General features: G+C 39.3%; 1 protein-coding gene across 1 annotated transcript; it reads left to right on the forward strand.

The window, feature by feature from the left end:
• The first annotated feature begins 31,581 nt into the window (after positions 1-31,581).
• Positions 31,582-95,138, forward strand: POU5F1 (POU class 5 homeobox 1). Its single transcript, XM_044082444.1, has 5 exons — positions 31,582-32,602; positions 39,225-39,336; positions 77,291-77,421; positions 87,467-87,628; positions 93,481-95,138. The coding sequence occupies exons 1-5, from the start codon at positions 31,958-31,960 to the stop codon at positions 93,751-93,753; spliced, it is 1,323 nt and encodes a 440-aa protein (XP_043938379.1). The 5' UTR covers positions 31,582-31,957; the 3' UTR covers positions 93,754-95,138.
• The last annotated feature ends 49,041 nt before the right edge of the window (positions 95,139-144,179 follow it).

The following is a 144,179-nucleotide window of genomic DNA, read 5'->3' on the forward strand; positions in this document are numbered from 1 at the left end:
TGAGAGTTTACTTAAGAAATGGGTGGTCTTGGGCATGGTGTTCTCCAACAGAAGAGAATGTCAAATTAGTAAACGAAAACTAGTAAACTAGCTAGTAAAAGAAAATAAATGAGGAGCTTTTCTCCCAGGGCCTCCAGTGAAAAAGGACCTGTGTCCAGTTGGACTTTCCTGGTTAACAAATGTAAAATAAATAAATAAATAAAATTCTGGAAGTGGGCAGTTACATGAGAATATGAGGATCATAAAAGAATGTAATTCGTCATCTAGATAAAATACAGCTTTTATTTTTCTTTTGTTAACTGGGCAAATAGACTGGTCCAAAGTTTATTTTTCAGCCATGACTCAAATAGTCAAAACCAACGATTCTGCAAATTAGAAGGGCAGAATTGTTAAAAATAAGACAGCGCTTCAGAAAAACTTTAAGTAAAAGGCATGGTTGGGATAAAAGAAAGTGATTTTGTATATCAAAACTGCCATTACTGAAGTAATAATCTTATGTGTGAGATCATTAAACAACTCTAAATGAAAGAAAAACATGGTGGTTATTAAACCATGTAGCTTCAAAGGAGGAGTGGGAGGGCATATACCATTCAGGAAAACAAGGAATTTCAGAAAGAGGAAGACAGGGAAATATGGCAATTAAAATAACAGGAAAGAGAGTCAAAAGATGAAAGGACCAAAGAAAATGGATTGCCAGTTCCTTCAAAAAAGGATATACAACTTATGTTTTCCATTTTTATAAATAAAAGACAAAGGCGGTATACAGTGAAACAAAATTTGGATAGGATTAGGCAAAAAAGTTGTCAAAAACATGGAGCTGGGGAGTGGATACTCTACTTAAAGTTCAAAAACAATACAAGAAATATTTATCCTCAGGCTGCAATCCCCTACTAAAGAAGGGCTTTGCCAGGGTACAGTCCTGGCGTAAATTTTAGGTTTCCTTCCAGTCATCCAAGTTCTGTTTGAAGGTTTATGATGTATTACATTGTTTAACCACAGTACTCAGAGAAAACCCACATAACACAGAAAGGCAATGCAGGCTCCACACAGGAGGCACCTCTGCCAAGCACGAGACTGAAGAACCCCTCGTTATGAGATAACAGTGCTACTCAGGATGTCACTGAGCTGCCCATGGGTATGCATACTTAGTTTTAATGTGGACCTTCCATGAATGAAGAGTGTGAAGCTGCAGTCCTCCCTTTGTTAAAGGATTAGAAATTTGGCCTTTTAATTCATTTAGGACCTATATTTTCAATAATGGAAGTTTTTCTGGCCTATAGGAATTTACACTGGGGTTAGGGGTATATTTTGTTTACCTCAGAGGTAATTATGGGTGGTATTTGTAGTGTATGATTATCATCATATTTATTTAGAACATTCTTGTTTAGCACTCATGGTTATTGTCATTAGTGGGGGTGCATCTGGGCGGCACAGTGGTGCAGAGGTTAGTGCTATCGCCTCACAACAAGAAGTTGTCTGGTTCGATTCTCACCTGGGGTGCCTTCTGTGTGAGGTCTGCATGTCCTCCCTAAATTCCTGCAGGTTTCCTCCAGGTACTTCAGTTTCCTCCCACATTCCAAAGCCATGAATCTGAAGCATTTATCCCTGGGCCTCTGCTGAAGATGGGCTCTGTCCCAGCTGTTAAACAAATGTTAAATAAATAAATTTAAAACATAAATGATTTTATTTCCGAAGCAGTCATTTGTGGTAAAGGCAGCATGACAGGGTACAGGTTTGCTTTTCCATCCTGATAATGTTTGTGATGCTCTACTAGAAAATGGAAATAGAAGTTAAAGTCTAAACCAAGTATATGTGAAGCGCTGAATATTGTAACAGAAATAAAAGAACTGGAAGACACATCTTTCAAAAAAGGAAAGGAACAAATTACGTAGAAATAAATGGAAATTGTGAGAATAACACATGCAGAATAATGTTCAGCAGTAAGAGTGAAGTTTTAGGGAAGTCAGAAATTGAGCAAATTAGGTAATGTTACACTGATGATAATTATAAGGAAAGAAAACATAGGTGAGATGTAATGTCTGTAAATGAAAAAGAATGTTAATATGGTTTGTTTTCTTTTCTATGAAAGTATATTTGTCTGCATCTTAAGTGATAATTTAATTGTTTGTCTTTCGGCTATTCCCGTTTAGGGGTCGCCACAGCGGAACTCTGGTCCACTAATGATTGGCAGTAGATTTTCACGAACGCCGAGGTGCCAGCTCGACGTCCAACCTTCAACGAAGGCACGCCCATTTTGCACATGTCTTTCGAACGCCCACCCAACCGTGGGGTGGGCATGCAGACTCCACACAGAAGGCACTCCCTGCACTGCAGCCAAGAATGAAATGGGAGAACCTCTTGCTGTGAGGCAACAATGCTACTGCTGCATCACCGTGGATGATTAAATGATAATTTAATAAAGATGTTTAAAAATGTTTGCAATGGCCCAAAAAAAAAATTGCTACAAGGGTACCAGCTAGTATATGATGATGCTTTAGTGCTAAAATGGTATTTGGGGTTTCCCTAATGCTGTCAATAGATATGAGAGTTCCTTGGCTATCTAAGCTTTAAGACATGTTCCATGAATAGGCCTCCAGGACATATAGCACCCTTCACATAGCTTCTAGGTGCATTGGTCTTAGCTTACACAGTCCTATTCCCACAGGTTACCTTTGCTTCAACAAATGACTCCTAGTGGCTATCTCCTGATTGTCTGCCATTTCTTCCTGGCTTGGCTGTGATTAGCCAGCTTCTTCTCAGCATCATTAGTCCAACTCTGGTTACCTCAGCCTCGTGATTGGTCCTTTTGCTGGATTCTGTCAGTCTTGTATGTAAATCAGCTTGCCTGCCATCATACCTCTCAACTTCTTAGTGCAAAAAATCAAAGCTTAAAATAATGGAGGAAAGGCCCAAAAATAGGGACAGACTTTAAATACTGCTCTTATAAACTTTGAAAGTTGCTAGAATAACAAGATGTGTGTTATCATGCATTTTCTGATGGATATGAAGTTGAGAATTCAAATCAGAGCTGGATCATGGTCAAATGGGCCCCTAGACAGGGTAATGGATTGCCCCCCTCCCCAGTTATCACAAACACTGTTCAGACCTGTCGGTGTGCATACTATTTTCTTCTTTACAATGATTATAGATATTTAGATTTAATTTGAAACTCTTATTTCAAATTTTATAGCACAAAAACATAGCCATTTGCTAAACAAAGCAATACTGTCTCAGAATGAAAACAAATTTAGCATGAACAGTAAACTTCTCTGCCCTTGAAATTGCATTGAAACCTACATTCAAAGAAAATGCATATGGCCAGTGGTGGATTAAGTTTACATGTGGAAAGCTTTCAAACAATAGACCCCTTGCATGCATTTTTAGGACCATCCATACATGCATGTGTTCTCTGAGTCACCTTCCTGATTGTATTAAATTACATTCCTTCTATAATACAGGACCACTTGTTAGAGTGTGCTTTAAATTTGTAGATGTGAACATTTTTTCCAGTAAGCAAAGAAACAAAACGTATAAACCAATAGTGAAAAACTAACCATTTCAGAACATTTTAACCATAAAAGCCACTCAGACTTCATTACAATCCACCAATATGTCAGTATGAACAATTTCTGCAGAAGTAAAAGTCATCTGACAGAACCCACACTATGAAAGTAGCAGACTCCAAATCCAACTTCAGACCAGTGACAAGTGGAGTACCACAGGGTTCAGTCCTGGGTCCTCTCCTGTTTGATATCTACTTCTCTGAAGTACAGGCTAACACAGAAGGTCTTTGGCTAACGAAGTTCTCAGATGACTGCAAACTAGGAGCCATAATCAAAACTCCAGAAAATGTGGACATCCTACAAAAGGGCCTCACTGAGAAAGATGCCTGGTGTCAAAGCCAAGGCCTCAAGCTCAATGCCAAAAAGTGCATTGTCATCCCTTTTGGTAAAAACTCTGTACCCATGAACTACCACATAGGCGGTAGTCTACTTAACACTGAAAGTGTGATAAGATACCTTGGGACACAAGTGGACAGTAGTCTCTCCTTTGATAATCACATCACCAAAGTAGTCAGGAAATCCTTCTATGTGGCACACCCCATCACAAAAGGTTTCTCATCCAGGAAAAAAGAGGTCATTGTTCCCCTCTAATCGTCACTCATTAGACCCATTATAGAGTACAACGCCCCTTTTGGTATGTACCTCACAAGACATCTGCAACAACTGGAAAGGCCACAGAAATACCTCACAAAGAGGATTACTGGCCTCAAACAGATGCCCTACACAGACCGTCTCAAATAACTGCAGCTTTACTCCGTTGCATATCGCCTACTCAGAGGCGATCTCTGCCTAACACACAAAGCTATGTCAAACCCAGAGCTTTTGGACATGCTCCATTTAAAGAAATCCCAATCCCTCCGAGCTAAATGCTCTAGGGACCTAAACCTTGTCACCACAATAAACAGAACATGCTGAAGGGATAGATTCCTGTCCCAGAGACTTCCCATACTCTGGAACAAACTACCTATCTATATCAAACAAAGCTCCTCATTAGCACTCTTCAAGAAAAATCTTGATGATTGGATGGGAGATAGGAAATTCACCTCAGGGATCACTTCTGTGGTTCTGCTCGACAGTGGCACAGGAAAATAATTTTCTTGGGTGGCGAAAGCCAGGGTACCTTTTGGCTAGGCTTATATAGGCCCTAGGGCCAATAGCCTAGTACCTACCTATGAACCTGTGAATAATTCATCATAAACTAATGAAGAGATTGGTGCTGGCAAACAACCTTACATTTCAGTGTTTCATCTACAAATTTAGTATCTGCTGCCTTTGAAGAATAAATTACCTATGTTACATTAAAAAAATGGTAATCTGGTAATATTGCTATAAGGAATGGCTGGCAAACTGACAATAGGTTCATAGTTATTAGGCATCTCATTCAAAGGAAGCCATACTCAAGAGTGCAGCATTGAAGGCTCTGAAACAGATGATGCCACATCTAATTGGGGTTTCCATTTTACATGGCCTTCAAGTTCCCTCTCAGCCATCTTACACATGTAGGTATTCCTCTTCTGGTTGAGAACCCTGGCCGATTTGTTCTCCATTCAGATGGGGTTGCTCCACTTCAGAGTGAGAACTCTTTGATCTATTCATTCTCTGTCAGGGCAGGGACTGTACCCAATCAAGGTGAAAGTCCACTAGCCTATTGCTTCCCTTAAAAGCAAAAGTCAGACATACCAGGAGTGATGCCATCATATGATGCAGAACGGGGCTTTTTTATGCATCAAACGCCTTCCTCCTGACAGCTGTGACTTCTGTAACATATGTCTGACAGGATGCATAATGCTTTCACACATGCTGAGCACCCTGCTGCATGTTGGACTCTGCCATATGGCAAGGCTCTTACCTTGGCACATACCGCTGCATGCCAGACACCTCATTCTCCTCTAATTATCAGCATTGCATTTCTCCTAAAATTACAAATTTTGCATCCAGTATTAGAAATAAGAATATTCTGATTTGCCTTACAAGTACTGATACTGACCATTGTCATTTAAATTTGTGCACACTATTAGCAGTAAATGAAACTGTGACATCCCCACTCTAGGCCAGTAATCAATGAGGCTGAATCCATACCGCTGACACTGGAGAGAGACCTTTACTGGGAAAACAAATGGATACACTCAGTATTTCCAGATGCAGAACTCTCTATATTAAGCAAAATTTCCAAGAGCACACTCAGCCCAGGGTCTGGGTTTCTCTCTCTGTCTCTCCCCAGGTCCCCAGTAAGGCTCCCCACTGGCACAGTTGCAGAGTTAAGCTCTCAGCTGAGGTCCAAGCTAAGTTCTCCATCACTCTCACTGTGAACACAGTGTTTTTTGTCCCTGCTCCAAGTAGCTAACACACTTTGAGATTTGATTTTCACACACACACACACACACACACACACACACACACACACACACACACACACACACACACACACACACACACACACACACACACACACACTCACACCTGGGAAAGGCTGGCACAGGTTTACTAACTATGCCCCTTCTGCCCAGACTATAAGGTAGTTACACCACCACCAGATATTCCAAAGCCAGCTCCTCTAATGCTCTTGCAAGGGTACCCATTATACTGAGTAAAATTAATATTAATACAAATGGTAGTGTTTTGACCAATGCAGTAAGGCTGTCAGAAGCGGCCAAAGCTGTCACCAAATAGATATAAGTACTTTTATAGATTAAAATATTCTCTAAAAGGACCAGCCACAATGAAAAGTTGAAATATATTTAATAATAAATAGGAAATATTTATTTACAGTAAACACCAGAGTTTCAATCACAGGAAATATTACAAATAACACAGCTGGAAAGATTCACACACTTACAGGAAAACAATACTTAACTATTCTCACTATATTTTCCTGACTAATCTAAACAGTTATTATTCCCTAATTACTTACTAGAGCAAGGCAATATGAAGTAGATGACAGATCGTTCTATGTCAGGTTCCAAGAAACAGACTGCTGCTGAGACTTCAGTCTCCTCTAATATTAAAATATTATTTCTTTACAGAATGACATCACATACATCTGGTCATCTGACTTCTGGTTCCCATGCAACCCCCCATTGCTAGAACCTGACAGGATTTAGCAACTATGTGTCAATAATACATAAACACAGAGCCTTGCTAAGATCTGCTGCAGCTTCTGGAAGTCATAAAACCATAAAACACCTCCACTCTTCCTACAGGAGCTAATAAACCATACTTCCTACAGACACTGCATCTCTAGCTTCATTCAGAACTGTGAGATAGCATCTTTATGCCCTAGGCCTAGTAACTTAATTGTCCTACTATTTCTCAAAGTTGGAGTTACAATAATCCATGTACATGTCTTTTCTGCCCATCAAGGCACACTGTGGATTTTAACATTTACAAACATTTCCAACACAAGCATCTGTACAAATCAGATTGATATACAAATGACATATAATTCTTTACAAAATTCTAGCTAGCTGTGTTGGCATATGTTACACATCTGCTGCCCTACTTCTGCTGGCATAGCTGGCAGTACCTCCAATCATCACAACAATGATCACTGTTTTTTTATTGTCCTGCAAAGCTTTTTTCTGTTTCCATGTCCTCCTTTCACTTTTCACCATCCCCTTTTCCCGATTTTCCTGTATTTTTCTTCATTACAACTATTGATGATATTTTTACTTTCAGATTGTGAAGCCACAGATATGTTCCTTATTTCATGTGCTTTTTCTCTAGCTGTAATATTTCTACTCACATTTCAGTTATTTGCTTTTACAGCTGGAAACACATCCTCTCCTTCTGCCTCTTCTAAATTCACATTTTTCTTCAGATAAAGTTCTGGACATTTCTCCTTCTTTTCCTTTTCTACAACCAACCTAGAACTGCCCCTTCTCACTACACCTTGCATGTTTTATACAGTTATCTTCTGTATAATATGTAAAACCAATCAAACTGCAATCATTACACATTTCTAACACAGCACTTTCTAATATACTGTGTTTTACTGCAGACAAAGTACTTCTGCTGATTTCTGATTGCTCCAGTAATGCTGATTACTCCAGGCGTGAGAATTACAGACTAATCAGCATGCTTAGCATTGTATGGAAAATTCTGGAATATATTGTCTATTCACCAGAAGACTCACTATCTAACAGACCACAACTTACTTTCTCCAGCACAGAATGTTATTAAAAGGTCAATTGCACGAGGCAGTCATTACAAGCATCACTGATGACATCAGCACTAATCTACACCTGGGCTATTCCTCATCACCAGTATTCTTTAACTAATCTAAGACTTTTGGCCTAGCTGTATACTCATTTCTACTACAATGTCTAAAGTCAGCAGGTGTTGATTACAATTTCCTTGCATGGTTTCAGAGCTATTCAGCAAACTTATCATTATTAGTCAAGTTGCAGGACAATTAATAATACCATAACTCTCATAATGCAGATATTGAAAATAGGAACAAAGGCCCTTGAAAATGGAAACATCCAGCTAAAACTTCTGGCCATCTAATTAGCATAAAATGTGAATACCAAATAGCACATAAAGCCTCCCACTTCCAGTAGAAATGTGGGATACTACTCAGAAACACGTGTTTAAAAACAGAGGGTGACAAAATAAGCAAATTACCTAGTGGTGTGAACATTGGCTCTAAATGGCTATGACTGTCACTATTGATGTGAAACCCTAACCCCATGGATAAAAACTGGATAAAGGGAGGCATGGATGAATGGATAGATAGAGCAAAAGATGGATCAAAGAAACAATATAAAATCTGTAGACTTTAATGAACTGTATCACAAAATTCTAGCACACAAGGTCAGTTATTTTTACTTTAGAAAAAGGGACTTCTAAGATGTATATCCTCTTTTGTTAAATTGTTGTTGCAGCAAGTTTTTTATGTGTATTAGACAGCTTCAAAAATCATATGTGATGAGAGGGATTAGAAAATTGTGTGAAGAGGTAAATCAAGCCTGAATAGGGGCATATCTCCTAAATCAGGCCTGAAACCAGGAATGTTGCTCCATAATAGGGACAGTTGAAAGGTCTGGATCACACACCTATAGAACCAAGTACAATACCTGGAACATTGACAGTTTCCATATTTACAGCTGAAATTACTCTCATTATCACCAGCATCACTGTCCTTTATACAGAATGTAGGTGCCTCAGCCATCCTATGTAACTCCTCCCACAGTCCGTATGACCCGATAACATTCACTACACTCTAGCTTTAGTGCATTATTACTGTGGCTAAGGATGAGCAAGATGCTTGTAAAAGACAGCATGACATCATACTGAGGGTGAAGTAGTACTTGCTATGCCAACACTATAACTATTAGGATATATGCCACACCAACACCAAGGTAATGAGCTTCAAAAACATTCAGTGTAAATGAATCACATTACCTATTTCTGGACTAATTCAATGACCCACTAACCTACCTCATAGCTGCAGAACTTCTGTGAAACTGGTCACCCCCACAGCAACACCTGTAGGTCAGACATAAAAATGTATGCATAACAGGTAAAAGTCTGTCAAGCATGCATTATTATTTCTGCAAATACAGGCTGGAGAAATAAACTGTGGAGCTGCACTATGGAAGTGCAGTTAAGCACTGATAAAAAAATAATGTTTTAACTCATCCAGTTTGTACAAATGGGGTGACTTGTGCACTTGGCAACCTGAAAACAGTTCCTCAGATCTTTACCTTACAAACATAAGATACAGGGTTTGATTCTCACCTTTGAAAGGGAAATTGGCTAGACTTGACATGGCCCACAAAGGCAGTTAGCCTACTACTTACCTATAAACAGAGGGCATGCCACAAGCAATGCACAAAAATTCTTGTAGGAAGATAAATTGACAACATAATTTTTCCAAACTAACATGCACCCCACATAACCTCTAGAAACTTCTTAACTAACATACCACTTCCTAATAAATGCCTATGATCACGATACATAGAGACACACTTAGTTTCAGCTGCACAGCTAGGCATACTAATTTAAGGTAGTAAGCATAGCCGGCTTTAGTCATCAGCGAACCCTGCAGTTGCTGGGGGCCCTCAATCATAGCACATAATCTTATTTTGGTATATTATAACATATCTGTCAGATCAACAAAAGCTAGTACAAGCAATCTTATGTTAATAAACCAGGTGGGTGATAATAACTCTTATTTATATCTCTTTTAATGTTAAAAGAAATCCCTGGTTATAGTAACAGTGTCTTGTCAACTAATAGGCTTGACAATTCCATTAAATATTTTACCACTAACATATCGCCCCGGCTTAGTTAAATCCTGCTGGTGGACATTGTCTCCCTTAGATTAACAAAATAGCCAGTTTTAGTTACCTACAACACCCATGGCTGCAGCAGGAGGGGCCCTTAATCATTCCCACCTTTTTTAGGGACCAACAAAAGCTGCTGCTAGTTGGAGAAAAATTAAGATAAAAAAAGTATTAATTTTCTGATTACACTCTTTAACCTAAACAGGGCTGTGATATAACCCTGTTAGTATAAAGATGATCATTTACATGAGCATGGTAAGGTTAGAATAAAGATGATCGTTTACATGAACATGGTAAGCATTAGACAGATCACCACCTCAGAGTGACTGATTTCAGTACATACCTTGAATTATAAGAACTGATGCTTTTGATCTTCAAGAATGTTTTTATTTTTAAATGCTGGCAGAACACAATATTCTACTCTAATTCTCTTTACTTCTTTGCTCAAGAATTCCAGGCAAAGCTATAAGTAATAGCAAAATGTTGTTTATCTTTCGGCTTTTCCCGGTAAGGGGTCACCACAGCGGAACTCTGGTCCGCTAATGATTGGCAGTAGATTTTTACAAAACGCTGAGGTGCCAGCTCGACGCTCAACCTTCAACGAAGGCATGCCCATTTATGCAAGCATGTCTTTCAAATGCTATCCAACTGTGGGGAGGACATGCAGACTCCACAGAGAAGGCACTCCCAAGCCCAACCGAGAATCAAACGGGAGAACCTCTTGCAGTGAGGTAACAGTTCTACTGCCGTACCACCGTGGCATCTATAAGTAATAGCAGAATAAAAGCTCAAAATCAGGAATATGTTTTAAATATTAATCTAATTCACTTAAAAAGTTAATGGAATAACACATTTTGCATCAGCATGGATTTATTTGACAATAAGATGTATGAAACTCTGATATCTGGACGTATTGGCTGTATGTAATGCTGAATGATTATGAGAAACCAAGCAAAATTATGAGGCAAAATCCAGGGCAGTCTGTGAAATCAGGAACAGTGAGAGGAATGCGTTATTTCTTAATGAGGTAAATAAAAGTGACTTACTCCTGCTGCTGATTGGTGACTGCTAAACAGCAGTCACTGGTCTAGTGTTGCAGTACCACTGCTGCACATTGTATTGCTATTTGCAGAAATAAATGCAAAACAAATATTGCTATGACTTATGATTGTGTATGTGTGTGTGTGTGTGTGTGTGTGTGTGTGTGTGTGTGTGTGTGTGTGTGTGTGTGTGTGTGTGTATTTGAAGGCTCTATTTCACTTTATCAGAGAACCAGACTGTTGAAAGCCATATGGTCAATAAACTACATAAAGCCAAAAAGCACCCACAAATAAAATTAACAATGTTTTTGTAGGGGGGCAAGCCCCCATACACCTCCCAAATGTGGGGGGGACTGTGTCCCTAGAATCACTGCTAATTATTTCTACCAATCCTAAGATTGCACTACAGTGGGGGAAAAGGGCAAATTCCCTAACTGTCATCACCCCCCCCCCATGATTGCAGTCAGAACAGTTCAAGAAACTAAATTGTCAACCATTTGGTCTCAACCAAATGGTTATAGATAATCTGCTTCTTCAATGAAATGCAATAGACCCCGTGAGTGAGTTTGTGTGTGTGTGTGTGTGTGTGTGTGTGTGTGTGTGTGTGTGTGTGTGTGTGTGTGAAGTACCACTGATTTTTATCTATAAACATACCGAATAATGGGAGTACATACATTATTTTTCAGTATAACAGTAAAAACTGCAGTTAACAAGTAATTATATTTCAAACGTAAGGCATAAAATACATCACAGAACACTTAGATCTTCTAGGGTTTGGTGGATCCCCTCTCCCCAGTCTGTATAAATGGATTTTAATGTGGACTTAGCAGTGGCCACTTATCTCAGCTACACTCATTCTAAAACTGACCCTGCCCAGATGTGTGTACGGAAAGTTGCAGTAGGTTATTTGGAGGGTTGGGGATTGTGTGATCATTATTTTAATTTTCAGCATCTTAAGAGGTGTGCACAAGAGATCATTATAGCTTGTGTTTGGGCTGCGCTTGGGACAGTGTGGTCATTGTTTCTTATAATTTTCTAACAGAACTCAGAGGTGTACAAAGACGATTATAACATCTTGTGTAGGGGCAGTGTACTGGCTAGGAGCAATAAAGTGGAATATATTATTGTAATCATTATTTTTTTTTTTCAGTTTCATTACAATCACACATGAGGCACATATACATGAGGCTACCTTTGTTTTTTCGTTTATTTTTACTTTTACATATTTTCCTGTGGATCTTATGTTGCTTAGGTAATTTTCATTTCAGCTATACCTTTATATATATATATATATATATATATATATATATATATATATATATATATATATATATATATATATATATATATATATATATATATATATATATATATATATATATATGTATATATATATATATATATATATATATATATGGATCTACTTCATATGGTCGACATTTCAGAATATCAACATTCATATGGCCGAGACCATATGATTGACATTCAAAATGTCGACCATAGAATAAAAAATAAAAAACACAAAAAAACTTACCTACATGCTGCTAGCAGGGGAGCTATGCCCCCTGCACCATCACACCCTCTGGAACTTAAATATATCAACTTTGAGATCGCACTTTGGTGTGGAAGATGGAAATATTTCCATTCCGCACTGTACAAAGATGCCGGTTCTGCATGGTCGACATTTCTAATGTCGATCATATGGTCTCGCACATATGAATGCCGACATTCTGAAATGTCGAACATGTGAAGGGAACCCATATATATATGTGTGTGTGTATATATATATATATATATATATATATATATATATATATATATATAGATATATATATATATATATATATATATATATATATATATATATATATATATATATATATATAGATATATGTGTGTGTGTGTGTGAGTGTGTGTGTATATATACACACACACACACACACACTGCACTGTTGTATACAATCTTCTACTATTGCCAATCAGCTGAAATGTCCAGTGACAAATATTGCCATTTGCTGTCATGTACAGCAAGTGCCATTGCCATGTAGCACAAGTTCGTCCACTCATACTAGAAGCATTATGACTGAAACAGTCCTTGGGCAGGTCTTCCTGCCTGGTTAACAAATATAAAACAAATAAAGTGGATCCATTCCAACCAAAGTGTTTAAAAAACTAAATATTTTGAGAAATTATACTCAGAAAAGTCACATGCACATCTAGTTTTAAAATTCTCTGCTATCTACTTAAAATATCATTTATATGATTCAAAAGCATCAAAAACGCTGCTAAGGTAAGGCTCCAGAACTCACAAACGTCAGTGCATCAAAAGAAACTTTTTGGCAGTACTGTCTTTATTGCAACACAAGCGCTTTCATATTCAGCTTCATCAGGTGTATAAGCATACCACAAAAACACACCTTTTATATCATACCTCTAAATCACATGATCTTCATCAATCAACATTTAAAAACATATTATTTGCTACTAATCATTAAAAGAATATATAAGAATTTCTAATAAACTTATTTCTAAACAAAGTATTAGAAAATGGCACAGAAATATATTACTTTCAAAGTACATTGAAACAGATAATAATAACCAAATGATGAAAAACAAAGAAACTACCTCCGTAAAGCTCTTTTTCCAAGCACAGGTTTCATGGGCACACAATCATTAAGCTCATGTCCATAATTTGCTCTGAGCATTACGATCCATTTTGCTTCCATCTCTTCTGTCCTAGCCTTAACATCCCCTCTCCTCATACTCACATATGTTCTACAAACAACCATAAAGTGAAAGCTGTGCTGATCACCCATACTTAAAACATGTTTCGCTAAAGGATTAACACTAGAACCTTTTCTTATATGATAAACATGCTCCCTAATTCTTTCCTTCAATGTCCGATCTGTTTTACCTATATCAAATTTATTACAGACCAAGCAACTAGCCAGATAAACTACATGTGTGGTCTCACAAGTAGCACTGACCCTAACATTAAAAATGTGTCCTGTATCTGGATGTTTAAAAAATGTTTCTTTATTAATATATTTACATTGTGCACATTTACCGCACGGTTTAGTTCCATGATCTAAAGTACTATGAACCTTATCTTCTGGCATACATAGCCTTCTCTTCAGATTCTTCTTATTTTTAAACGTAAACTGAGGTATCTGTCCTACTATTTCACTAATCTGAGTATCTGTTACTAATATTTTCCAATGCTCATTAATAATATCTGTATATTTCCTAACATCCCTTGAATAAGGTATACAGACTTTAAGTTTATTATCTTTCTTATATTCTTTCTTAGGGGGTCTCATTTCAGGGAGACCCCCTAAGAAAGAATATAAGAAAGATAATAAACTTAAAGTCTGTATACCTTATTCAAGGGATGTTAGGAAATATACAGATATTATTAATGAGCATTAGAAAATATTAGTAACAGATACGCAGATTAGTGAAATAGTAGGACAGATACCTCAGTTTACGTTTAAAAATAACAAGAATCTGAAGAGAAGGCTATGTATGCCAAAATGTGCACAATGTAAATATATTAATAAAGAAACATTTTTTAAACATCCAGATACAGGACAATTTTTTGATGTTAGGGTCAGTGATACTTGTGAGACCACACATGTAGTTTATCTGGCTAGTTGCTTGGTCTGTAATAAATTTTATATAGGTAAAACAGATCGGACATTGAAGGAAAGAATTAGGGAGCATGTTTATCATATAAGAAAAGGTTCTAGTGTTAATGCTTTAGCGAAACATGTTTTAAGTATGGGTGATCAGCATAGCTTTCACTTTATGGTTGTTTGTAGAACATATATGAGTATGAGGAGAGGGGATGTTAAGGCTAGGACAGAAGAGATGGAAGCAAAATGGATCGTAATGCTCAGAGCAAATTATGGACATAGGCTTAATGATTGTGTCCCCATGAAACCTGTGCTTGGAAAAAGAGCTTTACGTAGGTAGTTTCTTTGTTTTTCATAATTTGGTTATTATTATCTGTTTCAATGCACTTTGAAGGTAATATATTTCTGTGCCATTTTCTAATACTTTGTTTAGAAATAGGTTTATTAGAAATTCTTATATATTGTTTTAATGATTAGTAACAAATAATATGTTTTTAAATGTTGATTCATGAAGGTCATGTGATTTAGAGGTATGATATAAAAGGTATGTTTTTGTGGTATGCTTATACACCCGATGAAGCTGAATGTGAAAGCGCTTGTGTTGCAATAAAGACAGTACTGCCAAAAAGTTTATTTTGATGCTCTGACGTTTGTGAGTTCTGGAGCCTTACCATAGCAGTGTTTTTGATGCTTTTGGACTTGTATTTTCTATGTGTGAAGGTACCTGGTGTTTGTTGGGCGTTTTTATTTTCATCATTTATATGATGTCCACCTTGCACAATGTCATGTGATGTCAAATGTTTTAAAAGTAAAGGGTTGTGCATGCATCCATAGCTCACTATCCCTCATAACGTGGAACAAATGTGTAAAATGAGGAACACTTACTAACAGCTTACTGACAATGTTAGCTAGAAAGCTCACACAATGGTTAAAATGTGTTAATTTATGCTTGTATAAAATCTTTTTGATGAATTAATATGAATCAGTATCATTTGTCATCATTTGCCTGTATTTACCAGGCTGTGGATGTTGATTCATTACTGGGACTAAGCAGAAATCCCTTAAGATTCCAAGAGCAGAATAAATATTTCTTACACTTATTTCATTGAATTGCACTTCTGTAATGCTTATAATTGTGCTATACAGTTAATATACTACATTTTGCACTGTTATAAAGCTTTTTTACTGTTTCACTGCATTTATGTACTGTTTTATACTGCTTTAATTGTATTTTTCATTGCTTGATACTGTTTCATTATTCTATTTGCATGTTTACTGAATTACTTAACTGTAAACTGCTTTTTCATACTGAGACTTGTATTTTCTCTTTGTGAGCGCTCTTTCTATGCATTTATCATGAGGTTTCTGTGTTCTACTCAGGTAGCATAATCTTGACTGAGGCCTGCTGTTGTCCAGGCCTGGTAGTTTTGTTTGTTGAGTTTTCTGTGTCTCTGGCAGCCATTTTCTGATGATAGTATGTTGTCTTCATTATTATTGAGAGTAACATGGTTTCCTGACCTTCTCTAGCACGACTGATTGGGTAACAGCAGGGGCTAATAGGACTGAGTAGTAATTCGAGCTTACTGATTCTTCCATCCTTTCTGGTATATAAACCCTTTGTCTGCAAAGGGCTGTGCTTGTATTTACCAGGCTGTGGATGTTGATCCATTACTGGGACTAAGCAGAAATTTCTTAAGATTCCAAGAGCAGAATAAGTATTTCTTACACTTATTTCATTGAATTTCACTTCTGTAACACTTATAATTGTGCTATACAGTTAATCTACTACATTTTGCACTGTTATAAAGCTTTTTTTACTGTTTCACTGCATTTATGTACTGTTTTATACTGTTTTAACTGTATTTTCATTACTAGATACTGTTTCATTACTCTAATTGCATGTTTACTGAATTACTTAACTGTAAACTGCTTTTTCATACTGAGAGTTGTATTTTCTGTTTGTGAGTCCTCTATTTGTGCTTTTCTGTGCATTATTTTTTTAGGTTTCTGTGTTCTAGTCAGGTATCATAAAAACTGATTTGTTTGCAGTTAAAAGCATTCTCTAGAGTCTCAGTGCTCCTTTATCTGTTTAAAACTTTAATTTAGTGGCTACAGCTAGTAGCTGTAATAGTTTCCCACACCCCTCCTTATAGTTGTCTTGTTCTTATACTTGGTGGCTTTGCAGTTGCCCACCTATACTGTATATTTGATCTGGGACACTCCTCCCTGTCTAGTGTCATCAGTTCATTCTACCTAATAGTGAGAGAACATTTGAGAAGGCCAACTCACTTAGATTCTTAACCATGAATTATCTTCTGTTCCAGCTTTCTCCTTTTCCAATTTACAAAAAAAAATTTCTAAGTGTGTTCCTCCCCCTTTCCTGTAACTAGTCTAGTCCAGATACAGATTTGCTGTATCCTGGACTGTTTGCAAGCTCCTGAGCCCCTCAGCCCTGTCTGTGTTGGAGGAAAGCCTGCTAGCTTATCCGTGGGAGTGGTAAGCACTCGGTAACCTATCTACCACATAAGGAGTGGCCCAGAAATTGTAGTTATTGGCCATTTGGGCAGTTTTTCCATCTCTCAACTTTCTGATTTAAAAGCCCACATTTGCACTTGCCCCCCCCCCCTTTCCTGTAATTAGTCTAGTCCAGATATAGATTTTGCTGTATCCAGGACTGTTTGTAAGCTCCTGAGCCTCCCAAGCCTTTCTGTGTTGGAGGGAAGCCTTCTAGCTTATCAGTGGGAGTGGTAAGCACTAGGTTGCCTATCTACCACAAAAGGAGTGGTTCCTGGCCCAGAAATTGTAGTTTATTGGCCATTTGGACAGTTTTTCCATCTCTCTTAACTTTCCGGTTTAAAAGTCCATGTTTGCGCTTGTTTCCCACCTTTCCTGTAACTAGTCTAGTCTAGATACAGACTTGCGAAATCCAGGACTGTTTGTAAGCTTCTGAGCGGTGCCAGAGTCTGCTCTTCAATTTTTCTCTTAGATCTACTACTTCTCTCCTCTCCTGCACTTATACTAGCTTATTAGTTTAGCACTTTACCAGACTTCTTGTAGCAATTATTGTAGCACACAAAAGTGCTACCAGCACTAAGCGTTCTACAAGGAAACAGATCCAGTACTTATCAATGCCCACCCCTCCAGGCATGTCTAAATGTCAGTTCCCTGTGCTTTCTCCTATTAACCTGGTGAACTTGGGCTTCCTGAGGCAATGTAGCAACTGCCTCATGTACACCGACAACCCTCTCCTCTTACCTCCCAGCACTCAGACTTGCAAGAGATGCACTTATATATCCAAATTGGAAGCCACGCACTCTCCAGCCATGACCGGAATAGCTGGTCAAGAGGAGAAGGTCAACACTTGCGCCACACCACATGGAACACATAGCCCTCCAGAACATACATGAGCACTGCCTTCACATAAAAACACAAACCACATACCCACTGTCGTGGAGGCTCTCAATAAAAATCTATCCAAGCAGCAGAGACCTCCAAGGCAGAGACGCACTCGACCACCACAACACAACACTAATCGTGAGACACATAACTCTCCTAAACAGTGTGCCACTCAACCAAAGCCCCTAAGGCAAAACAGCATGCCCAACACACTAGTCATAGGTGACTCGATAGCGAGCCATACTGATGTCCCACTCACTAGGTTGAATAAGGAGAAAGTAACAGCCAGCTGCCTGTCAGGTGCCAGGATCCACCACATAACGCACGCACTCAGGTCCCTCAACAACAGGCACAAATATGGCTCTGTCATTGTTCATGTGGGTGTGAATGACCTGAGATGTACCTCCCTGGACAACATGAAAAGAGACATGGAGGAGCTCTCAGATTATGTAGCCCAGGCGGGTATGATCCTAGCCATGAGCAGCATCCTACCATCACCCAGAATTATACCACAGTACAAGCAGAAAATGATTGATTTCAACTATTGGCTAAGTTTCTGGTGTCACTCTAAGAGGATCCAGTATCTGTCTGCCTGAAATGACATGATTGACGGACCTTGATGCTTTGCCAAAGATGGCCTGCATCTGTCACCCCTGGGCTTCCGGATACTGGCCAAGGCTCTTGCAACCTCTATAGTGGCTTTTTTATGTGGTGTTCAAAGATCAAATTACCACTGTAAAACTACAAACAAATGCAATGGGAGGGTCATGCTGCTCAATGCTAGAAGTCTAAAATCTCAAAATGCACTCACTCAAAGCACTCCTTAAAATGGAGAACACTGGCATTTGTGCTGTAACAGAGACCTGGTTCAAGGCAGCAGAAATCACCCATGCACTACCAGGCTATAACTCATTCCACAGCTTTTGGCTCCAAAACTTGGACCAAAACTCCAAAGGCGGTGGTGTTTCCATATTCATAAAGGATGCGCACACCTCCAGACAGGTAGCCCAACATAACACATCAGAGATACTTCAGGTGCAGCTAACATTGGGTAAGACAGCGATTCAGGTTGTAGCCTGCTATAGGTCCCAAACCATGTCCCAAGACTCGCACTCCACGTTCCTAAGCACCCTGGAGAATATTAGGGTCCAACCTAACACACTCTTACTAGGTGACTTCAACTACCCCTCCATTAACTGGGTAAACTACTCATGTACTAATACACTTGCCCAATGTTTCCTGGAGTTCATTAATTCCAATGTCCTGGACCAGCTCGTTCTGACCCCCACTACAGGTAGCAACATCCTTGACCTGGTTATTACTAACATGGGCGACCATTGCTCTACACCAATAGCCGGGTCCTCCCTGGTTAGGTGTGACCGCAAACTAATCACCTTGGAAATCCACATCCCTCCTACCCCCACCCCCACAAAGGTAACCACCATGAAAAACTTCTCCAATGCTAACTTTGGGCTCCTAAAAACAGAGGTGGCTAACTTCATGGCACCCATGCAAATGGAGAATAGCTGTGTGACTGCAGAATCATACACCAATGCACTGTACGAATACGTACACAAATGCATGGATCTCGCCATACCCAATAGAACTAAGACATTCTCCCCCAAAAAAGGAAGCCAATCTGGTGGTCCCCTGCCATAAACAAACTCTACAACAGAAGGAGGAAACTGATGCGGAATAAGGTGAAGTCCCAAGACTGGAAAAACTCCCTTATCAGTCTCAACAAAAAGTTGAGATCACTCATCAAATCCTCTAAAGCTAGCTATGAAAACAGAATTGCAGCAGATAGTAAAGACAACCACAAGGCCTTCTATAGTTACGTATAGAATCTCCATGGCAATACCCAGATTTGCTCAGCGCCACTGCACAGTGGTACCTCCTATACCAAGCCAACAGATATTGCCAGTATACTGGCCAACAGATTCAGTGCCAACTTTACCCTTCTCTCCCCCCAAAGGACCAATCACAATACCAGTAAATTGCCAGGCACCCAGTATTACTGCTGCATAGGTTAAAACAGCACTGTCCAAGGCCAAGAATACAGCTTCTATGGGACCTGACAATATCCCTGGTTGTGTTCTACATGAACTACAGAGTGAACTGGCACCTCACCTCTGTGCTCTGTTAAATCACAGCCTCACCTCAAGTTTTGTCCCTACCGAATGGCGCACTGCTACAGTCATCCCTCTCCACAAAGAAGGACTGACTACAGACCCTGGGAACTATCGCCCCAGTAGCCTGATGAGTCTGATATGCAAAGCTATGGAATGCATCATCATGAACCTAATAAACAAGGATATAGGGAATCTCCAAACTCTGGATGCCACACAGTTTGGTTTTGTGAAGGGTAGATCATGCCTGCTCAACTTGGTCGACTTCTATGAGTCAGTCACCAGAGCTGTGGACGAAGGCAAGGTGGTTCATACAGCCTACCTTGATCTGGCCAAGGCTTTTGATACCATTCCCCACTCAGGAATCATAGAAAAACTCACTAAGCTTGGCATCAACCCTTATATCACTAGGTGGGATACAAACTGGCTCACAGATAGAACCCACAGTGTGAAAGTAGCTGACTCCAAGTCAGACTGCTGACTAGTCACGAGAAGAGTCCCACAGGGTTCGGTCCTGGGTCCTCTCCTGTTTGGTATCTACGTCTCTGAAGTCCAGGCCAACATGAAGGGACTCTGGCTGACAAAGTTCACAGATGATTGCAAGTTGGTAGCTATCATTAACTCCCCAAGTGATGTTGACATCCTACAGAATGGCCTCACTGAGACCGACTGGTGTCAGAACCATGGCCTTAAGCTCAATGCCAAAAAATGTGCAGTCATCCCCTTTGTGAAAAACCCTGTTCCCATGAATTACCACATTGACAGAAGTCCACTGAACACAGAAGGTGTTATAAGAGATCTAGGAACACAGGTTGACAGCAACCTCTCTTTTGATCACCACATTGCCACTGTGGTCAGAAAGTCCTTCTATGTGGCACATCTCATTACTAAGGGTTTTGCATACAGGAAGAAAGAGGTCATTGTCTCCCTTTACTTTTCCCTCATTAGGCCTGTCATCGAGTACAATGCCCCATTTGGCATTACCTCACTAGACACCTGCAACAACTGGAAAGGCTGCAAATGTACCTCACAAAGAGGATCCTAGGACTTAAAAACTTTTCCTATATGGACAGACTCAAAAAACTCCAACTATTCTCTGTATTGTATCGCCTACTAAGAGGCGATCTCTGCTTGACTTACAAAGCCATGTCTGACCCAGCTCTGTTAGAAATGCTACATCTAAAGAAATCCCAATCCCTCTGCACCACACGCTCCAGAGACCTCAACCTCAATACCACAATTAACAGAACATGCTGGAGGGACAGGTTCATAACCCAGAGATTGCCCATGCTATGGAACAGACTTCCCATACATGTCAAACAGAGCAACTCGCTGACCCTCTTCAAGAGAAATCTTGTTGAGTGAATGGGAAACAGAAAATTCACCCCAAGGATAACTCCAGTGGCTCTACTTGACAGAGCCACTGAGAACTAAGGTCGGGTGGCACTATGCCAGGGTAATCCTATGGCTAGGCTTGTAAAGGCCCCAGGGCCATTAGCCTAGTACACACTTATGAACCTATAATTGAATGTATGACAGACCATTTCATTTTGGAACTGAGGAGCATCGACTTTTTCAGATTCAGCATGAGGAACCTTCCTCCTAACCTGATGAGGTACACTTGAAAGGTATGCATGCTTCTTTGATTAGGATTACTATCCTATAGCTATCATTAATTTTGCATGTTGCTTGACCTTACATGATATTAGAGCCTAGGAAAAAAATAATTCTAAAAATCCTGCCAGGATATATTGACTTCCAGATTCTGCCTATCGTTTAAGTTATGACCTACAATATAGTCTTTATGAAGCACAACAGCAGTCTTTTTCCCGTTAGTGTGATTGATGTTCCACTGACTTCACCAAAATCAGTGCTGACTGTAATTCTAATAATCTATCATAAGATCATAGGAAGTTACTAGGCTATTGGCCCTGAGACCCTTATAAGCCTAGCTAAGAGTTTAGCCCACGTATAGACAAATCAGCACCCTATGCCTATGTCCAGCAGAGACACGGGTGGAATCCCAGGGATGTATTTTCTATTTACCATCCAATTATCCAGGTTGCACTTAAAAAGGGGTAAAGAGGTACTCTGCTTGACGTGGAGAGGGAGTCTATTCCACAGATGGGGGAACTTCTGGGACACAAATCTGTCCTGCCAACAAGTCCTATTGATGTCACAGACCATGTTGAGGCCGCGTGTGTGGGTTACTCGAGTGGAGCTTGACTTACAGATATGCAGCAGTCCCATCAAGGAGGGGTTCAAGATCACCTTGTATGCCAGACAGAGGTCACCTCTGAGGAGTTGTATGAAACTGAGTAAAGGGATAGGGCTTTTAGCCTGTGTATGGAAGATGTTTGAGGCCCTGGATACTCCTGGTGAGGAACCTCTGTGGTCACTCCTGGTGAGGAACCTCTGTGGTCTCTCCAGCTGCTGCATGTGCTTTGTGAGGTATATGCCAAATGGTGCATTGTACTCAATAATGGGCCTTCTAAGGGAAGAATACAAGAATGTTATGACCTCCTTGTCCCTGGATGAGATACACTTATTTATGAGGTGGACCATGTAGAAAGCTTTCCTTACAATGGAAGCAACATGGTGGTCAAAAGTCAGGTTGCTATCAATCTGGGTGCCCAAATCTCTTGGAGACCCTCTTGGAGGATGTCCACGTTACTAGGGGAATTGATGACAGCACCCAGCTTGCAGTCATCTGCAAACTTGGTCAGCCATAGCCCACTGATTTTGGCATGCACCTCAGCAAAGTATATCTCAAATAACAGAGGCCCCAAGACTGAATCCTGGGGTATGCCACTCGATACGGGTCTACTGCTTGAGGTAGTTTCCCCTATTTTGACCAGGTGGGTTCTATCAGTGAGCCAGTTAGCTACCCATCTGGTCACATACAGATTGATGCCTAGTTGAGAGAGTCTATCTTTTATGCCTGAGTGGAGAACAGTGTCAAAGGCTTTGACCAGGTCAAGGTAGGCAATGTGCACTGTCTTCCCCTCATCCATGCCTTTGGTGACTGCCTCAAAAAAGTTTACCAAATTTAGCAGACATGACCTCCCCTTGATGAAGTCAAACTGTGTGGCATCGAGTGTTTGGAGGTTGCCAATGTCCTTGTTAATGAGGTCCATGATAATCTGTTCCATGTCCTTGCAGATCAGGCTAGTTAGACTGATGGGTTTATAATTTCCCGGATAGGTGGATGATCCACCTTTGTGTAAAGGGATGACAGTGGCTGTCCTCCACTCAGCTAGGACAAAGCCAGTACTCAGGCTTTGGTTGAATAGGGCGCCTAAAGGTGCTGCAAGTTCCTGCCTGAGTTCATGTAGGATGCAGCCTGGGATGTTATCAGGTCCCATGGAGGCTGTAATTTTTGCCTTTGAGACAGCAGTGATGACCTGATCCCTAGATATAAGGCGAAGTAGAATTAAAACTGCTTATTGTTGTTATTTTGGCAGCTAGGACATTGTTAGTTTTTACATGTACTCTGGCAGAGTTTATATTTCTAAAAAGATCTTTTGGTGAATTAATATGATTTACTATTATTTACCATGGCTGTCTTTACACAAGTTCTTAACACTGAATTTATGACAGACCCTGTCAACGTAGACCTGTGAGGGAGGTTGACTCACAATTAGTTTGTATTTCCAAGCTAGAGGTCTTGTTGCAGTCACCGCTCATTTCTACTTGACTACATTTATTACAATGCCATTTAAAAGACTTCTACATTTAAAACTGTATCATTTAGGTGTCTGCTTTTCTGAGTGATAGCTATTTGGAAGCAGAACATGGCACAAATTCTTGTTCACAGCTTTCAACTGTCCCCGATTTTGCCTCGTATCATATTTTGCCATATCCCTAGTCAAATGTTTGATCTTGTTCTGCTAACTTTCTAAATGAATTACATCAATATTTAAAATTGTTTATTATTTTATTCACCCCACCCCATTATTTTGAACAATGTTGCGAGCTGTTCCATTCTCAATGGGCAAGTGTAAGACATGCTGGTGTTGTGTATTTAGAAAGAAAAGATATCACACACCCAAATATGCCTGGGTAGAAACTTAAATATAGGTGGGTGAACACCTGTCCTTATTAATGCAAAACAATCTTGAGTGCATGGGGGTGGAAATGTCAGAAGCGTGAGATATTTTATGTGCAAAGTTAATAGCAAATTTTATATATATAGTAGTTTCTGTGTTGCCCAGACCTTACTACTGAAGCTCTGTTCATCAGTAAGACTGGTTAGCTTTGAGCAGACTATCTGTGGTTTCAGCTCAGAATCTGTAGTTTTATTGGCCATTTTGGGCTATTTCTATCCCTTTTATCTTTCTGTTTAAAAACCCGTGTTTGTGCAGTTTTGTGCATCGCGCAGCACCGTTTAACTAGGGTTAAATTATTCCCGGTGCCAGTAAGTCTGCTCTCCAAATTTTCCCTTCGAACTAGCCAGTCTTTGGGTTTTAGCACTCTAAACTGTCTTCTTTGTGCTCAGCAGTTGTTCAAAACTTGCTGCAAGCACTAAATAATCTACATAATACTGCAGCACTCAACTTTCCTCACTTGTCAAGAGGAAAACAGATTTTAGTACTTAAAATATAAGCACATTTCCAGGCATGTCTAAGGGTCAGCTCCCGGTGTTTTCCCCTGTCCACCTGTATCTTGGGGCAATGTAGCAATTGCCTCGTACATTGACAACCCTCTCCTCCTACCACCCAACATCACAACCTGTGAGAGATGCACTTATATAGCCAAACTGGATGCCAAGCTCTCTCCAGCCAAGACTGGACTAGTCAGTCAAGAGGAGAATGTAAACACCTGCACCACACCTCACTCAACACATAGCTCATCAAAACCTACACCACCTAAACCAACACATAGTAACACAAAACATACACCTACATTCACAGAGGCTCTCAATAAAAATCTGCCCAAAAACCAGAGACCGCCAAAAGTGAAACGCAAGCAAACACCACCCCCCAACACCACCCAAATGACACCTAGCCCACAAAATTAGTGTGCCACTCAACCTTTGCCCATAAGGCAAAACAATGTACCCAACACACTAGTCATAGATGACTCTATAGTCAGGCACACTGATGCCTCACCCACCAGTCTAAACAAGAAAAAATTACTGTCAGCTGCCTATCGGGTGCCAGGATCTGTCACATAACATGCACTCGGGTCACTCCACAACAAGTACAAATATGACTCTGTCATTATCCATGTTGGTGTGAATGACCTGAGATGTACCTCCCTGGACTACATGAAAAGAGACATGGAGGAGCTGTCCGATCTTGTAGCCCAGGCAGGTATGACCCTAGCCCTGAGTAGTATCCTGCCATCGCCCAAAATGATACCACAGTACAAGGACAAAATGATTGACTTCAACAACTGGCTAAGCTTCTGGTGTCATTCTAAGGGCATCCAGTATCTGTCTACCTGGGATGACATGCACGATAGACCATGATGCTTTGCCAGAGATGGCCTGCACCTGTCACCCCCTGGGATTCTAGATACTGGCTAAGGCTCTTGCCACCCCTATAGTGTCTTTTTCAGGCAAGGTTCAAATGACAAACTCACCACCATAGCAAGTACAAGCAAGCAAAATCTGAGAGTAATGCTACTCAATGCTAGAAGTCTAAACCTCAAAATGCACTCACTTGAGGCACTCCTTAAGATAGAGAACATCAACATCAGTGCAATGACAGAGACCTGGTTCAAGGCTCCAGAGAGCACCCCTGCATTACCAAGCTATAATTCATACCACACCTTTCAGCCACCTAACCTGGACCAAAACACTAAAGGAGGAGGCGTGTCCATATTCGTTAAGGATATCCACACCTCCAGGCTAATTGCTCAACATAATGCATCCAAAATTATTCAAGTGTAACTAACACTGGGCAAGACTGCAATCCATGTTGTAGCTTGTTACAGATCCCGCACCATGCTCCAGGATGTCCACTTCACATTTCTTGATATATTGGACACAATTAAGGTACATCCCAATACCCTAATAATGGGAGATTTCAACTTCCCCACCATCAAATGGGAAAACTTCTTATCCACTAACTCATTTGCTCAATGTTTTTTGGCATTCATAAATTCCAATGCCCTGGATCAGCTTGTCCATAACCCCACCAGGAGCAGCAATATCCTGGACTTGGTCATTACCAATGTGGGTAACCAATGCTCCATGCCAGTGGTCAACTCCTCGCTGGTCAGATCCGACCACAAGCTAATCACCCTAGACATCCATATCCTGCCCCCACCCCCCATTAAGTAAACCACAGTAAAAAACTTCTCCAAAGCCAACTTCATGTTTAAAACAGAAGTGGCAAACTTCACAACACCCATTCAGACAGGAAGCAGCGGTACGACTGCTGAATCCTATACAAATGCACTGTATAAGCACATACACGAGTGCATGGATCGTGCCATCCCCAACAGAGCCAAGATGCTATCCTCCAAAAAAAGGAAGCCAATTTAGTGTTCCCCTGCCATAAACAATCTCTACAACAGAAGGAAGAAACTGTTGCAAAAAAGAGTAAAATCCCATGATTGCAGGAACTCCATGGTCATCCTCAGCAAGAAGCTGAGTTCCCTCATAAAATCCTCCACAATGGTACTAGATATACAGATTCAATTAATATCGCCAACATCCTGGCTGATAGATTCATTGCAAACTTTACCCCCCTTCACCCCCCCAAAGGGACCATCTCTATACCAGAAGAATGCAAAGCCTCTGTAATCATGGACGTACAAGTAAAGACTGCACTTTCCAAACCCAAGAACACAGCATCCATGTTACCAGACAACATCCCAGGCTGCATCCTGCATGAACTACAGAACGAACTGGCACCCCACCTAAGTACCATCAATCATACCCTCAATTTAGGCTTTGTGCCTACTGAATGGTGCACAGTGATGGTTATCCCACTCTATAAAGGGGGTGCCACAACGGACCCCGGGAACTACCGCCCCGTTAGCCTGATGAGCCTGGTCTGCAAAGCCATGGAATGTATCATCATGGAGCTTATAAACAAAGACATAGGTAATCTCCAAACTCTAGACCCCACTCAGTTTGGGTTTATAAAAAGTAGATCATGTCTCCTAAACCTGATTGACATATTTGAAGCAGTCACCAGAGCCATGGATGAAGGTAAGGTGGTGCATACAGCCTATCCTGACCTCGCCAATGCTTTTGACATCATCCCCTACTCTGGAATTATAGATAAACTCACTAGACTGGCCATAAATTCCTATGTCACAAGATGGGTGGCCAACTCGCTCACTGACAGAACCCACACAGTGAAAGTAGCAGACTCCAAATCCGACTTCAGAAGAGTGACAAGTGGAGTACCACAGGGTTCAGTCCTGGGTCCTCTCCTGTTTGGTATTTACTTCTCAGAAGTCCAGGCTAATATAGCAGGTCTTTGGCTAACAAAGTTCAAAGATAACTGCAAATTAGGAGCCATAATAGAATCGCCTAAAGATGTGGACATTCTACAAAGGGGCCTCACTGAGACTGATGCTTGGTGTCAAAGTCATGGCCTCAAGCTCAATGCCAAGAAGTGCATTGTTACCCCCTTTGAGAAAAACACTGTACCCATGAACTACCACATAGCCAGTAGCCTACTAACACTGAAACTGTGATAAGAGACCTTGGGACACAGGTGGACAGTAGCCTCTCCTTTGATAATCACATTGCCACAGTAGTGAGGAAATCCTTCTACATGGTACACCTCATCACAAAGGGGTTCTCCTCCAGAAAAAAGAGGTCATTATTCCTCTCTACTAATCCCCCATCAGACCCATTATAGAGTACAACACCCCATTTGGCATGTACCTCGCAAGACACCTACAACAGCTAGAAAGGCCACAGAAATACCTCACTAAGAGGATTACTGGCCTCAAACATACACTATATGCAGACCATCTCAAAACAAATCCAGCTCTACTCCGTCGCATATCACCTACTCAGAGGCGACCTCTGCCTAACATACAAAGCTATGTCAAACCAGATCTGTTGGACATGCTACACTTAACAGAATGAAACGGCTCCCCACTTAAGCACCATGTTCAATAATAGCCTCGCATCAGGCTTTGTGCCCACTGAATGGCGCACAGCAACAATTATCCCACTCCACAAAGGGGCAGCCACCACTGATCCCAGGAACTATCGAACTATTAGCCTGATGAGCCTGGTCTGCAAGGCCATGGAATGTATCATCATGGAACTCATAAACAAAGACATTGGTAACCTCCAAACTCTGGATCCCACCCAGTTCGGGTTTGTGAAAGGCAGATCATGCCTCCTGAACCTGATTGACTTCTTTGAGGCAGTCACCAAAGCCGTAGATGAGGGTAAGGTGGGTCACACAGCCTATCTTGACCACGCCAAGGCTTTCGACACCATCCCCTATCCTGGAATTATAGCTAAACTCACTAAACTAGGTATAAATCTCTACGTCACAAGATGGGTTGCCAACTGGCTCACTAACAGAACCCACACTGTAAAAGTTGCAGACTCCAAATCTGACCTCAAAGCAGTGACAAGTGGAGTACCACAGGGTTCTGTCCTGGGACCTCTCCTGTTTGGTATCTGCTTCTCTGAAGTACAGGCTAACACAGAAGGCCTCTGTCTAACGAAGTTTGCAGATGACTGCAAACTAGGTGCCATAGTCAAGTCCCCACATGATGTGGACATCCTACAGAAGGGCCTCGCTGAGACAGATGCATGATGTCAGAGCCATGGCCTCAAGCTTAATGCCAAAAAGTGCAGTGTCATCCCCTTTGGTAAACACTCTGTACCCATGAACTACCACATAGTCAGCAATCTACTTAACACTGAATGTGTGGTAAGAGACCTTGGAACCCAGGTGGACAGTAGTCTCTCCTTTGATAGTAACATTGCCACAGTAGTCAGGAAGTCCTTCTACGTGACACACTTCATCATAAAAGGGTTCTCATCCAGGAAAGAACAGGTCATTGCTCCCCTCTACTCGACACTCATTAGATCCATTATAGAGTACAACGTCCTTTTGGAATGTACCTCACAAGACATCTGCAGCAGCTGGAAAGGCCACAGTAGTACCTCACAAAGAGGATTACTGGCCTCAAACAAATGCCCTACACTGACCACCTCAAAAAACTCCAGCTTTACGCTGTAGCATATCGCCTACTCCGAGGTGATCTCTGCCTAACATATAAAGCTATGTCAAACCCAGAGCTGTTGGACATGCTACAACTAAAGAAATCCCAATCCCTCAAAGCTACACGCTCTAAGGACCTAAACCTTGTCACCACAATAAATAGGACATTCTGGAGGGATAGATTACTGTCCCAGAGACTTCCCATACTCTAGAAAAGGCTACCCATCTATGTCAAGCAAAGTTCTTCATTAGCACTCTTCAAGAAAAATCTTGATGAGTGGATGGGAAATAGGAAATACACCCCAGGGATCACTTCTGTGTCTCTGCTCGACAGTGGCACAGGAAAATAACTTTCTTGGGTGGCGTAAGCCAGGGAACCTTGTTGGCTAGGCTTACATAGGCCCTTGGTCTGATAGCCTAGTACCTACCTAAGAACCTATAAAGAAATCCCAGTCTCTCCGAGCCACACGCTTCAGGGACCTAAACCTTGTCACCATAATAAACAGAACATGCTGGAGGGATAGATTCCTGTCCCAAAGACTTCCCATGCTCTGGAACAAACTACCCATTCGTGTCAAACAAAGCTCCTCATTGGCCCTCTTTAAGAAAAATCTTGACAACTGGATGGGAAATACAAAGTTCACACCGGGGGGCCACTTCTGTGGCTCTGTTCGACAGGGGCACAGGAAAATAAATTCTTGGCTGGCGAAAGCCAGGGAACATTTTTGGCTAGGCTTACATAGGCCCTAGGGCCAATAGCTTAGTACCTACCTATGAACCTATAAATATATATATATATATATATATATATATATATATATATATATATATATATATATTTTTTTTTTAAATTTTATTTTACATTTGTTTACTGGAATGGTCCGACTAGGACAGTGCCCATTTTCAGCGGAAGCCCGGGATGAAAAGCTCCACTCTAAGCTTAAATACAAATTATCACAACAAGTAATAGAAATTATAAACAAAACTAACAAAAAAATGAGTGTTAACACATTTGCAGAATAAAAATGTAAAAACAAAAATATATACATAGTATCAAATAGAATAAGACTTTAGACATTTGAATACAGACAAATACATTTGTACTGCGGTGGTGGTGCTGCGGTAGCATCGTCGCCTCACAGTAAGACGCTGTCCGGTTCGATTCTCAGCTAGAGCATCTTCTGCGTGGAGACATGCGTGAATGGGCATACCTTCGTTGAAGGTTGTGTGTCAGGGCTGGTAACTCGGCACGTAAAATTCAATTACCAATCATTAGCGGACTGGAGTTCCGCTGTGGCGACCCCTAACCGGGAAAAAGCCGAAAGACTTACTACATGGGTGAATTTATATGTTTGGAGGAACATAACATTAGTTAGGAAATTAAGCAGGGAGAATCACTTAGGCAAAGTAGTGCATAGTTAGTAATACTTCTGTGGTGAGAGTTGCAACTAGGAATGTAACTACTTATAGAGAAGTAGTGCTCTTAGAAGGGATATATATATATATAATGCAAATAAGTATGTACTGGTCATGCAAAACCTTACATTCAGGCTAAGATTCATTCTCTTTGGATATCTGAACAAATAGCAAGTTAGCAATCCTAACTCAGAAGCCTGCCATTAAAAGAGAAATATCAGGAAACAACAGAATACAGTGTAACCAAATGCGTTTCTTAACACTAAAAATAAAAAATATATATCTGGAAATAGAATGCTAAAATTCCACAGTAACTAATTTGGAAACCACCAGACTTCGCTAAAAATTGAAATGTTTCCATCTGATCTCCCATTCGTTATAAACATTCATTTTTATTTCAAGTCCTCTGAGAAATATTTGGGGGCAAGGATAGCTCAACCGAATGCTTCTTTATACGGTGTAAGAATTGTTTGCAACCAAACGTTTTTCTGCTTTGAATGAACATCCAAAATGAAAAACTGGATTGGTGTTTTCTCCACCTTCTCGGCCACTATGTATGTAAGGTGTTAATTTAATCTTTTGTGTTGAGACACAAGCTGCAAATGGGCTCTCAGGAAACTGCCCCGCAGGAGAGCTAGTCCAATGTTTTCCCCCCAAGAGTGAGCAAGCTGGTAAGGAACATTTAGCACCTTTTTATCAAGGATGTGATGCTATTTAGAGAGTGTCCCAAAATAGGTTACAATTCTTTAACTCTGCTCAAGGGGTGGGGGTGGGGAGGCCAGGGATAAAAAATCCTGAAAAACGTTATTTTGTCAGCGACACTTTATCAATATAGCTTTCAAACTCCTTTCGTTGGGAACAGATCTTTTTGCCACTATGTAATGGAGACCATCAAGAAGACCCCTCAGGGCTTAAGAGAACTGCTATTGTCCCCAGGTAAATGACAACACTGGTTGGAAGCGGTTAGTATGGAAGCAATTAACATTCTTAAAGATGAGCTATAGGTTTGAAGGGGAGGGGGCAAAGAAGTTCCCTGGTACGGAACCCCGCCTCCCACTAGTTGTGCATGCTCCACAATTCTGATTGATCTTGGCTTTGAAGTGAGATAAAGTATGGCAGCACTGTGATGAGATCAAGATCTATGACCTGGAGAGAAAGGGGGATCTTGCATTAGCCTATGGGGTGTATGAAATCTACATAGGAATGTTGAATTAATCAGAAGAATTACTGCCTCACACAAACCAGATTAATTAGTAAGACTTAGTAGGGTAGGAGGGGGGAGAATCACACTTGGCTGCGAAGTGTGTTGTGCTTGTAAAGCTATCAAACCGTCATGGCAAGTCGCTTGGGACAAGAAGTTGGGAGGTCCTACAATTTATCAGCACAAGGTATGCACCTGAATAATGGGGTGGCTCAGGAAGCGGGCTACAGTGTATCGCCCGATGGATTCAGCAGCATTTCGACACAAGGTTTCGTCTTTAAGGGAGACTATGGACACCCACCAGCAGCGGATCAAAATTATGTGGACCCAACAGGCAGGTTTGGTGGTGCCCACGGGTTCTCCAGGGCTTGGTACCCATTCCCAGCCACGGAAGCTTGGCCCCATGGTGGGATGGTAGTAGGACACCACCCGTACCCAAATGGAGCTTACGAGTCCCCAAGGGTGGACATCAAACTAGAGAAGGAGGAGAATAACTTTGATTCAAAAGCTTCCACTACCATTACCCAGCCAGGGACAATTTACCCTCACCATCCTTGGAATCCCTGCTTCTTCTCCCCAATCTCTTCAGGTGGGTTTGTGTCCAGCATTTCTATACCCTCCAAAAATCTAGAGACAATACCAATTCCTCATGTGGAGCCACCAGTAAGTCCACGGTCCAGCAGCGAAGACAGCCCTAGGAGTAAAAGCAGTAGCCCCTGCCCTGGGGTTGAGCAGGTGAACGGCAGCAAGGAAACCGCATACGACAGTGGAGATGAGGTAAAGGAGTATTTTGGTCATTTTTATATTTTTGGAAGCGGCTGTGAAATTGTTGCTTAGCGTAAATGTTAGCTATTCCCACATGCTATGTACTACCAGGTTTTATCCATATTTATTTATTTAAAATAAATAAACAAATAGCGTGAAGGTTAGGTCTCCACATTCTACGTACTACCAAATTTTTATCCATATTTATGTATTTAAAATAAATAATAAATGGCGTAAAGGTTGGCTATTACCACATTCTATGTACTACCACGTTTTATCTATATTATCATGCGGCTTACTAAAATCAAGCGCAGAAAAGTCAGATGTGTTGCTTTTTCAAGCTAAGTCCATTTACTGACTTTGGATGAACAGTCTAGATAAATATTTAGTTATTATGTGTTCTCGACCTGAATGCCAAGATTCACCTGCCGAGCTTCGCCAATGTGAATTTTTTGGCACCTATTTCTCAAACATAATATCAGGGCTGCGATCCGTGACCTGATCATAACTCTTTGTAGGAAGTTACTTACAACATACCTTTCAATTGCCCCTGTTTTATCTCAAATTGCTCAGTCCCTCTTTATTCCTCATAAAACTGGTGACGTTTGGAAAAATGGTGGTGAAATGCACGTAATAAATAATGAAAATAATTAGATTTATTGGGGGAGATGAAAATAATTAGATTTATTGGGGAAGATGGACATGAAAGGAACTTTCGTGAGACCCGACCATAACAGCGCTTAGTGAGTGTGTAACAATTGTTGCAAACCTCTGAAAGTACTGTTACGGTCGGGTCTAGCGCCACAGAAGCGCTTTACCAGTTGGTGTTACTCCCGTTTGGGGGGGGGTAATCACGGCGCTCCACGCATTAAAAGTATGTTACAAAACATTTTGCACACACATTTTAACTTTTTTTTCCAGAAGGGCTGATTTCTTCATGTTCACATGATGGCGGAGACAAGTGGAAGTGTTTTTTTTTTTTTTTGGGGGGGGGGGGGGTCCAGGCAGCCTGGGAAAGTTTTACCTGCCAAGCAGTCCGCAAGTTTACCGAAGATGGACTTTTTATCAGATTACTAGTTCTGAAGTATATTATGGTAAGCCTGCCTCCAGCTACAGAAAAGATCTTATAGATGCCAAAAAAATGAATAACTAAAATACCAGTCCTTCTGTAAATTTATTGTACCACACATTCATACCTTTCAATCTCTTAAGTGCAAGAAATCTGGAGAAAGCCAAATATAATAGGGGGGCAAAGGTCCAGAAATAGGGACAAATTTTAAATATTGCTTTTATAGTCTTAAAAAAGTTGAAAAGATGATGGCTTTTGCATTAGTGTGCATTTTCTAAAGGGTTTGAAAGTCAGAAACTCAAACCTCTGTCATTACTTAATGACTTCAATCCTCAGTGATTATCTGGAAAACCTGAAATATTTTGTGGAACGGACCAAAAATATGAGGGAAAAATCTGGACAGTTGAGAGGTGTGTAAAATTGCATACTAGTAGCTAGGTACTGTCCCTCTGAGTAGTCGCCAGACTAGTATTTTTTATTAGTCTATATAAACGTGTTATATTTGTTTTATTTATTTGTTTTACATTTGTTGACCGGGCTAGTCCAACTGGATACATGTCCATTTTCAGTGGAGGCCCGGGGAGAAAAGCTCCAGTTACACAGCATAATAGAAATTTACAAAAACATTCTATAACATTTAGATTTTACATTTGTAGCAATGGACATTTTAAGAACACCATTGAGATATGCAGTAGATCTTCTTCTTTTGGCTTTTTCCCAGTTAGGGGTCGCCACAGTGGATCACCCGTCCGCTTATGATTGGCAGTGGAGTTTTACGGTGCCAAGGTGCCAGCCCGGCACCCAACCTTCCACAAAAGGCACACACACACTCACACCTAGGGCCAATTTAGAGTGTTCAATCCACCTACTACATGTCTTTGGGATGTGGGAGAAGACTGGAGCACCCAGAGGAAACCCACACAACCACAGGGAGGACATGCAGACTCCGCACAGAAGGCACCCCAGCCGAAAATCAAACCGGAGAACCTTTTGCTGTGAGGTGACAACGATAACCGCTGCACTACTGTGACCACCCATGCTATATGCAGTAGATAAAGGATGGAATATAGAAACCACCTGAGTAGTACAAAAGACCTATGCAAGCTGCTTGCAAACAAACTTGCACCACATTAGCAATTCGTAGGCAAGACATGTGTAACTTGCATATGTAAGGATTGCATAATGAGAACAGTATATGCCAGAAGGATGCTAACATATGCAAACAGTGATTCAGGAACACAGATACTCAATGTTCAGATGAAATGCCCAAGTATAAGTCTGGAAAGCATATGGAAAAATAGTTTGCATAGCAGAAACAATTAGAGGTTCAAGATGACCTGTTGACAAGACATTTTGGACCTCAATCAAAATTTATAACAGACAGAATTTTTTCTTCTTTAATTGCAAATTTGGACTACATCAAATAGTTTCTTCCATTTACTACTGACACCTCATGGAAAACTGAGTGGTACTCCTCTTTTGTACAAGTTGCATTTTAGTCTCAATGATTCTCAGCTTGGAAACAACTTAAATCAGAACATTCAAAAAAAATATTCATCAGAAGTAAGTTCATACCTCTTGAAGCAGGAAATCTGGACAAAGACACAAATAATGGGGCTAAGAAGCACTTTTTAAATATTGCTCTTACAAATTTAAAGTCGCTAGAATAACAGGTTTTGCGTTAGAATTATTTTTTTTCTGAAGGATATAAAGTCTGAAACTTAAATGTCTGCCATTATTTTTTGACTTAAGTCCTCAATGATTTGCCACAATTTTCTAGATAAAAATATGAGGCTAAAATCTGGACATTCTGTAAAAATGTAGACAGTTGAAAGGTATGAGTAGGTTTACATATGCTAATACCAAGCCCCCTGAGAAGTTTATGCTTGAAAGAGACCCTTTCATTACTGGATAGCATTTGCTTACTAACCATCGCCTTCAGCTTATCATTTTTACTAAATGTGCTGCATCCTTTTTGATGTTGTAACAAGCACCTTGATGCAATGAAGACAATTCATAAGTAATAATAAACTTGACTTTTCATATTTTCATACACTTCCAAAACAAGTTATGGGATTCTTGATGTACAGAAACACAGCATACATTTTTATTTTATTTATTTATTTGGCATTTGTTAACCGGGTTAGTCCGACAGAGCTGCAGACCCCTTTTTCAGCAGAGACCTGAGGAGAAAAGCTCCACTGATAAACAAAAACAAAATGTTATACAATATTAACATACAAGTGTATATACACAGGAGAAACAGAATACAACCTATAAATGAACATGTTAGAATACAATAGTAATATTGAGGGTTTAAACAGCATCTAACAATTCCCATCAGAGATAAATTCAAGGTTGGTAGACTACCATAAAGGCCTTAAATGAGTAATTGTGGTAAAGTGTGAGAGCTGGGAGGGGGAGGGGAAAAGGAGAGCGAGTAGTTGAGGTGGGAGTGGGATGGGGTACGGGTCCAGAAATTAGTAAATTAAGTCCTTTACAAGTTTTTTGAAGTTATGGGAGTTGTCATTTATTCTTGGAGAAAGGGGGGAGTTTGTTCCAGGCACTGGCGATGGAGTGGCTTTATAAAAGTTTGCCACTTTTTTTATTGGATTTGTATCTTAATTGCAGATTACTACCAATGTGCCATTTAAAAGATAATGAAAAGTCTATTATCATTCCAATATCCTCGAAGAGAGCAAGTGTTTCAAATTCTCTTCCTTGAACTTGATAACTAGGATCAAGTGAATTTTTTTTTTTTTTTTTTTTTAATGAAATGTCATAGATTTGCATTTGTTACCGTTGAAGTTAAGGTTGCTGGCTGTGACCCATGCTTGTAAGTGGAGTGTTGCTGGAGATCGGTATTGTTACACTGCTTCACTTGATGCCATCAGCATAGAAAACAGCGTCTTAGTATTGATCCCTAACAGACTCCAGTTGAAGTTTTGACAACCTGATTATTATTGTTTATAATTCCACATACCACCGTCTATTTTTTTCATGAAGCAATCTAAGCAACAATGTGTTCTGACAACCATAGATTTTAATAATGTATCAACCAGGATGCTATGGTTAACGGAATTAAATATATTTCAAAAAACTGTTTTATTAATTGACTTTGAACTTCTGATGCCCAATTGACTATACTGTCCTGCAAAGCGGTTTGATAATACAAATTAATGAAAGATATTAACATGTGTTTGCAGGGAGGGCTGTACTCCCTCACCCTGATTACTAAATAATTACCTTCAAGACTATACAAACTCAGGAGAAAGGGAAATGCATTTATTCACTTTCCTCTGCATCACATAGACCTCAGAAAAGTGTCTAGTTAAAGATCAAAGATCGGTTTGGGGATTCACATCTGTGGTACAAGGGTACACAGTCCCTATCAATGTTTAATTTTTCTTTAGTATGTCACACTGGTTTATCAGGTGGTGGTAAGATCATCCTGAGGTATATCTTCCACTTATGGTTGAACCACAGTAAATCCTGCATTACCCACACCCGAATCTTTATCTATTGCATTTACAATAGGCCCTGTTCACTTTGGACTTGTCCATCAGTATTACTTGAGATCACTTTTTGTTTGCAAGTTGTAATGTTGTCATGGCCCACCTTGGCTGCATTCTCCTCTTCCCAACCACTTCTTACCTTCTCTTTAACATTTTTTATTTTAAGGGTCCTTTTTATTTTTTGACTTCAGAGATATATGATAGGTCTTCCTTTATTATTGTAAACTGGGCTGCATACCTCTCAACTGTACAGATTTTCGCAGAATGTGCAGATTTTTAACTTATTTTTGGTCCATTTTTCATAAAGTTGTGGTTTCCTGGCAAATCGGTAAAGATTCAACTTAGAAAATAATGACAGACATTTGAGTTTCAGACTTCATACTCTTCAGAAAATTCATGCTAATGCAAAACCCTTTATACCCTTCAGAAAATTCATGCTAATGCAAAACCTGTTATTCTATCAACTTTCTAAGTTTGTAAGAGCAATATTTAAAAAGTGTCCCTATTTTTGGGGTCTTTGTCCCGCTTTTATTTATGGCTTTGTCCAGATTTCTCACATTGAAGTTGAGGGATATGCTGGGCTGTAACAACTGTGCCAGTCTAGCTGTTTAGGGAATGCATAATGAATGGAGTGTCCATATTGTGCAAAACTAACTGCTGTCATTGTGATTATATTACCTTGCTTATGTCTCTGGACAAATTGGAACCGTTTCACCTATGTAGCAAGATAGCATTATTCTATGGTGTGATGGGGGGTACTTGTTGGATGCTACATGTTGTCTTGGATCTAAAATGTAAATAGTTCTACATTTCATTAGATATGCAGAGTGTAGAACTGTTTTCTAGAACAGATATGGAATTACTTGTGGTTGTTACGCTCAAGGTTTCTTCCACAAAGATAAATTTATGTCATCATGAGACAATATTGTCTGATTATTCTGCATGTTGTCTAAAAAGGAGAGACTTTATGCTTGAAAGAATATCTCTAGAAAGAGATTTGATGATGGAAAACATTTCTATAACGTATTTGTACTGCATCAGAACCACTGCTGTCCTTTTTTTTTTCTTCTTTCTTGTTGTCTGGGGCTATTAGGTGGAGTTTTGGAATCCTACTTGGTTAAGTGTCCGCTATTGTTGGTAATTTTGGTACTGGTGCTGGACTCAGAATGAGGTAGGTGAAATCCTAGACATCAGTGATTTATAGCCACATTCTGGAGTTAGCAGTGAAAAATATAATGTGACAGGCGTTGGTCATAACCCATGGCAGTAGGGCACATTTGGCATAAGCTCTTAAGGCCACTCTCCCACCTTGTTTATAGAAGTGCAGTTCGGTGTGGGGCAGTCACATGATGGCTGCACAAAAAATAGACTGGATACATTGTTTTCCTTTGATCTGTGTGCTCTAACAATAATTATCCTTAGATCTGTGCGATATTAAAGTAAACCCTCATCTGACTGGCAATAACTTGGAGGCTTAGCTGAATGGCTAACGGGCATAACTCACATTATCCCTTATGTTATATCAGTATTCTGTTGCATAGTGTAGTTGAGCTTGACTTTTTTTTTTTTCATTATTTGTTGTTTGTATCATGTTCTGAAGTAAATTTGAAGTATTTTCCCTATATCTGCTGTTGCAGTTTTAAATGTTTAATGAAGCTATTTTCCATACTGTATTATTCATTTCTTCACTCAGCTAAGTGCAAGTACACACACACGCACTTGTTTTTCAGCTAAGTAGCCCTCTGGAAGCCTCTGTAAATGAACTACAAATCAAAAGACACCTGACAATGTTCTTCTTCACTGTAATTGTTACTTTTTTAAGGTTTGTAACACATCGCTTTCTGATATATGATGCTGTTAAGTGTCTCCACTTTCAATTACTGTCGTGTACACAGATTAAAAGAAATATGCTTGGACATCATTATCTGCCTCAAAAAAACAATGGTTAGTCTCATTTGAAGGGTATGTGGTGTAACAAGGTTTGCATTAATCAGTTTCGAGATTAGTATCTCTTGCAGGGCTGAAGTTGACTGATTGTCTGTTTTGACAGGACACTCCCACAACAGAAGAGCTTGAACAGTTTGCCCGAGAACTGAAACACAAGCGGATCACCCTGGGCTTTACACAAGCAGATGTTGGGCTGGCTCTTGGTGCTTTATATGGTGAGTAGAACTGGAACTTAATACTGCCACCACAGAAGTTTTTCTACTTAAATCAATCAAACCGAAAATGTTTGAGGTGCAATTATTAATTCAGGTGGTGTACTGAGATATTTGCTAAACAATGTGAAGTCGGCCTGAATGCACAAACTGAAGTCTATCCTCGTCCTCGCCAACAGGGGGCTACTTGCTTTGGTATCACTGACCTTTTACCTTCCCCTTTGAAGACACTAATAACACTGTCATTAGAATCCTACAAGCATACATTCTGTAGCCCTGACAGTTTGGTCTACCTTGTGTTCTTTGTCCAAATTGCTTTCTCTTGCAAGTGTAAAAGCTTATGAAGACTTGGCTATTGCTAGTGTCTGTCTACGGTATCTCATAGTTGTATTTGCTAAAGTAATATCACATTTGCCTCTAACCTAGATGCATATTGCTGTTATTACAGCTAGTAATCAAATAGGTTCATAGGTAAATGCTTTACTTTTACTTGCCCAGAGAAGTTAATATATTATTATTATTATATTATTTTGACTGCAGCAGCATTTGTTGCCATGTCTGTTCATGTAACAATAATATTAATTTGTTAACCAGGTAGGCCTACTGAACAGTCTTTTCTCTGGGTGACCTAGAATCAGTGTCTGGTTAAGTAACTTGCTCAAGCAAGGTTACACAATAGGCAAATGATGGTTATTTTGACCAAGGACAATGAGGGTGCTAAGCTGGGAGGGATATATTCTGGATTGGAGGCTGGTGTTGTATTTTGATGGAAATTCCAAAATCCCCAGCAATACCCCTAAACTTCATATGTAGTTTTTTTCAACACTATGTTCTAATCTGTCTTCTGCTTATTTGTCGCTCTCTGATTTTTCTGTACTTCACCCTAGAAAATTGTTTTGCCTATTGGTTATGCTTTGCCAATGCACCTGTGCTGATGCTCTCTTATGGCTTAAAAAAGATTTAATAGCCACTCTGGACATACTGTTGAATGTCAGCTTGTCTGGCTGTCCCTGTTTAAAATCCCAACAATGTTGGTATGTCTTTCCAACTCCCCAGATAAAATGCACATTGTGGCCTGTGTTTTCTGAACTGTCATATGCACAAAGGAATAATTAGCACTGCTGTCTCTGTTTTCAGTGGTCGTGGCTGACATGAACTGCTAATCCTTCTGCCTTGGGCCTAGTGTAGGCATGCTGTTAAATACTTGTTTTTCATTAAAAGAAGCTATTTTTATTACACTCCTCCTCACTTCAAAGGATCTGCCACCAAAGACTGTTTGCAGTTTAATTCAATTATTCAGGTGTTTTCTTTACTGAGGCACCAGTATGCTAGTTGTTACTCCAGATATACTTGTGAAAAAGAGATGTAAAGCAAATGTAAAACTGCTGGATCTTCTGAAACTGGAAAACTGAGCTAATGTTGGCCTCTTTTCTTTTGGAGATTTGCAGATGATGATTTCCTTTGCATAAGCTGGAAGCCGCTGTGGCCAGGATCAATAGTAAATAACAGTGCAGCATAAACTGCAGTGTTAAATACTAGTTCAGAGTCCTCTAAGTTCCCTCAAGGGTAACATTTCATTACCTGGGACTTTGCCTCATTATAGAGAGCTTCACTGTGCAGTTGGAAAAACGCACATGAGCAATAAACCCCCAGTCCAAAACACACACACACTCACACTCTCAATAGTCAATTTCACAGAATAACATATACAGTTGCACACAACAGTACCTGCCCCCACCATAAAGGCATACGTGTGTGCCTCAGGAATATGGCACACTTTACACCTCTGGTTCCCTGCACTGTAATTTGGGTATCTGAATATTGAAATATACAAGCAGTGTAACTGGACAGTGTGCCATGAATGCCTTTTACAGAGATGCCTGCCACAGTATTAAATTTGCAACTGGCACTCCAAACATTTACAGCCTAATACACACATTGGCAGTGAGGGGGTATGATTCAGAATGGTCCTGTAAAGTATGCAAGACAGCTTACTCTAATATTGTAATCTGTCATACCTCACAAATGGCCATAAGTACCCTCACATCTACCTTGCAGTGTGGTGTTGCTTTGCATACCTCACAAATGGCCATAAGTACCCTCCCATCTACCTTGCAGTGTGGTGTTACTTCGCATACCTCACAAATGGCCGTTGCTTTGCATACCTCACAAATGGCCATACATACCCTCCCATCTACCTTTCAATGTGGTGTTACTTCGCATACCTCACAAATGGCCACAAGTACCCTCCCATCTGCCTTGCAGTGCGGTGTTGCTTTGCATACCTCACAAATGGCCATAAGTACCCTCCCATCTACCTTGCAGTGTGGTGTTACTTTGCATACCTCAAAAACAGCCATAAGTACCCTCCTATCTACCTTGCAGTGTGGTGTTGCTTTGCATACCTCACAAATGGCCATAAGTGTGTTACTTTGCATACCTCACAAATGGCCATAAGTACCCTCCCATCTGCCTTGCAGTCGGTATTGCTTTGCATACCTCACAAATGGCCATAAGTGCCCTCCCATCTACCTTGCAGTGTGGTGTTACTTTGCATACCTCACAAATGGCCATAAGTGCCCTCCCATCTACCTTGCAGTGTGGTGTTACTTTGCATACCTCACAAATGGCCATAAGTGCCCTCCCATCTACCTTGCAGTGCAGTGTTACTTCTTGCTCTCCTCCTTTTTATCAATTACACTTAATGCCCGATAAGAGTATCCACTTTTCCCCTCCTAGCAGATTTTCCATGATGTCTGGAAACTGTCTGCTTTCTAGTTTTGTTCTGACCTATGGATGTATTAGATTGCCAGGCTCGCCATGTCTTACTTATTCATATTCTTTGGCATCTTCTTCCAGTGGTGGCATATCCTGTAGCAGTCTGTTCCACTTAGCCTTTGCAAACCTCTAGGATGATTTTCTGTTCAACTATGACTTCAATTATTTTAACGTATTTCTAATTTCACATAGTTCTAGGCTCCGATGAATATTCATCAGTTTACATTGTTTTTATGTTTATGTTTTTCATTTGTGCTTTGCTTAATCTTTTAACCCTGCTAATAAAGACTTTGGCTTCTTGATGAGCCTAAATAATTTCTGCTACCATATTTGGTGCCTGTTTCCTCTCTCCCATTATTTGCTTGGCTTTAAGACAAGTTGCCTAATACTTCTGAATCCTAATCCTTGCACTGTTTTAGATACCTGCTTCCTGCTACCTTGATGACTGTTTGGCCGGTTCTTGTATAAACGGTGTTACTGTAGGATCACGTACTTCACTTGGTTAAAAGCGGTGCCATTCAAATATTGCTGTAGGTACTGCATCCTCAGGTAAGGCATTAGGCTCTGTACTCATTATCCTCACTTTCAAAATACTAATAAAAGCAGCTGGCCTGTCTTCAAATTTCTCAGTCTTTCTAGAAAAATCAGATTGGCCAAGCATATACCATATCAGGTGATCTGTAAAGACCATATGCAGTGCTGTGATTTACTTCTGATAACTCCAGCTCAGCACACGTTTGAAATCTTTTCATGTCTCACACTTGGACACACCGTCTCCTTCCAATGCACATCATATGATATCACATATCAGATTGTTCTATTTATTTATTTGAAGTATTTAAACACTTAGAATTCCAATTGTGACAATCCACATTTTAAATATAAATCTGGCTGCAATCAGCAGCCTGTGCAGATCCCACATGGCTTGAGTGACTAGTTTTGGAAGCGATCGGTCCATAATCATCCAGTGGAATTCTGCAGCCAGTGGAAGTTGAGCCAGCATCCATTAGCCAAAAGAAAAACCCATTACAGTAGTCCATTTGAGGTGCTACCAGGCATGAATTTCTTTTGGTCAGTCCAAAGATGGTGTTAAGTGCTTGATCTAGGATACTGCCCTAAGATGGAAGCATGATGCCTCAACAATGCCACCAGAAACCTGGCCTTTGAATATTAGCCCGTTGTCAAGAACCATGTGTGGTTCATGAAAGCGAGATAAAAATTACGCCTTATTTCCCACATGTATGATCAAGTGGGAGAATAGAGGAAGATGTGATGGATGGTAGCACGTATCAACATGCTGTCAGTTTTTACTAGTTTGAGTTGGTCAGAGCCAATTCAGAATATTATCCAAGCAGTCTTCAAGAGTAGTACATTTAGATATATTACTGTGTGAAAAGAGAAAGAAAGGGCTGGATATCACGTTGAGCACAAATTCTTTTCCCAGTAATTCTGCTCTTCACCGATAGCAAATGCACTTTTAACAGTAATGGAACTAGAAAGCAGCCCTGCAGCATTCCAGGGGGTGAGCCAGAAGAGCTAACTCCTGACACCACGCTCTGGGAGTGACTTGTAGAACACACAATCGCAGTGCCAAGAAAGTCAAAATAAAACTATAGGTGCTCCAGAAGGATCTTGCGGTCAAAAGTAGCCAAAAGATCAGGGATGACCAAGGTGAAATACATCTTTAATCCCTCACTACGTTATATCCAAGTTTGATGGCACATACTGAGTGAACACAAACAGAAATATACACAAAAAGATATACTTACTCAACCCATTTGCAAGTTCACACAAACAGCAGTCCCAATGTGCTTTGCTAACAAGTAATATTGACCAGTTGCATACAGACAATTAGAATATTGTTATCTGGTCCTTAATCGCATTTAGGAGAATCGTGTGTTGTGGGTTTTTGATGTTTTATTTATTTCATCCACCTATAATGTCTCTATGCCCACGCCCTCAAAATAATATATCTCATGAGATACTTGGCAGAATTTTCTTTCTCATGGTAGAACATTCCAAGTAAATGAGTGTCTTCACATATGAATTTTTATATATATATATATATATATATATATATATATATATATATATATATATATATATATATATATATAATATAAATATATATATATATATATATTTGTTACAGTTCTAATACTACAACATCTTGTAACAATTAATATAAAAATTAAGGACTTCCACCTGTTACTACGTTTCCTTTTTATTAAACATTACTAAATTCTTTAATAATAATCATATATACACTTGTGCTGTACCTCAAACCTTTTATAAGAAAAAAATAACTTATCCTTTATTATATTTTCTAACACTAATGATGGTTTTAGCAAAATATTTCAGTCCATTTAGATCTCATTACACTAGTATATATTTTATTAACAATGGTGGTTATATGCAGGCATTCAGAATGTGGGATATAACTGACTTTTCAGTTTTAGTTGTTTCTCAGGCAGCAGCTAAGAAACATGAAAAGTGTCAGCTGATCTTTACTAATACATGTAGGAGTTAGCCAAGAATTTATTCTGTTTAATGTCTAATTGAAAATGATTGGACTATAGACTTAAATAAGTGTAAATATCACCAAAATGGTGATATCAGCTCTTGCCTCTAAGAAGCATCTCAAACAATACTCACCATCTTTGCTGTATGTTTCCCTATTCTATGGTAAGATGCATGTAAGTACTAAAAAATGATGACTCGTCTTGCTGAACCTAGTCTGGAATAATCTAGTTTGATTTAGATGATTCTAGTAAGAATTTGGTGTAATACGTAAAACACACACACATATACATATATACACACACACACGTGTGTGTGTTAATACAGTTGGGATAAGACTAATTTTATTTGCTGTTTCAGGCAGTAATATAGGTTTATAAATTTGAGAATGTTGGATAAGTCTTTAAAAGTGCCCAATGATTTGAACTACTAATCAGGTTTAGAATATAATCCATATTTATGACAATATTATCTAGTGATAAAATTGTTCATTTAAGACCGTTAAACATGATAACTCATTTAACCGCTGATCTGGTGTTTACTGTGTTAGTGCATAATTAATTGATCTGTTGTTTGTAATCTCTTATTACATAACATTTTATGCATTTCTTAACATTTTGCAGAATAAGTTATATTTAACCAGTGAATTATCATACTGAATTCAGAAGCAATAGCAATGCTCTAATATGGTGTCTGAAAACAAATATAGGTTCATTTAGCAAATGACAATTATATACTGTACATCTTTCAAATTTTTGATATAGGTCTAATTTGGTATTAAGGCTTTCATTTTTAAATTTTACATACTTTCATTTGATCAGACGTGACCATCTTTAAATGTAAAAATATATCTTATTCCAATTTAAGATGACTCTTTCAAAACATTTTCCTAATTAACTTGAGCAATGTCTCCTAAATGTTTGCATAAATCCTACCTAAAGTATTTTATTGTTGTATAAACTCAGCTATATTTATTTACTTATTTGCCTTTTGATTTATCAATGTTGCATTTTTTATTATCATTTAAATTTAACTTGTATAAATTGAATAGATTGTGTTACTGTTAACAGTAAGTCATCTACAAAAATTAAACATTTAGTATAACAATCACTGTCCACTTTGAAACCCTTCAATATTTTTATTTCATCAAATACAATTCAATAGTTCTATTGCTAAGGCAAGTAAAAATGCAGATGTACAGTGAAATGGCCATAGCTGCAAATGTTGCTGGCACAATGACTGTACCCAGCAGGATGTATGTGCTGATGGTAGATAAAGCCACATTAAGGTAACAGAAATGCAACAAAGTGGAGTCTAGCAACTGCAGAGAGTTACCCACACAAAGGAAAAGTGTATGTCTGCTGACAATCTCAAAACTACTTTATTATAGTTTGTGAACTGTTGATGTATACATTCAGATACACATTATCTAAGCTAACAGACAGAGCACTTAACATCAACTTCATGTGCAGAAGTACTAGGTTCATACTAGGCTATCTGCCCTAGGGCATTTATAAGCCTAGCCCAAAGTTTTGTGGCTTTCACCACCCCTTAAGTTTGAAGGATACTATGCCCATTATTTTGCCGTGCCTCTGTCCAGCAGTGACACTGAGGTGATCCCCGGGGTAAACCTGCGATCTCCCATCCATTGGTCAAGATTTCTCTTGAACAAAGCCAGCGAGGTGCTCTGCCTCACATGTACCGGGATTTTGTTCCACAGCATAGGGAGTCTCTGGGTGATGAATCTGTCCCTCCAGCATGTCCTATTTATAACAGTGTCAAGGTTTAAGTCTCTTGCTCTTGTAGTTCTGATGGATTTAGATTTTTTGAGGTGGAGCATGTTCATTAATTCCGGGTTGGACATGGCCTTGTATGTCAGGCACAGGTCACCTCTGAGCAGACGGTATGCGACTGAATAGAGCTGAAGTTCCTTCAGTCGGGCAGCATAAGACATATTTTTGAGACCCTTTATCCTTTTGGTGAGGAACTTTTGGGGCCTTTCCAATTGCTGCAGGTTTCGGGTAAGATACATTCCGAATGGGGCATTGTACTCAATCATTGGTTTGATGAGTGATGAGTATAGGGGAACAATGACCTCCCTTGATCTAGATGTGAATCCTTTCATGATCAGGTGGGCAATGTAGAAGGTCTTCCTAACTACTTTGGCAACGTGAGTGTCAAACGAAAGGTTACTGTCAACCTGGGTCCCCAGATCCCTGATAACCTCTTCTGTGCTTAGTGGATTGCCACCTATATGGTAGCTAGGGGTAACCTTGTTTTTCGCGAAGGGTATGACTGTGCATTTTTTGGTGTTTAACTTTAGGCCATGGCTCTGGCACCAGTTATCCGTTTCTATGAGACCCTTCTGAAGGATATCTGTGTCTGATGTGTTTTCAACTATGGCACCCAGTTTGCAGTCATCTGCAAACTTTGTCAGCCATAATCCTCCTGTGTTTGCCTGTACTTCTGAAAAGTAGATGCTGAACAAGAGGGGGCCCAGGACTGAGCCCTGTGGGACACCACTTGTGACCGGCTTGGAGTCTGACATGGCACCAGCAACTTTGACCCTGTGGGTTCTGTCACTTAGCCAGTTTGCAACCCATCTTGTGACGTGTGGGTTTACATTTAAGCTGGTGAGTTTTTCAATGATACCTGAGTGGGGTATTGTGTCGAAAGCTTTTGCAAGGTCAAGGTAGGCTGTGTGGACTGCCTTGCCCTCATCAATGGCCTTGGTGACTGTTTCGAAAAAGTCAACCAAGTTTAAAAGGCATGATCTGCCCTTGACAACGCCAAACTGGGTTGGATCCAATGTCTGTAAGTCCCCTATGTCTTTATGAGTTCCATTATGATCCTTTCCATAGCTTTGCAGACCAGGCTTGTTAAGCTGATGGGGCGGTACTTTCCAGGGTCAGTGGAGGCACCGCCTTTGTGAAGTGGGACCACAGTTGCCGTACGCCACTCCTTGGGTACGTATCCTGGGGTGAGGCTAAGATTAAACGGCTGCCCTAACTGCGGGTTTAATTCCTCATTGAGTTTGTGGAGCACACAACCGGTGACACCATCTGGTCCCATAGATGCTGTGTTTTTCGCCTTGGAGAGAGCAGTTTTCACCTGAGCATTTGAGATGTTTGGGCGGCTACAATCCGCTGGTATAGATATCTCTCCTTTTGGGGGGGAGGGGGGGATTTGCACTGAACCTGTCAGCCAGTATGTTGGCAATGTCTGTTGGTTCAGTGATTTTTACATCATTTTGAACTAATTCTGAGCATATCTGGGAGTTTCCTCCCAGGTTTCTAACATAGCTAAAAAAGGCCTTGTGATTATCTTTTGAGTCCTTAGCGACTTTTCTCTCAAAATTTGCCTTGGATGATTTTATGAGTGATCGTAGTTTTTTACTTTTAATGATCAAGGGTGTCTTCCCTTTTAAGGATTTTGCTCTATCTTGTAGTAGCTTTCTCCTTTTTATTGTAGAGCTTGTTTATGGCTGGGGTCCACCAGACTGGGCGCTTGCCTTTGGTGCAAAGAGTCTTTGTTTTGTTTGGGATTGCCTGATCCATGCAGTCCTGGAGGTGCTGGTAGAAGGCATTTGTAAGTGATTCAGCGGCTTTGGTAATGGTTTCCGCTGGCTCGGGGGCCTTGAAGGAAACCACACCAGTCTTAAGAAGTGTGAAGTCTGCTTTTGAGAAGTTCTTCACTGTGGTCTTTTTTATCTGGGGTGGGGGCGGGATGTGGACTTCCAGTGAGATTAGTTTATGATCTGATCTCACCAATGAGGGGTATACTTTCGGTGTTGAACATTGTGTCCCCATGTTCGTGGTGATAAGATCTAGTAGGTTTTCTCCTCTTGTGGGGATGGTGACTAGTTGTTCCATGGCATTAGAGTTTATGAACTCTAGGAACCTTTGGGCCAGAGTGTTGGGGCTTGAGTAATGATCCCAGTCTATATTCGGATAGTTGAAATCCCCTAATATGATGGTGTTTGGAGATGCATTTATCCCCTCCAGTGTTTTCAGGAAAGCTGTGTGAGGTTCCTGAGTTTGAGAGGGTGGCCTGTAACATGCTACAAATTGCAGAGCAGTCTTGCCTACAGTTAATTGCACCTGGATGGTCTCCGATGCCTCCTCCTCCTGTATTCTTGATGAATATGGATACCCCCCCTCCTTTATTGGTGTGGGCCGGATTTTGGGGCCGGAACGCTTGAGGTAAAACCTGATAGTGCCGGGGTGCTCTCAGGAGCCTTGAACCAGGTTTCAGTCACAGCACAGACATTGACGTTCTCCATACTGAGAAGGGCTTTGAGTGCGTGCATCTTGAGGTTGAGACTTCTGGCATTGAGCAGTATTACCCTTAGTTTTTTTTCTTTTTTGTGTTCTAGGGTGGTAGGTTTAGAATTTGAGCCTTGCCTAAAAAAGGCACTATGGGGGTGGCAAGAGCCTTTGCCAATATCTGGAAGCCTAGGGGTGACAGGTGCAAGCCGTCCCTTGTGAAGCAGCGTGGCTTGTCCAGCATGTCATCCCAGGCAGACAGACATTGGATCCCCTTTGAATGACACCAGAGATTAAGCCAATTATTAAAGCTGATCATCTTGTCTCTGTATTGTGGCATCATTCTTGGTGAAGGTAGGATACTGCTCAAGGTCAGGGTCATACCTGCCTGGGCTACATAATCAGAGAGCTCCTCTATGTCTCTCTTCATGTAGTCCAGGGAGGTACGTCTCAGGTCATTCACACCAGCATGGACAATGACTGAGTCATACTTGTACTTGCTGTTAAGTGACCTGAGTGCTTGCGTTATGTGGTGGATTCTAGCGCCCGACAGGCAGCTTACTGTGACCTTCTCCTTACTCAATCTGGTGAGTGGGATGTCAGTGTGTCTGACTATGGAGTCACCTATGACGAGTGTGTCTGGCATTGTGTTTGGCCTTAAGGGCTGTGACTGTTTGGCACACTGACTTTGTGGTCTATGTGTTGCATGTGTTGTGTCCTGAGGTGGCAGTTGTTTGGGTGTCTGCTTTGGTGGCCTCTGCTGTTTTGGTAGATTTTTGATCAGAGCCTCCGAGTATGTCTTTGTGTGTTTGTATATGATTTGAAGTTGTGATAGTACTATGTGAGACTGGGTTTGTGGTGTGTGTGGTTACCTTCTCCTCCTGTCTGGTCTTGCCAGTCCTATGTTGAGAGAGCTCAGCCTCCAGTTTGGCTATATAGTTGCATCTCTCGCATGTATTTGTGTTTTATGGGAGAAGGAGAGGGTTGAATTACAATAAGACTATTCGTGTTCTTCAAAGTCAGTCCTTTCACCATAAGGAAGTAATATTTTAACTGTTATGGACACTGTTTTTACTCCAGTAGTATGAAAGATGTACTCTTGACTGAAGTTCTAGGAGGTAAGGGTCTTTACAGTGGTCTTTACAGTGTTCTTTGGTCTGGTCTTAAAAGCTGTACGACTCGGAACTGTCAAATGTTCGCATGGAAGTGCCAGTTAACACACAATCAGATGAACTGAAGCCATCTTATAAGATTAGGCTTGCTGTTGTCTATACAGCCCCATGGATCATCCGCATGATGGTCTGTGGATTCTGTCATATTTTGTCCTGTGTAGTCTTGTATATGGTGTTAAATATGAGTATAGTTTCACCTTTTGTACAACTACTGTTATTTTATGATTAAAATATTAATTGACATTTTCTTTAAGATCTGACCATTTAACAGACACATTTAAAACTTATTGTACTTTGACCAGAACTTTATCCCATTCCTTTATTTTATTATGGTACTAACTAGTAATCTTGCACTATAAACAGGTTTTAAGGGAATCCTAAAATATAGTATATAATCATTTACTCCTACATCATTATTGATTAAAAGATAGTTCTCTATTTTTTACCTAACCAGTCCTTGTATTCCTGAATTTTGTCATGTCTGAAGGAATTCTATTAATTATTGTTAACTTATTAAATCTGTTAATCTGAATGTGAGAGCATTATGATCAGATGATTAGCTAGAGATCACCCTGATGTATTTTGAGTTATGAGAAATGATTAATAAATGCCTAGTTCTGCAAAGTTCGGTAGATCTTTTAAGATTTGACAGGTTTGTTCAATTCTTCAGTGCTTTAGCGAAGTCTGATAATCTTATGTCTGTTCACGCTAGTAAAGTATCTTTGGTGCAATTAATTAGTCTCTCCCAAAAACTCAGAATACCATTGAAATTATTAGATAATGTCCGTAAACTAAATGCACATGTGCATATGTGTGAAAATTTAGCTCTAAATGCTTGTATCCAACACACATTAGCAAACAATAAATCTGTTCTGTTATTCAGTAGTATTGCAAATATTTACTTGGTGCCATCATATAAGCATTTAACTTTCTGGAAAATTTTAAATGTGTGAAGAGTGGTGGAAACATTGATGGAGTCTAATTTTATATGCGACCTGGGATTTGTATACTTGAAAGCAGGAAAGTTAACACGGTTTGTGTATTTTACGGTATTTGAAAGGTAGCTTATTGTGCAGTGGGTATTGTTGTTGGCTTTTTGTCCTGGTTTGTCCCCAGCTTTTGGAGAGGCTTGAGGCAGTATTCATACTGCCTAGGGGAAATCTATCCAGGGCAAAGCAGAATTTCCCCAACTCTTTTTTAATAAATGCCATGGGATCAGTTAGACCCACCTAAGCTTCCAGTGAGTCAAGCAGATGGGACCACTGTTTAGCATCATAGCCAAAGGATGGCACACTCGAGTGAAGCATTAGTATTGGAAAAAAAATAGTCAAAGTACCTGGTATGGGAATAGAACCCACAGCTTTCTGGTATACCAGCAGCAGAGGTGTGTGTTACCTGTTGAGTCAATGACAACTACATTTGTCACGTTTTGAATGCTGGTATAGCCCCTATCCCCCCCCCCCCCCCCCGTGTCTGAAAGTAGGTATCCAGAAAATAAATGAATGTTGTTAAAAAGAGAGATTATGGAAAAAGTTTGGCTCTTGTCAGAGTGGTAGATATTATGAATAAAGTCTCCACGAGTGTGATTTCATTGTATCACTACACAAAAAGAGGTTGAATAACAAAAATTAAATGTTATGTATATGGTAATTTTATAAGCTTTGCATGTAGAAAATGTTCTTTGGAGATGTACAAGTTTTTTTAATTTGATATTCTTTATTGAATTTTTCTTAAAACTAACATCAATTTGCCTCGAGAAATTGACAAAGGGTGTTGAAATATGAGTTGTCCCATAGTTTGATTAATATTGATTTTAAGTTCTACAGTTGGTGTGGTACTAATAACATTAACCACTTAATATGCGGCCACTCACAGGTACACAACTCCCAGTGTCTGCTGCGTATTCCTTTTAGGAGGTTAGAATGTGACCGCATGCTACACAACTTATCCTGTTGATAGCTAGGACCCATCTCATTGAGACAGATTTGCAGCTGCTTTAACAATTTGTTTGACCAAAGGGATGTGTCTTTGCTGTTGATTAGAGGTGGAAGTACGTTGTATGAAATGTTTAGACTTTGATTTGTTTTGTGATGCAAGAACATTTAATTTGCTTTGATCCCATATGTATGTGATTGTCAGAACCTTCAAGTAAGGGAAAGTGAACAGAAGTGAATGTTTTAAGAAATGTATTGAATTAGTATATGAGCTTTGGTAAAAGAATAGGTGTGCATACAGATCAGTTTTAACAAATGCAATGCCAATTTTTCTTACGATTGTTTGAATTATTGGATCTGCCCTTTAGTTTCTGGCTGTAGGAAAGTTATCGGTTATATTAGAAACTAAAGAAGCTGAAAAGCACATCACTAGTGCCTGCTGATATGCCACCTGACTACCTGCACACTGCTGCAACATACAGTTAAGTAGCCAGTATCCTTTCTTGTAATTGAGTCCATCAAAGAGCACTTTAGGATATGTAAACATTTGTGTGCAATATATCTTCCAAAAGTTGGCACAGCAATGGAGATAACGAACTTCAGACTTGAAGCTGTTCTCTTGCCACTCAGAAAAATATTAGGAAAATGCATTCACAAGCAACTAGTTTACAAACCCATACCTGTTAGGGTTTTAGACCCAGTCACAGCAGTAGCAGTGAATCTACCTTAATTGATATTCTAAACCGTATAGAAAATGAATTGATCACTACATTGCTACAGTATTCCTGCTGCTAAGGCCTTTGACATTGTCTCATAAGTCTCTCACTGTACTTAACACGTCCAGGTTAAACAAAATGATTATATTCTGTTATTCACATTGCCATCTGATTCTGTTCTCTAGTTGAAACAAAGTGCATCTTCAAGCCATGCTGTTGAGCATGTATTAACAATATGCATAAAGTGGCAAGTATGCTGCATCACTGCAATATGCATATGAAGCAAACGCAATCTGTAGTTGCACTTTGTTAGATGAGCGACTTGGTAATAAAGTAGGCATTCATTTTACTTGAATAGTGTCTGGTAAGCTAACAGGTTCTCTTGAATGCCGAAAAAAGCTGTTATGTTTTAAAGGTAGTACTGCTTAACATGCTTCGACTGTCTCACACACAGTAGTACTTTTAATGGCCAACAGGGTGTAATTATAGACAACACTTAAGTCTGATAAACATATAGACTTGTGTCTTTCGGCTTTTCCCGGTTAGGGGTCACCACAGCGGACCTCCGGTCCGCTAATGATTGGCAGAAGATTTTTACGTGCCGAGTTGCCGGCCCCAACGCACAACCTTCAATGAAGGTACGCCCATTCACGCATGTCTCCACACAGAAGACGCTGTAGATGAGAATCGAACAGGACAACATCTTACTGTGAGGTGACAACACTACCACAGCACCACCACCGCAGTATCCCCTGATAAACATAGACTAAGTTGTTAAAATCAGTCAGAAAATGGGCGTGCTTTAGTAATCCAAATGCTGCAGTCCCACAACATGTCCTGCCAGCCATTGCACAAACATAGCAAACTATTTGTCTTATGCTAAAAATTCCTTACCAGCCAAACAAAAACCCAAGTAAACTCTCACTACTGCACTAAAGCAAGAAGTTTATACAGACCAAACATCACTGGAAAGCTAAAGATTAACCTGAAACTTTTTCTACAGTCCTTCTCTTAACACATTTTTTACATTTCCTTCCCTTTCTTTTTGTCCTATCAAACACACACTTTGTTTTTACATACTGTACATCAATTTGTGCTCCATGCTTTACTATTTGTTCTGAACCTTGTGTATTTAGTTTGTGCAACTGCATTGTATTTGTTTTGTATTGTATTACTGTCCTGCTGTTACTGTTGTGTTTGTGTTTGTGTTTGTATTCACTTGTTTGTACTCTGTATTTGTGTTTTGTAATGTTGCTTTTACTCTTTATGTTGCACCTGTATGTATTGTTTTGCTGTATGTGTTGCACATATGTGTCCCCTGGAATGACTCTGAGGGATTGTCTGCTGGTGCTGGAATCACTCTAGATGCCTTTCACTGGATGATTCTTTCACTGTTTTTGTGTTTGATTTGCCCTAACTAAACTTGTTTTGTTGTCTGGACTTTTGTTTTTTTTTTTTTTGACTTTTTGCTTAAATATTGATTTAATAAAATTTTGGAGAAATAAATTGTTTTTTAGCAGCTTTTGAATACTTTTCCTGTTTGGTAGTGTACTTTCTATGTTTAATTTCTTTACTTTGCCCGGGGATCACATCAATTAAGCCCTCAGTAGACAGGGTCGCCCTAAATATCACAGGAAGAAATAGAAGGGGAATTGTTTAGAAGAAATTGTATAGACTAGGGCCATATAGGCTAGACCAGGCCCCAAGACCACTAGCCCCAAATATATGAATTATAAGTAATAATCATTTTATTAAATTCTATTATTTTATAATATTTTATTATTATTACTTTTTCTCTGAATGTGACATTATACTCTCTACACATACATTAGTTTGTTCTTGTTAGATGCAAGATGCATCAATAGAATCATCAAAATTGTCATAAAAATCCAAGCAGTTATAACATGCCAACTGGAAAAAATAAGTAGTAAGATTTATTAGTAAAACATCTTAAATTAAAACAAATTAACTACTACTATTTGACAAAGTAAAAAGTGACTACTAGGTAGACTACTAACCCCTGTAAGCTATCCTTAATACCCCCTTACCTGAATAAAGTCAACTTAAAAAAAACAAGTATTCGAATTATGTATATACTATACTGGAGTAAGTCTGTTACAGAGAGAGCAAGTCTTTTGGAATCTGGCCCCATGTTTTAATTACCAGTCTGTCTACTTTGCAGATCAATGGGGGGAAAAGTTGTATCATATTAAATAGAAAATGGTTATTCAACATTTTCTAATCATGTGAACTGAAGTGTTGTATATGAACACCAAGATAGGATTCTCAATGAAGAGTGACGAAGAAATATGGAGGAGTTGTATGATATATTTCTAGTACAGAAGTGACGTTTTTTTAAAATACATGCTACAGAAAAGGATATTGGCATAACCGTCAGCATTTAGGCAAATACTATGTACTAGTCAGTTTAACATTAAAATAATTGCCATTTATGCTGATTGTAAAAGGAAATATCCTAAAGCTAAAATCAGGAAGAAGATGTTCAAAAAGATGAGCAGGCCTTGCCTGGATGCATTGAGTGTGATTGTCATGGATAACTCACCGGCTTGTACTTAAAGAAAGCTCTAGAGTTTAGTACAGCAGTTGGGGTATAGTCAAATCTATAGAGTGAAACTTTTAGATCGCCTGTACCTGAAAAGGCTGCAAGATGCTATAATTCTGTTTGATGGAAAAAGTCAAAGGTACTGTTTTTTGCTTTTGTTTCAGGTCAAGTGGACTAATAGTCCTTTTTTCTTTTCCCTTGACTTAAAAATAAATGTTTCTTTGGAGTCCTGCCTCCAGTGTCTCCTAAGATCTTGCTATAAAATGATTCCATTTTTAGTTGTTCATTCTTACGTTATTCATTAAAACTTATAATCTAGAAACATCTTGACCTTCCTTCATGCTAACTACAATTAGATATTATAATACATGGTATGAATGACCCCTTGGGTCTCCCCTGAAAAAGGACCATTGGCCTAATATGCTTAATCCAGTCAATTAAATAAAAAAATTAGCCATGATACAAGGACAAATATGTTTTATTCTTACTCCAAATGACTCTACTTTAAAACTATCCACAAAGCATCTAATGCCAATAAGGGCTGCATAATAAACATCAGGAGATGAGCCATTAGGATAATGGTGATTAATAGATAAATGTGTCTGTATTATCTCAATACCATAACTATTGACTATTAAAAATGCCAAGTAAATGCACTAAAAATTTGTATCGGTATATAATGATCTTCTTCATTTTAAGACTAAATCTACAAGAAGTATGGGAGTCTTTTTTTTTAAAACTTTTTTAACATTTGGCAACATATTTCAAGCCCTGGGTATCGAGCATAAAATATTTAAAATAATAATCTGTGGTTGGAACAATAAAGAGAGAGAAGAGAAAGACAGATTCACCACAAAGACTGCTGATAAGAATGCTAGCACTCTTTTTATATGAAAACATGGAGCTGAAGTTTGCTTATGTGAAATATATTTGTACAGCATTTAAAATTATGTCAATAAGTTCAAAACAATTTCCTTGCTAACTGAACTTAATTAGCACTAATTATCTGTAATCATTAACTTTGTCAATAAGATAAGCCTGCCTTGTATATCTAAGCATACTAATATGGCATTAAATAGTCATACAGAAAATTAACACAAGTCGGCATCTACAAAAAGCCTAAAATCAAATTATATAAAAATACATGTGGCTATGTACCGGCAAGTTACATAATCAATTAAGACTTAAGTATGGACTTTAAGTTTTATTAAGCACTAAGATTTGATAAATCAACCAGTAATATAAACATCTTCTTTTGGCTGTTCCCATTAGGGGTCGCCACAGCAGATCATCTGTTTCCATTTCTTCCTGTCCTCTGAATCTTGCTCTGTCACACCAACCACCTGCATGTCCTCTCTCACCACATCCATAAACCTTATCTTAGGCCTTCCTCTCTTCCTGTTACCTGGTAGCTTCATCCTTAGCATCTTTTTCCCAATCTACTCGGCATCCCTCCTCAGCACATGTCCAAGCCAACATAATCTTGCCTCTCTGGCTTTGTCTCCGAACTTCCAACCTGGGATGACCCTCTAATATACGTATTCCTAATCCTGTCCACCCTCGTCACACCCAGTGCAAATCTTAACATCTTTAACTTTGCGACATCCAGCTCTAACTCCTGCCTTTTTGTCAATGCCACTGTCTCCAACCCATATAACATAGCTGGTCTCACTACCCTCTTGTAGACCTTCCCTTTCACTCTTACTGGTACTCGTCTGTCACAAATTACTCCTGACACTTCTCCACCGACTCCATCCTGCCTGTACTCTCTTCTTCACCTCTCTTCCACACTCACCATTATGCTGAACTATTGATCCCAAGTATTTAAACTCGTCCACCTCTACTCCTTGCATCCTCAGCATTCCTCTATCCTCCCTCTCATTCACACACACACATTCTGTCTTAGTCCTGCTGACCTTCATTCCTCTTCTCTCTAGAGCATATCTCCATCTCTCCAGGGTCTCCTCCACCTGTTCCCTTCTCTCACTACAGATCACAATGTCATCTGCAAACATCATAGTCCATGGGGACTCCTGTCTGATTAGTCTGTCAACCTGCCCATCACCATTGCAAATAAGAAAGAGTTCAGAGCTGATCTTTGATGTAATCCCACCTCCACCTTAAATGCATCCATTACTCCCACTGCAGACCTCACCGCTGTCACACTACCCTCTCGTACATATCCTGTACCACTCTTGCATACTTCTGATACTCCCAACTTCCTCATACAATACCACAACTCCTCTCTAGGCACCCTGTCATATGCTTTCTCCAAGTCTACAAAAACACAATGAAACTTCTCCTGACCATCTCTGTACTTCTCCAACACTCTCAGAGCAAAAATTGCATCTGCATTGCTCTTTCCCGGCATGAAACCATACTAATGATCATTAATTATCAAGTCCCTTCTTAACCTAGCTTCCACTACTCTTTCCCATAACGTCATGCTGTGACTGATCAATTTAATCCCTCTGTAGTTACTACAGCTCTGCACATCACCCTTATTCTTAAAAAATCGGCACCAAAACACTTTCTCCATTCCTCAGGCATCCTCTCACTTTCCAAGATTTATTAAACTATCTGGTTAGAAACTCCACTGCCATTTCACCTAAACACCTCTATGCTTCCACAGGTATGTCATCTGGGCCAGCAGCCTTTCCATTCTTCATTCTCTTCATAGCTATCCTTACTTCCTCCTTGCTAATCCATTGCACGTCATGATTCACTATCCCCACATCATCCAACCTTCTCTCTCTGATTCTCTTCATTCATCAACTACTCAAAGTACTCTTTCCATCTTCTCAACACACACTCCTCGTTTGTGAATGTTTCCCTCATTATCCTTTATCACCTTTACCTGCTGCACATCTTTCCTAGCTCGGTCTCTCTGTGTAGCTAGTAATAATCTAACCAGTAATATAAACAATTACTGAATTTTATGCACGATAAAATATATTGTCATGAGTTATGTTGTTCATTTCAGTAACAAATAACTGAAATGCATTTTTTAATAAAACACAGCAGTCATTCATATGCATATTAAGGCATCAAGCCTTTTAATCTAACGTTACTTCTCAATTCAGTTAGCATCCAGTTTTCTGATTAAAAAAGTTTCTTGCAACAAACATTGTATTAATTTTGGAAGAAACAACATATATTTGGCCTTTTAACTGAATTCTTTTTTTATGTATTGGAGTCTTTGCCTTTTTTATATTCTGTAAATGAAGAAATAGCTCACCTTTTTTTGCAAGTAAGTCAGTAAAGTTGTATAAACAATCATTGTGTTTCATTGGCCTTTCATTTAAATTTAAGAGAAACGCATGAACATATTTATATCTAATATAATACAAACAGACTGTAACATGACATGTTTTGATGACTCTCTATGGGAGATGGCATTTGATTCTATAATAATAGGCAGTTTATTTACAAAATATGTATGTGTCAGTATTGCACTTCTTTTCTGATGCCCATTTTTGGAACATTTTCTTTGTAAACCGTAAATGAAAGGCCAAAACAAAAACAAACCCAGAAACTAATCATGGATGTGGTATCAGTCCATCAGCAATTTTGAGGGACCTCATTTTAAATCATCCCGATCTACCGGAGATGTAAAAGAAAATCAAGCAATCAGCAAAACCAACTTGGACACTAGATGATATGCTTACTCTATACTACTCCGTACAAAAACATTCTAGCTGAGCATTAAACCAGGAAATAGGTGCTGAAGTACATAACTGACTTAACTTCTGACTTTTGCCCAAGTCTTCAAGTAACATTAAGGATTAGAATATCATCAAAACATTTGGATGCAGAGCACAGCCTACCTATGCTTACGTATGAAGGAAACCCTTGTAACTCTGAACATTCTAAAACAATTTATAACATCTGATTCAACAAGACCAATACATCAATCAAATTGTCATACCTGCAAGAGCTACAGATACTACAGTTAATTTATGTTCCAGATCCATTATATCTAAATAAGCTTCAGGGCCATAACTAGGGCAGGGCAAAGCTGCAGGCTGCCCCAGGTGCAGTCCATTAGGTGGTACGATCAGCACAGCAGAGCAGTTGCCATGTGGAAGTGAGTGCCATATCTACAGTCATTTGAGCAGCTGCATTTAATATCACAGCTGCTTATATGAATTTGCTTATTTGCTCCTACAAGGCGTGTGTGTCTGTTTTAATGATGCTCGTTTTAAGAGTTTCTACCAAGATTCAATGGGATTTCCTTTTTTCCATAGTTTGTAGAGAAGAAATTATCAGATCTGATATTTTTCCAAGCTTTTGAGGAAGTTTTGACTGTGGATTTGACTGTGGATTTTATAAGATTAGTTCTTTGTCAAGAAAAGAAATTAGCTTTACAGTTATGAATCTAGGTGGGCATTCTAACACTGTAAATGGTTGGACAAGACAGCTAAACACTCTTCCTATCCCAAAGCAGAAACCTTCTTGTAGACTTAGATTTTAGGAATGCGGGTAGTAAAAGATTTATCATATTATTGCTTGACATTTCTTCTTGACTGTCTTTTTAAAAGATTTTAGGAATGCGGGTGGTAGAAGATTTATCATATTATTGCTTGACTGTCTTTTTAAAAGAAATGTATTTCCTTTTCTTTTATCCTGCCTTCGGTTTTACAAGACTTTTCTATGTCCTTAATTGTACTCCCTGTTGCTGAATCATAATCTTTAAAAGCTCTGTTTGTTTTTATTACAACTTTCTTGTAGTATGTCCATCTTTGTATGAAACTGATTACATTGTTCCTGCAGAGATGTTACGGTTTGTTAGGTTTGGAGAGTTTGGCATAATGGTTAAGATCTTTTCCTCACAGATAACAAGGTACAGGGTTTAATTTTGACTCTGGCTTTTGGCTAGGCTTGTAATAGTCTATACGTGATAACCTAGTATTTACCTATGAATGTATGAAGGGTCTTTCTTCACTGACAGTTTGTGCTGTGAAGCTCTGAAGATGTTCTTTTTTATGTGGATCCAAACAACTGGATACCATATTACTAAACTTTTAATACCAAACCACTAGTCTCCAATTTTGTTTCTGATTTTATTCAGAAAATGTCCTCAATGAAGAAACTTCATAATTGTCAGATTTTTATCAAGTCAATGATCTGCAGAGTATTTTACTGGAGCTCCTCCTTGGTGACCATATTTGGTGGAACCTTTCCTACTTTTAATGTATTTTCTGACTGGATAACTAGCCTGCCGAATTATGACTCTCTCTTTTAGGGTATAACTCTTGAGAGTTAAGACTTAAGAGAGAGGCTATAGGAACACATTAGTACAACTGAATGATGTAGGTGTTGACATGATTTCATGAGATATAACTAATGAACTACTGCCTAGAATATCAGCATTGCTACATAATTGCGTGCTGATAAAAACATTCATTTGACAGATAGCTGTACAAGTCATCTCAAAACTATGGTGAGGAAACAGGCAAGAATAGTACATTGAGTCGAGAAGTATTTGTGAAGTAGATCTGGCTCAATGGAAAAGAGAAATGGAACAGTTACTATGGCCCAGGCAGCCTGGGTTTGATTATGGTCACTAGCACAGAAGGATTTGGGTGGGGAAGATAGATGAGTGAAAGGGTGAGGTCCACTTGCCTCTCTCAAGGAGACTGGGGGACGTGCATACCTGGGGCACTGGTGGAAATTGCGAAGGACTGCCTGTAGTGGCCTAAGGCAGAGCATGGAGTTACTTGCTGGGAAAACCCTCATGGAAGTGGGGGGACCACTCATTACACAACTGCGTACAGGTATATTTTTCACATGTGTAGAGCAAAATACTAAAAATATTGAACCACCCCAATGGTTTGTTTTATATACTGTCCCATTTTAGCTGATGTTCCCAGTGATAAAGAACAAACTTGCCAATTAACTGAGAAAAAGATGGACAACCATTAGACACTGGAGGCAAAGAGAGCAAAAAATATGAAGTAGTCAGAGTAACAGAATGGGTTTATGGTAAGTAGCTGGTAGTGTGGAATTGCTGTGTATTCTTGGGCATCTACATGCAATGAGTTATGAACAGTCTGGGCAGATAATGCAAGGCAGTGCAGTAAAGGGTTATGAGGACATCAATGAAGTCCCGAGTGGGAGTATAGGGATACAAGAGTGGTCAGTGCTACGTTAGGCTTCGAGGTGGGATTTGCAGTAGAAGCTGAAGCTAAAACCATAACAGAGTAAGAGTTTGTGAGAGATAATTAACAAATTCACAAGGGGTGTGGATAAGGGATCTGGTGAGTGAGAAAGGGATAACAGGGGAAAATTCACAAGGAGGGTGTGGATAAGGGATCTGGTGAGTGAGAAAGGGATAACAGGGGAAAATGTATGTAGCAGTAGTAGAGATTACAGTTTAATTTCTGGCATTTTATAGCAGAAGGTCAAGACTACTGTTTGATGCTAAACTTCATACTGTGATAATGGATTTATGTCTCGCAGGTTGTAATTAAGAATAATGCATGTACATAATCAAAGTGGGTATGACTGCTGATGGGGGGGCTCTCTGTGGATGAAAGTACCCTATGTTATCTGGTTATTTTTAAATAGTCGAGCTAGCTTTGCAGGGCTGGTGTGTGTGTGAGAATTAACCTGGAATACTTTTGGCTACTGTGTGTTTGTGTGAAACAAATTTGAAATATGTGGTGTTCATTTTTGACACTGACCTCTGATAAGGATGTAGTCAGCAATTTAGCTATAATTGTTGGATATGGAGGATGTCTGTGGATATAAATGTACACATAATCTGTCACTGGCCACATCCATTTTCAATGAATGTAAGTTTCAAGGGAAGATAAGTTTACTTTTGCTTATGCTAAGTCTGTTTTCAATGTGAGAAATTTTTATTTTATTTAGCAAAGAGCCATCAGTGTTTGTGATGTAAAATATGAAATAAACATTTTAAATCAAATCTCTGGAAGCAAATGTGAAAAAGAAAGTAGTATGCACACTAACAGGTTTGAACAGTGTTTGATAACTGGGGAGACAGCCAAATAATGGGACACTGTAATGGTTGTGGGGGAGAGACCCCTGGCCCAGTACCCGTCCTAGGGCTCCATTTGACCATGATATGGGAAGAAGAGTATGGTAAGAGCTGAGAATTTACAGAGGAGAGGTTAAGGGCTGTCCTAAATGAGACAGCATAGTAAGGGTGGTGAGAGAAAAAGATGGAGTATGAGAAAGTAATCCTCTAATAAACTTTGAGCCCTGGTGATTCTTGCCAGAATGAATGTATGTATAGTATCAGCTTAGTTTCAGCTTTGCAGTGATATTTATTGTACTGTAGAAGATGGTTTATTGGTCTGCTGCTGAAACGGTGGAAAGAAATAGCAGCCCATATGCATATGACACAGAGTTCGGGTCCTGGAAAGCTACACTGTAAGTTGTCTTCTCAAGCCTTGTGTGCAATCTTGGTATTGCTAGGTTAGTTCTGAGGACCAAGGGAGTCATGGAGTTTAACATGGTGTAAGAATTGTGGACCGAGATGTCTGCATTTACTCAAGAATTCTTTGGAATCCTAGCACTGTGGCTGGAAATATGCTCCAGTTCCAACCATTGTGAATCATCTGACTCCGAGAAAGGAAACTTCAAAACCAGCAATTTGATCTATTCCATAGTGACAGCGGGTTAGAAGAGGAGCTTTGAAATGTACAGTGAACTACTTTCTGCATGCCAGCAATGGGGAAGAAACCCTGGAGGTACTGAAGGCTCTGTTTAGTTTAGGAGAAAGACCAAATAATAGTAAAAAATCAGGATTACTGTCAACAAAGAGCTTGCCATTTATACATTTGTTCTTTATAATAGCACAGAGTGCTGCAAAGTGTATAGATTTTTGTTACTGAGAAAAAGAACACAGTGGGAGACTGTCCCTAGATTCAGAAAGGCTTACCACAATGTGGAAGCTTTGTCTTGGAATATTTATACATTACTAAGCCTTTCCTATTCTAATACTGCTCTGTCACTGAGGGTTTCCCTTCACAGGAGCCTTAGCAAGAAAGTGGTCTTGTGGCAGTCCAGGGAAGTGACTAATGCCAATTAGATATGCAATGTCACCCTGGAAATGTTTGCCAGTCATAAATTACTTGGCCGTATGATTCAGAGAACCACGCAGAAGAGTAAACTTTTATTCTAGGAGGGAAAAGTGAACACAGTCAAAAGGATAGAGGTCACCCTGTCATTCTTATGAGAGCATAAACAAAATGGGGAAGTCCAGCAAAGCAGTGAGGGTGTATCAGTTATGCATGTGTATGTGTGTGCGCCTGTGGGGGGCATGAGTGAGACTGAATGAATGTGGGTGTGTGTGTGTCTGCCTGGGTGGTCACAGTATGAGAAGATTGTGTGTGTGTGTGTGTGTGTGTGTGTGTGTGTGTGTGTGTGTGTGTGTGTGTGTGTGTGTGTGGCATGTATGCGGGTATATGAGTGGTATTCTATGAACGTGAGTTAAATATGATGTGTGACAAACGTGCAGGGTGGTGGCTTTGCTAAACTGATGTATGGGCTACATGGGAGAAACCTGGCGCTGGTCAGACTTAACAGTGCAGTGTTCAATTCAGAGACATGGTAATGGGCCAATAGTGAGGTGTTTCTCACTGAATGTTTACTTTTCCTCTGAATCAGAATTTCTCTTTCGTGTTAACTGATCTGTCTGTATTGGGCAATTAATGTGGAAGCAGAAAAACTCTGAATTGCATGGTGTGAAAGTGATTAGTTGTATGATTCATTAATAAGAAATGTAATGGTGGTATAAGTAATAAAATGTAAGAAATGAAAAAAACTAATTGCAGACTATATTAAGACAAAAGGATATACCCATGTCAAAAGGTGTGGATGTGTGCATAGTAAGTTAAATTACTAGTACAAAGAATGTGGGTAAAACATGATTCAAAAAGGCTAAAATCAGAAAAGTGTCAATACATTGCAATAATTGATACAATACACAGAATCATGTAATAATGTATTATACTAGTAAATGAGAAACGAAGAAAGATCTCACAACTGATATTCAGAACTTGTGTAGTAAATATGTTAAAGCATGAAAGGAAGCCTTGTCCTGATTTAAAAGAATTCTGTAGACTCTGTGCTAGAGCAATGTGCAAAAGAAAGCAACCATTTCTGGGGCATTCAGTTGAAGTGAAGAGTTGATAGTTGATGTCTAAAAATATGCCTCCGAGGCATTGAGAGAAGAATGATGACTTGGAAAACTATGCTGAGAATTAATAAGAAAAATGCTGAATTTAAACTAGACATATCTGTAGAATGCAATAGTTTTGTATGAAAATAAGTGCTATAGTTTTGACTGTGTGTACACTGTTATTCACAGGTGAAGCCACTAGCCTAAAACTGCTGCAATGTGACTATAGAATGGAGTACAAATCAATTTTCAGTTTAGAACATTTAAATTAATATAGCTTAGGTCTGTTGGCTAATGAAAATCCAGGAGTTGCGAAACAAGTTAATGTAAAATTAAAAGCTACATGTGTACAGCCACAATTATATGAGCACTCTGAATACTGTGAAAAGCCATAGTAGTGATGTCCTTAGTTTTCCAGGAGCATATCCTAGGCAGATGCTCCAAATAAAGCAGCATGTAACTGTGGTAAAGTTACTACCTAGGGTTTCTGAAAGTCTTATAGGTTCATAGGTTTATACTAGGCTATCTGCCCTAAGGCATTTATAAGCCTAGCCCAAATTTTTGTGGCTTACGCCACCCCTTATATGAAAAAATACTGTGCCCATTAGTTTGTTGTGCCTCTGTCCAGCAGTGACACAGAGATGATTCCCGGGGTAAACCTACGATCTCCCATCCACAGGTCTAGATTTCTCTTGAACAGAGTCAGCGAGGTGCTCTGCCTCGCATGGACCGGGATTTTATTCCACAGCATAGGGAGTCTCTGAGTGATAAATCTATCCCTCCAGCACGTCCTATTTATATCCGTGCTAAGGTTTAAGTCGCTTGCTCTAGTGGTTTTGGTGGATTTGGATTTTTGAGGTGGAGCATGTCCATTAATTCGGGTTGGACATGGCCTTGTATGTCAGGCACATGTCACCTCTGAGCAGACGGTATGCGACTGAATAGAGCTGGAGTTTCTTCAATCTGGCAGCATATGACAGATTTTGGAGTCCCTTTATCCTTTTGGTGAGGAACTTTTGGGGTCTCTCCAATTGCTGCAGATGTCTGGTGAGATACATCCCGAATGGGGCATTGTACTCGATCATTGGTCTGATAAGTGAAGAGTACAGGGAACAATGACCTCACTAGATCTGGATGTGAATCCCTTCATGATCAGGTGGGCAATGTAGAAGGTCTTTCTAACCACTTTAGCAATGTGAGTGTCAAAAGAAAGGCCACTGTCAACCTGGGTACCCAGGTCCCTGATAACCTCTTTTGTGCTTAGTGGATTGCCACCTATATGGTAGCTTGGGGTTACCTTGTTTTTCCCGAAGGGTATGACTATACATTTTTTGGCGTTTAACTTCAGGCCATGGCTCTGGCACCAGCTATCTGTTTCCGTGAGTCCCTTCTGAAGGATATCCGTGTCCGATGCACTTTCCACTATGGCGCCCAGTTTGCAGTCGTCTGCAAACTTTGTCAGCCAAAGTCCTCCCATGCTGGCCTGTACTTCTGAGAAGTAGATGCCAAACAATAGGGGGCCAAGGACCGAGCCCTGTGGGACACCACTTGTGACCGGCTTGGAGTCTGACACAGCGCCAGCAACTCTAACCCTATGGGTTCTGTCCTTAAGCCAGTTTGCAACCCATCTTGTGACACATGGGTTTACATATGCCTCCAAGTAGGCTGTTAGAGCAAGATGTAACTTGGGAGTGAAACTACAGAAAGAGTTTGAAATGCTCAAGAAACTTTGGTACAAATGCATCAACAATAATGTTCTGTGATATGAATAAGCCAGCTGCATTACAAATAAATGCACTTCAGGATGGTGCGGGAGCTTTGATCCTAGAAGAAAATGTACCATTTGCTTATGGTACAAGCTTTAGCAGATTCAGAAAAAAAGCAATACTCTGTTATAAAGGAACTGTTAGTAGTGTGGGTGGATGTTAGAAATTCCATGAGTTTCCAGTCAGCTGAGAAGAGAAATGAAATGCTTTTACCCCTATAGTGCCTTTTTTAGGCAAAGTTCAAAGGACAAAACCACCACCGTAACTGGTACAAGCATGCAAAATCTGAAGATAATACTACTCAATGCTAGAAGTCTAAACCTCAAAATGCACTCTCTTGAGGCACTCCTAAAAATGGAGAACATCGATATCTGTGCAGTAACTGACACCTGGTTCAAGGCTCCAGAGAGCACCCCTGCAATACCAAGCTACAACTCTTGCCATACTTTTTGGCCACCAAACCAGGATCGAAACACTAAAGATGGAGGAGTGTCCATATTCACACCACCAAGCTAGTTGCCCAACACAATGTATCTGAAGTTCTCCAGGTGCAACTAACACTAGGTAAGATTGCAATCCAAATTGTAGCTTGCTATAGATCCCCCACCATGCCCCAAGATTCTCACTACATCTTTCTAAACATACTGAAATATTACAATACAACCTAACACCCTAATGCTGGGTGACCTCAACTACCCTACTATTAACTGGGAAAATTACTCGTGTACCAACACCTTTGCCCAACAGTTCTTGGAATGCATAAATTCCAGTGCCCTGGATCAACTAATCCATTGTCTCACCAGGGGCTCCAATATCCTAGACCTGGTCATTACCAACATGGGAAATTGATGCACCACACCTATGGTCACCCCCTCGTTGGTCAGGTCAGACCATAAGCTAATCACCCTTAACATCCACATCCCTCCCCCACTCCCCAGTAAGGAAACCTCAATAAAAAACTTCTCTAAAGCCAACTTCATGCTACTCCAGTCAGAAGTGACAAACTTCATGACACCCATGCAGACAGGAACTGAAAGTTCAACTGCTGAGTCCTACACTAAGGCACTGTACGAGCACATCCACTCGTGCATGAATCATGCCATCTCAAATAGAACCAAGATGCTCTCCTCCAAAAAAATGAAGCCAATCTGGTGGTCCCCCTGCCATAAACTTTACAACAAAAGGAAAAAACTGTTGCAGAAAAGAGGAAGATCCCAGGATGCAAAAAACTCCCTTATCAGCCTCAGTAAGGAGCTAAGATCCCTCATAAAGTCCTCCAAAGCTAGATACGAAAATAAAATTCAAAGATTCCAAAGACAACCACAAGGCATTCTATAACTATGTCAAGAATCTAAATGGCAATGCACAGATCTGCTCTGAGCTACAACAGAATGGCATTAAATATTACTGATCCCAAGGATATTGCCAATATCCTGGCAGATCAATTCAGTGCCAACTTCACCCCCTCTCACCCTCTAAATGGCCCATCTCAATACCAGAAGATTGCCAAATCCCGGTAACAACGGCCACACAGGTAAAAAAACACTCTCCAAAGCTAAGAATACAGCATCCATGGGACCAGATGACATCCCAGGCTGTGTACTACTTGAACTACAAAATGAACTGGCACCTCACCTAAGTGTCATATTTAATCATAGCCTCACCTCAGGCTTTGTGCCCACTGAGTGGTGCACAGCTACAGTTATCCCACTCCACAAGGGGGGGGGGCTCCACCTTGGATCCCGGGAACTACCGCCCCATCAGTCTGATGAGCCTGATCTGCAAGGCCATGGAACGTATTATCATGGAACTTATAAACAAAGCCATTAGCAACCTTCAAACACTGGACACCACCCATTTTGGGTTTGTGAAAGGCCGATCTTGTCTCCTGAACCTGACTGACGACTTCAAATCAGTCTCCAGAGCCGTGGACAAGGGTAAGGTGGTCCACACAGCCTGTCTGGACCTCGCCAAGCCTTTGACACCATTCCCCCACTCTGGAATCATAGATAAACTTACTAAGCTGGCCATTAATCCCTACATCATTCGATGTGCTGCCAACTGGCTTACTGACGGAACTAACACTGTAAAAGTAGCTGACTCCAAATCCAGCTCCAGACAAGTGGAGTACCTTAGGGTTCAGTCCTGGGACCACTCTTGTTTGTATCTACTTCTCTGAAGTGCAGGCCAATACTAAGGGACTCTGGCTACAAAGTTTGCAGATGACTGCAAGCTGGGAGCCATTATTGAATCTCCAAATGATGTGGATACTCTACAAAAGGGCCTTGCAGAAACAGATGATTGGTGCCAGAGCCATGGGCTTAAGCTCAATGCCAAGAAATGTATAGTTATCCCTTTTGGGGAAAATAACATGTACCCATGAATTACCAGTGTGATAAGAGACCTAGGGACACAGGTGGACAGTGGTCTCACCTTCAATAACCACATCGCCACAACAGGAAGGAAATCCTTCTATGTGGCACATCTCATCACTAAGGGCTTTTCATCCAGAAAAAAAGGAGGTCATTGTCCCACTGTACTCATCCCTCATTAGACCCATTATACAATGCCCCATTTGGTATGTACCTCTCAAGACACCTGCAAAAACTGGAAAGGAAAGAAATACCTCACTAAAAGAATCACAGGCCTAAAGCAGATGCCCTATGCTGACTGCCTTAAAAAACCTCCAGCTATACTCTGTCGCATATCGTCTATTCAGAGGCGATCTCTGCTTAGCATACAAGGCCATGTCAAAATCAGAGCTGTTGGACATGCTACACTTAAATAAATCCCAATCCCTCAGAGCCACACGCTCCAGGGATCTAAACCTTGTCATCACTATAAACAAAACATGCTTGGAGAGATAGGTTCCTGACCCAGAGACTCCCTAGACTCTGAAATAGACTGCTCATACATGTCAAGCAGAGTGCCTCTTTGGCCCTCTTCAAAAGGAACCTTGACGATTGGATGGGAGAAAGGAAATTCACCCTGGAGATCACGTCACAGTCGCCCTGCTAGACAGGGGTCCAGGAAGTAAATAGTGGGAAGAAATAGCCAGGGAATTGTTATGGCTAGGCTTGTATAGGCCCTAGGGCTGATAGCCTAGTACCAACTTATGAACATGAATCACATCTGGGAATCTGCTAAGAAAGACCAGCAGATGCAATGTCTTGAACAAGAATATTGACTTAGAAGCAGTGTAGAGCTGAGCCAACTGCAATGCATGCCGTTACAACAAGCCACAAGAGATGCCAGCACATCCAGTACCATCCATGGAGTCAGTTGCATAAAAATTTGTTTCAGTTCAGAGAAGCTCTGCTTCTCATGTGTAGAGTTTATTCAGACTATCTTGAAATAATGAAGCTGACAAACAAGTGTGATTAGTATGTTGGTCTGTATTATCAAGCTAGGGAAGGCCCAGTGTCCACATACCTCTCAACTGTCCAAAATTTCACAGAATGTCCAGACTTCTGTCTCATTTTTAGTCTGATCCTCATAAAATTAGCATTTTTCTGGCAAATTAGTGAGGATTGAAGTCACTACATGAGTTTCAAACTTCATATCCTTCAGAAAAATATATAATAATGTAAAACCTGTCATTCTAGCAACTTTCTAAGTTTAAGGAAGCATCTGTCCCTATTTTGGGGCCTTTGTCCCCCCCACTTGTTTTTGACTTTGTCCAGATTTTTGTGCTGAGAGGTTGAGATGTAGGAGTGTCCACCTTTTTTTGTTAGATATCTGATGGAATATGTGACTGCAGTACAGGTCAGGAATTAAATTGATATGCTTGTGTGGGACTTCACACACATTCAGTATCTGCTATCATCAATGAGATGGACACGTGTAGAAAAGAGCAGCAGTAACCACTGTGACGGTTGTCTGCTCTCGTTTCTGAAACTAGAGGACTATTCCAATCCAACGACTTAGTTTCTCCCAACAGTTCACCTCAACTGCTAATGCACAGAAGGTTAAAAGCAAATGTCTTAAATCTGCTAAGTTACTGACACATGAATATCAATACAAAGTAAATATAATAGTGGAAATAAATTGGAAGAGACTAACTGCTGAGGTGTACATGGTTTCCATACTGGAGATAAAAGTATACAAAAGCCATGAGAAAGTTCACTTCCCAAAGCTAAAGTGGCCAGCAGAGCAGCTGTGTTGACCATGATGAAGGCATAAAGCTTCGTAGCAGACATTTTGATGAGGTAAACCGATTCAAGCTCCACAAATATAAGCAAACTGTATGTATCCCAACAAAAAATGTAATAGAGACGTTCAGCTGAGTTCATTTCCACTTGTAGAGACAGACTCCTGAAGTCATGTATATACTCAAAATAAAGATCAAATTTACAAAGTGAGTGGTCTTATTAAAGACACCTGTTAAGTTGAAGAAACCAGACCGCTATAGGCTGTTCAAGGGTGTATTTGGATAACATCTTTAGATGAGGTCTCATCTGCCTGAGTTGGTGGCAGCTCAGGTGGATGTAAAAGATCCCATGGCATTTAATTGAGTGGAGAAAATTTCCCTGATATCCTGCCCAAATTTCCCAGAGTTAATGTGTCTACTGCTTCGGGTCTCCCCAGAAAAGAGCCCACTGGCCTAGTGGGACTAAACCAGACAACAAAGCATGAATATAGTAAATAAGGAAATCATGACAGTAATGAATGTTTTATAAAATGTTTATAATCTAAATTTACCTAAAAGGTGTAGTTTATTTTTCCAGTAATCATAATTTGAGCCAGACAAGTGCTGCCTCCTCTATGCAGCTATGAATGGTTGTACAGTGCTTTTGTGTACAACACAGAATGGGCCTCAGTCTCGTCTGGGTTTGATGGGGCTTGGAAGCTTAATAAGCTGTCAGTTAGTCTGACATAACTGGCCTTAGCCAAGTTCTTAACAGGTTTGGAGTTTGATGGGGGTTCTAGGTTTGTTTAATACTAAAGAAGACCATTTTGTGGTCAGAACTTACCAGGGAGGAGTTAATGCGCAGGAGGTGGAAGTTGTAATTTGCACAAGAGACTGAACTGTTCTATGTTTCTAGTTAATACGACTCAAACATGGGGGACTTGCTGATGGTGATGAGCTTTGCCCTGAACATTTTAGAACGATACCTCATAGTAACTCTTGGGTAATATTGTTTTCTATCTTAAAATGTCTGGCTTCTGAACCACATATATCAAGCATTGCTGGCCTGTTTAACAAAGCTTATGAGTCTGATGACGGTCTTCATCTGTTATAGCCCTGACACTGCACTAGCAGATCTGGTTGAAGTATGAATGCTTTAATCTGCCTGATCTCAGTAAAATTTATCACTGCTTTAAGAAACACTAACCTTTTATAATTTGATGCTGTGTTCAAAGGTTTTGGTGCTTCAGTCATAACAAGAACTTTTTCATTCTAGTTGTATATTTGGTCATGCCTGGCTGGTGGTAAAGCAGGCTTCCTGACTGTTTGCCTTCCACCTTTACACTGCATAGGTAGGAGACTTTGGAAGATGAACAGCAACTCCTCATTAACACATTCCAGGTGTTAGTATTGTAAATTATGTTGGGTACACAGACACCCTGTGTACTGCTGAACTAACACTGACTCGTCATTCGAGGACTCTTGTTGTCTTGGAACCCACATTCACAAATACTCCAGTCAATCACTCCATTCTTGACTGATGTTAATTAATTTTTCTGGGAGAGTCCTTGTAGAGGGTGTGAAGGTTGCAACACCCTTCTATGGCATGTGGCCAGACCTGTGCTTGCACCCATTGAGGAATATTATGAGTGGCTTGACAATGCCAAGAATAAGCCTAGAGTCCATAGCACTACTTGCCATGTAGCCACCCCTCTGGTAGATGTTGGAAGGACAGTAAAATAGACTACTTATCTGCCTTGTAGGATAATCTAGCTGGCACTAGTCAATTTTATTTACTTGCTATTTGCTTGATAATGTATTAAATGTTGAACTGATCTGTGTTGTCTTTATCTTGCGATTGATGATTTCTTTTCTTTCACCAGAACAGTTATTAATTTTTTTCAAATGCATAAAGGGTTTTATGATCCATTTTCTGTATATACTTCTTGAGATTACTTCTTTCTTTTACTGTGCTCTTTGTTCAGTGTGTCTTCTTGCTTACCTTTCATTAAGATATGTTAGGCATCTCTGCCTCACAGCTAATCCTGACTTATAGTCACTGGTAAGTTTGCATGTTCCCCACACTTCTGCTTGGGTTTTTCTAGAGGTACTCCAATTTCCTCCCACTTCCCAAAAACATGCTGATTGGTTTACTGTACTTAATAGTCAGTCTCTCTCTCTCGTGTGATTATATATATATATATATATATATATATATATATATATATATATATATATATATATAATCATCCCTCACCCTTGTGACCAAGGATAATTGTTGAAAAGGGGGTCAATAGACCAGCCCACTTACATGGCCAGAAGTAAGCTACCTGTCTAGCTGTCTTTATTTAACACTGTTTCATTATCAGATATGTTCTCTGATTTGAGTGGTACTTTCTTCTGTTGTAATCAGGCTCGCTCCACTTCCCTACCTTACCCCCTATTCCCACCCACCCCAGATCAATTACATTTATTCTCACCTAGCTCCTCCCCTCATTACCTCCATTCCAATCACTGTTCCTACCACCTAGGTTCTCCCCTCATTAACACACATCCAATCACTGTTTCCTATCCTTACTTACACTTCACTAGTTAACACACACAGGTGGTTATCCCACCACTAACACTTAACATCTACATTCCTCCTCCACTCCCACTACTTGTTTCATATCCCATACTTTACTTCACATCGGCTACACTATAACCTACCAGTACAATCCACCATAACAGAATGCCACTAATGTATAAACTGACACCTTTGTCTCTCCTGATACCTTTAACCCTCCTACTTCAGCTTTGCCCGCTACACATTAACAGTACCTATAACGAACCCTCTTCCATAACCACCACTCACAGTACATCTCTCGGTACCTTCTCCAGTATATCACTTAACCTATACAAAACAGATGATATCTTCTGTTTTAAAATACAGATCCTTCCCACAACTGAAACGTAGAATAAACTATCTCATCCACCTCCACCCTAACATAAAAAAGAAACTGGATTTCACTGCCACCCTACTCTAATGCTCACATACTAACCCTAAGTGGCAATATAAATTACAATCCAGGTCCCTTTCCCTCCCTCACTAACCTTCATAGTCTCTACAAACCTCTAAACCTTACCACTATCAACCTACAAAGTTTTCAAAACAAAATCCCCGACTTCTATGCCTGGATAACACAAAACTTGAGAAACCTGGCTAAAACCACACATAAAAAGCTTTGAATTCTTTCCCCCTGGCTTTGCATGTCTGCATACTGAAACCATAGAAAAAAGGTGGAGGGGTAACACTATTCTACCCCACCTTCAACATAGTCTCTTACAGCTCACCCATTCCTAACTTCTCAACTGCAGAAATCCTAATAGCTTTCCTAAAACTTAATGAAAGTAAAAATCTCTATCATTGTCCTATATATTCCTATCTTAGAGGAAATCCTAGCCTGGACATCCAACAAAACTACAGAAACAATAATTCTTGGTGATGTTATTATTAACTGGTTGGATGTCTCTCAGCAACATTCTTCCTCTAACATCAACCTATATAACTACAGCCAGCTAATCACTGATATCACCAGACCCAACAAAAACAATTGTGGAACAATCTTAGATTGGATCATGGTCTCTGACCCCAATAAAATCTCCTCCACAGGAACTCTCCCAATCAGTATCAATGACCACTTACCAGCCTTTATAATACGTAGCACCACATCCACATTAAACAGACATCGTTACAGAAACACCAGAAACTTATCTAATTTTTGCCCTACAACCTTCAATGATGCTTTAAATAGCATCAGTTGGGATCCTTTAAAAATACTTCCCCTTAATGATGCAGTACAGTTTTTCCAAATCTACAGTCCTCAACATATTAAATAGCCTCGCACCAGCCCAGCTAAAACATGTAAAAGCTAATCACACTTTTGGCTCACTAGAGCAACCAAACAAAACATGGCTGCCATAGACAAAGCCTGGAAGCTTTGGCATAAGCACAAGAAACCCTCTGATCTTATAACCTACAGACAACTTCACAACCAGGTAAAGTGCCTAGTTATTAAAGATAAAAGAAAATACTACCATACCTTACAAGACCAGGTCAAACAAAATCCAAAACATTTCTGGAGCTCAATCAGACTGCTATCCCCAGGATCAAACAATAACCCTGTCCAAATCCAGAAAAAAACCCTACTGAAATGGCCACAATTTTCAACAAATTTCATAAATGTCATAGCTGATCTCACCACTGGCTTCCCTCAAAATCTTCTCAACTCTTCTGACCTCCCAACTACAAATTCCTCCACTCCCCACCCACATAACTTCTCACTATCTCCTATCCCTACAGCCACAGTAAAGAAATTACTTCTAAGACTTAAACCATGTAGTAATGCCACTGATAACCTGCCCCCTGAATTCCTCCAGAAAGCTGCAAATTCCATTGCCTACCCAGTCAGTGTACTACTTAATAGGTCCATTCAAGAGTCTTGTGTCCATACAATTTGGAAAAAAGCATACATCCTCCCACTGCACAAAGGCGGAAACAATGACTCTTCTAACGTTTGACCTATTGCCATTCTCTTCCCCATCTCTAAGATACTAGAGAAGTGCATCCACAGCCAACTCCTTAACTATCTACTTGACAATGTTCTGCTGTCAGCGACCCAACATGGATTTAGACCCAGACATACCACCACCACAGCTCTAATATTCTTCTATGACTCTGTGAATTGGGCTTGCAATGCTGGGAAACTAGTCTCCTCTCTCTTTCTGGACATTTCCAAAGCCTTTGATACTATCTCCCACCTTCTCCTTAAGAAAACTATCCAACGTAGGAATCTCTACCCTTCAATGGTTGTCGAACACTCACAGACAGGCAACAAGCTACCAAATGGCAACATTCTTTATCTCCTTTCCTCAGCACCACTACTGCTGTCCCCCAAGTATCCATCTTGGGGCCTGTACTCTTCAGCATCTTCATCACTATCATCTGCACTGCCAACTCTCTACTCAAACTCTTTAAACTTACCCAATCTGCAATCCCCTCCACAGAAACATGGATGGCTAACAACCACCTCACCTAAATCTCAAGAAAACTATGCTTATGCTATGCACCCCCAAGAGGACCCTCACTATAAACAAAGATTCATTCTCTATTCTCTCCCATGATCATACTACCATTGAGGTTGTCATACATACTAAACTTCTAGGTGTCATCTCAGATGAACATTTAACTTTTGATATGCATATCCTCAACATTAAAGTTCACCAGAAACTAGAACGCTTTACCGTCACAGAACATTCCTCAGCTACTCCTCAAAACTAGCCCTAGCCTCCTCCTTCCTGCTACCATCTCTTCTTTGGTGCTCCTCTCTTTACAAACAATACAGGCTGACCTTAAATCCAAACTAGACTCATGCTATAACAAAATTGCTAAGTTTTTCACTAATGGACAACACTTCTCACCACTGTACCTCCCTTCAACTACTGAACTTGCTAGAACTTTGTCGTTATCTTACCTACACTCAACTGCCCATAAACTAATATTCAATCCATCCAGCTGCCCTGCCCTTTCCTCACTTTTTACACTCTACCACCCTACTAGACTTCTCTGCTCTAAAAAGCAAACTCTCTTGCTAGTACAAAAACCTATCCTCCCTGCTGGTGACTTGCTCCACTCCTTTTCCAATGCCAAACTCTGGAATTGACTCCCATGCTGACTTAGATCCACTACTAATACTTCTCTCTTCAAAACATCTTTGAGACATCTTTCTTCTCACTGGCTATGCTCATGGCTAGCTCCTCACTTCCTATAGCCTGACTTTCTCTTTCTACTACTCCCACCTTTCCTACATTCTCCCTACATTACCTTCTAAAAACCTGCATCTTTCCTGGACAACCACCTATTTCTACTCCTTTGCAAATGTATACAGATGTTAGGTAATATGTACAGCCACTTTATTAGTTGATTTATAAATTGCGTAATAGATTCAAACATTGTTTAAAATTTTATCTATTATTCTTATGTTTGTTTATTCAAATATATGTATGTATGTTTATTCAAATGTATTTATGTATGTTATTTCATTGTGGAGCTTTTCTCCCTGGGCCTCCACTGACAATGGGTACATTTGGCCCAGTGGACCATCCCAGTAAACAAATGCAAATAAATATTAAAACTTCCAACAATGAAGATTCAAAGTGAAGTATTATCTCTGCAATATCTGTTTGACGATGTGTGTAATTAAGGCCAGAACAGCTCTCCATGGTCTGCAGTTAATACAGAAATATAGTAGCTTGCGTAGTCTCTGAACTAGATAACTAACTGTATGTTTAGGTTTCAGCCAAATCCATTCCCTTGTGGTCTTTTCCCCCACAAACATCTATACATTTTTGGCTGGCATGAATGCCACATTCCAAACGTAGTATTTTGTATTGTCTTATGCTTGGTTCTCTAATTCAGTTCTTGGTTAGGTTGCCTTCTGTGAAGAGTCTGCTTGACTTCCCCATGTCTGTGAGGGTTTTTGCCAGGTTTTTTGATTTCACCTACAACGTGTCTTCAGGACGTGGGAGGAAGAGGCAATCCTCCAAATTCTCAATAGGTGTGTATGCGCTCTAAACCTCCTTGTGCCTGCAAATGATTATTACACCAAGAAAATGTCATTTTGTATCAGAAAATACAAATGCCTGAAACAGTGGAACTTAGTATTCTGGCAAATTCTGATCTTTTGACAAACAAAATATCTGTCTTTGTTTTACAGAAAAAGAAGTACGTTGTTTTTGTTTTGCTTAGCTTACTACCTCATTCTAACACTTTTTTTTTTTTTCAAATGTTTAATTTGAATATTCTCTTAGCTTGTTCTTCAAGATCACGCACTAAATACTACTGTTCATGGCTGCATCATATTGGACTTTGTATGTTTGGGAATTTTAATTCCTGCACTTTTTTTCTGTCTTTTTCAAAACAAGGTAAAATGTTCAGCCAGACCACAATTTGTCGATTTGAAGCCTTGCAGTTGAGTTTTAAGAACATGTGCAAACTGAAACCACTGCTCCAGCGCTGGCTCAATGAGGCAGACAGCAATGAAAATCTTCAAGAGGTGAGACTTGCTTAAATGTAACATGAGTACAGAGGCTGCATATAGACTATATGTTTGTATGTATGTTATTGTAGCACCCAGTAAATAAAACAGTCAGGGCACGGAAACTGGAACACAAGGAGTCCAATCAAGTGTGATAAAAACAGATTCAAAATGGTATCACAAGTCTGATTATGTGGTTATATTATCAGACTCGCACCAATAGGAAATCTTTAAGAAATTCTCCAACCCACATCCATCAGATAATGTCCAAGTAATTTAATGTCTGAACTGATAACTGCATACATTTTCTTTTTGACTAAAAGAAGACAGCCCCTGAAGTTAAATTGCCATTAGAAAATAATCAAATTACTAGTAAGAAGTCAAACTTGAGTACCACAAAGTGTGGATGGTATAAGCCAGTGCTGTTATGTTTTAGAAGGTGAAAGTTTAAGTTTGGACAACAACTACAAGGTAGAATTTGTTTTACCGCAGGTGTAATCTATGTTTCTAAATGTGTAGGGTGCCCAATATTCTGTACAGGCAAAACAGAACGACCCCCTCAGAAAAAGGATATATGAGCACTGCTATGACATTTTAAAGAAGAATAAAAGTAATGCATTAGCCAAGCACTTTGAAGTTTGTCCATTTTTTTTAAACAAAAATTCTTATAATAGAAAGAATACCTGTGAATCCAAGAGGGGTTGAGTGGGAGACAAAATTAGAAATAAAGAACTACTATGGAAACTTAAGCTTAATGCCACCAACCCAAAGAATAAATGTCAACATTTCTATTTTACCAGTGTTTTATGTGCAGCCAAATTCTAAAATGTTATTTATCTATTAATTTGTACACTGAACATTCATACACACTTTTATATTTTTAGTAAAAGCAATCAACATTTTATGATATGCAAAGCTATGGAACGCATCATCATGGAGCTAATAAAACAAGGATGTAAGGAATCTCCAATCTCTGGATTCCCACACAGTTTGGCTTTGTGAAGGGTATTATGCCTGCTCAACTTGATCAACTTCTTTGAGTCAGTCACCAGAGCGGTGGATGAAGGCAAGGTGGTTCATACCGATGGCCTTAATCTTGGCCAAGGCCTTTGATACCATTCCCCACTCAGGAATCATAGGAAAACTCACTAAGCTAGGCATCAACCCTATATCACTAGGTGGGTTACAAATTGGCTCACAGGTAGAGCCCACAGTGTGAAAGTAGCTGACTCCAAGTCAGACTGCCAACTAGTCACAAGTGAAGTCCCATAGGGTTCAGTCCTGGGTCCTCTCCTGTTTGGGATCTACTTCTCTGAAGTCCAGGCCAACACGAAGGGACTCTGGCTGACAAACTTTGCAGGTGATTGCAAGTTGGGAGCTGCTATAAACTCCCCAAGTGATGCTGACATCCTGCAGAAAGGCCTCACTGAGACAAATGACTGGTGTCAGAACCATGGCCTTAAGTTTAATGCCAAAAAATGTCATCATCCCCCTTGGGAAAAACCCAGTTCCCATGAATTACCACATCAATGGAAGTCCACTTAACACAGAAGGCATTATGAGAGGTCTGGGAACACAGGTTGACAGTAACCTCTCTTTTGACCACAACATTGCCACTGTGGTCAGAAATCCTATGTGGCACATCTCATTACTAAGGGTTTTGCATCCAGGAAGAAAGCGGTCATTGTCTCCCTCTACTCATTAGGCCAATCATTGAGTACAGTGCCCCATTTGGCATGTAACTCAGTAAACACCTGCAACAACTGGAGAGGCTGCAAAAGTACTTCACAAAGAGGATCCTCGGCCTTAAACATTTGTCCTATATGGACAGACTCAAAAAAACTCCCACCTATTGTCTGTCTCATATTGGCTACTTGGAGATGATCTCTGCTTGACTTAGAAAGCCATGTCTGACCCAGCTCTGTTAGAAATGCTACATCTAAAAAAATCCCTCTGCACCAAATGGTCCAGAGACATCAACCTTATTACCGCAATCAACAGAACATGCTGAAGAGACAGGTTCATAACCCAGAGACTGCCTATGCCATGGAATAGAATTTCCATACATGTCAAGCAGAGCACCTCACTGGCCCTCAAGAAAAATCTTGATGAGTGGATGGGAAATAGAAAATTCACCCCAGGGATCACTCTGGTGGCTTTACTCGACAGAGGCACTGGGAACTAAAGTTGGATGGCATGATGCCAGGGTAATTCTATGGGCTAGGCTGGTAAAGGCTCCAGGGCCATTAGTATAGTACACACCTATGAACCTATGGAAGTTCTTTGCAAATGCATAATCAGGGGCTGTGTATTTATGAAATTGAACATTTATTTATTTAGTTGTAATATATTTTCAGAGGTTTGTTTTAATATTACCTATTTATTAACCTGTTATGCTCTGTATACTGTTTTCCATATGTTTAGAATTACTATCTTGTGTCTTGAAATATTTTTGTTGGGTAACATTATTTTTTAATTAACTTAGATTGTGGGAAGATATCCCTTTAAAATTTAAGTACTGGTCTGTTAGGGAATGTTTAGGTATGAGATTATGCTGCTAAAAGAACACCTGTCCTTTAGATATTTTGTTCTGCCTTAGTTGGGTTCGCTATAGATAAAAAAAGGGCTGAGTTTAGGACACTGACAAATTACAATGCATCAGTTTGAGGTTTAGTAAAGGGGAGTTTCCATGAAAAAAATCTGAAAAATGTAATTTGGAGAACAGTATTTTAATGTTTCCCCTCCTTTTTACCCATCCATACTTCACTTGCTCTAAATGAAAGTGAACAATACTTCCAGACTGCTGTACTGAAGCAACTCAGAAAAACATGTTTTACCCCCCACCCCCAACTCAGACACACAACTATGTGGAATATGGTCCGGATAGGATTTGGTGTGTAGTAAATGAATACCTTGTGTGCTGGCTTAGGGGACTGAGTTTTTGGATGAGCGGTTAAGCCATGGATATTAGGAGTGCATTCAGCTTTCTGAAATACATGTATAGTAGGTGTGTGCTTTTGTATTATAACTCTTGTTTGTAACATTCTTTAAGTCATGTTTTATGTGTTTCTAGTACTTGTATTTTTTAATATGTAGTCTATAATTATATGTAGTACACAGTGTGTGTTGATTATGCTGTGAAATCATATAAGTTACAGTCAAGGCAACTCAAGTTAGATTAATGTCTAGGGAAGAATGATTGTGCTTTCTTGGGAGGTGGGCATACTAGGCAGATCTTCTCATGCAGACTAGGACTCTGGGTAGGATTTGCCATGCAATAGTGAGCTGGGGAGTTGCAGAGGCATAGCCACTGCACCTTACCAGTTGCAGTATGATGATGCTTGCTTGACCTGTTCTGCTCCGCAATGCTGGCAAGTGTCTAGGGAGGCTTTGTGCAAGGGCAATCTCCCTGTCAAGAAAGCCTTGAGGTGCAGGTTGCATTAGGGAACCTGCAAGGGCATGGGAGCTGCAGAATCTAGGACTATTGCATGCAGGTGCAGAGGTATCTGAAGTCAGTAGTGGCAGAAAGAAAAAAAGAAGCAAAGAAAAATATATAAATAAATCTACTCCTTCAAACAGAAGGTCCATATGGATACCTGCTGAGATAGTTGAATAAGTGAAATGGTGCAGGTACTCACAGAACCACAGTACGACTGTAATCTATCCTTCGCTACTAGAGTTGTCCTTCAGGACTTGATGGCATCAGTTTTCCTTCTGCTAAAGAACGGATCTAGGAAAGAATTGTTTAACACAACCTCATCCAGTCACATCCCAGTAAAATAATGGAGAAAAAGATAGAGGCAAATGATACAGATCTTGAATGCCCCTGTCCTGAAAGATGGGCAAACTCATGGCTTCATGCAAAGAAGACCAAGCTGATCTCACTTTCACAGTTGAATCATGATAAAGTCAACAGAAGGATGCCACAGGACTTCAGCAAGGCATTTTATATATCACCACACAAGTCTGATGGCGTTACTGAGGGGCAAGGAAATGGCAATGAGACTCCACACAACTAGTTCACTGGGAAAGCACAGATAGTGGGGCCGAGGAAGGAACTGTCATCTGACAGGAAGGTGATGTCAAAGGAATCGGTGGTGGGGCAGTATTTTGTAATGTTACGCTTGATGTAAACCTTGATCCAAAGAGTATAATGTAAACGTATTCCTATATGTCACAAAGATTGCCATGGTGGCAACTCAAGAAACAAAAGCTTTTTAATTACAGAGAAACAATATGGGTGGCAGGCAAGTGGTAGCTGAAGTGCTGATGCCTACAAGTGTAAGACAGTGCATTGGGTTTAGCTGTTAAGAGATGTGTGCATGTCAAACTGGGAGGGGGGGGTCGCCAAACATGTGAGGGTGGAAAAGGGAAAGGGACAGGGGCATGGCAGATTTCACTATCTCATGGTTGGATGGCCTGCTTGCATGTTGGCAGAGTAACAAAAATACACTACTACTGATGGAAGTTCTTCAAGTAAACCTAGCATCAGAAGGCCAGTCTGTGTGTGTGTGGAGGGGGGGCTGAGCAGTCTGTGACCTTTCTTCTTTTGTGGGGTGGGGAGTTTAGAATTAACCACAAGTAATATGCCAAACCATCAAAACCCTGACAAGCAAAATGACGTTCTCAAAATTACATCACACCACGATCAAAAACGCAACTAACAGTACTAAAAATAATGTTCACTGCATTCACCATCTGGGGAGCTACACATTCAATAGTCACCGAACAGTAAAGAAAGACCAGTGACTGACTATGGTGAAAACCTGTCCTACTCCATAATCCATATACAATGTGACCACTACAACCATTCTTCAGCACAACACTGTCACATAACTTTCATAACTTTGATTTATAAACATACTGCTCCCTGTCATCACTCTATCATTTTTAAGTTTTCCAAAACATTGTACTAATGATGTAATGGGATTGGTAGACAAAAAGATGAAATTCTTTTAAAGTGTATTACTTACTTTCTGAAATATCTTTTGTTTTACAATTGACTTTTCACTTAATGTGCTAAACTTGCATGTGAGCCTGCAAAACATGAACATACAATTTGATTTTTAACTGCCATTATTTACTCTTTTTTTTTTCTATAACCATATCCACAAAATGTCATTGTAGGTATCCGGCATTAATTTACATAGATTTTGAATAAGCAAGTTGCAAATTGCTTCTTTAGAAGAACAGCTTCTTGCTTGCTTTGAGTTTTCACTACCACATCTTCAAGTGTATTCATTTTGAATTTAAGTTGTTCCACCTCCAAGAAATAGTTTTTTCTAGGAACTAGGAAATTTGTACTGATGCAGGTAAAATGTATTTATTTGGCATTTGTTTACTGGAAAAGTCCAACTGGGTCATGAGGTACCCATTTTCAGCGGAGGCCTGGAGAGAAAGCTCCAGATATATATGGGTAGGGTCTATATCAGAACATCGAAGTACAAAAACTTTGAACGTTGTGATATCTAACACTATTCAGTGAATGCTAAGAATAGCAAAGCTGCAGAACAGCAAATTCTTTCCTTGGGAAAGAATTTGGTTGGCCATTTCTGTGGCTTCGCTATTCTTAGCGCTGTGGTGGAAAGTTATGGGTTGGGTTCAGGTAAGTGTACGATTGTTTGTACGTTAGGGGTGGGTTAAGTGAGTTAGGGTTAGGTCGCGGGTTAGGCGTGTGTGCAATAGTGACAGACTTTAGGGTTAGGGTAGTTTAAGTGAGTTAGGGTTAGGGCGCGGGTTAGGTGAGTGTGCGATAGTGACGGACATTAGGATTTGGGGTTAAGGTAAGTGGGTAGATAGTAGTGTATGTTAAGGTAAGTGGGTAGATGATAGTGTATGTTTAGTTTAGTGTAGCGTTAGATGTAGGAATTTAAGTGTATGTGTGTGTTTGCTGTTTTTGATGTGCTTGTGTTGTGTGTGTGTGTGTGTTTCGGAGCAGCAAATTTTTTCCATGGGAAAAATTTGTTCTGAATATTCGATATTTTCATGTTTAGATGTTTTGGGACTGATGAAATAGCGTTCGCTATTTTCATCTTTCGATAATGTGATATAAATGCTATGGTTAACAGAATGAAAACTAGACGGACCTAATAAAGTCACAACACTCAAAGCACAAATATGAAAACAACACATTAGTTTGTCAGAATGGGAACTTAAAGTTATAACATTCAAGCACAAAATTTGAAAAACTATACATTAGTTTATCAGAATAAAAACTCAACATACTAATAATTAAGTCATAGTGTTCAAGCATAAATTATATGGAAAGCCTGATAGGAAAATGCAGCATTATTTACATAATAGATGATAATCATAAGTATTCTCAACAGATTGTATTGGTGAAGGCATAGGATAGTACAAGTAGAAAAGGGTAGGGTGTGATACAGGGGATAGTAGGAAAAGACCTGGAAAAGGTATGAATGTAACCTCATGGGAGTATGTGTAGAGGAAGGAAGGGTAGGGTTACTTAGTAGTGGGGACAGAGAGATTAGAGGTAGAAAAAGGTATGAGTACCTCAGCCTGGGTTCATACAGGAGCAAATCCAAGCTTTGCTAAAGTATTCTTTTACAGAGGTTTTGAAAGAGTACAGCTTGGTACCAGTTTTGATAATTAAAGGAAGGTACTTTCATAGTTTTGCCACAGAGCTGGAGTAAAGGCTTAGGCCTGGGGTTTTGTTAGGTTTATAAGTTGTGATGAGATGTTTGTCTTCAGGTCTGTGATGTTTTGTTAGGTTTATAAGTTGTGATGAGATGTTTGTCTTCAGGTCTGAGATGTTTATTTGGGATATAAAAGTTGATTAATGGGCTAAGAGCAGGACAAGCTAGTGGATTGTGGATGATTTTGTATACCGTAGTAAGCTGTAGATATTGGAAGGGGAGTTCAAACCATCTTAGGGAATGTAGGGCTTTACAGTGATGATTTAGAGGGGTTGCATTTATGGCAAATTTGGCAGTTTTGTTATATCGGTTTTCTATTTTTTTTTTCCTTAGGGAGGGCTGTAAGTTAGAATCGGGGGGCCTCGTATAACAGTGAAGGCAAGAGGTAGGTTTTGGCCATGGTAATTTTGGTAGATTATGTGAGGAAGTTTTTATTCCTGTATAGCATGGCTAGTTTTTTTTTTTTAATACTGTTTTGTATGTGTAGGTTAAACTTGAGATTGTCAATTGTGACACCTGGTATGCTGAACAAATTCAATTTCAGTATTGTTGGCTGAAATCGTTAAGTCTATTTTGCTGGAGCTATGGGGTTTGCGAGTGAAAAGAAGAAGCTTTGTTTTTTTTTTTTTTTTTTTTTTTTGGGGGTTTCTAGGAGTTCAGCATTGGAGAGCCATGTTTCTAAGGAAGAGACGGCTTGTGTTGCTATGTCTGTTACGCAGATGTTAGCGGAGTTATCTACATACTGGATTAGAGTGCCTTCATAGGAGGATGTATGTAAATTATTGATGAAGACATTAAATACTTATGGGCCAAGGATGGATCCTTGAGGCACACCTGTGGGGGTGATGTGATATGGGGAGATGGAGCCCTGCCATTTTACTGCTTGCTGCCTGTCAACTAGGTAGCTAGAAAACCACTGAAGTGAGGAAGAAGAGGACAGACCAATGCTGGAAACTTCTTTGAGTTTGGGGTGAGATACTATGCCAAGTGCTTTTGACAAATCTAGAAATACTGCAGATACTAGTCTGCCAATGTCATGGGCTTTATTGACATAGTCCATGAAAGACGGTAAGGCTTTTGAGGTACTATGTGCTGATCTAAAGCCATGTTGAGTGTGGGAAAGTAGGTTGTTGTGTGCACGATGGTGGAGAAGTTGTAGGTGCACACATATTTCTAGAATCTTCGAGAGGGGGGCAAGATTGCACTAGGATGAAAAGTTTGTGATATCAGTGGAGTTGCTTCCCTTATGTAAAGGGATAATGTGTGTGATCTTTTCGATACGTTAGGGACATGTGATTCAACTGCGGATCTATTAAGATGCTAATGGGGAATGCTATTGTCTCTGCAGCAAGTGTTGGGTATTCTGGTGGAAGGTTTTCTGCTGAGGTGGAGCAAGTTTTCAGTTTTTGTAGTAGGTTTTTTGAGATAAAGGGATGGGCTGAAAAGTAAGTTGGGGATGGTTTGGTTTTTGGTCATGAGTGAGGGGCTGGTTGTGTGTGTAATATATGGGGTGTGTAGTGGTTAGTATTGGGGCTATTAGTACAAGTAGTGAGTTACTAGTATACATTAAGTTTAGTTTAGGTAGTGAGACGTTGTGGGTTCAGAGACCCTATATTAATGTAAAGGAGATGATGCTCCTGATATTGGCCATAGCAGCATTTGGGTCAGTTCTGACTCCAGGCACCCTAAGAGTTGTTGGAAAAACACCAGGGTGATGAGATGTATTACATAACCAAGGAAGGAGGCATTCTCTTCTACCAGCCTTGACTGCAACCTAAATGATCCATGATCGATTAGTGGTTGGGGAAACTGAAAGAGCCAGATGGGGTGGGGTAGGCAAGAGAACTGCAGCTTATGGCACTATTGCCTGAGAGGCAGGGAGGGTTGTGGTGGCTCCTCCCCTGTATGCCTCTCAACTATCCAGATTTTCACAGAATTCCTGGATTTTTGGCTCATATCTTTGATCTGTTCCTCATAAAATCTATGGCTTTCTAGCAAATCATTGATTACTGAAGTCACTAAAGAAAAATATATATTTAGGTTTTAGACTTCATATCCCTTCAAAAAATTAATGCTATTACAAACTAAGAAAGTTGCTGTAATAACAGAATTTGTAAGAGCAAAAATGTAAAACCTGTCCCTGATTTTGGGCCTTTGCCCCCAATTCCTTTTGGCTTTGTCCAGACTTTTTGCTCTTAGAGGTTGAGAGGTATGTCATGTCTGTGATGAGATGGCACTCTAGGGGAGTGGCATAGGACATCTCCCAGAGAACAGACTATGGGGGGAGGTATGTGGATGGGTCCAACCCCACCCGGGCCTGCCCAAGCCAGTAACAGTAGTTCTCACAGAGGTGTGTTAAGGAATGAGCACACTTCCATTCTCAGGATCATAGGTAGTCCGGATGTACTGATGTGGAAGCCCACACAACCACTGGGGGCAGGGTTATGCCACATAAAAAAAAAAAATGCCCAAACACCTCTTAGTATGGTGGATCCCGTCCAATGGGAAACAAATGGACTTGGAAGAACTCTCTCCTCGTGAGTAAAGAACAGACCAATGTGTCATGGGGAGCTGATGGCCAGCAGGCAGCAGGGTTCATAAATAATAACAGTAGTTGCAACGCAAGTAGGAAATGTTAACATTACAAATGTTAAGCATCTAAAAATCATGTAAAGTTACAGCTTGTCTCAATGAAGGGCTGTCAGTAATAGTTGTAACAGGGAGCTGCATACTCACACACGTGTACTTAGTGTTAAATTTTTGGGGTCTCCTTATATAGTTGGTGTGCTGGATAACCAGTTTAGTGGGAGAGCAGGCTCAGATTTTTGTGATCTGGAAATTTCACAGAATATCCCGTTAGTAGTAGGAATTGAAAAGAAGTAGTCTGATATTATGCTGACATTATGCTGACAAAAGTGCTTAACCTTTAATAAAGCGGTTACTGGACTTGTTTGCCCATTCGTATTTTTTTTTCAAGTTGTTGGTTTAGTTGTCATTTCAAGGAAGTGAAAATATATAAATTTTAATAAGGCACTTGCCTAAAAGAATGCACACAATACAGGTGATATGAGAATAGACAACAACCTGTTTAAATCTTTCCTGTCACCAAGAAGAGCATATGTGCTTAATTTCTGCCACAAATTAGTAGTACCACAAAGAAAATAACACCACCAATAGCACAATACCTAATCTATGTGAAATATGTAAACAATGTTTATAGGTTAAAAAAAAAACAGCATTAAGTGAACTTGGCCACTGAATATTTTACTCCCAAAATTACCACTGAGGAGTCCTAATGAAAAAAAAGTTTTTCTTTCCAGCAAAAGTGAAAGTTGATACCTAGCTGATTACTGAATATTTTTGTTTCCCCAAAACATTTTGGTAATTTCTACTCTTGTGCCCAGTAGCTGTGCAGCATGGAAAGTTTGTTGGTTCAAGCCCGCAAGAGGAAACGAACAAGCATTGAGAACGACGTAAAGGGGACCCTGGAATCTTACTTCCTCAGGTGCTGCAAGCCTACTTTACAGGAAATCTCTCAGATTGCTGATAGTCTCAACCTGGAGAAAGATGTGAGTTCCAAGTGCATGTTAATTATTATTTTACTGCTTTTTTCTTTTTTTTTTTTCTGAAGGCAAATGCTGTACCATCTTTCAATCTAGTTCGTAATCATCATCTGTCCCAGTGCCCACAACTCTTGAGACAAACTCAGAACAATATGTTTGCACATTTAAATCTAGGAATGACGTGACCAATCTGCAGCATAAAAACTTAACATATTTGTTAGAATTTCTTTCAAGTTCCTCCTACTGCCAGGGTACTGTACCTTGAGATTTCAGTAACTGACATTTAATGTTTTAGATGGAAATAGAAATTTACATGCTCATCATTGTGATGGATGGGGTGGTTGAGATGTGTAAAATCAATTACAAAAGAGCTGACATTTTTACCCCCAGAGGCAGAGATCTCCAGATTTTCTGGAAGGCAGAGATCTGGATCATTATCCCTGTGTAAAAACTGATCCAATAAGTCTCTGGAAAGAGTGAATAAAGTGTGCACCTCTGCTGGATGGGTTTTTTGGAACATAACGGAACATACTGTCATTTCTTCTACAGCTGCAGTCCTGGGAGCATCCCCAAGATATTGGGATGGCTCAATGTGTAATACCTGAGAAACAATTGTAATTCAGATGCCAGCTTATCATTTACTTGCTGGTTCAGGTTTCGGCATATGTTCCCAAGGATTACCAGCGTCACTTCTGAGACCTCCAGTGTATATCTGCTTGATGGCAGAAAGATGCAATAAATCTGTCTAATCTATCATTTAAATCCATAGCTTCTCCCCCTTGGCTTTTCTGTACCTGGTTCCGGGCTGCCTGAATGCCCCTGTGGACTCTTTCTCCAGTATTTCTAGAAGTCCATTCCACGGGTCAACATGCTTCTGTGTTAAGAAATAACAGTTGGAGAGCCAATGAGGTAAGTGATCCTCACACTGTATTCTACCTGCCACTTTCACATTCTTCTGTTAAAGATGACCCCCTTCGCATTTTCCTGACAGTAGTGCTGTATGCTGAGATCCTGTCCCAATGTCTATTCTGGTCTCTGGTGAAGACGCTCTCTTCTTTAGTGCAGTCAGATCTTTTGTCATTCTGTCCCAATCATTTTTCTGTTCGATTTCTTCTGCATTCTTTCTAGCAACCTGATGTTCCTTTCCTTTTATGGCCTCGAACTGTGCACATCAGTCGCTGTGTGTCCTGACCAGGACCCGGAAGCTTAGAAGAATTACCTCAGTTTCTTCACTTTGCCCTACTCAAGATACTAATTTTGAATTCAATTTTCTACTGTCACTGTCCTCAAAACTATGCTGCTGATTCAGTCCAGGTGTAATCAACACCCCCAAACCCTTTTCTTGTTCTTTGCCAAAAGTTGCATTTTTCACAGTACCCGGGTTGTTGTGGCCCATATTCAATACAGTGCATTTGTCTGTAATGAACGTTTAAAGTAATTTCTGTACCCATGTATTCAGCCTTTACAAAACCTTCTTTATATTCTCCCCCTCCCAATTTACAAATCTGTACCCTTTTGTCATCACCAAAAAGACTGATCCTGTTTTTTTTATTCTGTCAGATATGTCAAAGCTATATAAATATAGGTCAATTTTTTAAAGAAAGTGTTAGGGTTGGTGTAATGGTTAAGGTATTTACTTCACAGGCACAAAATACAGGGTTTGATTCTCACCGTGCGTAGCTGTCTAGTTATTGGCCAGGCATGTAATAGTCTGCAGACTGATTTGCCAAATATTTACCTATAAGGCAAACTCACCACAAGAATATACATAGGAGTGATCCCTGCAGCACTCTACTAGTCACTTTCTTTATTCCTGACATTGTCCCTCTCACTACAACTCAGCGTCATAGCCTTCTATCATGTAGCAGTCTAGTTATTAGACTTGATCCTGCCTCATCCTCTCTACTTCATAAGGTGTCTGCGTGAATCCAAGTCAAAGGCCTTAAATTCTGGGTAAACAGTATCTACCGGTTCTGCCCTGTCAGGTTCATTTGTAGTCCAGTCATTAAACTGGATCAGGTTTGATGGACATTCCCTTAATGTCATAAATCATTGCTGTATATTTTTATGAAGATATCCTCCAGGAAAGCAACCTGCATTTCCCCACAGGATTCCTTCCATGACTTTCTCTACTGCTAAGATAAGAGGCCTGTAGTTTCTGGATTTTTCCTGCTCAGCATCCTCCTTGTACACAGGTACCACACTTGCTGTCTTTCAGTCTGCAGGCAATTTTTGCTCTTCCCAGTGTTCTGTAGATGATCTCCATTAGATGATCTACCAGCACACTGGCCAGGATTTTGACAGTTCTAATAGCTTGTGCTTTATCCTTTGTAAGGGCAAACAGTGCCTTCTCCCTATCTTGTCCCTCTGCATTACTGGTTGTCTACTTTTATCTCCATTCTGCCCTGCCACCAGTCCACCATGTCTGCATCCCCTTTGTGCAAAGTAGTCATTCAGTACCACTGCTTTTTCCCAATCTTATGTGCTGTCCCTCTCTTTTTTTTTTTTTTTTTTTTGCTTAGTCTAGTCAGGTCTGTATCTCTCTCTAATGTTTTAGGTTCATAGCAGTAAGCATTAAAGTCCCTCTTACAAATTCTTTTTCTAGTTGCGACTTTGCTTCCCTCTTCATCTTTAATACTCTTCTGCTAGACTGTTTTTGCTAAGCCTCCTCCTATCCTTTGCCCCAAGTGCTAGAAATACATTTTTTATGTAGCCATGTGGCCTTCTCCTCTTTCTGCCTTTTTCTAAAACCTTAGTTGCAGCCTCATGTACTCCATCCCTGGACTGTTCCCATAGCTTGTGATCTCCTAACTCATATTTGATTGTCCCCAGATCAACATGATCTGTTCTCTTAAAATCCCACACCATCAGCTTTGTCTTTGCACTCTTACCCTCCCCTTACTATAAACAGCACATAGGCACTTAGGATAAGGTGTTAGAGGTTGTGTTTTCAGAAGGTTTGCATAAGACAGAAAGGACAGGGATTGGTAAAATAATAGGGGAACCATGTGTAGAAACTAGCTATGTCTTAAGGAGCGTCTCCTTCTTTTTTATTTTCCTCTCTCATCATTTTACTTCATACTAGGACTCCTAACTCTTCATTCCCTCCTGGACTTTCTCCATTTCAGGGCTGAGGCCAATGTGGATGTTAAGGGGCACTCTGGGGGGTCATGCTGGTGGCTGTTTCTACCAAGGGCAGATTTTTTTTTTCAGTGACTTACTATTGTTTCCCCCTCCACATGTGCATTTGTCTATTATGCCCAAGGACTACTTCCCTCTATGGACCATGTCTTCCTACAAGGAGCATCTAGATGGAAGCCCCCTCTCCCTGGGATGGGGGCATCCACTCTTCCCTGCCACCTCCTTGGATGCTTGAAACTATAACTGAGTCAGCATTAATGAAGGGCCTCTTCTTAGTCCAGAAAATACAATGTTGCTTAGATCTATATTGAAAAGGTACCTTTGAATGGCCTACTCCAAAATACAATGGAAGATGGATGTCACAAAAGTAAAAAGGGGTACAAATGCTGGCAGTAGATAGAAAGGAAAAACAGATTATAGCAGAGGAAAAGACAAGGGAGGACTCTGGGTATGGCTGTGTATCACTTGTTATGTAATACAGATAGAACAGTAAGATGCAGTGCAAGAAGACTGGAGACCTGCAAGCAGTAATGCAGACCAGCAGGGTTAAAAGTGCTGCCATCAAAGAATAAAACATCAGTGACAAGAGATGACAGGATGGTGGTTCCTGGATGTAGATTTCAAGTCTGACAGGGAAGGGATGGATAAAAGGTAGAGATTTACAAAAAAGGCAAGGAAACATAACTATTTATTAAAATACAACCAGTGTACACTTTTAACAATGATTTGAGCTTTATTCAGCCTTTTGTGAAATGCACATTGACTTATTTTTATTATTTTAATAAATGTCATTTACATGACAATTTGTTGCAATTAATTTGCTTTATTTTCCATGTTTAAGTACAGACTAGTTAAGGTTGCATAAAAAGGGAACAGCTTTGAGGCAGAACACCATTCCTTGAAAGGGGCAAGGTACAGCATACAACATGATGCTGGAGAAACTCCATGGTAATTTAAGGCAGGGGAAACAGAGAAAGCACTGGTAGAGCAATAAAAATCTAGGGAAAAGAATGACTTTGGGAGAGAATGAAGGTGTTTGGTAGATAGGTACAATCAAAGGGCTCTGGGGTCTATATTATATATTTGAACTTTCTCAACTTCGAATCCCACATGTTCGACAACATATGATCGAAGTTTAAAAGTTCGAATATATAATAAAACAAAAAAAACTTACCTTAACGGTGCAGGCAGGGGGGCAAGCCCCCCCACACCCCCTTACTTAAATATACCAACTCAAGATCGCACTTCAGTGCAGAAAAGGGAAATTCTGCACCGAACGGCACCTTTACGTTTAACCTTCGAACGCTTGAAATTTCGATCATATGGTGTCAACCATATGCCATTCAAAATTTCAAGCATTCGTGGTTCTAATAGGAACCCGAGTTCTGCATTTGTCACCAGAAATCTTGGAGATTCTGAGCTTCAGAGCACAGATGGAGTAAGGAATGATTGACATTGACTATTAGTTCAGCATGTTTTCTTCCCAGTTTGATACGAATCTCCCAACCCATCTTTGATCTTCTCCCTAGCTCAGCGTAGGTTCATAGGTAGTTACCGACATATCCAGGAGACCACTGAGGAGCCTAACCCAGTTTACCAATTGCACCAGAGAAAATGAACCAGGTAGCTATCTCCCTAGGAAGGATAAAGCACAGGAACCTAGTACCTACTTGGGAGGATAAAACACACATACTAGGTAGCTACCACCAAGTGTTCTCAGGAATCTGGCCACTAAGTTGGTGGATCCTCTGAGTGGTATCTTATGCACCTCACTGTTGCGTGCAGAAGTACCCATGAATGGAAGATGGCAAGAATAGTATCTTAGTACAAACAAAAGTCAGGGAAAGTTATGAACTTAATCCTGAGGGCAAAGTGTTTGTTGCTCTGGAGATTGCTGTCTTCTAAGAAAATAATCAAAGCAGGTACACATCCTGAAATATATACCATTCAAGCTTGAGCCAAGAACTTGGCAGGAGAGTAACCATAAGGTCTGTCCACCTAGATCTCACCAAAGGTCTTTGGTTCAGTCTCACACAGATGGTTGATATGAAATCTGTGATTGGTGGTGGAGGAAATCCATGGCTCCATCATGTCAGGACTTGGCACTGGAAGTCCTAACATTTCAATACTAAAGCCAAACAGCTACGTCCAAAAAAGACAACTTTTAAAGTGCATTTTGTTCACCCATTTTGGGGGGGTAGACTTCTGTGCCTTGCAAAGCATAAACTGACTGCTTAACTCACAGCTTAGCTTGGAAGTAATAACAGTAGCACAACAGATAATGAATAGCAATTAAAGTAAAATAATTTAAACAATAAAGCCCAGGCTGTAAAAAGACAATTACTCCAGTTTATGCAACCGGATGTCATTTTTCTTTATGTAGTCAGTAATGTGTGCCATGCCATAGCATGAATAAAATATTATCACACACCCAGGATGTTGAGGCACCAACTCAACAGATGAACACACTGAAAGTTTGAGTTACTGCTTGTTCTGCACAGAATCAAGCATATATTACTGCACTTATGAACAGACTTTTCTATGCAGTTATATTATTGGGGGTGCATATTTTGGTGTATGTTAAACCTATTATGCACCTCTGTTAGCCATTCATGTTGGTGTTATGGTAACATTTTATATAAAATGTTTTTCTTAAACATTTTGCATTCTGCATTTTTCTTTTTCACTAAATCAGTCTCACTTTTTTTCTTTTTCAGGTGGTAAGAGTTTGGTTCTGTAACAGGCGTCAGAAAGGCAAGAGAAATAACTGCGTGAGTAGTGAAGAGTATGAGAACCCCAGTCACTATGGGACGCCCATGATTCAGTCTCCCATGGTGCCAATGTCTTTGCCTAATACACAAATGTACAATGGAGCTACACTCACAACTACCACCACTACCACACTCTATATGCCTCCATTTCATGAGGGGGAGTCGTTTGCACAAACCATACCTCCTCCACTGACCAGGCCTCCTATGCATTCCAGTTGAACTGTTGGAAAACTGTAGCACTACAAAAGGTAGTGTAGAAGGCTAAATATACTGAGTAGTAAGAGAGACAAAATTGCACAGTATGGACTTTTCTTCAGGGAAGAGTGCAAAGCTGCTATACAAGATGCATGCCAAGCATATGGCATGTCAAGGAAGAGCCGATGCATTGTCTTGCAATGAAAACTGTAAAAGATGGAAAGAATAAGTGCCTTAAACTGGGATGGAGAGAGTGCAACTAACTGCTCCCCACTGTTGGGTGTTCTTTCAATAAAACGCTCTATGAATGACCAAAGACCCCAGTTCCACTGCAAGTTACAGCAGACACCAAGCCATTTAAAAGATATCTGATAAGTCAAAGGAGATGAGGAGGCTTTTTTTAATTTTTTTTGTTTTATGGAAACTAACATTGGAGAGCTGACCTCCAAAGCATTATCTGTAGGCTGAAAATTATGCATTTCTCCATGACAGATTGTGCCCTGTAATGATATAGTTGTATTACCTTCTAAATGTTGAATTCTGAATGATACCTAGATATAGAAACCCGTTGTTATAGTATCTGCTTCTAGAGTGAGAGGAGGAAGCTGCTACAGCTTGAGGATACAGGTATGTCCTCACACCGGATAAAAAAAAAACATAACATTGGCTAGATAAATTATAATACCACTATCTTTGGTTGAATTTATCTTGATTAGCATAATGTCACTAGAAGCAAGGCATGATAAAGTAATGTAGGTACTTGGGCTTCTTTACACCGTAAGGTACAATACAGTTACTGTTCAATGTATTTAATGAAAAAGTGTGATAAACTCTGGTCCTGGACATGACAGAGAAACCATTGTGAAATCATGTACTGGAAACCGACCTGACCCAATATTTCCATTGTGGCATATGACTGTGGCAGACATCCACAGTAATGGATAAGTTTTCTTGACAGAAACTCCTCAAAGTCTTTAATTTTACTGTCTAGCAGCATACACGCACAAAATCAATGCCCAGTCTGGATTCATTTATAGAAAGTGGGATTGCCAATGTAAACTGTCAGAAACACCAGTAGCCAGTTAAGCTAACATCAAACACTGTTGGCAGCTGTCTGTATGAATAAAGTAGTGAAAAACCTGTTTTAGTTTCTGATAGGAAAATGTTTGCAGTTAGGTGATAGCAGTGTGCAAATGGTCATGCCAAAACAGTGTTTTTATTGCTAGTATTTGTAGCACATGCTGATTTGTAACAATTAATTTTGAAAATATTTAATTTACCATCCCTTTACCAAACCTACGTATGTCAAGATTAATGTTTTTGTCATTTCGCTAGTCACCAAGGGGACTGGTACTGTTAATGAAATTCTTAAATGTTTGTGCAATAAATATACTATCTTTTTAAGAAAAGTGTGTTTCACAAAGTGGATATACATGGAATGGAACAGCAAGAATTGTTTTCAGCTAGTTTGGAAAGATGGTGCAAAATTAGCCACCAGATTTAATATAATGTTTTAAATATGTTCTTCAGTTCATTATCAATGAAAATACACAAAGGACAACATAGGCTAAAGAAAACTGATGACATACCACATTTACTTTACTGATACTTCATTCTGAAGAAAATCTTGGGGCTGAAATGAGAGAGAATGCACACGAGTTTATACTATTAGTTTGTGCCATCGGTGATGCTTTCCAGAGCTAGGTATTGTATCTCTATGAAACTGTAACAGTATGTATATTCATGTCATCAGCTCTCTCCTCTGCTGTGTCGAATTCCTTTTGTCACATGACTGTTATAAAACATTAAAACACTTGGCCTTTCTGTTGTCAGTAACAAAACTACAGCATTGCAGACTCTTCAACACCTTTATTCTTAAATTTGAGAATATTAACCTTCCTGGACTTAGTTGAGCATCTCATTGGGTGGACCATGTTATCAGAAGGATGATCGCTCTTCTCAGAGAGCTCACTGCATATCAGCAGTCCGGAGGGAACCTAGTTGTTTTGCAGGCGTGAAAAGATCAGATGGCTGCTCGCAAAAAAGATGGGGTAAAGGCTTTCTTATGGTGACCATCAACCACAGTAAGATTGAAAAAAAAACACCCGCTTTTTGACACGTCTCTCAGTGCTTTTTACATCTGAATGAATGTAAAATGTAATACCTTATTGACAAGGCACCATAAAAGTATTTACTCTTCCACTAGGGTTGCCACCTTTTCAAATGCCCAAAGTGGGACAATTGTGGTACAAACATCAGATTTTGCAGGCCAAAACATACCCACGGCCAGTACAAGGGACAGAACTTCAGTTTTTTGCCTAAATAAAAGCTTATTCTTGTAACATTTTAGTTGCTTATTCTGTTTCTTATAACATTTAGGTGTTTCTGATACAGAATAGCTGATTTATGCAACTATTACATAAAATATAGAAAATAATGTTGCCCTAATATCTCAGGACATTTACCATTTTTACAATGTTTTTGCAGGATACAACTGTCAAAAGAGGGACTGTCCCTTGCAAAGTGGAACAGGTGGTAACCCTATCTTCCACCCATACCTCGCAACTTCTTAGCACAACAAATCTGGAAAACCAAAAATATTGGAGGGGGGGGGACAAAGGCCCAAAATCAGGGACAGATGTTAAATAGTGCTCTTATAAATGTCAGAGGTTCATAGGTAGGTACTAGGCTATCCGCCCAAGGCCCTAAGTAAGCCTAGCCAACAAGGTTCCCTGGCTTACGCCACCCAAGAAAGTTAATTTCCTGTGCCCCTGTCGAGCCAAGCCACAGAAGTGATCCCTGGGGTGCATTTCCTATTTCCCATCCACTCATCAAGATTTTTCTTCGAGTGCTAATGAGGAACTTTGCTTGACATAGATGGGTAGCTTGTTCCAGAGTATAGGAAGTCTCTGGGACAGGAATCTGTCCCTCCAGTATGTCCTGTTTATTGTGGTGATAAGGTTTAGGTCCCTAGAGTGTGTAGCTCGGAGGGATTGGGATTTCTTTAGGTGTAGCATGTCCAACAGCTCTGGGTTTAACCTAGCTTTATATGTTAGGCAGAGATCTCCTCTGAGTAGGTGACATGCTACAGAGTAAAGCTGGAGTTTTGAGACTCAGTGTAGTGCATCTGTTTCAAGCCATTAATCCTCTTTGTGAGGTACTTTTGTGGCCTTTCAGCTGCTGCAGATGTCTTGTTATGTACATTCCAAAAGGGGCATTGTACTCTATAATGGGTCTAATGAGTGCCGAGTAGAGGGGAACAATGACCTCTTTTTTTTTTTTTTTCCCCTGGATGAGAACCCCTTTGTGATGAGGTGTGCCACATAGAAGGATTTCCCGACTACTGTGGTGATGTGATTATCAAAGGAGAGACTACTGTCCACCTGCGTCCCAAGATCTCTTACCACACATTCGGATTTAAGTAGACTGCCGTTTATGTAGTAGTTCATGGGTACAGAGTTTTTACCAAAAGGGATGACTATGCTCTTTTTGGCATTGAGCTTGAGGCCATGCCTCTGACACCAGGCATCTGTCTGTGAGGCCCTTCTGTAGGATGTCCACATCATTTGGGGACTCTACTATGGTTCCTAGTTTGCAGTCATCTGTGAACTTCATTAGCCAGAGGCCTTCTGTGTTAGCCTGTACTTCTGAAAAGTAGATACCAAACAGGAGAGGTCCCAGGACTGAACCCTGTGCTACTCCACTTGTCACTGGTTTGAAGTCAGATTTAGAGTTTGCAACTTTTACAGTGTGGGCTCTGTCAGTGAGCCAGTTGGCAACCCATCTTATGATGTAGGGATTTATACCTAGTTTAGTGAGTTTAGCTATAATTCCAGAATGGGGGATGCTGTCAAAAGCCTTGGTGAGGTCAAGATAGGCTGTGTGAACCTCCTTACCCTCATCTACGGCTTTGGTGACTGCCTCAAAGAAGTCGATCAGGTTCAGAAGACATGATCTGCCTTTCGCAAACCTGAACTCGGTGGGGTCCAGAGTTTGGAGGTTACCAAAGTCTTTGAGTTCCATGAATATACATTCCATGGCCTTGCAGACCAGGCTTGTCAGGCGATAGTTCCCAGGGTCAGTGGTGCTGAAATAACACGTTTTGCTTTAGCATGCATTTTCTGAAGGATTTCAAGTATGAAACTCAAATGTATGTTATTATTTAGTGATTTCAATCTTCAATGATTTGCCAGAAAAATCACATATTTTATGTGAGACGGACCAAAAATAGGCAAAAAATCTGGACAATTGTGAGGTATGCTTCTACCTGTTGTAAACTGATCTTCAAATCTCTAATTTAGACAACCCGAGAATTTGTGTCATTTCAAATCATTCAGCCAGGGCTTTAGTATATGTGGGAAGTCACTGTTTTTAATGTTAATGCAAACATTTGTTCATTATTTTTAATGTTAATATATTCAGGTTGGCTGTTTGATGGCACAAACTATTGTCATTAAGGTAGATTGTCCTACTTGAGGTAAAAATGTTAAAAAAAAAAAAAAGCCACTGAAAGGCTAAAATTCCTTCTTAATGGGTCCAAGGTTGGGATAGTACTTCTCAAACCATCCTAAATCGGACTTTAAAGTGATTTCCCAACATTTTCTAATATTCCCTTTGCACCATGGCATGAAGTACAAAAATTGCCGAACAGCATCTTTACCTATTAGAGAGCTTTTTCTTGTATTTCAACAAGAAAACTGCTTTTAAAAATACGATTTCCATGCACTGATGTCTCAGAGGAAAAATCTGTAAGCTTTAACCTTAGTGATGTTAATGTAGGAAAAACGTGTTGCATACATAAACTTTAATGGGTACACAACCCTGAATATGCCCCACTAAAGTCTATGAATGCAACACATTGTAGCACTTGACTCCTCAAATCCCACAATCTATATCTTAATGTCAGAAAATCACTAAGCAAAATCCTACATTTGGGGATACCCACATGCACAGCTAATATGTCCTAACATAAAATGTTGTATTTGTACGTATGCTCCTATCCAGAGTATTCCTGTTTGCCTTCTATCCACCCACAAATCAAAAAGCTATGTAGATTTGATACCACATTATTAAACAAGTCATATCAAAATATGTACTGAGCCAACTTACAAAAAATGCCCACAGCTGCTGCAAACAGTGGACCCCACTCATCCACATGGAGCTAGCAGAATGGTATTCCTGATCCAGCAAGGTGGTACCTTTAGTAAATCAACTGAAAATATGTAGAACACATGTATTATATCTAAACATAGCAACCCTCAGTGATGGAACCAAGGTGGGGGGCATAATCCAAAGTACTACCACCAGGGTGGAAGGATCCAAAAGCAGCTCCAAACCAGAGTTTGGATTGTTGAGTCCTGGTGGACAGGCTTCCCAAATGCATCTGGTAAAGGTATGTAATGGGAACTAAGAGGATGCAACATAAATGTCTGTACTACAGGCATCCATGAATATGCTTTGGCCAATCCCCCCCCCCCCCCCACACACACACACACACACACCACAGGCGCACACGGGACCAAGAAAAGCAAACCTAAAACTCCCAGTCGTCTTCCTGTAACTGGACAGATTATATACATATCCTGGGGAAATTAGTGAAAGCTTCTAGTTAACTCATATCCATTTCTAATAGAAGCACCCCTGACTGAGTTTACTCATTAATATGTCAAGACTATACATGTTGAGCAGGCAGCAGAATAGCTAAGTCTGCAGGACTCATAAGGAGAGGCCTATGCATGGGGGAATGATCATTGTAGCAAAGGAAATTTCCAACACAGACAGCAATAACTGGAACCGTATCTGACAGGAACCGGTAGCCACAAAGCTCAGTGTCTGATGATGGTGCACAGAATAAATTCTGAAAGTCATCAGAAAGTGGAATCATAGACCAGCATGAACAAATGCTCAGATAAATCCAGCAGTATAGTCAAACCATGCTTCAACATCAGAGCAACCAGTGCCAAAACCCAACAACCATCATGTACAAGTAATTAGCCAGTTGAGAGTTTTAGGTCCTGAGATGACCAAACCAACCCAAAAATTCACTGTCAAAAGAAAGTGGAGGACAGGATTCATCTATCTGTATAGGCACTTACAGATCAGGAAAGTTAACATTCAAAGACTGAGGTCAGCCTCCTAGTAGTAGTTAAGGAAGTGACAAACACTAAAACAAAGGACCACTGTTGCCTTCACACCCACTGAAGATCACACAGGGCTTCAGCCGTAGGGCTACATTTCTCTTTATCTTGCAACTATTAGTATTTTGCCAGCTATGGCTGGATGGATGATTCCCTACTTGAAGTTTTGTGAAACTTCTAATTCCATTTATTAATGTTGATAAAGGGGCGCCACATTTTGAATAATGTCTGCAACAAGCAGGGCTTTTAAGTGATGACATTACTGTAGTACTCAGTATCACGTGAGAATCCAAGGCAATATGCACAGTACCAGAGATGGTTCTGCTGTATCTGATGACCACACAAGCAAATGCAATTTCATGAATCACTTACGAGATCCAAATAATGCAAGCAATGGGAAAGATCTTGATGCTATGATTGTGAACACATCCAGTAATCTAGGTGCAAGAATTCTAGCAATGCCACTATGAGTAAAAGACAGTGGCTCTTGCTGTTCCTAGAACTGAGATTTTTGTGATTGTTCCTACTATAGAAGACAAAACAGACGTTACAGCTCAGGTATTACAAAACATCTCTCCCAAAGCCTGCCATCCAGCTTCAGCTAGAACAGGAGTAGCATGTAGACAGTTTATATTTTACCGACAAAAGAGAAAAGGTTCTAAGCTTGTGAAATTTTCACATAGGGACACAAATAATTTTAGGGTAACTCTCACAACTGAAATGCATATTACAACTCTCCATAACAAGGGATCATTAAAACCCTCCTAAAATGCAGCCATCCAGGACAGAACACTTAATTTGGAGGGCTAAGATTGCCCTGCAAGAAGGTGCACATGCTACCCATCACCCATCTATAAGTAAGCATATGAAAACAACCCATAAACCTTAAAAGTTAAGTATCTGAGATGAGCTAAAGTCAAGAGACCAAGGATAAAGTACAGTTGTGTAAGTAAACTTGCCATAACAGTAGATGTTTGAATGATCACTGCTAGAGTAGCCTAAGCAAAGTAGGTTATATCCTGCTAAGAGTATAACAGCTGGCCAACTTACAAAACTTCAGAGCACCTTCCTTATACCCAATCTATCAGTCAACTCCAGATGAGCTGCATAAAAGACAGGTTTGGCAGCCAAGCCCTTCAGAGCTTTCATTCTAACGGGGAGGGGGGTGGTGCTATAGCCCTATGAAGGACAATACTATGAAAATAATATGTCCACACACTGGCATACAAAAAATATGGGTTATGGAGGGAGAGACTGCATACTGCAACAGTGAGCATTCAAACCTCTACTGTTTGTTTACTTATACAGCTGCAGTAGCCTAAGCTATATGACTAGATTACCATATCTTAAATTGACTGGGAACAGAAAGGATGATGGTCTAGGAACCCCTGGAGAATGGGTCTACCAAAGCCTGCCCTAGGCCTGGAGAAGGAGTCTAGCTTACAGTGCTTTATAAAGTGTGCACACAGGACCAAGCTGCTGCTTCTAGAATCTAACCTTTTCCAAAAAGTCACGGCCCTGGTAGAGTGCTTGGAATTGTTTTGTTGTGGTGAGAATAACAAAAAAGTAATTATGAGACAACAATTTTGTAACAGCCTGTTTGACACAGGTTTGCCTTTTTCATACTTTCACAAGAAATTAATTGGATCTTCTGGAAATATGTTGCTCTGTCAAGATAGTTCATGTGTTCTGTGGAAATCCAAGGTATGAGTATACTTTCTCCCTCATTTTTTAAGTTTTGGGAAGAAGGCACGGAGACTAATATCTTGCTTAAGGTTCACTCTGATACAACTTTAGGCATAAATGATTAGTTCTTAAAGAAACACTATGTGTAAAATGAGATAAGGTTGGCCCGCCATGAAAACTTGCAAATTGGATACTTTTCTTGCTGAGGTTAGAGCAGTTGCTAAGACTTCCATGTTATGAATCTCAAGTCAGTCTGATGAGCTGGTAGAAATGGAGCAAGACTTAGTTTTTATAACACAAAATTAAAATCCCATGGAGTAGCCACCTGTTTCTTAGGAGGTTTCTTAAGCAACACCCCTTTAAAATCATTTTCTCATGAGGCTGCATTGTAAGAGTGGAATCCATGGGCAGAAATCACATAAATAATGTAGAACCAGAGAAACACTAGCCCTGAATGGGTGCTGGTTCGTCTGTTAGCACCAACTAGAAAACCTTTTTCCTTTGCTAATATATAGTAGCAGACGTACTTGTCTTCATTAATACCTGCTTGCACTTATGGATGTGACAAATGCCTCTGTTCTTGTGTGAGTAACTCCAGTCTGTGAGGAAAGCTTGTGGTAACTGCCCCTGGCCATTTCCAAAAGAAGGGAGAGCTGCTATTGTATGGGCCCTAAGGAAGTTAACATAATGATCTTTGGAGAGTCTTTCTGAATCTTCAGAATGACCCTGGATATTAGCGGAAAGGGTGAAAAAGCATACATGAACATTCCCATACGTGAAAAGGAATCTGTCTTGCAGATCTTTATGCAAGGAGTCCTGAACCAGAATTTTGCCAACCGATTGACAGTGGAGGAAAATAGATCTATTTGATTTGTTCCCCACAGCTGAATCAATTCTTGGAAGATCCTCTGATTCAATTTCCATTCATGAGGTTTTGTCCTGGTTCTGCTCAGCTTTCCTGGCACATAATTTTGCTCTTGCAGCATTTAAGATTCTGCTGAAAATCTAAGTCCCAGGTTACCATGAAGAGTCTGCACAGAGGGTAAGATCTAGTCCCTCCTTGCTTGTTTATGTACCATAGCTCCATGATGTTTTATGAAAACACTTGAAGAGGCTCCCAAATACTGCAAGTGGATGAGAGACCTGAGAGCATTTATAAGACCTAACATCTTTTTTATGTTCGTGTATTTTGATCTGTTTTTTTATCCCATAGACACTGCTTCCCAAGGAAAATCTGTAGTCACTGAGTGAGCTGGATCAGGTAGGGAAAACAAGAGACATGGCTTTTGAGAATTTGGTATCTCCACCACAAAATACCCTTTTTCACAAATCCCAAAACTGGAATTTGAAATGTCAGGGGATGTTGATTCTGGGACTAAGGAAATTTCTGGTACAATTAACTTGTTCTCATGTGGAGCTTTGCAAGAAGTATCATGAGTATCACATAAGCCATGAATCCTACAATCCTGTAGAATTTCCTTGCTGAGATGGTGGTCCAAGTGGAAAAAGATCTACATACAGTTTTATTTTTCCTGTGGAAGAAAAGCCCTTTGAATTGAGGTGTGCAGGAGATACCACAGGAAAACAATCCTGTAAGGAGGAGTCAAACAAGTCTTTTGAAGTTCTCTTGGAATCCAAGCCTGTGAAGGAGATCCCTTAACCAAATGAAATATTCCTGAAACTTGGAAAATGACTCTGCAAAGAAAAGCAAGTTATCTGTATATGGGAAATGTGAATACCTTTCAGTCAGCAGTAGGTTGGCACCTGAGCCAGATACTTTGTGAAGACCCTTGGTGCAGAAATAGACCAGAGGGTAATGCAGAGAATTGTTAATGTGATCCATATACATAAAACCTTAAAAATCTGAAATCTGGTTGTATAGGAATGCAATGGCATGCATCTTTTAAATCTAAGGTCACTTGAAAACTCAAATGGGGAACAAGATGTGAAGAGACTGCATTTTAAACTTGGAAAGTATCACAAACTGATTCAGAAAAGAAAGAAGCAGAATTGGTTTCCAAAAATCTTGTTTCTTTGGCACTAAGAACCTTTCACCTAACTAAGGAAGAGGGGGACAGCTTCTATTACCCCCCCCCCAGCAAATGTATGCTGTATGACAGGAGGGGAAAAGAAGAGTCTGTTCTGGTGGGTGAGGAGGAATCCCCTGAAAGGGAGGCAGAGGCTCCTAACACCATTTGTAACTTTGATGGATTACTGTCTGATCCCATCTGTCGGAAAATGTGTTGCCAAAGAGAAAAAATAGAGTTTCCAACTTTCTGGAATGATTGAAGGAGGAGGGTTGGAAATCTTTCATAAAATCATTCAGACTTATTGGACTATCATTTGTTTTTTTTTTTTTGGGGGGGGTGGGGCTTGTTTTCTCTTTAGAAACTCCCTGCCATTGCTTTTTAAACATCTGCTATCCAACAGACTTCCTGTAACTGTTTATTTTGCTTTTAAGGAAGGTTGTACAGTGAGCATTGAATCCTTTGACAAACACAAAGAAGAAGAGCTAAAAAAAATCTGAAAGATCCTTTGAATTAGCTTACCTCTCTCATCACAATTTTTAATGATCTCCACAGCACACGGTCCAAAAACTAGTTCTCTAACCAAGGGAGAATTCAAAATCTTACTTTTACCACCCCGTGGGAGGCCTTGAAAATGCAGACAGGTAAACCTCATAATAATTCCAATGGCAGCAGCAGAATCATAAGGCTGTTTCAGACAGTGGCTAGTCACCTGAGACACTGAAGATACCAAGTTGCACAAAGCAGATTTCTTGTCAAAAGATGAAACTGATGCCAAAAATATTCCTCATATTCTCATGAGAGTCGAGCACAAAATTCAACACGGCAAATTGGCAGCTGAGAATTCTAAAATTAAGTGGTGCTGAAGAACACACTTTGTTCCTATACTTATCAAAAGCCTTCCCATCCTTGTCAGTAGGAGAGGGATTAGAATTAACCATATGCTTAGCAGTAGCTGGGTTCTCTTAAAGCAATAGCTGCTAGGTCAGGGCTGGGATGAGTGCATAAAAACAAAAGATTGAGGCACTTCATAGGAGGGCAGCAGGCTGTGACAAAAACATCCTCCAAAGCAAACTGAACAGGAGGAATAGCAGTAGGTTCTGGAGATTCCAAATCATACTACTTCCTGAAGGACCAAGAAACATCGTTTTCCCACTGAAACAACTGATTCATTCTAGAAATAATATCAGAAAGAGAATTCTTCAAAATTACTGGCCAAAGCCCCCCTCTCCTAAGAATCTCAATCAGAATTCTATGGAAATGACACAATCAATGCTTTCACACCCATTATTAGGTTCAAAGTCTTGAACCTCTTCAGAAAAAGAAAAATCCATTTTTCATTTACCAGAAACATCCATACAGAAAGGGCAAATGGCCTGCATTAGACCACGAACTAAGCCCAAAAGACAGGAAAAGAAGTATTGTTAATTTTTTTGTCATGAAAATCTGAAGAAATAGACCCATTTTTAGCAGCAAAAACCTCCCCTGGAATGAGCACAGCTTTATGGTTAAGCAGAGTGGCACGCGCTGCTTCTTTTCCCAGGACCAACAAATGTGAGACTCCCTTGCTGACAAAAGACTAACAGTTGTTGAGGACTTATCTAAATCTAATCCAAGGTGGCTGTAAGGACTACACAGGTGGAACACAAGGAAATCGATCAGTTGTTTGAGGAACTAGCTTTGGCCACAGCAAAACCACCCACCTGCATCTGAGGCATTTTGTCAGCCTACTGAGGTAGGAAAGACTCTCTTTTGTGGCTGAAATGCAGCACCAAGGAATTGGTAGGGTGTTCCATGGTCTAGCCAAAATATTGCAGCAATAGTCAAACTGGTAAGTAGTAAAAAAAAAAAAAAAAAAAAAAAAAAAAAAACTAACTTTACCCCCCATTAATCACAGTAAAAAATACTTTACTTACTCTAGCCCCAAAAGTAAACTAACACCAGTTTCTCAACAGAAAAAGTAGTTAAAAAGTTTTTACAACTTTTTATCACAAAAGTAAAAAACTAATGCTACTGTTCACAATTGAACAAAAGTCACGATAGTCAATAAAAAAAAATATATATATACCCCATGTGAAATATTTAAGTTTCTCAGAAAAAGTAATTTTTTCTGTCCTAAAAAGAAAGGTGCAAGGTTTTTCCCTGAAGGGACTTTATCTGACCAGCATTAGCCAACCATCAATCCTCGAAAAAGTACAGTTTTGTACCTACCATAAATGTAGATGTTCGAAGATCCACATTGCTGCAGTCATAACCTGTGGGTAGTCCGCTGTCCTCGGTCGGCCCGAATACCAAAGTGTTAGGCTGGCGTCGGTCATGGTCGCTCAGATCTGACGTCAGTACGCCATGGTACTAAAGCGCATGACCGACGTCATATCCTCAGTCTTTCTTGCCCCAGATGTCAGAAGGCCCTAAAAAGAAAGGCCATAGCCTAAAAACAGAAAAACATCCAACCACCCATGTACAAACAATATTTACAATCCAAACCACACAACCACCCCAAACTACAGTGGGGAAGGAGGGAGGGTAAATTGGACTGCAGCAATGTGGATCTTCGAACATCTACATTTATGGTAGGTACAAAACTGTACTATGTTCTTCATCTCACATTGCTGCAGTCATAACCTGTGGGTAGAATCCCAAAGCAAAAGTAAAGGGAGGTTGGCCAAATCATAAAGCATTGGGGGCTGCTAATAAGCCCTGCAAGACTGCAGTGGCAAACCCAGCCCTAGATTTGGAATAAAGAGGGAGATGGTAATGTTTAGAAAAAGTGTGCACTGAACTCCAAGTAGCTGCCTCCAAAATATCTTTAGTAGCTACACCCCTTAAAAAAGCAGTAGAAGTGGCAGTAGCCCTAGTGGAATGAGGTCTGATTCCAGCCGGAATCTCCTTACCATGATGGGAATAACAAAAAGCAATGCAATGGCCAATCCACTTAGAAATAGTTTGTTTTGAAACAGGTTTCCCCTGAGAGCCCAAAGCAAAAGAAACAAACAACTGTTGAGACTGTCTGAACCCTTTAGTTCTGCTCAAATAATAAAGCAACTGCCTGTGAATATCCAAAGAGTGCAAAATTTTCTCCCCTTTATTTTGGGGATCAGCATAAAATGTAGGCAAATGAATAGATTGGTTCAAGGCCACATTTGAAACCACTTTAGGCATAAAAGTAGGGTTAGTACACAGGGATACCCTATCCTTATGAAAAATCAGGAAGGGTTCAACTGCCATTAGAGCCTGTAATTCAGATACCCTTCTAGCAGACGTAATGGCCAACAAAAAAGCAATCTTCCAAGACAAAAACTTTAACTCAGATGTAGCTGCAGGTTCAAAAGGAGGTAAAATGAGTTTTTCCAACACAAAATTGAGATCCCAGGAAGGAGTAGGAGCTCTACGTGGGGGTCTTATGTTCTTTGCCCCTCTAAGAAATTGCTTAAACAAAGGATGAGAGAATAATGGTGGGTCACAGTCATAGTGAGCAGAAATGGCTGCAGCATGAACTTTTACAGAGGAGAAAGACAAACCCTTGTCTAATAATTCTGTAAGATACTGAAGTGAAACACTCAAATTAGGCACTGAAACATCAAAGCTCTTTGCTTTGCTCCAAAGAAAAAATCTCCTCCATTTATCAGCATAAACTTTCCTTGTACTAGGCCGTCTGGCCTCCAAAATGACATTCAAAACTTGTTGAGGAAGCTGCGACCCTCCAGGGCCTAGAACAGAATATGCCAGGCTGTCAGATGCAGGGACTGTATCCTGACATTGAGGAAATGATTGCCTGCCTGGGACAAAAGGTGTGGAATTGATGGCAAAGGCCAAGGAGGCTCCCGTACTAAACTCCTCAGCAGAGGGTACCAGTGCTGACGTGGCCAATCTGGAGCTATTAGAATCATGGAGGGCTTGTCCTGTCTGACCTTCAAGAGCACCTTGGGAAGGAGAGGCAGAGGAGGAAAGGCATAGACGTGAAGATTGTTCCAACTGAATGATAGAGCATCCACTTTCCAAGCTTTTGGATGAAACATCTTTGTGCAAAACTTTGGCAGCTGGAAATTTAGTGGAGAAGCGAACAGATCTATGTCTGGAGTCCCCCAAATCACTGTCAACTGTCGAAATACATGAGGATCCAACTTCCACTCGTGGGGATCCACCATCTGTCTGCTCAAAACATCCGCTAAGGAGTTCTGTGCTCCTGGCAGAAACCTTGCCTGAAGAGTGAGGTGCAAACTGAGAGCAGTCTCCCACAAAATCATAGCTTGCCTGCAAAGAGGGTGCGAATGAGTTCCCCTTGCTTGTTGATGTACCACATGACAGTTGTGTTGTCTGTTTGAATCAACACTTGTCCTGGGTGAAGTAGATCCTTGAAAGCCATCAATGCAAATTGGACTGCTAACATCTCCTTCAAGTTGATATGTAAATGTTGAAGTCTGGCAGGCCACGTGTCTTGAACCCATTTTCCATTGAGGTGTGCTCCCCAAGCCCTGTCTGAGGCATCTGTCGTTAAGATCTGACACGCCTCTGGTCGGGTCACAGAGAGTCCCTTGTTTAGGTGACATTCCTGAGCCCACCACAAAAATTCCTTTTGAATGCAAGGTATTATCTGAATGACAGTGTCCAAATCGTGGCAGTGTTGAGTCCATACACTTTTGAGATACCATTGTAGCTTCCTCATATGCAGTTTGGCATTGGGAAGCACCAGAATACAAGATGCCATGAACCCCAAGGCTTGAAGGACTGACCTTGCAGTCAGCCTGGACCGTAGAGACAATTGTTGGAAGTAAAGGGTAAGATTTCTTTGCTTGTCCGGGGTCAAAAACGCCATCTGAGAGGCTGTATTCAGTCTCACACCCAGAAAGCACATGTCCTGAGAGGGTACTAGACTGGACTTTGTTTCGTTCACAGAATACCCTAGGCACCTTAACACTGCCATAACATACTGTAGATGGTGAAGTAGCTTGTCTTTGTCTTGAGCAAGAATCAGGCAATTGTCCAAATAAGGATAAATTTGTATTCCTCTTAACCTTAAGAAGGCTATCACCGGAGCCAGAACCTTTGTGAACACCCTGGGCGCAGTAGATAAGCCAAAGGGCAATGCAGAGAACTGATAATGTAAAGTCCCAGCCCGAAAACGCAGGAATCTCCTGCAGCTGGGCCTGATAGGAATATGAAGATAAGCCTCTGAGATCCAGAGTTACCATCCAGTGATCTTTGCCTAACAGAGGCAGAAGTTGTTGCAAAGTCAACATTTTGAATTTTGGAATGTCCAGGTATGTGTTGAGAATAGACAAATCCAGAATTGGCCTCCAAGTGTTTCCTTTCTTTGGTACAAGAAACAGGCGAGAATAAAATCCTAGGCCCACTTCTGACAGAGGGACCTGCTGGATAGCCCCCATTTGTAGAAGTAAAGAAATCTGTTTGTGAGCCTCTTTCCTTTGCTGAGGAGGAACGTCTGGCATGCCTTTGAAAGGAGGCAATGTGTGGAAATAAAACTTGTAGCCTCGGTCTATAATGTCCAACACCCATTTGTCCTGGGTGACTAAAAGCCAATTTTGCTTGAAAAGTGCCAACTTTCCTCCCAGAGGAGCTGCCAGGCCGGAAGGATCTGGCAGCTGAAGATGCAGGTCATTGGGTCTGTTTATGAAAGGACTGGCCCCTGCCCTCACCCGTAGACTGTGCAGGGGAACTCCACGTCCTAGGCCTGAAAGAACCCTGAGCATGAGCTCTGCCCCTACCATGTCTAGATCTGCCCCTAGACTGTAAATCAGAAGAAGGGTAAGCCCATCCCTTAGTAGGCCAATTTCTGCTAAACTTAGGGGGCTGCACCTGCAAAAAATCCTTAACAGTCTGCATAGACTTAGCTTTGTCTTCCATTTTCTTCAAGACTGACTCCACAGGAGAACCAAACAAAACTTCAGACTGAAGGGGAGCATCCAAAATTCGAGCTTTAACATGCTCTGACAAGTTCTGATCCTTAAGCCAGGCGTGCCTACGAATAACTGATCCAGTGGCAGCCACCCTGGAAGAAGCCTGTAAAGCATCGAAACCACACTGCAAAGAATGCTTACCCACCTGATCAGAGGCATGAACTAAATCCTGTAATTCCTTACACTCTATGCCCTCTGCCAAAGCATCTACCTTAGATTTTAACTGACTAAGGAGAAAATTCTGGTACTTCAGCATATGAAACTGGCAATTCAAAGCCCTCATTGCTAGAGTGGAAGAGGTATACACTTTTTTACCCCACCTATCCAAAGCTCTAGAATCTTTATCCATAGGAACCGGATTCTTTACAACAGAAGCCCTGACACCCTTAGGACCTTGGCTAATAGTTTCTGGGTCAGCCCTTGGGCTCTTATACAAATATTTATGAGCCTCTGGCACTCTGTAATACCTGTCTGGCTTAACCGGGGCAGGAGGCAAAGAGTCTGGATTAAGGGAAGCCTCCGAGAAAACATCCTGAACAACATCCAAAACAGGAGGTATAGCCAAGGGCCTATGTTGTGGTAAAAACAAGAATTCCCTAAGCCTCTTTCGGGAATCTGAGAAATCCTGACCTTCCCATTTAAAATGCTCTCTCATAGAATGCAAGGTTTCTGAAAAAGAAAAATCCTCTGGAGGGGAAGCAGAAGGACTAGAATCCTCTGCGTCTGAATCAGAATAAGGGGGAAAATCCTGAATGTCTTCAGCCGAAGACTCTGAGTAATCTGAAGAATGTTCCAATCCTTCCACCTCTGGCTCCACCCTAGGCCTCTTATCTGGAGGGGGCATAGAACCTCTGATTAAGGTAATCAAATCTTCTGCCATTTTTAGCATGTGTTTTTTAGGTACAGAACCTGCAGAACTAGGACTGATGCCAGAGGAAGACAAACAAGGCCTGACCTTGGAAGGTACCTTAGAGACAGAAGGGGAAGGCCTAACCACCTTATGCAAAGAAGGGAGTACAGCGACCTGAGAGGCCCCCTCAGCCTGACCCGACTCCTGAGAGGCCACATCTTGCAAAATTAAAGGCTCCCCCTGAGACTCAGCTGAAACCTCGGCTGGATCCACAGATTCCACCGTAGTTTCTAAAGAACCGGCGTCCGGAACGGACGACTCATCCTGCTTGGACTTTAATGATTTTTCCTTGCGCTTCTTAGCGGTAGCGGGCATCGGAGGATCCGACGGCATATTGTAATTACTGGAACACAAACGGCAACTGCAGTCAGTAAAAAAACTCTCTTTATTCCTTAAGCACTCAGCTTTTCGTACGCACTATGTACGAACTTCATCAGAGGGTGAATTAATTAATTAACTACATCCTTTAAATAACTTCCTGCTGATCAGCTGATATTACGTTAATTGTTGTGTTAAAATCTTAAAAAATTTTTAAAATATTTTTAAAATAAGATAGACAATTTAAAAACCAGCATCAATTAATAACTTTTGAAAACAAGCATCAAGTAATGAATTTCAAGTAATGAATTTTTAAAACCAGCATCAAGTAATGACTTTTAGCAAATCACTAACATGGTAATAATATGTCAATAAATCCTACATTATTTCTATTAAAATTGATATATGTATGAAATAGAAATACATATCTAATATCTTAAAACCATACTATAATATGTAAAAACTTATAAATCATATGCTTATACAAACACAATATCTGTTTATAATTGTAATAATTACCATGTTTGCTATAATAGCCAACTATATACAATTTATAACTGATAAAATTTTACAGAATATAACAAAAAAAAATATATATATATATATATGTTAAGAAAAATATACTGTACACTTATATAACAAATGTGTATAGCAATTAATATACCAAATGTACACTACTCCAACCTGCCATGAGGTCTTAAATACATAAAAATAGACCAAGAAGAAGGTCATAGTACAGGAAAAAGGGGGAAGAAAAGGGAAAGAAGGGGGAAAGGAAAAAATAGGTGAGGGTTGGGGGGGTGGGGAGGAAAGGGGAAGGGGAGAGAAGGGGGGAAAGGGGGAAATTGGGGTGGAAAAGGGAAGGAATAATAGGAAGGAAAAGTAGGAAGGAAAAATAAAGAAAAGCAATGGATCAAGAAAAGAAATATAGATAAGAAAGAAAGGAAAGAACTAGGAAAGAAATGCTAAACTGAAAGAAAAGGGGAAAAAATTATCTTGTTAGGCTACGTAGCTTTAGGAGAGGCATAATGGAACAAATGTCATTTAATCCAGGTAGGCAATATGAAAATAATCTAATTTGCCAAATAAGTTCCAAACGTTCCAATTGTAATTCAATTGGTCCCCCTCTAATATTTGGTGTAAGTTGGTCCAATATCCAAAATTTAAAATTATGGTCTGGAAATTCACTGATATGCCTGGCAAGAGCATTTTCACCATTACATTTTTTAATGTTGTACACATGCTCATATATTCTATCTCGAAGTCTTCTAATGGTTTTGCCCACATAGAAACAGTGGCATAGCTGGCATATTGCCACATATATAACCATCTTTGAATTACAGTTATTTTTGAATTTACTTCTTAAGGTAAACCCATTTATTTTAACAGTATGTCCCACATAAATATATTTACAATAGGGGCAATTACCACATATCGACATGTTTTTAAAACTTGTAGTTATATTAGTATTATTATTAATAGTATCCAATATTTGTTTAAAGTTTTTATCATGTCTTATTGTAATTTTGGGTCTATCCCCTAGTTTCATTATCAATTCTTTATTTTCCTTCAAAATGTTCCAATTTTTATAAAAAATGTTTTTCAATAATGAAAAATCAGAACAATATGTAAGTGTCAGACTGTATTCAAAAGGTAGCGCAGTCGAATTCGGATGAATGCTAGAACAATTCGACTGGTCTGGGCTAACTGCAAAAAGTGTACTAGATTCAGCTCTCCGTAAAATAGGTTTGTAAAACCCATTATTTCTTTTACTAATTACTTCGTCCATGATGTTATCTATGAAGTTACTTGGATATGCTCTATTTAGAAACATATTTCTTAAGTTATTACACTCATCCACAAAATCTTCTAAATTGCTAACCATTCTGGCTGCTCTCACGGCCTGGCTTTTGACCACTGATTTCTTTTGATGAATAGGATGTGCACTTGTGAAATGCAGGAAAGTATTAGAGTATGAAACTTTCCTGTATATTCTAGATTCAAATCTACCTAACATAGCATTCTTAGTTAGTAAAACATCCAAATAGGCTATTTCTTTAACATTAAAATTAAATGTAAATTCAAGAAAATTAGTGGTCGAGTTGAAATAGGCAACTAAATCAGCTGCTTGATGGGCCGAACCTTCTAGTAGGATGAAAATATCATCCAAATACCTCGTATAAAACTTTATTTTAGAAGTAGTTTCCGTTTGAGCTAAAACATATTCCTTTTCCCAGAAGTTCATGACCAAGTTTGCAAAACTCGAACCACAAGGGGAGCCCATGGCTACCCCTTTCTTTTGATGATAGAATTTACCATTAAATGTTATAATATTGTGGGCCAAAACTATTGTTAATAGTTCCTCAATAAGCCAAATCTCAGAACCTGATACATTCATATTTTTCAGATTTAATGATATCCATTCTATACCCAAATCTTGTGGGATTGACGTATAAAGATCTTTTACGTCTATAGTAAGTAGATTGTAATTTGGATTAAAAGGTAATTCATTAATCTTACCCAGAAATGACCAAGAGTCTTTACAAATGGTAGACTCCAGTTGGACATATTTTTTCAAAAGACTGTCTACCATTTTAGCACAAGCATAAGTCATGCTGTTTGTTCCACTAACTATTGGTCTAAAAGGTGGATTTACCACATTCTTATGAATTTTAGGTATTCCAAAAAGAATGGGTACGACCGGTGATGTTAAAATTAAATAGTTAAGTTGGTCCAAGTTTATTCTCCCTTCTATAAATAGGTCATTAATATAATCCTTTACCCTTTTAATGGCTTGATTGTATTCATTTAAGGAGACTTGTTCATAAGCATTGGTCGACAGCATATCTTCTATTTTATTAATGTAATCACACTGGTCCATAAAAACCAAGCCCCCACCTTTGTCCGGTTTCATTATTCGGACTTTAAAGTTCTGTAGAGCTTTCAACCAATCTAGTTCATCTGGATTCAGGTTACTCTTACTTTTATATTTATTATTATAATAGTAGTTCCTGATATCCAGTTCACATATTTTTTCAAATAATACAAGATTATTATGCAAAGGGGGGTTGAATGTACTAGGGACTCTATGTTCATTATTAGAACCAAGTAAAGTATTGCCCAGGATCATTGCTAAATTTAGTTTACGTACATATAATTTAAGATCAATGATACAATTAGTAACATTCAAATGATTGAGGGGAACAAAAGTAAGTCCTTTTGCTAGTAGATCTGCTAATTCAGTGGAAACAGACATAGTAGAATAATTATAGATGGTGAAGTCTCCTTGAGTATTTTTAATAACATGAAGATTCAATGGAGAACTATATTCTACTATTTCCATTTGGTTGTTCTCTTCCTCTGATTCCATCTGTTCTGGCCCCTTCCCCTCTGAAAATTTGAATGTTTGTTGTTGTTGCGATTGTTGTTAGATATCCCTCTATTGGATGGAGCAGGTGTTGAGTTCCCAGTGTCCTTATTTAAATTTTGTATGCGTTCACTCCTCCTAGGTCCATCCAAATTATCCTGTAAAGTACTTGTATATGATGTAGGGGGAATAGGTTGATCCAATTTATTTATTTATTTTATTTATTTTACATTTGTTGACCGGGATGGTCCGACTGGATACATGTCCATTTTCAGCGGAGGCCCGGGGAGAAAAGCTCCACATTAACAGTAGGAAAAATACTAATTAAAGAAAAACAATTTATTTTCTTTGGTAGTTTAAACAAAAAGATAAAAATACAATAAAGTATATAAAAAAGACTACCCTAGTTATTGAGGCGGAAAAAAAAGACAGACACAGGATACAACATGCTTTTTTCTCTTTCTAGTCTGACCATGAAGAAGAAAAAAAAAAAACTTATGACTAGAGTGCAAGGGGAGGGGGGGATAGAAGGGGAAGAAAGAAAGAAAGGGAAGAAGAAAGGAGAAGAAAGAGAGAGTGGTCATCTGGGATTTTAAAAGGTTAGACCTGAGAAGGAAGAGCTCACTAACTAAGGGAGAGTTAATCTGGACTTGCACATTGGCAGAGCCAATGTGATTTGAGATGGTGAATTAGTCTTTTTTTGAATAGGTTTAGGGAGGAAATGATGGTGAGACTGGGGGGGAGGGAGTTCCATTTTTTTCCAATGGCATTGGCAAACAGTGCATCACCCCCTGCGTTATTGGACTTGATAGTTTGAGCAAGTAGCTTATTTGAGGAGCGTAAACTATTGAGATTATTGTACGGTTTAATTAATTTTATCAGTGCAGGAGTTTTATCAGGTTGTTTCAGAATTTTAAAAGCCAGAATTAGTTGGCTTTGCTGGAGAAGGTTAGGGAATTCGATCCACCCCAAGTTTTTTAGGTTGTTACAGTGATGAGTTCTATAAGGCATCCCGGTTACAAATCTGGCAATATGATTATAACAGGATGATAGTTTATTAAGGTCAGTTATATTAAGATTCGTAAGAATGGGGGAGGCATACAGGAGGGTAGAAAGAAGATGAGAGTGGGCAATGGCCATTTTGCACATGGAGTGAGGAAGGATTTTAAGCGATAAAGTGACCCGATTTTCTTGTTAACAGTTTTAATAGTCTGATTGATATGTATATCAAATCTAAGTTTATTATCAATGGAAACCCCTAATAGTTTAGTATAGGGATCTGGGGAGATAGTAGTTCCATTTTTGGAATATATAGTAAATGTTGTGGGTATGGACTTTTGTGCGGGGTGGAAGAGGACCAATTTGGTTTTCTTCGGATTTAGAATCAGTTGCCGTCCCAATAGCCAAGTCTCAACTGCAGTAAAACAGGATTGTGTTTTAGTTAATAGGTTGGCAAGAGATGGATCCGAACAGACTAATGTCGAGTCGTCTGCATATTGAATACAGATGGCATCTGGGATTGCTTTGTAGAGGTCATTTATAAAGATTGAAAAGAGAAGAGGTCCCAGTATGGAACCTTGGGGAACTCCTATGGTGTTGGGTAGGAGGCTTGAAAGCTTATTCTGCCAATTCAGTCATTGAATGTCTGGATGGTACATTTGTATTCCCATTTGTAATGTTGTTGCTAGTACCAGTATTAACAAGTGGACACTGTGAGGTTAGAACCCCTCCCATTCTCGGTGGACCATTTATTTTTAATTTATTCCACTCTTGAGCCGGTGGGGGGACTGGGTAAGCTGTCCCTTCATCGTACTGCATACAGTCTCTTTGAATCTTTTTATTTTTGGTTGCTCTGGCTTTCATTAGGTAAGCATCAATAGTTTCGAAAATTTTAACGTATTCGAACTTATACCTAGGAAAGTCAGGATGTGATTTGATTTGAGTATCTAATAAAGAAGTGTTATCATTCAGTTCTTCATTAAAAAGAGCGTAGTTCTTCATTAGTTCAATTAGTTCCAAACCCTGTTTATTAAATAGTTTGATCAGTTCTAAATGGAAATTGGAATTGGGAACTAATCCTGTTGGATATTGCCATATTCTTAGCCCTTTAGGTACTATTTGTAGTCTGAGGCATTCATTGAAATAGTCAATTTCAAGTGCATACTTTTTATATTTAAGCAAAATATGGTCAAAATCATTTGGAAGATTTAAAATATCATTATTTTCCCTAGCCGGACTCACCATACCTGGCGTTGCAGAATTCTGATTCCAATTAATGCTTGCGTGTAGCCAGTCTGTTAGGTTAGGTAATCCAATAAGCCCTGGGATGTTGGCAGTAAGACCAGTTAATTGTGCAGGTATATTATTCCGTTCGGAACCTGTAGTAGAATCTGAAAAAAACAAGCCCTTCTGCTTGTGTTTGTGTGCCCGGAGAATTCCTAGGTCTTTGTCTTTGCTAAAAGTCATTACTTGATGCTGGTTTTAAAAATTCATTACTTGAAATTCATTACTTGATGCTTGTTTTCAAAAGTTATTAATTGATGCTGGTTTTTAAATTGTCTATCTTATTTTAAAAATATTTAAAAATTTTTTTAGGATTTTAACACAACAATTAACGTAATATCAGCTGATCAGCAGGAAGTTATTTAAAGGATGTAGTTAATTAATTAATTCACCCTCTGATGAAGTTCGTACATAGTGCATACGAAAAGCTAACTGAGTGCTTAAGGAATAAAGAGAGTTTTTTTACTGACTGCAGTTGCCGTTTGTGTTCCAGTAACAGCTTTTTGTGTTTTTTACGTTAACAGTATGTCGAGTCCAGGCAACTCCGGCAGTCTTGTAGAAGAACCACCAGCTTCCCTTCAGGTGGAAGGGAATGCGGAATTTAACGCCAACATTAATGATTCCAGTATACTGAACATTATCCATAAACTTACTCAGCAGGTGAATAAACTTACTGAGAAAGTGGAGAAGTTATGTGAACCAGCATCTTTTAATCAGCATTACTGGCAGCAGTCCGGTAATGAACTAAATCAACCAGCGCTTGGATGTAATAGTGCTACGGAAGGGAATAACAACAGAAACCCTTCATCTTCTTTTTCAAATTTTCGCCCCACTACTCCTAGTGCACCCGGAGCTCCGCTAGCTATTGGAAACCTATCTCCTAGTTCTACAGCTAGCATACCATGTGGACAAAGACCTAGGAATTCTCCGGGCACACAAACACAAGCAGAAGGGCTTGTTTTTTCAGATTCTACTACAGGTTCCGAACGGAATAATATACCTGCACAATTAACTGGTCTTACTGCCAACATCCCAGGGCTTATTGGATTACCTAACCTAACAGACTGGCTACACGCAAGCATTAATTGGAATCAGAATTCTGCAATGCCAGGTATGGTGAGTCCGGCTAGGGAAAATAATGATATTTTAAATCTTCTAAATGATTTTGACCATATTTTGCTTAAATATAAAAAGTATGCACTTGAAATTGACTATTTCAATGAATGCCTCAGACTACAAATAGTACCTAAAGGGCTAAGAATATGGCAATATCCAACAGGATTAGTTCCCAATTCCAATTTCCATTTAGAACTGATCAAACTATTTAATAAACAGGGTTTGGAACTAATTGAACTAATGAAGGTGAACTACGCTCTTTTTAATGAAGAACTGAATGATAACATTTCTTTATTAGATACTCAAATCAAATCACATCCTGACTTTCTTAGGTATAAGTTCGAATACGTTAAAATTTTCGAAACTATTGATGCTTACCTAATGAAAGCCAGAGCAACCAAAAATAAAAAGATTCAAAGAGACTGTATGCAGTACGATGAAGGGACAGCTTACCCAGTCCCCCCACCGGCTCAAGAGTGGAATAAATTAAAAATAAATGGTCCACCGAGAATGGGAGGGGTTCTAACCTCACAGTGTCCACTTGTTAATACTGGTACTAGCAACAACATTACAAATGGGAATACAAATGTACCATCCAGACATTCAATGACTGAATTGGATCAACCTATTCCCTCTACATCATATGCAAGTACTTTACAGGATAATTCGGATGGACCTAGGAGGAGTGAACGCATACAAAATTTAAATAAGAACACTGGGAACTCAACACCTGCTCCATCCAATAGAGGGATATCTAACAACAATCGCAACAACAACAAACATTCAAATTTTCAGAGGGGAAGGGGCCAGAACAGATGGAATCAGAGGAAGAGAACAACCAAATGGAAATAGTAGAATATAGTTCTCCATTGAATCTTCATGTTATTAAAAATACTCAAGGAGACTTCACCATCTATAATTATTCTACTATGTCTGTTTCCACTGAATTAGCAGATCTACTAGCAAAAGGACTTACTTTTGTTCCCCTCAATCATTTGAATGTTACTAATTGTATCATTGATCTTAAATTATATGTACGTAAACTAAATTTAGCAATGATCCTGGGCAATACTTTACTTGGTTCTAATAATGAACATAGAGTCCCTAGTACATTCAACCCCTTTGCATAATAATCTTGTATTATTTGAAAAAATATGTGAACTGGATATCAGGAACTACTATTATAATAATAAATATAAAAGTAAGAGTAACCTGAATCCAGATGAACTAGATTGGTTGAAAGCTCTACAGAACTTTAAAGTCCGAATAATGAAACCGGACAAAGGTGGGGGCTTGGTTTTTATGGACCAGTGTGATTACATTAATAAAATAGAAGCTATGCTGTCGACCAATGCTTATGAACAAGTCTCCTTAAATGAATACAATCAAGCCATTAAAAGGGTAAAGGATTATATTAATGACCTATTTATAGAAGGGAGAATAAACTTGGACCAACTTAACTATTTAATTTTAACATCACCGGTCGCATCCATTCTTTTTGGAATACCTAAAATTCATAAGAATGTGGTAAATCCACCTTTAGACCAATAGTTAGTGGAACAAACAGCATGACTTATGCTTGTGCTAAAATGGTAGACAGTCTTTTGAAAAAATATGTCCAACTGGAGTCTACCATTTGTAAAGACTCTTGGTCATTTCTGGGTAAGATTAATGAATTACCTTTTAATCCAAATTACAATCTACTTACTATAGACGTAAAAGATCTTTATACGTCAATCCCACAAGATTTGGGTATAGAATGGATATCATTAAATCTGAAAAATATGAATGTATCAGGTTCTGAGATTTGGCTTATTGAGGAACTATTAACAATAGTTTTGGCCCACAATATTATAACATTTAATGGTAAATTCTATCATCAAAAGAAAGGGGTAGCCATGGGCTCCCCTTGTGGTTCGAGTTTTGCAAACTTGGTCATGAACTTTTGGGAAAAGGAATATGTTTTAGCTCAAACGGAAACTACTTCTAAAATAAAGTTTTATACGAGGTATTTGGATGATATTTTCATCCTACTAGAAGGTTCGGCCCATCAAGCAGCTGATTTAGTTGCCTATTTCAACTCGACCACTAATTTTCTTGAATTTACATTTAATTTTAATGTTAAAGAAATAGCCTATTTGGATGTTTTACTAACTAAGAATGCTATGTTAGGTAGATTTGAATCTAGAATATACAGGAAAGTTTCATACTCTAATACTTTCCTGCATTTCACAAGTGCACATCCTATTCATCAAAAGAAATCAGTGGTCAAAAGCCAGGCCGTGAGAGCAGCCAGAATGGTTAGCAATTTAGAAGATTTTGTGGATGAGTGTAATAACTTAAGAAATATGTTTCTAAATAGAGCATATCCAAGTAACTTCATAGATAACATCATGGACGAAGTAATTGGTAAAAGAAATAATGGGTTTTACAAACCTATTTTACGGAGAGCTGAATCTAGTACACTTTTTGCAGTTAGCCCAGACCAGTCGAATTGTTCTAGCATTCATCCGAATTCGACTGCGCTACCTTTTGAATACAGTCTGACACTTACATATTGTTCTGATTTTTCATTATTGAAAAACATTTTTTATAAAAATTGGAACATTTTGAAGGAAAATAAAGAATTGATAATGAAACTAGGGGATAGACCCAAAATTACAATGATAAAAACTTTAAACAAATATTGGATACTATTAATAATAATACTAATATAACTACAAGTTTTAAAAACATGTCGATATGTGGTAATTGCCCCTATTGTAAATATATTTATGTGGGACATACTGTTAAAATAAATGGGTTTACCTTAAGAAGTAAATTCAAAAATAACTGTAATTCAAAGATGGTTATATATGTGGCAATATGCCAGCTATGCCACTGTTTCTATGTGGGCAAAACCATTAGAAGACTTCGAGATAGAATATATGAGCATGTGTACAACATTAAAAAATGTAATGGTGAAAATGCTCTTGCCAGGCATATCAGTGAATTTCCAGACCATAATTTTAAATTTTGGATATTGGACCAACTTACACCAAATATTAGAGGGGGACCAATTGAATTACAATTGGAACGTTTGGAACTTATTTGGCAAATTAGATTATTTTCATATTGCCTACCTGGATTAAATGACATTTGTTCCATTATGCCTATCCTAAAGCTACGAAGCCTAACAAGATAATTTTTCCCCTTTTCTTTCAGTTTAGCATTTCTTTCCTAGTTCTTTCCTTTCTTTCTTATCTATATTTCTTTTCTTGATCCATTGCTTTTCTTTATTTTTCCTTCCTACTTTTCCTTCCTATTATTCCTTCCCTTTTCCACCCCAATTTCCCCCTTCCCCTTCTCCCCTCCTTCCCCCCTTTCCTCCCTCCTCCCCCACCCCTCACCTATTTTTTCCTTTCCCCCTTCTTTCCCTTTTCTTCCCCCTTTTTCCTGTACTATGACCTTCTTCTTGGTCTATTTTTATGTATTTAAGACCTCATGGCAGGTTGGAGTAGTGTACATTTGGTATATTAATTGCTATACACATTTGTTATATAAGTGTACAATATATTTTTCTTAACATATATATATATTTTTGTTATATTCTGTAAAATTTTATCAGTTATAAATTGTATATAGTTGACTATTATAGCAAACATGGTAATTATCTACCATACAATTATAAACAGATATTGTGTTTGTATAAGCATATGATTTATAAGTTTTTACATATTATAGTATGGTTTTAAGATATTAGATACGTATTTCTATTTCATACATATATCAATTTTAATAGAAATAATGTAGGATTTATTGACATATTATTACCATGTTAGTGATTTGCTAAAAGTCATTACTTGATGCTGGTTTTAAAAATTCATTACTTGATGCTTGTTTTCAAAAGTTATTAATTGATGCTGGTTTTTAAATTGTCTATCTTATTTTAAAAATATTTAAAAAAAATTTTAAGATTTTAACACAACAATTAACGTAATATCAGCTGATCAGCAGGAAGTTATTTAAAGGATGTAGTTAATTAATTCACCCTCTGATGAAGTTCGTACATAGTGCGTACGAAAAGCTAACTGAGTGCTTAAGGAATAAAGAGAGTTTTTTTACTGACTGCAGTTGCCATTTGTGTTCCAGTAACAGCTTTTTGTGTTTTTTACGTTAACGGCATATTGTAATTACACCACTTACCGAAGACAAGCCTAGCACAATCTAACCTACGTTTAATGGTGCGCTTATTAAATCTAGCACAAAAGCGACACCCGACTACGTCGTGCTCTGGCCCCAAGCAAGGAATACAGAGAGAGTGGTAATCCCTATGAGGTATCTGTTTCCCACAAGAAATACAATTATTCACTTTTTCTGACATCCGGATTTAACTGAGGCAAGAAAAGACAAAAATATTCCCCAACGGGTTTTCGGTCTGAAACTCAGAATACAAAAATTTCAGGACGCCGAACGGCACTTGCAAACGCTGCTTCTGCTTCGGACCATGCGGCAAGAAAGACTGAGGATATAACGTCGGTCATGCGCTTTAGTACCACGGCGTACTGACGTCAGATCTGAGTGACCATGACCGACGCCAGCCTAACACTTTGGTATTCGGGCCGACCGAGGACAGCGGACTACCCACAGGTTATGACTGCAGCAATGTGAGATGAAGAACATCCTACAGAAGAGCGTTATACGTTTTACAATGATCTGCAGTACAGAATCCAGAATTGCAAAGATTTATGCACAAGTGGGAGTGCAAATGAACTGTCTCATCCACACTACAGACACTCCAGTTGGAAAGTAGAGAGAAACAAACAGTAATGAATCTCATGATAAATATCTCTAGCAAAAAATATAATCGTTATCTTTCAGTCTTGGAGTTTAGATTGCACCACTGCAAAGAAATACAGAAACTCCAATCAGCAAGTGGAGAGAATTATCCAAATAGCAAACAGTGACACATTTCAAAGGTTTATAGGTTCTTACTAAGCTTAGACACAAAAAAGACTCAAGAAAAAAAAAAGCAACATCTCTCAGTACTGGTGGGAAACTAGTAGGGTCCCCATTAAGTAGACTTTCTCCACAGATATCTGGTGAAAATTTGCGATCACCCATCTAGTCATCCAGACTGATTTTAAGGGTTGCTAGGGAATTATTATGCTTTATAGGTAAGGGTAGCCTATTTCAGAAATGGGGTATGTACTGGGTTAGGCATCTTACACACAATCAAGTCTAGTTTTAATGTTTTTAACACTTTTACAAAATTATTGGCTTTACTGGAAAAGCTCACCCAGACTCTGCCACAACCTGTTGTGAGGGAAAATTTAGTTTGCTTCTGCTTTCTCTTGTGTTGTATTACTTTATTGCATATTGTGATTTGTTTTCTTTACACTGTGTTTTAATTTTATTCTGCTTTTAATTGCATATTTAAACCAGGAAAGAGATCTCTCTCTTGTGAGTCACACAGAAATTAATTTTTCCTACCCTGGTGCTATTGTGTTTTTAAACTCAACTGTCTTTCTAGTTGTACTCCTCCTTATGTTAATTTGACCACATATCTCCTTCCTTCTCCCCTTTCACTGGCTGGTGTGAGTAAGCACATTATTATTTTGTGAAATCACTCCCCTTCAACTATTTAAATTTATTGGCCTACCCACTGTATTCCATAGAACCAGAATACAAAGTGCCCACCCCCTTCCAATCTATCTTGCTATTTTAAAATTAGTGGCTCTCCACTTAGGTAGATAAAGCTTAGTTACCTACTCTTTCATATCTAACTGCTTAGTGAACACTGCATCTCTTAGGATATTAACCCATTTCCATCTTACGTTTAAAATCTGCATCTACTCCAAGACCACCAATTATTGGACAGCCCACATTCTGCCTCTCAGTAGTCAACTTGGGATTAGTGCTTCTGTTTTGCTCCTGCTGACAGAAGGAGCACAGGGACATTATTTTCTGGAGACTGATGATCGCTGGAAATTCTAATAACTGCTTCATAGGTGCCAGCTTGGAATTTGTGGCTATATTTTGCTCCTGGTGAGAGGAGGAGGAGAGTGCATTGATCCTGACTGTTTCTGGTTGCGCAGTGAGCGTCTGTGCTTGATGTTCCATCAGTCTTGTTGCTATTCAAGGATCTACCAGGAAAAGGCTGCAACAACCCTACAGCCCCTTGCATCATCTGGGACAAGACTGTGGCTCACCAAACAGGCTGTGGCCTGCTTTTCATCTTGGCATTTGTGCTAATGTTTTGCTTCTGGTGAGAGAAGAAGCAAATGAGCTTAGTATCCCAGCAGAGTGAAACTGTGGCGAGACCAGCACTAGTATTAGACAGGCAATAGCCATTCATGCATTTCTCTTCTTTTCATCATTCTTGACAAGATAATTCTTTCTTTTCAGTAAGAACTGTTTGATTTGTTTCTAACTTCAAATTATCTGCCTAAATACTTTATCCATAAATAATCAGGGACTACTTATTAGTTTTACCTCAAGTGTGCGGCAGTGCCCTCTAGAGAGACAGGCTGACATTTTTCCAGTAGAAGCACAATTGAAATTTCACCAATAACTAGTTGCATATGGGACAATTTGTTTGCAGTGACAAGTGCTGCCCCAGATTTGCAAACTGGATACTCCTGCCATTGTTTTATATTCTCACCTTGACTGTCCAATCGATAAAGAGTCTGTTGCTATGGCTATGAGCTTTTCCACTATTTCCATTACCAGCTTAGTGGACATGGGTATCCTGAGACGAAACAGAAATTGCTTCATGTTTACTGACAACCAGTTAATTCTCAAACTGATATGGTATGTGAGTGATGTAGGCAAAGCTCTCACATAAAAGTACTCCTGTTGTCAGTAGTTCACACACTGCACCCATCACACACAAAGAGGACATAGACCCACATAATCTGAGACACTTAAATGTAACCTTCCTAAACCCCAAATATGTCTTAGATGAAGTATACATAACAGCTACACTCAACATCCCCCAAATGCACTCTTTCAAAATGACACCTACATCAACATATACAGCCACATCTCATGGAGCCTCTACTTCTAAGACCAAATGACAAGCCACCACACAATCCAACATTCTGGTCATTAGAGACTCCATTGTGACACACACTAATGTCCCTGTCACCAGGCTGAGTAAGGAGAAAGTCACGGTCCATTACTTATCAGGGGCTAGGATCCAACACATTACTCAGGTCATTGGAACACAAGTAGTATGACTCATAGTCCATGTGGGTATAAATGACCTGAGACATAGCTCCCTAGACTATATGAAGACAGACATCATGGAACTCTCAGAATATGAGCCTAGCATTGAGCAGCATATTACCTTCTCCAAGGATGATGCCACAATACTAACAAAAATGACTGACTTTAATAATTGGCTTAGTTTCTGGTGTTATTCTAAGGAGATGTGATATTTGTCAGCATGGAGGAAGATAGTTAACAGACCATGCTGCTTTGCCTGGGATGGTCTGCACCTCCCCCTTCTAGGCTTTCGAATATTAGCTTAAATATTGTCCTTATCCATAGTTCCTTTTTAGGCAATGCCAAACTGAAAGTACTTCTGACAGAGCAAATCAAAGCCAAGAAAATCTAAAGGTATTACTGCTCAGTGCTAGGAGTCTAATAAAAAACTCCACTCCTAGAAGCTCTCTTCAATATAGAGAATGCTGACATCTATGCGGTCAATAAGACATAGTTTAAAGCCACAGAGAGCACGCCAACAGGGCAAGGTTATAATGCCTTTCCACACATCTAGACCAGCTACTATACAGACACAGATTAGAGGTGGATGTGCCTCTATTTACATCAGAAATAAATGTACCTCAAGGCTGGTCAAACAGAACAATGCACTTGAGCTTCTCCATGTTCATATCACCACAGGCAAAATCCAATACCACTTCCTTGCAAGCTATAGGTCCCTCTCTATGACCCAGTAAACCCATACCATGTATTTAAACTTATTGGAAACACAGACCATCAAACCCAATACAATATTCATGGCCGACTCCTCTATTAACTGGGAATCCTATATGACACCAAATGTACAGGCACAGAGATTCCTGGATTTTGTAAATACAAACTCCCTGGACTAGATTGTCAATACAACAACTAGGAGTACAACCATACTGGATCTGGTCCTCACTAATATGGGAGACTGATAACACACACCCTAGTGTAATGTCTTCCCTGGTAAGGTCAGACCACCAAATGGTCGTCTTTGATGTAAAATAAAACCTGGACCCCACAGCTAACCCTGGAATATTCAGAAACTACTCTAAGGCTAATTTCCTGCAATTAAATGATAACCTGGCAAAATTTCAAGCCTTCACAAACCCTGAGAACACTGCTGTCTATGCAAAACTGTTAAGTGAAACCCTATACAAACATGTTAATAGATGCATAGAGGCAGTTATCCACCAGGAAGAAGTACATAACTAACTCAAAAAATAAGCCACCATGGTGGAATCACAAAATCAATAGGTTGAATAATAGAAAGAAGAAAATCATAGCAAAAATTAGGAGGTGCAGCACCCACCACTCTCAAACTAAACAAACAACTCGGAGAACAAATAATGTCGACAAAAGCCAAATTTGCGGAAAATTTGACCTCCCAGGCCAGACAGCCACAAGGCATTCTTTAGCTAGTTCTGCAACCTTAAAGACAACACACAATTGTGTGTAGAGCTCATTATAAATGCAGCCACCTATACTGTGGCAAAATATAACAAACCTACTGACCGACAAATTCAGCTCCAACTTTACCGCTCTCTACCCCTCAACCTTCCCTCGGGAAATACCATCACTAGAGGACATTGCATCAATGGGCCCAGACAATATCCCAGGATGCCTGCTAAATAGCATGAAACATGATCTATCAAGCCCTCTGGAATTGCTATTTAACTGTAGCCTCCAATCAGGCTTTGTGCCTCATAAATGGAGAACAGCAACAGTCACCCCTCTGCACGAAGGTGGGCCATCTATAGATCCTAGAAACTACAGACCCAAAAGTCTCACTAGTTTCATATGCAAAGCCATGAAAATTATCATGAGAATGATATAGTAAACCTTCAGACACTGGACCTAACCAAGTTTACTCAACCTGGTGGACTTCTTTGAGGTCACCAAATCAATGGATGAGAGCAAAATGGTTCACACTACCTACCTTGATCTAGCCAAAGAATTTGACACAATACCCCACTCAGGCATTGTTGACAAACTCAAGAGGTTAGATACAAACCCTTATGTCACCCAGTGGATAGCCAACTGGGTCACAAACAGGACTCGGGGAGTTAGAACTAGGGAGTCTACCTTTACAAAGTGGCCAGTCACAAGTGGAGGCCCTCAGAGATCAGTCACAGGACCACTCCTTTTTGGTATTTACTTTTCTGAAGTCAAGATCAATGTCATTGGCCTCTGGCTGACCAAATTTGCAGATGATTGCAAATTTGGAGCTGTCACTGAATCCCACACCAACACAAATGTTCTCTATGAAGGACTGACACAAACAGGTATCAGAGACATGGACTAAAACTAAATGCCAGGAAATGCATAATAGTTAACAGGGGTGGATGTCTTCCCAAAGGATACAATCATATTGACAACACACCCCTTAGAGGTGATCCAGTAGTCAGGAACTTAGGGACACCCATAGACAGTAATCTAGCCTTTGACCATCACATATCTACAGTAGTGAGGACATCATTCTATGTTATGCAATTTATAAACAATGGTATGGTATCTAAGTCCAAAGAAGTCATTGTTCCTCTGTATTTGGCATTCATCAGACATATCATTTAGTACAATGCCCCCTTTGGTATGTACCTAATCAGGCATATCTAAGAATTGGAATGCCCACAAAGGTTCCTCACTAAAAGAATACAGAGCATAAATTACATGTCCTATGCTGACTGACTTAAGGCCCTATCCCTGTATTCTGTCTCCTACAGGCTGTTGAGGGGAGATCTATGCCCGACATACAGGGCATTGTCAGACCCCACTCTGATAGACCTCCTGCATATCCACAAATCAAACAGAACCAGAATTACCTGTTTTAGACTTGAACCTTACCTGTGCTATAAATAGGACCTGGTGGAGAGACAGGTATGTATTTCAAAGACTACCCTGTCTGTGGATCAGGCTCCCCATCCATGTGAAGCAGAGTTCCTCCTTAACCTAATTGAAGTGTAACTTGCATGGGTAACAGGGAAGTCATACATGGTTTTGCACCTATGTCTCTAATGGACATAGGCAGCCTGTAAATGGTTCATTTCTCAGGCCCCTGCTTACACTTATCAAGGATACCAGAACTTGCCAGAGATTTGGGATGCATGGCTAAACAAAAAAATGATCTTGTGGTCATTAACCTAGTAAACGCCTATGAATTTAAGATATAGGTGCATTTACATTAATAAAACAGAGAACAAATCATATTAATGTTTTTCATTTACATACATTATACAGTACGCATGTCTTCTTTTTTACAACTCCCATTTGGCGCATTACATAACTGCTCAATTCCTGCCTTCCCTTAAACCTCACTTCTCCTCGTGAAGATTTTTTGCATGTTTTGTTCCCACATATTCCATTTATTTATACATAATTTGCTCACTCCCCTTTCTAAAGATCCTGTTTCCAGTTATTTTTATCTCTGTTGCAATATTCAAGTACAATTGGTTTATATTTTGATTAACATTTTCTAGAAACTGATTTTTTGGCAGCCAATAGAATTAAACTGAAGGCCCTACTATGTCTAGTTAATTCAAATTCTGTGTCTAAGCTCAAAAGAAACCTTTTACTTAGCCATTTGCTCACCTGATATTCCTGACATAGTATTCTGTAAGGAATTTTTAAAATTTGACAGCTGATTATACAAATAGATTCCCAATTACCTCTGTCTTCCCCATTAAACCTCCAACATTTGCTATCTAATTAAGGAAAAATCCTTAGAAGTCTCCTTGGAATAAATAATACCACACAAACATTTCCAAGCAAAAATCCTAAACCTTCTGGACTTTGATGTATACTTCGGAGACATACAATATGTCCTCACTTTGTTCCCTTTTAAATTGCTTTTCTAATCTTTTATAACCGCCTCTTATTGAGTCTTATAGTTGTCATGCAATAATGTATATGCCCCACTAATTATATCTATATTCATGTCAGCTTCTGTTCAACATTCAGCAAAAAAACTCTACCACCACAGGTCTTTGACTTAGGATTCCTCATCTCTTTCCCTTTGCATATACTCTGATATCAGTCCCTGGTAGGGAAGGCAGTCTGTAACCTCTAGTCCAAACTTCTTCTTAGTCTTATCCCACTCTATTACCTTTCCTTCTCTAGTTATTTGCTCCCAACACTTCTTTCCTTTGCCAGTTTTCTCCAGTAAATATTAGCCCCCTCTTGCCCATTTTCTGTATCCTTACTTGCAGTCATCCCAGTTGGCAAAAATTCCTTTCTCCATTCCTGTGTTGGCTTAGTTCTTAGCATACTTTCTGCAACTTTAAGAATGCAATAATCTGCATGGCTGTTGTCAGTCTCCTCAAGGATCTGCATCCCAACAAGTCCAACTCTCTCCTTTTTTCTTGAATCCCATGCTGCTTCATCGTCATCCTTTTCCACTTTGAATCATAATCTTCCCTTGAACCTTAACAGTACAGCTCTAAAAGATCTCTGCAAATCAGGCAATCCTAAACCACATTGTTCTATTGGGAGGATCAGCTAATCCCACTTAACTCTTGCCCCCTTCCCCTCTGAGGTAAATTCCTTCAACTCTTTATTAATTATTGTCCATAGCTTCTCCTCTCATTGATAAAAATATGCTTGACCTGCTGCATGGGAGGTTTCTGTCCTCCCTGAGCTCAGCTTAGGACATCTGCATTACTGGTTGAGAGGTGTACCACTACAGTCAAACTCCCCACCCGACACGGTCCCTGCATCAGGTAGGGCCCGGATTTATGGGCTTTTGGAGCCAGGAGGGAGAACCCTGGTGGGGCTCAACCCCTGCCTCACTGGGTAAGTGAAAAAACGATGAGTAGTGGTATTTCACCGGCAGCTGAGGCCTTCCACTTATTCTACGCCTTTCATGTCTCTTCACAGTGCCAGACAAGAGTCAAGCTCAACAGGGTCTTCCTTCCCCCCTGATTCTGCCAAGCCCTTTCCCTTGGCTGTGGTTTCGCTAGATAGTAGGTAGGAACAGTGAGAATCTCATTCATGCACATCACTAATTGGATGACGAGGCATTTGGCTACCTTAAGAGAGTCATAGTTACTCCCACCATTTACCCATGCTTCATTGAATTTCTTCACTTTGACATTCAGAGGACTGGGCAGAGATCACATTGCATCATCTCCATAAACAAAAGTTTTCTAGTTTCTTAGTTTTTGCATCATCTTTTGTTTAGCATCCTTAGCTGCAATAACAGAAGTATTTTTAATCCATACCCCTAAATACTTCATCCAATCATGTCCCCATAAATATGGGTACTGTTGTACCAATTCATGTGTGGGTATATAATATAGCCTATTGTTTTACCTTCATTAATTTTTAAAACCTAAAAGACTTGAAATTGTCTCAGAATGTTGCACAACACCAACATGCCCTTTTCTGGATTTATCAAGTACAAAATAATATCAACTGCAAATAAAATCAACTTTTCTTGCTGACCGTACCAATTATATTCATGAATTCCTTATTTCTTTGCCAATGTCTCTAAATATAAAGCAAAAAAGGGGAAAGAGGACACCCCGCCTGGTTCCTCTGTTTAAATACATCTTATTGGAGAAGAATCGTCCCACTTTAAGTCTTGCCTCTGATCCTCTATATATCCTCCTTATTATTGCATCAGGAAATGCAAATGCTTAGATTGCCCTAGTCATAAAATCACAGCTTATGCTGTCAGATGGTTTATCTGCATTGAGACCTACCAACAACCACAGCATTTTCTTACATTCTGCTTTCTTCTGGATCATCATGGTTCTGTAAATAAATGTTTACCTCCCCTCCACAAAACCACACTGATCCATATCTATCAATTTCAGCAACACCTTTAATATTCTTTTAGCTAGTATTGACAAACTTTATAATCATAGTTTAAAATTTAAATATGAAGTTGAGTCTGATGGATCTTTGCCCTCATTGGGTTATACAGTCACCATAGCCTTCTTCCAAGATATTCTCCTTTTTAAAATACTATTGAACAGAATCTTCCAGATCTTTACCACTTTCTTCCCTCCTAATGTCCAAATATCCAGTGGAATACATCTGTTCCTGGAGACTTCCCTGCCAATTGATTATGCATTATCATTCTTATCTCATCTTCTCCTGTCTTGGGTTTTAGCCATTGAGCATCATCTTTTTCTAACCTTGATATAATTACTTCGTAAATATTTCAATTTATGCTCTTTTTTGGTTTCCACATTCCTCTGTTTTATACAAATTTTTACAAAATGTCCAATATATCTCCACTACTACTATAGGATCTTTTACTTTTCTTGTTAGAGGAACCCTACATTTGGTAACAACCCTTTCTATTTTCCATTGCCTAAATCATTGTGCTAAAAGCTTTTGTGCACTAGAGTTATCAAAAACAATTGCTTAACAGAAATCTTTCTAAACTCATGTATATTATACAAATACTCCCTCAATTTCTTGTTAGCACTCTGTAGTTGTTCCTCTTGTTCTCTGAGATACTTTCACCTTTGTCATCCCCTCTAAATAATTCCTAGTACTTCTTAACCATATCTTCTTCTGTTTTATTTCTACCCTATTTTTCAACTCCATTGTCATTTATCTCACTCACTAGTTATAACTTATAAAGAAATGTGTATCTTCTATATTAACTTTTGAATAATTCCCACTACCTAATTCCTTGAATTCCTCTCATTTTTAACAGGTAGGTGGGAAAGCACCAGTGTCTCATTTTATTACCCTGCATTTTTATCTTATTGTGTATTGGTCTGTGATCTGAAATAGTTGTCAGATGTGTTTCAATTTTTTCAATTAAATGCACATGCTTCTGTAAAATATAAATTTGATCCAGTCTAGCCCAATTATTGTACCTCTGGGAATAATATATAAATTCTGGCTGAGTTCCTACTACCGAATGTACATCTTCCATACCAAATATTTTCTTTCAGTTCTTCAGAAATGTACCCTCTTTTGTTATAATTTCCCTTCTAGGTCTCCTGATACATCCTCACTTTGCAAAGCAAGTACCAGTCCCCACCTATAAGAAATATACCTTGCTGAAAGCTGATTATTTCTCCCCAAAATTTTCTTTAAACTTCATAATAGCAATTTTTGATGGAATGTAAAAGCAGGCCAATATAACCTTCCTCCCTTGCCAGTATTGCTTTCTTAAAACAAATCTATTATGATTTTTTTTCCTCCTCTATCACTATTGGAGCTACTCTCCACTTCGTTTGTCCCTGATATTCTGCTGAACATCCATCTTGAAATCCTTACGCTCGTTTATTTCCAAACATGTCTCCTGCAGCATTACTATTTGCACTCTGCATTTTATAATATAATTCAATACTCTTTCTTTTTTGTCTGTACCTGTAAGGTTATTTACATTCCAAGATAGCATAGAGTAGCCATTGGGTTAAAAACCTATTATACATGACAATTTTTTGAATGTCTATTTCCAACTTTTGTGTTATGAGCACAGACTGTTTGGTTGGCTGATCTTTTACAGTTGTTTCTTTTCATTTCCATTTGAACCTATGTCACATTTTTCAAGAATTTTTGTTTTAATAAAAAACTCTCAAACAAAAAAAACTAAACATAGTTTAACAACCACCCCATCCCCAGACAATTTATTGCAAACACAGAAAACTATGTGCATTTTAAACAAATGAAGTTTAACCCTGCAGACAGGAACAATTGCCCCAAATCCACAGCTACACCCATAGGCATTACCTAATCTAGAATTAAGGTTGTTCATGCTAAAGTGCATATTACAGACAGTGTTCCCATTTACACCGATTGCTGTCTGTTCTTTTCTTAACTTTATTCTCCTCTCATATGTGAAAAAAACCCAGCTTGCATGCTTTCAAATAAACATTAAATTTTAGCCCTAAGAAAAAGTGCACTGGCTATCCTTAAATAAAACTAATGTATTTAATAGACCAGCATAAATTTAAAATATTAAGGCTGAGTGGGAGGCTACTGTCTCTTACTGACTTCCCATAATTTCTCTGACTTTATTTTTTACTGAACTGCTTGCCATTGTACCTTTTAATTTTGCATTTCTCACAGCAAAGAATGGTTAGAACTTTCAAGATTAATTACTTGCATCTGCAGACAGCTCAACTCCATGTAAGTGTAGTCATAATCAGAGAGGAAAAAAAAAAAAACTAACAACTCTGCAGATGCATGAAGAAATCTTTGTAAATTTTATTCCAAACAAAATATAAAAAATTCTCCTGGCCAGCTGCCCTCAGCTGCAGACTTCATGTCACCCACTGAGAACATTTGCTAATATCCTTGTAGATGCAAAAAAACTTAGTGTTTTTCACACTTATTTTCTTACTAAAAAAAAAAAACTTGTTTATAACTTATGCCAAGGACATTAATCATGACATACACCCTTGCAAAAATAAGGGGAATAATTTTCTTAATTCTACATAAAATATAATCAGAACACATTTGCACTCCACACCTCCCCCCCCACCACAACATCCCAAGATCACAGAATTATATTAACTTAAACATGCTTCTTTCCAGCCTTTCTTATCTTGTCATTATGTAAAGCCTATATTCTTACAACTAAGAAAAAACACTTGTTTACTCAAATATCTTTACCGTGTACAGCAGTCAATGAAAAGACCCCTAATTAAAATACTCCTAACTGTACCCCATACAAAACTGATGTACAATATAACTTGCAGTTTACATATAAAATGTTTCATAACATTTCTAATAAGAGCAAAAATTATTTTACTTAGTTACTTTTCCCCCTAGTGTCCTTCTAAACATTAATGATATAAAGTAGGTTATATGCTTTATAGTCCACCCCAGGTTTAACTAAGTCAGCAAAATTCCAGTCTTTCTCAGCCACTTTTATTTGCAAAGCCATATTTTACAAATGTGATTGATGTGGTATAGTCTCCCATTTATTCAATAATTTAATTGTTGTTGGTCTTCTTCCTGATCTTCATCTCCCAATACCAGACTCAAGTCCAAGGTACTCATGATTCTTCTACTCAACATCTGTTTTTGATTTTTTTTTTTATCTGATAGAAAAAATATTCTGAAGACAGCTGAATTCAACGGCTTTAATCTCACACCTCTCAACATTCCTAAATTGCTGGGATACATTTGATTCTATTCTGCCTAGTGTACAGTGAATAATTATTTTTGAAAAAAACACTCAGTTGTCTTCACTTTTTAATATTTTCCCTTTCTGTCAATATTTTATCACAATTATGTCCTTCTGCTGTTATGATTGCATCTTTACTAATACAGGTCTTGGCTGCTTTCTAATGGCTAGGTTTGGAACATACTCAATGTGCTCTTTTAGTTAACAAATCTTACCATGGACCACCAGTCCAATTGCTTATTTGTGCTTTCATAACCTTAATACAGTGTGCTGCTTCTACTTTCTTGAAATACAGCAGAAAATCTCAGGTTTTCTCTGCATGCTCAGTCTTCTAACTCTACTATTTTTTGAAATAGCTCTTGTTGAGAAGCTTCATACTCAGACAGCTTTTTCTTCATGTCACACTCTTTTTTGCAATTTTAGCAGTTCATTTGAATAGCTAATTAAATTTTCTTCTATTTTTCCACCTTTTGTTGTTTGACTTGATATATTCCTTCAATATTTTGTTTAATCACCTCTTAGTACATTTGATTTTTTTCCTCTAAGTTACTAAATCTCTTGTGCTAAAGCTTAAGTTTAAACTGATTTTCCCGAACAGCTGCAGATTCTTCCCAGCCAATGTTTTTCTTCACCTTTTCCGATTGATTTTCCTTCAGGTTATCTAAATTCCTTTTTTCTGTATCCAGGCAGTGTACTTAGTAGCCAGTAACTGAATTTTACCTCAAATGAGAATTTCACTGACTCTCTTTCCTCGGCTTTGTTTTTTACACTGAGAATGGTGAAATTAAGCTGCTGATTGGTGTGCATGATCTTGAAGGCCCCACCATCGGTCTTGTTGATAAAAACACATACAGGGATGTTTATTTTACCATTTGCTCTGCGTAAGAGAAAGAGTGCTGGATCATTTATAGCACAGAAAGCTAAATAGAGAAAACTCCTCTGCAGTCTGTATGATACAGAGTTGAGTGACAGAGCATTTAGTCTAACAGAGTAATTAAAGGTACTAAGATTGGAGATATTTTTGGTAAGGAAAACTGAAGTCTCTCAAGCTGACTTGGTAAGATACATGCCAAAAGGTGCATAATATTCAATGATGGGTCTAATAAGGGATGAATCAAGTTGGACTATAACTGCTTTAGACCTTGAGAAGACACCACAAAGGATAAGCTATGCAAGATAAAAGGATTCTAAGCGTTAATCAACATATGTCGCCAAGTCTGTGATGACTGTCATGTTTAAAAGAATGTTATTTATATGATAAGCAGTAGTGATGCTTGATTAGCAAAACCTGCAAGTATCGTTATCTTGTAGTTCTGGAGTACAGGAATACACTACTGGGTACTTACATTACGTATTATCACAACCAGATTTGGAGCAGGAGAAGCACCTCAATTCCAAGCCCTTCTCCTGCCGAAATGTGCAGTGCAAGCTACTTGGGAAGTGTGCGTCACTGAACTGTCTTTAAGCACTGTGATTTTTCCTGGGAAATATTTACATAGTTATGACTTAATGCTGTCCAAATGACAAGCCACACAGCAGCAGACAAGTACTTTCTCTAGTACCATTACCTTTATGTAGTGTGACTGGCAAACGAAATGGCAGCACAGAATCAGACTTCCCAGAAGTTAACATCAGCAGTATGTTAAATGTCCAGATGAAGTCAGCTGGCAGACCTTAACATCACAGATCTGAAAAATGTGTAGTACTGAAAATCACATGGGTGACACAACCACCGTCGAAAATGTAGGCTTCCAGACAACATTCATCCATATGAAAGAAAAACGGGACTTGGGTATTATCGGCAAATTGCTGGAAGCAATAAAGGTTGACAATTGTAATTTTTCATACTTGTAAGTTCATGCCGTCCAACTGATGGAGACAACAGCACACAACCACTTTTCCCCACCACAGTTAACAGATTACATTTCTTACTTGTGCAGCTGAAGTGGACTTCAGAAGATGAGCAGTACACTTCTGAATAATGTCCAAGTGCAATCCCCGGCAGTGGGCCAACTGAAGCATTATACATACGCTGCAAGGGACCATCCATATGAAGAAAAAAAATATATCAGCATTTACATATTATCGCATAATCTTTCAAACCAGGAAAGATGCCTGTATAAAAAAATGAAGCAAATGCCCATGACATGACGAATGCTTACAGGTTTGGAATCTGGTTGTGATAATAACCCAGTGTCTCACTATCGCAATTGTTTATGGGTAGAAAAATAAGAAACAAGTTACTGGCTTCATATACATTTTTGATGCCTGAAAATAAACTAAGTAAAGGACATTTTGGAAAGAAATCAGCACTAGCAGAAATATTTTTACAGAAACTCAGAGAAAGAGAACACAAAAGCCATGGGAAAATCAATGGTCAAAAGCTAAGGTTGTTGGTAAAACAGCTAAACCAAGATTCGTTGTAGTTCATGCTTAAGACAGAAGTCTGTATAAAAGAAATTGCAGACATTTGTAGAAGAAAGTACATTGAAGTTTCAAAATAAACAGCAACCAGTAGTAGCACAAACAGGCTTTTCACAAGAAAATAGACATTGTGAGAACTGTGATACTCACACGTTCCGGAGACATCCCTGAAACTAACTCCAAATAAAGCTGTAATGCAGCAAGACTACTTCTGTAAGAAAGTTTAGATGTCCATTTTAAATTGTCCTGTTAAATATTCTAGGTACAAAATATAGTCAAAGAAACAAGACATATATAGGGATTGTCCTAGATTTTAAATTATAACATGGATTGAGAAGGTTTGTTTATTTTCAATGCCTTCAGATATGTTCACAGTTCTAATTTGCAATAGCCAATAACATGCTACAGAACTAATGAATGAATTCCAGAGTTTATTTTTAAAATGGTCAGAGTAGCATAATGCATGCTCCCTTATGTGTCAGTTATTGCATTTTTGAATATAGGTAGATAGTTTACTATATATTAGAGACAGTATATGGACATATGTAGGGAATATAGCAATAATGCTAATATGATAACTACAGTGGGTTGTACATCACGAGTTACAGCTTCTTAAGAACTGAGTTCATTTAGACACTGCAGTGAGGCTAAGTCAAATCTACAATGCTGCTGTCATATTTGCAGAGTATTCAAGCACCAAAACTAAACAAAGGATAAGACACTTGGAAAACATTCTAGGCATTGTTCATATGCCAAAAGGGAGGAGCACAAGCTAGTGTTGCTAGCCCACTTGAAGATTATCAAGCCTCCTGTAAAGACTGAAAAAGGCTATCAAAGGTCTCTGAATAACAGATGTAAGGTGGCCCAAAATGTTATCACGTGAATCTTCTATGAGATTTCTGTTTAAATTCTGAAAGGTTTACAACAAACCTCCACATTTTATTTATCTGTATTTGTTAACTGAGTAAGCAGGCTAGCCTGCAGACCTTTTTTTCTGCATGACCTAGGCCAAGACGCACTTGTAGTACAACATATTCAAATAGAAATTATTAATAAAAAGCAGATGAACTTATGTATAAAAGAAGCAAAGAAATTTGTTTCTAAGGACACTGGATTGAATCACCACTTAATATCACAGAAAAAAACTTGTTGATAGCTAATATAGGTTACACAGTTTTTTCTTCCTATGATTCTCTCAGATGGGAAGAACTGGAATTATACAGTGAATCTTTTTTTCTGTTCAAAAACATGCATGCTGATTGGACAGGGCTGTCAGACAGCCCTTTATAAATCGAGCATTACTCACACAAAAAGACCCAGCTATGAATGAAAAGAATAAAATACCAATCTATGAGCTGTCAGTACTACAAATAAAAGCTACAGTCATTTTTTTCTCCATTTTGATAAGCAAAGAAACTAACATCAAACTCCCTACTTGTTTAAAAAAAAAAAAAGTTACAGGCCTGGATTTTATTTTGCAAGCCTGTGGGAATTGTAATACTCAGAATATTGTTTATATGGCTAAGTGAACCTTGTGAGGGTTATTATATAGGCATGATGAACAGGAAACTTAAAGAGCGAATAAGTGATCACCTTTCAGACATAAAGCGTAAGGTCATCACTAATGCTCTATATAAGCATGTTTTAGAGAAGGGGGACACTCATAGTTTTAAATTTATGATTTTAAAAGTAGTTTATATGCCATTGCATGGTGGTGATGTTTAACAGATAATGAGGAGATGCACTGGATACTTAGAATGAAAGCAAGTATACCACCAGGTTTGAATGGTGCTTTCACTTTAAAACCAATGCTTAGGTATCTACATAAGCAGGTTTGATTAGAGTCATGTGGTTTGATGATGATTCTTATATATATGTTTAATGACTATTTTATATATTGTTGCCTGGAGAAGCCTGTTAGTGAAAGTTTTAGCTTGCACAAATAAAGAGACAGCTCCTTTTTAGTGGTTTCCTGGGCTTTATTTTATTTGTTTTTTGATTATCCATTATTCCCAGACATTTCGTAGATTCATAGGTAGGTACTAGGCTATCGGCCCTGGGGCCTATATAAGCCTAGCCAAAAAGGTTCCCTGGCTTTTGCCACCCAAGAAAATAATTTTCCTGTGTCCCTGTCAAGCAGTGCCGCAGAAGTGATCTCTGGGGTGAATTTTCTGTTTCCCATCCAGTTGTCAAGATTTTTCTTAAAGAGGGGCAATGAGGAGCTTTGCTTGACATGAATGGGTAGTTTGTTTCAGAGTATGGGAAGTCTCTGGGACAGGAATCTATCCCTCCAGCATGTTCTCTTTATTGTGGTGACAAGGTTTAGGTCCCTGGAGCTTGTAGTTCAGAGAGATTGGGTTTTCTTTAAGTGTAGCATGTCCAGCAGCTCTGGGTTTGACATAGCTTTGTATGTTAGGCAGAGATTGCCTCTGAGTAAGTGATATGTGACAGAGTAGAGGTGGTGTTTTTTGAGACGGTCTGCATATGGCATCTGTTTGAGGCTGGTAATCCTCTTAGTGAGGTATTTCTGTACCCTTTCCAATTGTTGTAAGTGTCTTGTGAGATACATGCCAAACGGGGTATTGTACTCTATAATGGGTCTGATGAGAAATGAGTAGAGAGGAACAACGACCTCCTTTTTTCTAGAGGAAAACCATTTTGTGATGAGGTGTGCCACGTAGAAGGATTTCCTGACTACTGTGGCGATGTGGTTATCAAAGGAGAGACTACTGTCCACCTGTGTCCCGAGGTCTCATCACACTTTCAGTGTTTAGTGAGCTACCACCTATGTGGTAGTTCGTGGGTACCGAGTTTTTCCCCAAAGGGGATGGCAATGCACTTCTTGGCAATGAGCTTGAGGCCATGACTTTGACAACAAGCATCTGTCTCTGTGAGGCCCTTTTGTAGAATGTCTACATCATTAGGTGATTCTATTATGGCTCCCAGTTTGCAGTCATCTGCAAACTTTGTTAGCCAAAGACCTTCTGTGTTGGCCTGCACTTCAGAGAAGTATTAATTAATTTTGCATGAAATTTAGATAAGTTTTCTTCTGGTTCTCTAACAGGGAAGAGCATGGAACCATTAGAATGTTAGCATAATTGCAAGCCAAAAATGTTGCTTGGCCACAGACAAAAACAGTATAATCAGATATTGAATCATCTCCTATATCAGTCATTTTCTTTTCTAAAGAATGTCAAATAGGGGCATAAGAACATCTTTATTCTCACTGACAGGTTGGTATATATAACATCAGCTTAATGCCCCTAAGGGAAATGGAGAACAGCAGAAAGAACCATTAAAGTAATTTAATGAGCACTCCTGAAACTTATCTAAATAAGACTATTTATTTATTTATTTATTTATAGACATTTGATTACTGGGAATGTCTGACTTGGTAGGTGCCCATTTTCAGCTTAGGCCCAAGAAGATGAACTCCATTGTATTACAAAAGCATTTTAAGAACATTCATTTTACAGCTTTCAAAAATAATACAAAAAAAATTTAAGGTTAAAATAATTATACCAAATTAGGTATAATGTGACAACATTGGTTAAAATAGATGCAATTTATATGACAATGATTTAATATTTAAATTTTAGCCATTTTAGAGAAATTTAAGGTAAGTTAGTAGAATACAAACAGGAATTACAATAAGACATGAAAAAAACAGGACTATAGCATATTAGGTACAGATTCAGGGGAGAGAGAAATTGATTGAAGTAAGGAAGTGAGTGAAGAAGAGAGAGAGTAAGGAAGTGTAAGGTATGAAGAGATACTTATTTAAGAATGTAGTTTAACTAGGGTTGAGCAAGAACAGAGCCAGAGTTTGGTTGAGAAATCTTTCAGAATGGTTTTAAATGACTGAAGGGAAGGTATTGACCTACTAGATACAGATGGGAAGCACCAGGCCTTAGCAATATGGTATGAGTACAGACCATACCCAGCAGATTTGATAGGCTTGTAGAGACAGAGGTTTGTGGTCACTGAATTGTAATGACTGGGAATAAAGTTGTGGAGTTTGGTATTTAGTTCTGGATAGGCAAGTGGATGCTGGATACCTTTCTAGGTGGTAAGAAGCTTTTTATGTTAGTTGATGGGGTAGTTCTAACCAATTTAGTCTTTTTAGTGCTGTACAGTGGTGGGTACTGAAAGGAATATTTGCTGCAAATTTAGCCACTTAGAGTATTGTTTACCCTTTGCTTTTTCTAATGCCTGGAGGTTAGCAAGGATGGGAGCACCATAAAATAGGGAGGGGAGGAGGTAAGCCGTGGCAAGTGTTCTTTTAGTTATGTTGGTGAGAATGTTTTTCTTCTACAAAACAGCCCCAGTTTTTGGTGAAATGTTATGCAATTTTGTATACACAGGTCAAATTTAAGATCGTCCACAGTCATCTCTTATAATTTACTATGAGAAATAACTTCAGTTGTTGCATTATTAAGAGAGAGGATTTTTTATTTTCACAAGAAAGGGATTCGGGGAGAATTTTTTTTTTTTTTTTTGTAGTTGAGCATGAGTTGTGTTACAAAGTCAGGCAGTGTCTGTTAAAGCTTCTGGAGTATTTTTATGATGATGTACCAGATTACCTGATGTGCATGTAAATGTAGAATCATCTTCATATTGTATTAGGGAGGCCTGTTGTGTGGATGTGCAGAGGGTGCTGGTGAGAAAGTTAAAGAGATGGGGATGAAGGATAGAGCCTTGTGGTACACCAGTTGTGACTGGGAGGTGTAGAGAGAGGGTGAAATGCCTTTTAACTGACTGATACCTATTGGGCAAGTAGCCACTGTGGGCTGGGATAGACCTAGTATGGACATTTGAAGAAGTTTAATTGGACATACTGTGTTTAAGGCTTTAAACAAGTCTAGAAATAAAGAGAAAACTAGTTTGCCATTATCTCTAGCTTTATTAACACTATCTATAAAGGTTAAAAGTGCAGTATATTAGTACTACAGGATGGATGGAAGCCATGTTATGTGGGGGATAAGAGTTCTTCCTCTAGATCTTTTAGCAATCATTTTTGATTTTGTTGAATTTCCTACTTTGTGTAGAGGAATAATGTGTAATTTTTTTTCCACAGAGAGAGGGAACATGGGACTTTTGGACTGATTTACTTATAAGGATTAAGACTGGATAGGCAATGTTAATGGCTGCTATTTAAGGTACTTGTTTGGAAGGTCATCAGCTGAAATAGAGCATGGTTTGAGTTTAAGAGTAGCTTTGTATAGGATTTGGGCTGAGGTTTGAAGGTGAACATAGATGTGGTGATATGTCGTTGTTGCACAGGTTTGAATTTAGATGATGGGGAATCCTTGGTTAGAGATCAAATACTATAGAGCTAAATTCTATTGCAGTTTTGAGTGGTGAGTTATTGGGAGAGGGGTTACTGTTGAATTTTTGGCCAGGATGCAAAATTTCTTTAATAGCTCACCAGACTTTTTTAGGGTTGTGTTTGCTATTGTTCTGAAAGTTGTTATATTATTATTTATTTACATTTGTTGGCCGGGATTGTCCAACTGAGCTGAAGAGCCCTTTTTCAGCAGAGGCCCCAGGGAGAAAAGCTCCAACATATTATACAATTTTCATTATAAATTAGCATTAAACAGCAATGTTACAGGATTATTACAAGGCATTAAGTAGCAATACAATGTTATACAGTGTCAATCAGGAGTCTAGCAAAACTATTTCAAGATGTATTAAAAGAAATATGTCAATAAGATGAATATAGTTTTTGGGGTAAGTGGTTACAAAAACCCAGTTTTATCATAATGTAGTTGCATGAAGGCAAAACAATTACAATAGAATGTTTCTCCAAGATGATTTGCTTAATAGATTTTAGAAGACAGTAGAAAGAGTAGTCAAAGGAAGATTAGAGAGAGCTAGTGAGAAGAATGAGTTAAGGGCAGAATGTAGATTAATGTATGAGAAGTAGGGGATGTTTAAGGAGGGAGAGTGCAGTGGCAGGACCAGTGACTTAAAGTGCTCTTTGGTGGCTGTCAAATTGTTTAGGATATGTAAGGGTCCTGATTTCTAGTGGGAGCCTATTCCAGGCAATAGTGGGGTGACAGCTGTACATGTTGCATCCAAATTTCAACTTGGGTTTGTAGATATGTAGTAGGTCTTGGTCAGAGCTTCGGAGAGGTCTGGAGGGAGAATAATGGGAGATGAGAAGGGATAGTGCTGGTCAGTAGGAAGGCTGGGATAGGATAGAATGGATGATCTGGAGTTGAGAGAAGAAACTGGTGAGGTAATTCAAGCCAGTTTAGGTGTTTTATGATGGGATTTGTAGGTTTCTTGAGCAGCAAATCTAGATACCTTGTTGTAGGTAGATTCGAGTTTGGGCAGGAGTGCTGAGTTAAGATTTGTGAGAATTTGAGAATTGTACATTAGACTGGATAGAAGGTAGGTAAGAGAGAGAGTATATACTTCCTGTCTTCATTTATTTGCTTTTTACTACAGTTGTGGAGCATTCTAAAGTTTCTGAGATATTGTTGTGACGATGTGGGGTTATGCCAGAAGTAGGGCAATGGATGTGTAACATATGCCAACACAGCTAGCTGGAATTTTGTAAAGAATTATGTGTCATTTGTATATCAAACTGATTTGTACAGATGCTTGTGTTGAAAAATGTATTTGTAAAGTTGCTTGTGTTAAAAATGAATCAACAATGTGTCCTGCTGGATAGAAAGGAGATATACGTGTATATCAGATGGTACTGTACTATAACTGATTAAATGTATACATTGTAACAGACAATACTAGAAGAGAAGAGGTTAAGCTCAGCTCCAGTTAACTTTGAAAAATAGTAAGAAATTAAATTACTTAATTTAAGCCAAAAAGATTGTATCTTACAGTTCTGATTGCAGCCAGAGACAAAATGTCTGGGAAAACAAACATTAGGAACCCTTCTGTATTGTCCTTAGCAGTGAACTAATTGTTACTCTGGAAGGGTGGAAATTTGAAATTGTTTTCTGACTTCCAAGAGCTGCAGCAGATCTTAGCAAAGCTCTGTGTGTGTGTATTAATGACACATATATGCTAAATCCTGACAGCTTCTAGCCGGGGGGGGGGGGAGTGGCAGCATGTGAACCAGAAGTCAGATGACCAGATGCATGTGATGTCATTCTGTAATCCATCACTAAAAGGATATTTTAATACAAGGTGAGACTGAAGTCTCATTGCACTCTGTTCTTGGAACCTTACAAGGAAGGAAGCCTCACCTACTTCATCTTGCCTTGCTCTAGTAACTGACCAGGGAATAGTAATTCTTTAGATCAGACAGGAACATATAGTGAGATTAGTTAAGTACTGTTTTTCTGTATCTCTGAAAATCTATTTGCCTGTGTTATTTTAATATTTCCTGTGATTAAAACTCTAGTGCTTACTGTAAATAGATATTTAGTATTTTCATGTTTTTTTCTTATTAATAAATATAGTTACATTTTTCATTGTGGCTGGTCTTTTAGAGAATATTTTAATCTCTGAGAGTGCTTATTTATTCGGAGACACTGTGGCCACTCCTGATAGCCTTGCTCTTTGATCAACATTACCACTTGCATTAATTTCACTCAGTATAATTGGGTACCCTTGTAAGAGTACCTGGTTTTTGGAGTGTCTGGTGGTGGTGTAACTATTTTATAGTCTCAGCAGAAGGGGGCATAGCTAGCAAATCTGTTCCCTTCCTAGGCGTGTGTGTGTGTGAAAATCAAATCTCAAAGTGTGTGTGTGTCAGCTGTTTAGGTCAGGGACACGAAGCACTTGTTTCACAGAGAGGATGCTAAAGAACTTTGCTTGGACACTCAGCTGAAGTTTCAACTCTGTCTGTGCCAGTGGGGAGTCTTACTGGGGACCTAGAGGGAGACAAATAGAGAAAGCCAGACCCCAGACTGTGCGTGTTCCCAGTGTGCTCTTAAGGGAAATTGTGCTTGATGCAGAGAACT

The sequence above is a fragment of the Protopterus annectens genome, chromosome 9.part0, assembly GCF_019279795.1.
Source record: "Protopterus annectens isolate FY-2018-M chromosome 9.part0, PAN1.0, whole genome shotgun sequence".
In the NCBI taxonomy this organism is placed as follows: Eukaryota; Metazoa; Chordata; order Ceratodontiformes; family Protopteridae; genus Protopterus; species Protopterus annectens.

What these genes read in the sequence shown, in the direction of transcription:
- POU5F1 (XM_044082444.1), top strand. Translation starts at nt 31,958, where the DNA reads ATGGCAAGTCGCTTGGGACAAGAAGTTGGGAGGTCCTACAATTTATCA. An exon ending in GGCTCTTGGTGCTTTATATG is followed by an intron (nt 39,337 to 77,290) that starts GTGAGTAGAACT and finishes TTTCAAAACAAG; the next exon opens with GTAAAATGTTCAGCCAGACC. An exon ending in GTCTCAACCTGGAGAAAGAT is followed by an intron (nt 87,629 to 93,480) that starts GTGAGTTCCAAG and finishes TTTCTTTTTCAG; the next exon opens with GTGGTAAGAGTTTGGTTCTG.